The 121,896-nt window shown below is 38.1% G+C and overlaps 1 protein-coding gene across 1 annotated transcript; it reads right to left on the bottom strand.

The window, feature by feature from the left end:
• Positions 1-929: 929 nt before the first annotated feature.
• On the bottom strand, positions 930-94,422 carry LOC150089231 (N6-Methyl-AMP deaminase-like). The gene is made up of 8 exons (XM_090389916.1): positions 94,344-94,422; positions 87,775-87,908; positions 76,593-76,653; positions 64,182-64,472; positions 47,431-47,511; positions 41,919-42,057; positions 20,613-20,713; positions 930-1,139 (listed from the first exon to the last, which is right to left on the bottom strand). Exons 1-8 carry the CDS (start codon positions 94,410-94,412, stop codon positions 930-932), a joined length of 1,086 nt encoding a protein of 361 aa, XP_090246042.1. The 5' UTR covers positions 94,413-94,422.
• Between the last annotated feature and the right edge of the window lie 27,474 nt (positions 94,423-121,896).

Genomic DNA, 121,896 nt, shown 5'->3' with positions numbered 1-121,896 from the left:
CCAAATTATTATGGATAATCGACGTTTTACTGTATCTTTAATTTCGTAATAAATATAAAAATTTTACTTTACTGAAACATATTTGACAATGTGGACTGGTAAACGTTAGGATTTAGCATTATAATTATAAGTTTAGCCTATTATCTTCAAAATAAGCTTAGAAATTTTTGTTTAAACTTAAATTTAAAAATAAGTTTACTTTAGTATAAACTTATATTTATTTTAGTATATCTTTTTAAGAAATCCATGTGCAAGGCAGTACTTTAAATCTTGCCCATTGATATTCTAGTTTAGGTCAACTTGTTTTTCTCAATTAAAAAAAAAAAAAACCTTATTTGATTTTTAACAATTTTACTCCAATGTTAATAACCAATGTTTTTACTCCAATTTCAAAATAAGGAAAAAAATATTTCAAAGCATTTGGACAAAGTTATATTTTTTACAAAACATAAAAATTCCATGAAATACCACTTCACAAAGCATACTGGCAGTGGGAAATTCACTGATCTGGTCACATTTTGCTGAAAGGGTTAAAAAACCAGGATAATCCATTTAGCCAAATCCAATAATTTAACCAAAAGGAGTACTTTTGGTTAAATTTGGAAAACTATTCATTATACTTGGAAAGAATCATTACAAATCCCCATGCAATTCCTGTAGAGTATTCTATGTGAAATTATGATTATAATTATATAAAATGATGATAATGATAATGTCAGTATATTCAAGAACAAAATAGGCCCGTCAACAGGAAAAATAACATTTTAGCCTTACCTTTTTGAAGACATTTCTGCAAGCAATTTGTGCATGCATGGTGTGTCTGTTTTGAACAGTGTCTTGATATTTCTGTCCATAATTTTATCTTTTTAAAGATTTTATCATTATTTCTGCTGTAATTTATTATTTGAAGGTACATATAAGTATTCATATTATTCAGGCATACAATAATTTTTCAATATGTTAGCTCTCTCCTTTATCCAGAATGCTCTTAAATTAGATTTTGTGATATCATCTATAAAACAGTAATCAATACCCTTATATGAAAGTTCCCATAAATCTCGAATACTGAATCCAAAATTTATTCTTGCAAAATTGTATTCTTGAGATAGGCTTGTATTAAAAATTCCCTTGTCATCTGTCTGAAATAAAGAATTATAATGTTAGTATTCATCGTGATAGTTGAGATTTATTTTAATGTAAAGAACCATAACTGTGGAAATTTAAAGTATGCTACTATGACTAAAAAAACTCAAATGTGTAAAAATTTTAATAAACAAAATTTTTTTAAGTATTCTTTAAGGTTCCACATGTGTTTTATTGACTCACATGGAATTCCTGCTCCCTCTAATAACGAACAGAGACTATTTTTACTTACCTCTCATGCTGAACAAAGGCTGTAATATTATTTAACACTATGGCTGCACAAACAAATGATTATTCTACACATTTAAAATATAACTTCAGTAAAATATTATATTTATGTTACATGCAGATAATACTTCAAATAGGTCAGTATGTAGGTATGCACTATCATAATGACTTTCAACAATACCAGTAAGCAGCTTTATCTTACAGCATGTGATAAAGAAAAGTAGTCAAAATGAGCATGTAATTATGTGCCCAGTTTTAAAGTGTGAACAGTTTTTGCTTTTAGACTGCTGTGGACTCCCTTTTATGTCAGAAAACACAAGGCTGTAGTGTGCAGCAGCTGAAATTGAGCTTTTGAAAATGGAAAAGTTTTTGGAAAATACTGATTTTTTTTAAACTTAACATCCTAAATTGTGTTTAATTGTTTTATTTGTGCCTAATCAGATACATCAGCTTATTTTTGAATTTAGCTAAGAATTTAATAACTTACAATTTAATATTTATAGAGCCCTTGTTATCCTAAATTTCAGTGTGACAATCGTATATTTTTTTTGATTAGTAACTCATAGTGTAGTACATCAAAGTAGTTAACTGCCACATTTGAAATTGTTAATAAACAATTAGTGCAAAGGTCCTAATCACATAGGTATGAGTATTTTTATATTTAGCTAAACACTTAGAAAGCCAATACCATCATTTAGAAACAACAGCATAAAATGTAAATTGCACATTCCCATAATCTGGGAATAGCATAGCATTATTATAGTTTGTATAGTATTTTTAAATTAAATTTAGACAAAAATCATGCCGTGAACAAAGAGTACCAAAAGCAAAAAAGCTTAAAATAGTGGAAAAGCTCAGGAGAGAAATGGCAATGGGTTGCTAGAAAATCAAAGCTGTATTCAATGTGCTATTTGTCATCGTTTTGTGTAGTTATCTGTAACGAGTCATGTACAGACAAAGGGAATAAAACTATGGAGTAACTGGTTAAAGAAGCATTGCAGGATCATCAAGACAAGATTGCAGTTATAGTTCAGGTACAGCATGAGTTTGTTAAGGGGAAAGTCCAATCAAATTTGACAGTCTTGTCTGCCAATTTGATTGGACACTACGATGTGGTCACAAAGGAAATAGATGCAAAAAATAATAAAATACTTGGCATAATAAATAATAAAATAATAAGCAAAAAATACTATTGCACATGGAAGACTGCTGTACAAATGCAGTATAGCATCAAGGGCCAGTTGCTGCTATGGATAAAGGGATGGTTGAGTGGTAGACGAAATCAATGGACACTGCTCGTTGTGGAGTCTCTCAGGTTCGGTGTTGAGACCACTGACGTTTTCTGTATTTGTGAATGATACCGATGAAGGTATGATACCGATAATGTACAAGTTCTCAGATGATACAAAGGTTGACAGGGTTGTTAATGACACTAATGATAGTACACTGCTGCAACAGGATCTATAAAAGTTGAGCAGATGGGCTGAGAGTTGGCAAATGAAGTTTAACATTGACAAATGAAAAGTACTACATATGGGAAGCAGTAATCCCAGAATAATGTATCAACTCTGTGGTACCACACTGACAGTGGTAGAGAATGAAAAGGACCTGGGGGTAATTGTGCAGGCAGATATGAAGTACTGCATATGGGTAGCAGTAACCCCATAGTAATATAAAAACTGTGCAGTACTACACTCAGGTTAGTGGAGAATCAAAAGACCTGTGGTTTGTTTGTTTGTTTCGTGATTTATTGGGCGCATCGGCAACTATGACCATAGTGCGCCATACATATGATAATTATGCATGCTATTTCTTCTCAATTACAGAAAATGGAAAAAGAAACCAGAAAATAATTTTTTTTTTTCCCTTAACTAAAGGAGGTGATATACTTTAATCATCTTCAGAAAGTTATATATGCTTGAGACATTTGTTTCATTGTTTAAAAGTGAGGTAATTGTAGGATCTTTTGTTGTGGCTGAAGTGCAAAGAATCTGGCGTTCTCTTGTATATTTTGTGCATTCAATCAGAATGTGTTTCACTGAGAGCAGTGTATTACAGTGATGACATTGAGGGGGTATTTCTCCTCTTAAAAGATAACCATGAGTGATATTTGTGTGCCCTATTCGCAGTCGAACCAATATTACCTCTTGATGTCGGATTGAATTAAAGCTGGAAGGCCATCGCTCAAGGTTTGGCTTGATACTTCGAAGTTTATTATTAGATTGATTTTCCCATGATAACTGCCATTGGCACATGCATTTTTCCTGGATTATTGGTCGATAGTCTTAATGAGGCACTTTCCACTTTTTCTCGGGCGGTAGGTGAGCTGATTTGGCAGCATTGTCCGCTAGTTCGTTTCCAGGAATTCCCATATGTCCTGGGACCCAGCAGAAATGTATGTTTTTTTCCAAGTTCTGATAAGCTATGTAAAGAGCTGACTATTCTTTTCACGACTGGGTGGGTGATGTTCATGGTGTTTTTTAGTGCTTGAAGTGCACTTAAAGAATCTGTGAAAATTATACTGTTGTTAATATCAGAGGACTCGATATGATTCAGTGCAACCTGAATTGCTATTAGTTCGGCGGAAAATATACCGAACTCAGGTGATAACTGATAAGCTAATGTGATGTTTGGAAAAACTGCGGCGATTCCAACGTGGACATCATTCTTTGATCCATCAGTATGTACTATGGAAAAGCTGGGAAACTGGTCCACTACTGCATGGTATAGTTGCAAGAAGTTTTCTCTATGCAATGTAGATTTATTCCATTCATGCAGATGTAAGTCACATGAGGGTGGAATGATATTCCAAGGAGCAAGAGAGGATGGGAGGCTATGTGCCACATTGTTTAAGGTTAGATTTAATTCTTCTAAGAGGTGTTTTATTCTCATACCCAAAGGACGATTAGCATTAGGGCGGTTTTGGTATAACCTACTGTGCTGTGATGTGAAAAGTATAGGCCAGTTCGGGTGTTCTGGCATAGATCTAATTTTATAGGCATAACGTAGTATCAGTTGTTGTCGCCTGATTGAGAGAGGTGGTTCGTGTGCTTCAGCATATAAGCTATGTGTTGGAGACGTGCGATATGCCCCTAAAGCAACGCGTATTCCACTATGATGGATAGGGTCAAGCCAGCGAAGGGCACTAGATCTTGCTGAACTATAGACTGGTGCTCCGTAGTCAAGTTTCGATCTTATTAATGCTCTATATAACCGTAATAAAGTAAGGCGATCAGCTCCCCAATTGGTTGCAGAGAGAACCCGGATGATATTTAGTTTTTGTTGACATGATGTTCTTAGTCTTTTGATGTGCTCAACGAAAGTGAGTTTATGGTCTAAAGTGATTCCTAAGAACCGTATGCTGGGATGAACTGTTATTTGTTGGCGATTCAGTTGTAGCTCCGGATTGGGATGGAGTTTGCGTTGGCGGCAAAAATGGATGCAAAATGTTTTTTCTGGACAAAGTTGAAATCCATTAGTCTGAGCCCATGAACAGATCTTATTTATTGCCACTTGCAACTGTCTCTCAATAGTATTCATATTTTTAGCATGACACCAAATACTAAGATCGTCTACAAACAGTGCTTTATCAACAGTGTCTGGAATTTGTCCGGCAATGGAGTTTATTGCAATTATAAAAAGTGAAGCACTGAGTACAGAGCCTTGAGGAACTCCTTCTTCTTGGGAAAATACTTGGGACAGTGAGGTTTTGAATCGAACCTGGAATGTACGCTTGCATAGGAAATTCTGTATGAAAATCGGGAGGTGACCCCGAAGTCCATGACGATGTAATTCACGGAGTATTCCATACTTCCACGTGGAATCATAGGCCTTACTGATATCAAAGCAGACTACACATGGTGTTCCGATCTGAGGAATGCATTACGGATGGAATTCTCTAGTCTGACTAGTATATCTAGTGTAGATCTGTTTTGTCGGACACTGTATTGTGCAGAATGTAGCAGATTGAGATTTTCAAGGTACCAGATCAGTCGGCGGTTCACCATCTTTTCGAGAATTTTGCAAATGCAACTGGTCAAGGCGATTGGTCTATAATGAGTGGGATTTGTAGGGTCTTTACCTGGTTTAGGGAAGGCAAGGACCGTAGCGTGATGCCATTGATTAGGAAATTTATCTTCCAGGAGGAGTCTGTTGAATAGATGAAGAAGTAACTGTAATGATTCGGTACTTAGTTCCTGAATCATGGAATAGTGAATGTTCTCTGGTCCTACAGCACTGCGTCTAGATGTTGACAAAGCTCTATGTAATTCGTGAATGGTAAAAGGTAAATTGTATTGTTCATCTCCTTTTGAAGAGAAGTTTAACTTTTGTTTTTCTAAACTTGTTTTTAATCTTCTGAAGGTCGGTGTATAACTTTCTATTGCTGATGTTTTTGCAAAGGTTTCACCTAGTATATTGGCAATTCCAGCAGGATCATTTACATTCTGCCCTCTCCATTCCATGATGGGTAGGGGTATCGGTTTATATTTGCCACTCATTTTTCTGATTGCTTTCCAAATTTTATGTGTAGGCATTGCTTGATTAATAGTCGAAGTGAAGCGGATCCAAGCAGCCTTTTTATTGCAGCGTCTAACATATCTCGCTCTTGCTCTAGCACGCTTATATTGAATGAGATTTGAAGAGAAGTTTAACTTTTGTTTTTCTAAACTTGTTTTTAATCTTCTGAAGGTCGGTGTATAACTTTCTATTGCTGATGTTTTTGCAAAGGTTTCACCTAGTATATTGGCAATTCCAGCAGGATCATTTACATTCTGCCCTCTCCATTCCATGATGGGTAGGGGTATCGGTTTATATTTGCCACTCATTTTTCTGATTGCTTTCCAAATTTTATGTGTAGGCATTGCTTGATTAATAGTCGAAGTGAAGCGGATCCAAGCAGCCTTTTTATTGCAGCGTCTAACATATCTCGCTCTTGCTCTAGCACGCTTATATTGAATGAGATTGGTTGTAGTTGGACTCCGGCGAAAAGAATTCCAAGCTTTGCTTTGCATTTTTTTAGCCACAAGGCATTCATCACTCCACCAGGTTTTTGGATGAATCGGCAATTTTGATGAGGATTTCGGTACGGTTTGTTCTGCTGCATGTAATATCATTTTGGTGACATAGTCAACTGCTTCGTCAGTTGTGGAATTTTGGATTATTTCGGGATCAAGCTTGGTTAATTTTTTATAGGACTGCCAATCTGCTTTATCAGTAAGCCAATGCGGAATTTTAGTAGGATGATGAGGGGGCTTATTAAGTAATTCAATTATTATGGGGAAATGATCGCTATGTAGCGGATCGTTGTTTACCGTCCACTTTAGAATAGGATATAAGGTTGCAGAACAGATAGACAAATCTATTGCAGTGCTTGTTCCTGAAGGAAGGTGAACGTATGTAGGTGAACCGTCATTTAGAAGGAGGTTGTTATTGTCTAGACACTGTTCAATTAGTTTTCCTCTTTGGTCGATGTTGTTGTTACCCCAAAGAGTGTGATGACCATTTAAGTCTCCCAGAATGAGGAAAGGTGTTGGGAGTTGAGCTATAAGATTGTTGAGATCATTTTGCTGGAAGGTATAGCTTGGTGGAATGTATAAGGAGCAGATTGTCATATGGATGTCAGCAGCTATACGGACTGCTATTGCCTCGAGGGGAGAGTTCAGTGAGACCTGTTTGGTAGGAATATGTGGGTTTGTTAAAATAGCTACACCACCATGTGCGATATTCTGATTGGTTCTGTCTTTTCTAATAATGTTATAATGAGACAGTTTTGGTGTGTTTTGGGGTTTTAAATAAGTTTCTTGAAGGCAGATACATATTGGTGAGTATTTACAGGAAAGATCGTATAGGTCATCGATATTGGCGCGGAATCCACAACAGTTCCATTGTATTATTCTGTTCATTGTTTATCTCTTATTAGACTTTCTGAGCGTTTTCGGGTTGTTGAGGTTTTCTGTTTTTCACTTTTGTTTTTATCTTTTTTTGGGAAGGAAGGCCTTTCGGTGTCCATATCTTCTTCAACAAAGATTTGAAGAACAGGGTCATCTGCTGATTTTTCTTTAGTGTCCATTTGTTGTTGGTGACTAGAAGTTAGGATATGTTTTTCTTTAAATCCTTCATCCGGAGTGTGTATGTTTTCTTGTGGTATGGTAATTGGTGTATTGACTGCTTGGGTTTGAGTTGCACTGTACAAAGATTTTACGTAATTTGAGAAAGACTGTTTTGGAGGTACTGTTATTACAGTTTGCGATCCGGTTGATTGGAATTTTTTGGTGGCTTGGGCATACGTAGGTCTGTCTGCATGAATTGGTGGTGAGATGATTCTTTTTGCTTCTTGGTAAGAAACATTATGCTCAGTTTTATATTTCTGGATAAGTTTCTCACTTTTCCAGCGCTCGCATATTCCGGCATAAGCGGGATGATCTTTTTTGCAATTTGGGCATACTGATTGAGGAGCATTACAGTTTTCGCAATCGTGTTCGACTGAACCACACTTTGCGCAAGTAGGGGTTCCCCGGCAAGCTGTTTGGGAATGTCCATACTTCTGGCATCGGAAACACCGTAGCGGGTTTGGGACATATGGTCTGACATTACATACCAGATATCCAGCCTTAATGGATGATGGACGATTCGGTGTGTTAAAGGTCAAGATCAGATTGCGGGTAGGGATCAGATTACCATCTTTTCTCGTGGAGATTCTCTTGACATGAATAACTCCTTGTTCTTTCAGTTCTTCTAGCATTTCTTCTTCAGTTACATCTAGTAAGTCCCAGTTTGAGATCACTCCTTTAGAGGTGTTTAGTGATCTGTGGGGTGTTACAGTTACTGGGAGACCTGCAAAGAAATTTGTTTTCAGAAGTCGCTCAGAATGTTTGGTATTAGATGTCTCAATGAGAATATCTCCTGATCTGAGTCTTTTTACGGATTTCGGAGATCCTGCTTTACTTTCCAATTCCTTTTGAATTCTAAAGGGAGAGAGTTTGCCAACTGCATTCTCACCAGTTGAATGGATGATTAGATAGGTTGGAATTGGATATGTCTCTGGCTCAGTTTTTTGGCGCTTTGCCGTTCCTGCTGTGGAACTGTCTTTCTTTTTTGATATCTGGGTTGCGTCTGGCAGCCCAGATAAGTCTGAGTTTGATTTACTCATGATATGCTCTTTTTGGCCCCGGGAGATTGCCTTTTTCTCCCAGGTTACCAGCCCCGCCACGTGGAGGCAAGAGCGGTGCCGCCTAGTGACCCAAGCGAAGAAAAGGGTTAGTAATAACTAAAAATAAAAAGAGGGATTAAAGAAAGGTGGCTTTCCTTTCTAGGTTATAGTATTTGAATATATCTATTTAATTATAATATTCAGGAGTTATCGGACTTTCGAAACTCACGAGAAACGTATTTACAATTAAGCGTACTAGATAATCACTCTGGAAAGGCGCTGTGGTCACTAATATCGCTTGGCACTCGGGGCCTACCTGTGGTAATTGTGCAGTCAGATATGAAGTTTTCTGAGCAGTGCATACAGACTGCCAAAGCAGCTCATGGAGTCTTGTCAATGATATACAGGAATTTTACTAGCAGGGATAAGGAGGTGATTATCCCTTTGTATAAGGCAATGGTCAGGCCCAGTGTTTTAGTCGTAAAATTAGCAGAAGGTATACTCTATGAAGGCTTATTAATCAATTCCAGAGGGTATACACATACTATATATAAATATATATGGCATATTTGCCATATATATTTATATATGGCAAATATGTCATATATGAAGCCCAAATGGATTAACAATTAATGAAATTGACTTCATCCTCACTAAAGAAGATATTTCGCAAATGATGTTATTGTCCTGAACAAGGTAAATGTTGGAAGTGATCACAGAATGGTAAGATACACACTTGATATCGATGTAAGAAAAGAAAGGAAAAAACTGAATCGAGTAAATAATACAAAGGTCTGAGATAACAGAAGAGGAGAAAAAGCAGTATGTACTGGAACTTAAGAACAAGTTTGAGCTTCTGCAGACTGCTCAGGACCAAGATATCGACGAGGAATATTACAACTTTCTGAAGTAATAAAGACCAAGAAATCTATAGGTAAAGAAAAATCCAAAGAAGAAAAAATTAGTCAAGAAACACTTGTCATGATGAACCAAAGATGACAAATGAAGAGCAAGAAAAACACTGACAAGGAGAAAATTGAGTATACTGAGTTATGCAAAGTCATTAGAAAGAGACTCGGAGAAGACATAAGAAAATTTAACACAAGAAAAGTAGAACAAGCATTAAGGGAAAACAAAGGATTTAAATCAGCAGTCATGAGCAGTAATACAGAAAGACAAATGATACTGAAACTGAAGAATAGCGATGGTGTACTTATAAATAGCAGAAGACTACTATAAAGAGTTATACAAGGAGCGAGGGAATGATGCCAGCAGTGGGGAAGATGGATCGCAAATTAGTAACACATACAACATAACTGATATGCTTCCTGATGAGGTAGAACATGTGTTGAAGAAAATGAAGAATCAGAAAGCCTCGGGGAAAAGATGAAGTTACGGTAGAGTTGTTAAAATTGGGAGGAAGAGACATGACACAAAAACTGGCAAGACTCTTCACAAAATGCATTAGAAAAGGTGTGAAATAATGCAATCATAGTTTTGCTGCATAAGAAAGGAGATAAATCAGAAATTGGAAACTATTGACCAATCAGCTTGTTATCCCACATCTACAAGTTGTTCACAAGGGTCATTACTGAGAGATTAGAAAGAATACTTGATGAGAATCAACCGAAACAGCAAGCTGCCTTTAGGCAGAGGCAGATTTAACGGCGGGCACACCGGGCGTACGCCCTGGGCCCTGACTTCTCAAGAGCCCACGCAAAACCCCAACTTTATATGCAAAATCCAAACAAATTAGTTGAACTAATATGTTCAACTATTAGTTCAAAACTTTGTGATTATTATTATGCTATTATTAATTATATTATACATATATTATATTCAAATTTTATTGGAAATAAAACATCAATAGTACATAATATTTTTTATTTATTTAAAAAAATGGTTAACATGTATTTTTATTTTCCCTGTCTCTCTCTTTTTTTTAAGGGGCCCAATATTTTCTTCTGCACCTGGGGCCTCAACCTATCTTAATCCGCTACTGGCTTTAGGACACAATTCTCAACTATGGATCGCCTTCACGTAATGTCACAGCTAATGGAGAAAGCAAATGAATATAAAATATCATTATGCCTGGCATTTGTGGATTATAAAAAGGCATTTGACACCATACAGCATGCTGTATACTGTATGGCATTTGACACCATACAGCATAAGGCAATGTTTCAGGCACTGGAAAGACAAGGCATAGATACCCCATATATTATGATTTTGAAGAAAATATATGAGAATGCTACCTCCTTTATTAGACTAGACAAAGACAGTAGCAAATTTAAAATTGAGAAAGGAGTTCGACAAGGAGACAATATCTCTGAAGTTGTTTACTGCTGCCCTTGAGGAAGCTTTCAAAAGATTAGACTGGTCGCAGAAAGGAGTCAATGTGAATGGAGAGTACCTAAACCATTTACGATTTGTGGATGATATTGTGGTCATAAGTCACAATCCCAAAGAATTAGAGGAAAATCTTAATAAGTTATGCAGAGTTAGTAAGGATTTTGGACTACAGATGAATATGGCTAAAACAAAAGTAATGATAAACAAGTATGCCACAGAAAGGGATATAATCATTGAAGTAGCAGTAATTGAGAAGGTGGAGTCATGTACTTATCTGGGACAAGCCATTAGCTGTAATAATGATAAATGGCTGGAAGTCAAGAGAAGAATAAATTTTGGATGGATAGCATTCAGGAAATATAGTCACATACTGAGGAGCAATATCCCAATTTGTTTGAAACATAAAATAATGAACCAATGTATACTCTCTCTGCCATGACTTATGGAAGTGAAACTTGAGCACTCACTAAAAGAATGGAAGAGAAGCTGAGAATTACACAGCAAAGAATGGAAAGAATTATATTGGGAATCAGACTATTAGATAAGAAAAGAAACACATGGATTAGGCAGCAAACTCAAGTAAAGGACATTCTTATCAAAACTAAAGAACTAAAATGGTCTAGAGCAGGGCACAAAGCTCGAAGACATGATGACAGATGGACTAAGAAAATAACAGAATGGTATCCAAGAGGAGCTAGAAGAAAACCTGGAAGACAACAACAGAGATGGACAGATGAAATTCATGAGTTTGTGGGTAGTAAATGGGTGGCCATTTCACAAAACAGAAGGAACTGGAAAGATGCTGGAGAGGCCTTCATCCTGCAGTGAATTGAAAATGGCTGATGATGACGATATATATATAAGGCACATACAGGCACTTCCTGGCTTTCATAATACTCGACTTGCAGAAATTTGACTTTATGTAAGTTTTTGCCGGCCGGTACAAACTTAAAAAAATCATGGAAATGTATTTTGCATCCCATAGTAATAAATGAAGGTATTGTGAAAATATTGTAATGTGAACCCAATAACACTGTTTTTTTTTTGGTAATTCGTTCCCAGACCTCATAAGTTGAAATTTTTGCTATATAACTACGCTATTTATCTCTCTAAAAGGTCATTTTTATAATGGAAATTGCACTACACTTTCATCATTACCATATGTTCCGTTATAAGAATCAATTTTGAATGCCTTTGTGATATTTTTCTAAAACACATTTCTGAAGATCGCTACAATAAATCAATAAAAACAATTTGCACTTTCTGGTTTATTGAGCTTTTCTGTTATATTTTTACGTTACGGTATTATGACGAAATGAGTTCCCCTTAAATGAGATCTTCAATCATATAAAAAACAAATAAATTTTCAGAATCTTCTCTTTATTCCTATTTACTTAATTACAATGATGAAGGGAAAGGGACCAATGGAAAGTGCAAGTGCTGGCAGTGCTAGGAAACGAAACAAAATTGATTTAGAAATGAAGATGATTAATTAAGAAGTACGAAGCAGGATAAAGTTTGTCATCTACTGCACGGAATTAGCTCTTGCTGCTTCAACAGTCAATACTATTTTAAGGGACAGTGTGCACATACGGATATGCCAGTGTGCGTATATTAGACTAGACAAAGACAACAGCAAATTTAAAATTGAGAAAGGAGTTTGACAAGGGGAGACTATCTCTGAAGTTGTTTACTGTTGCCCTTGAGAAAGTTTTCAGAAAATTAGACTGGTTCCAGAAAGGAGTCAATGTGAATGGAGAGTACCTAAACCATTTACGATTTGCAGATGACACTGTGATCATAAGCCATGATCCCAAAGAATTAGAGGAAAATCTTAATCAGTTATGCGGAGTTAGTAAGGATTTTGGACTAAAGATGAATATGGCTAAAACAAAAATAATGATGAACAAGTATGCCAGGTCTGGAGGCCTCATTTTAGGAAAGGTGTAGAGCTGCTGGAACGAGTACAGAGAAGGGCAACGAGACTGGTGAGTGGAACAAAGGATTGCTGTTACCAAGAAAGTTCTGCAAATCACAGCTTCTGGAGACTAGGCACCTGCGAGGTGATCTAATCGAAGTGTATAAAGCTTTGAATAGTTTACGCAAGCTCAATGCTGATGAGATTCTTCCTCTTGCTAAGATTACTCATCTGAGGGGACATAAATTCAAATTGAGGAAAGAAAGTTTGTAGAATAGATGTGCAAAAATTTGCCTTTAGCCAGTGGGTGGTTGATAGTTGAAACAAACTTCCATTTGTTGTAGTGGAGGTCAACAACTTAAATAACTTCAAGGCAGAACTAGACAAACATTTGGAATGAATGGATGGGTGAAATGGGAAGGTTTTTTTTTTATTTTTGGCTGATGCTATATAAGCTTGCTTTCTTGCATTATATGCCTTTACTAATGCTAAGACAGGGAAATGTTGAGAAAAAGTCACAGAATTATGATTAAATTTAAGTGTTGTAATTCTGCCTAGACATGATAGGAAGGGATACATGATGAGAGCTTTGTCAATCAATTAAGTTCAATCTACCTGATCTGCAATGCTCACAGGGTAGAGTGAACTGATTGAATGAGCAACTGAAGTTGCACTGACAGTATAACTCAAATGGCAATTGAAGCTATATTGATGAATGCAACACACTGCATATGGGTAACAGTAATCCCAGAATAACATACCAGCTGTGTGGTACCACACTCAAGGTAGAAGATAGTGAACGATTCCCACACGAAGATACATATGGTCCAGAAACTCATTGTTAAATGGTTGATAAAGGCAGAATAATGCAAGGAATTAGTTTAGCCTTATATATATCAGGTTGGAGGTCCCTCAACAAGTCACGAGAGAGTGGACCATAATCTGCCACAATGGTCCAGTGTGGGTTGGCAGAATGAGTGTATTTAGCAGCTAGGGGCTTCAATCTCTGTCTATACAAAGAGCATGTACTATTGCACTTCTGACCACTTGGCGGGCGGGTGAGTGAGTGAGTGAGTGAGTGAGTCAAAAAACAAACTATGACCTGATCTTAAATTTATGCAAGCACTTTAGTTCTAAAATATTATATGGCAAGTTATTTTAACGGGTAATTAATTACTCTTTAAATGAAAAAAAATTTCTTGAATGAAATCCATAACGAGCCTTTTTTAATTTAGTTGTGTCCCTAAATATGTGTGACCTACAACCCAAACCCTCCAAAACCTTAAATACTTCATTAGGTCACCAAACAGATATCTCATTACAAGATTTGGCAATTACCAAATTGAAGTTGCTCTCTCCTCTCTGCAGGAATATTTCTTAATGAAAATTACCTTGTTGCTTTTCAGTGCACCTTTTCCAACAGATCCACATAATTCCTAAAATAAGGGAGCAGATCCCTTTGTGTTCCCTTTTCCAGCATATCCATATCCTTTAATGTATACAGTATTATGCGGCCTCATATTTATTTGTATAATGGAATAATGAAAAAAAAAAAAAAAAAACTGAAATAAAATAATGGAGACAAAAAAAAAAAACACTCACCTCCAGCAATGGAAATGCATGAGCCAGTCCAAGGAGACATATATCCCAAACCCACCAAAGAATGCATACCAAATTTTGCAAATGTATAAAAATAGAACTGGGAACCAATAAACACTACCTCTTCAAGTGGACATCAACACTTGTGTGACTCTCTTTGAACAGGTAATATTTGCCAGTCTGTTTACCAGTAGAATATGCTTTCAAACTGATCTGTGCAATTTCTTTCCTTCTTTTCCTTGTTGGATTACTGTTTTAAATCTAATATAAACATTTGTTCAAATTGAGTCAGTGAAATTATTCTTGTTAGGATGAAATCATTTATTCCACACTCCACCTTAAAATCCCAACCTTTATCTAATCTAGGTTTACTAATAAATGTGCTAAGGCTGTTTGAGACAATAGGCTGTTTGAGAAATAGAGTGGGCCAGTAAATCAGAATGTCTTATAATGGGGGATTTTAACTTCCCAGATATTGACTGGAACTTGTGGGTTGGTCACTCACACACTAGTCAGACTTTTGTGGATTTATTGGATGATTGTTTTCTGCAGCAGCATGTTCGAGAGGCAACCAGAGAAAGTAATACTCTTGATCTGGTTATCAGCAGTGATCATTCGTGTATTAAGAATTTGCAGATAAAGGAACCACTAGGTGGCAGTGATCACAGTGTGCTGAAGTGGGATTTACTCAAAGAGGTAACTACCGTCAGGGGTAAAGGAAAGGGTTTTTGCTTCTGTAAAGGGGAGTACAGTGGTCTCAGACAGTTTTTAAATTCTGTACAGTGGGATCAACTGACGATGTTACCAACAGTAAATTCTAAGTGGGAAGCATTCAAGGAATTAATCGTGGAAGCTACTAGACTTTATATACCGATTAAGAAATATCGTTCAAGGTTTAGGCCTAAATGGTTATCAAATGAACTAATGAGACTCGTGACAGAGAAGAAAAATGCATGGGATGCATATAAATTATCAGGTGACGCAGAAGCCTGTGGCAGATATAAGCTAGTCTGTAATCAGGTCACAAAGGAGGTTCGGCAGGCGAAGGCGGATTACGAGAAATCTTTGGCAAAAGATGCTAAGAAAAACAGCAAGGATTTCTTTACTTATATAAACTCTAAAAGGAAGGGGATGAATATGATTGGTCCACTTGACATCGATGGTTCGACTGTTGATGATCCTGCTCAGATAGCAAACAAACTGAATGAGTATTTTGCATCTACATTCACACGTGAGGAATTATTACAGTTTGAAAATGGAAGAAGGTTATCAAATTGTAGCAGTGTGCTTAATGATTTTGTAATAACTGAGAGCAAAGTGGAGGAGAAATTGTTGAAGTTAAACATAAGAAAGGCACCTGGGGTGGATGGGATCTATCCAGTTATTTTAAAGGAGGCAGCAAAGCAACTAAGCAAACCCTTAGCCATAATTATGAGAGCATCCTTGGACTCAGGGGAGGTTCCCACGGACTGGAGATGTGCAAATGTGTCCCCAATTCACAAAGGTGGATCGAAGGGTGACACGAGTAATTACAGACCAGTTAGTTTAACTTCTGTTCCGGGTAAAATAATGGAGTCACTGGTTAAAGATGCATTGCAGGATCATCTAGACAAGACTGCAGCAATAATTCAAACACAGCATGGGTTTGTTAAGGGAAAGTCTTGTCTGACAAATTTGATTGGTTATTATGATGTGGTCACAAAGGAACTGGATGCAAAAAATAATTTTGATATCATATACTTGGATTTCAGGAAAGCTTTTGACACTGTTGCGCATGGAAGTCTACTGTACAAATTGGAGCAGAATGGTATTAAGGGTAAGTTGCTACAATGGATAAAAGGATGGTTAAGTGGGAGAAGACAGAGGGTGGTAATCAATGGGTGCTGCTCTTCGTGGACTAATGTTATTAGTGGAGTCCCACAGGGTTCGGTGTTGGGTCCACTGTTGTTTTGTGTATTTATCAATGATATTGATGAAGGTATATCAGGCTTAATGTCGAAGTTTGCAGATGACACAAAGGTTGGCAGGGTTGTTAATGACAGTAATGACAGTGTGCTACTGCAACAGGATCTAGATAATTTGGGCAGATGGGCTAAGAAGTGGCAACTGAAGTTCAACCTTGACAAATGCAAAGTACTGCATATGGGTAGAAGTAACCCCAGAGAAACGTACCAACTGTGTGGTACTACACTTAAGGTGGTAGAAAATGAAAAAGACCTGGGAGTAATTGTGCAGTCAGATATGAAGTTTTCTGAGCAATGCAGACAGGCTGCTAGGGCAGGTCATGGGGTTTTGTCAATGATATATAGGAATTTTGCTAGCAGGGAAAAGGAGGTGATTGTCCCTCTGTATAAGGCAATGGTCAGGCCACGCCTTGAGTACTGCGTACAGGTCTGGAGGCCTCATTTTAGGAAGGATGTAGATTTGCTTGAGCGTGTACAGAGAAGAGCAATACGATTGCTGAGGGGAATGAAGGGATTCTCTTACCAAGAGAGGCTTAAGTTCTGCAAATTGCAGTGGCTAGAGACTAGGCACCTGCGCGGTGATATGATTGAGGTCTATAAGGCCTTGAATGGGTTGAGCACGCTGAATTCTGATGGGATCCTTCCACTTGTTCAGATTACAAACCTACGGGGACATAAGTTCAAATTAAGAAAGGACAGATGTAGAATAGATGTGCGGAAATTTGCCTTTAGCCAGCGGGTGGTTAATTGCTGGAACAAACTTCCATCTGTCGTTGTGGATGTTGATAGGTTAAATAAATTTAAGGAGGAACTGGACAGGCATTTGGAGGGAATGGTGTGATTTTTTTTTTTTTTTTTTGGCTGATGCTGCATAAGCTCCTACACTTGCTTTCTTGCATCATGTGCCACTACTACTACTACTGCTACTACTACTACTACTACAACCCTTGGGCATACTTATAACACCTTTGCCCCAGGCATAGGATTGCCTTGTTCCAGCTCTGAAGCTTCCATCTTATGGTTTGCCAAATGTTTTTTGTAATTGGTATTCAAATTTTCTCTCTGACAGCCCACTGCTGGTGATTGTAGATGGCTCTATCTTTTAACTTCTCAACCAACGATGTTATTCCCCAAGGTTTAGTTCTCTCTCCCACTCTTTTCCTCTTGTATATTAATAACCTTCTTCCATTGACCAGAAATCTTATCCATAGTTTTGCTGATGATAGCACATTGCATTCCAACTTCCAGTTTGAGAAACCTTTGCCCTGAACAAACAGCTTCAAATTCTCAAATATCCACCACCAATTCCTTAAATGCTGACCTCCAGAATATTCCAGCAGGGCAAAAATAACTTAGTTGATTTCAATCCTAAAACTCAGTCCAGTCTTTTATCTCGTAAAGAGGATTCTTCTGCTCCTATGCTTATCTTCGATGACACTCAAATTTCTAGACAAGATCCCATCTCTATTAGGGATTACTCTGATTTCTAATCTCTCTTGGCACATCATAAGCTGCAACGAGGCACTGCCAACTGAAGAAATATGTGCTATCTTAGCATTTATAACATCACTTTTCAATGGGAACCTGTCCATCATGTAGTCACACGCAGCAATAAAACACTTCTTCACTGAACAAAAGAACAGAATATTCTCTTGTTTTAGACTACTACAACCTTGGCAGTAGAAATGCCTATAACTAAGCCAGAATCATCCCTCTGGTTTAGTCTGCTATGGTAATCCACTTCCAAAATAGAAATGTAAGATTTTTGAACTGTTGGTAAAATAAATTTGCACATAGTATTCTTCTTCAACATTAGGAATAATGATCTCAGTATATGGATGTAGGCAAGTTGAATTGAAGAGCTATGTTTCGATTTTCAAACATTGGCATAACACTTAAAAGAAACATGCAAATTTCTTGAAAGCCAGAAAAGAGAAATGAACAGACTTTCTGTACAAAAGAGGATGATGTGCCTAGAACTATCAGCCTGCTTGGTCTGTTTACATTTGCTTTTATCAGAAGTTTGAAATTCAGAAATTCTTTTTCTTGAATTTTTCAATTTGCCTTCTTTCAAACTCTTGAACTGCATTTGAACATCAGTTCAAATGCAGCTCTTGAACTGCATTTGAACATCAGTGCCAAGCAATAATGACTGCCTGTTGTCCTTTTCAATGTCATAAATCTGAAAAGGCTTATATTGCTTTTCTTGTCACTTTTAACTTCTCTAAACACACTTGTCAAAGGCTACTACTGTTCTACCAGTCTAGTTGCACATTTAACCCAAGCAGCTAACATGTACACACATGCTTCAAAATCTCTTTTACTTCAGTTGTATGCAGGGCTGGATTTTGGTGTTCATAGGCCCTAGGCACTTTTATTCCAAAATGTGCTTAAAAAAGGGGGAGGGGGTTCTTCTATTTTAAGTTTGACTGCGAATCACGTCAATTAACATGACTCAAGTTTCAACTATAATAAATGATAAACCGCCTCAATTGACAGAGTGACTTTCACTTTGATTCTTATAGTTTCGAGAACAGTCACTAAATAGCATATGCATATTGAATTGAAGCTCCTAGAGTCAATTGCGCATGTTTTCTCAGCTCGTTTTTTGCTAGTCACACTGAAAAGAGTAAACTGTTTTTTTTTTTTTTTTAATTTTTCTCTTCTTTTATAGGCCCTAATGGGAAATCCGGCCCTGGCTGTATGCATCAGTTGAAATTATTTAAATATCTTTTGCTATTCCAGTTTTTCTACCATAACATGTGCATTATCAACACTAAGTGGCAGCCAGTTGTACAGTGTTGTAGTCTGTAGAATTACCTTCCAATGCTGCCACTGAGAACAAGCTGCTTTCAATTTCACAATTTTTTTTTTATTACAAAAGGTTTAAAAACCTCCCACTCATAGTATCTGAAACATTACTAGATTAGCATGGCACTATCACGGAGCAAGAACACATTTTTGCAGCAGTCATGGTTTCGCTTGATGAACAGTAGCTTTGAATTTAGCCAGGTATGGGCGTGCAAAAACTGGATGACAATTCACAACTTAACATTTGTTTAACAAATCTGGTTAGCCATTTTGACAGGTCACTTGTGAGCTGGATTTAAAGAATAATTTCGACATTGTTTATTTAGATATCAGCAAAGCATTTGACTCAGTCCCACATGAGTGGTTACTTTATAAGTTGGAGCAGGCTGGGATCATAGGGAAAATCCTTAGATGGATAGCACGATGGCACCAGGCAGGGAGTTGTGATAAATGGTTATTCCTCAGATTGGGTTAATGTAAGAAGTGGGGTGCTCCAAAGATCAGTATTGGGACTACTGTTGTTTTTGATTATCTTAAATGAAGGGATATAGGGCGTGATGCTAAACTTGCAGATGTAAAGATAAGTAGAGTAGTTAATGATCACCGTCAAGCAGAGCTTCTTCAGAGTGACCTAGATAGACTTCTGGGATTGTCAGAAAAGTGTCAGCTATATGCTTTAATTCAGCAAAATGTAAGGTCATAACACCTGGGGAACAGCAACCCCAAAATAACTTATACACTTGGTGGAGTTGAACTAAAGTCAGTAGTGGAGGAACGAGACTTGGGAGTTACGATACAGTCAGACATGAAGTTGTCCGAGAATTGTGGACAGGTTGCAATGTTGCATGGTGTCCTATCGATGATTTATCGAACATTTTCTAGTAGAGATAAGGACATCATAATCACATAAAGGTGATTTTATAACCTTTGTGATTAAAAAATTATAAACTTTTTTTTTTAAATTAGTACTGAAAAACAGGTATTTTTATATCAATACCGGTATTTGAATACTGGAAAAAAATGACTGGGATCCTGGTATTCAGTATTGTAAGCCCTAATTACTACCATTTGTATGACATCATGCTCATGAAAACATATGGACTATATCTAACTCAGGAGAAAATGATAGTGTCTACTGTATCCAGTGTGTATCTTACTCATCAGATATCCCTTATAACACTATAGAACAGCAAAAAAAAAAAAAAAACAACTTGCTACAAGTTTTAAAATTTTCTATTAAAGAACTCAGCAAGTTGCTTACTCTCACTATAAAAATTAATGTCACAGTATACAGGTTAATATACACACAAAAAGTTTCTTTTTAAATATGCTAAATTTTTGGAGTATACAGATTTAAGATGATCTGTTTTGGGCAAAATTATGCTCGTCTTACCAATTAAGCAACAACAATGATAAACATACAAAGCAAAATTACTCTAATACTTACACACAAAACATATGGATAATCATTTTCTATCCACAGTTTTAAATGGTGGTCTGCATATGATGGCACAGTTTTAGAAATTACATTTGAAGTTAGACAGATCTCTGAAAAAGGTTATCAATAATAAGGTTTACTGAAAATTATATAAAAGGAGTTAGTTTTAAATTATTTGAAAGGAGCAGAAAAATTTATAATAGATTCAAAATTAATTATATGTTCAGAATATAAAAAAATATAATGAAAAGGTGGTATGGCTGACTTTATCTCCCATTTTATATATTAGTATAATACAATATCGGCGTGTAGATACACCATAGACAACTCTTAAGAAACTATGTAGACATCATTTGCTCTTTCTCATACTGTGCTCTGCCTTCATGACGAGTTGCCATGATATTGCACTACCTCGAATAAGTAATGCTTCACTAATAGAGAAGACTATTGTTACTTATTCTCAGTGAGTACCACCACCCAGACATGTTTCAAGGCTATTGGCCTATCATCAGTGGGTGGGCAGGTACCCTGGTATTGCAGACATGACAACTCAGTTGTGAAGATAATCACACAATATGAGAGATGCCAAAAGGTGTATATGACAATATTTAAAATAACTAAATGCACAAGGCATAATACATTAAGAGTTTAATATCTATATAATATCGGTGTGTAGATACACCATAGACAACTCTTAAGAAACTACAAAGTAGTTGTAGTAGGCATCATTTGCTTTCTCATATTGTGCTCTGCCTTCACGACGAGTTGCCATGATATTGCACTACCTCGAATAAGTAACACTTCACTAATAGAGAAGACTATTGTTACTTATTCTCAGTGAGTACCACCACCCAGACATGTTTCAAGGCTATTGGCCTATCATCAGTGGGTGGGCAACTCATCGTGAAGGCAGATGATAAAACATATCATTGCATTGCCTTAAAATAGGTTTACTGCATATCGATTTCGCCATATGCTTTGCCTTCAAAGCATATCGATAAAGCACTTCACCTTTAAATAATTCAGAAAACAGTACATGCCAAGGAATCACCCCAGCTATTATACTTTTCCATAACACTGGGGATATTATTATTATAATTATATATAAAAAGGGTGACAAATCCCTCCCATCGAATTATCGTCCCATTGCAATTACTTCTACTCTTTCTAAAGTAATGGAGAAATCAATTAACCGCCAACTCTTAAACTACCTAGAAACCTTCTGGCTGATCAACGATCGCCGGTATGGATTCCATCAGTGTCATTCCACTGGTGATATTCTGACTTATGTTACCCATTTATGGACTAATTCAATGGAAAGGTTCGGTGAAACACAAGTAGTTGCTCTTGATATCTCAAAGGCTTTTGATCATGTTTTCATAAGCATAAAGGTCTTCTAAACAAGCTTCCATCTTATGGTTTGCCAACTGTTTTTAGTAATTGGTTATCCAGTTTTCTCTCTGATCGCTCACTGAGGGTGATGGTAGATGGCTTTCTGTCTTCTAACTTCTCCACTAATGCCCATGTCCCCCACTCTTTTCCTCTTGTATATTAATGACCTTCTTCCATTGACTGGAAATACTATCCATAGTTTTGCCGATGATAGCACATTGCATTCTACTTTCCATTTTGAGAAACCTTGCCCTGCTCAATCAGCTTCAACTTCTCGAAAATCTGCTACCAATTCCTTAAATGCCGATCTTCAGGTAATTCTCCAGTGGGGCAAAGACAACTTAGTTGATTTCAACCCTTCTAAAACTCAGCTCGCAAAAAGGATTCTTCTGCTCCTATGCTTATCTTTGGTGACACTCCGATTTCTAGGCAAAATGATATATCTTTTTTTGGGATTACCCTGACTTTTAATCTCTCTTGGCACAAGCACATTATACAAATATTGCTTCCTCTGCATCTAAAAAATTTGGTTTTCTCTTTTGCTCTTGGTGTTACTTTTCTTCCAAACAGCTGCTCACTCTGTATAAATCACAAATCCACCCTGCTATGGAATATTGTTCCCACATCTGGGGTGGTGCCCCCAAAACTGCTCTCAGGCTTCTTGATTCCATTCAGAAGAGGGCAGTAAGGTTAATTAATGATTCATCGCTAACAGAGTCTCTCCACTCGCTGTCTCATAGACGTACTGTTTCTGCTGCATGCCTCTTCTACAGATACTTCCATAGGCACTGTTCTTCTGAATTGGCTTCTATAATTCCCGCTCTCTCTTTCAAAACAGTCCGAACACGTCGCCACCAGTGAACATCCATTTACTGTCCAACTTCAAACTCACAGAAGGAACTTTTCATCTTCCTCGTTTATTCATTCAACTGCCGTTTTCTGGAACAACCTTCCTTCATACATATTTCCTGAAAATTACAGTCTACAGAAGTTCAAGTCCAATGTTAACAAATACCTTGTTTTGTCTTCTCAACCTCCAACCCAAGCACGGTACTAAGGGGAAAAGAACAAGAAACGCTAAATGTCACGAAATTGCTAGCCTCAAACTCTCCTCTGAACAATATGATTTCAAATTGATATTTTTTGTTTATTTACAATGAATCATTAGCTATCAAAGTTATTCAGATATTTATTTGTCTCAATATAATCATTAGTTTTACTCATCGAAAAGGGTGTGGGGTTGCACAAATTCATTCAGCACTTTAGGGGGTCATGGTATTACAAAGTGTGAGAACCCCTGCTGTATATCAATGACAGAACCCCATGAACCCTAGTCCAAAACCTCTAAACTGCACAGAGAATTTCATGTTGGGCTATAGAATTACTCCTAGGTCTCTGATTATTTTAGCTTCTCTGATTGTTTGATATTTTAGGTCTTTTTGCAATAGCATTCTTTGATTCCTGTAATTAACCACACTGCCTTTGTATTATCTGCAAACTTCGAAATCTGAAAATAAGCTTCATATTCCTCCATAAATATTGTTAATAAATATTGTAAACAGTAAGGGGCCAGCACTAAACTCTGAGGGACTCCTCTAGTCCAAGAAGAGTAGTGACCATCTATAATCAACCTCTGTCTTCTGCCACTCAACCATAATTTTATCCATAGCAGTAACTTGTTGGCCCTAACACAACACTATTCTACGAGGACTGGTATGAAAGTATTGCCTCCTAATTTTTTTTGCTTTCAAATGCGGTGCCATAGATCATTTTGGTGTCACTAAGTGGTCACTAGAGGTATCTAATTTCATCACACTGAGTGGCGTTATGATCAGTCTCATGAGTGCAGCACACGGATAGTTCAAAATGGTGGATGTTACAGAAGCAAAGAGTGGTGACTGAATTTCATACCATGGAAGAAGTGATGCCTATCGAAATCCATATGCGTCTCAAAAATGTTTATGGTGACAATACTGTGGATGTGAGTACAGTTAGAAATTGCATAAGACACTTTACGAGTGGAGTGATATTGTTGACATCCCCGAAGCAGCTGGCCAGTAACATCAGTGACAACAGACAAGAGCTGGATCGAAGCGCTGATCAAAGAGGACTGCTGAATCACAACACGCAAATTGCGTGATGCAGTAGGTATAGAGAAACCTGCTGTAGTGACTGTCATAAAGGAACTAAGCTATAACAAGGTTTGTGCCTGTCGGGTCCTGAAAATGTTGACACATGAGTACAAAGAAGCCCGGAAAGTCATCTGTATGGAACTTCTGCAGTGCTATGAGAGTGAAGGAGAGGTTTTTCTTTCATGCATAGTCACCAGTGATGACACCTGCATCCACTATTATGACCCTGATATGAAGAGACAGTCGATGGAGTGGCACCATCAAAATTCAGCGCAAGAAGAAATTCAAAAAACAGCCTTCTGTTGGTAAAGTCATGGCGACAGTGTTTTGGGACAAAGATGGGGTTTTGCTTGTGGACTTCTTAGAGCAGGGCACCACAGTCAACTGTGGTGCTGTGCTCGATATGTGGAAACGGTGAAAAAGTTGAAAGTCTGCATCTGTCCGGTCCGACCAGACAAAGACCTTAACAAGGTTCTTCTTCTCCATGAAAATGCATGACCCCACACTAGTCTGTGCATGATAGAGGTCACTGCAAAACTGGGGTGCATTATTCTTCCTCACTGCCTTCTTAGCCTGGATCTTGCACCTTCCAACTACTATCAAAGTTCATTAATAAAATGAGGACATCTGTACAAAATATGATGCATAGTTAGAATGGTGTTTCAATCCTCACACTCAGGAGGATGATCAGTCCTCAGAAAAAAGTAATACGTACAATGACTTGCCTTCCATGCAGAGCCAAACAAGGACAACTTCCTCACTAGAGTTCATGTGCAGATCAAGAGTGTCCAAGTTTTATTACAGGCTTAATCCGATAGAGATTGTTTGTGACCTATCTGTGCCACAACTGGGATTGGGAGTCTATTCCACTGGGATTATAAACCAGTATGTATTAACTGCCTGTAATATACATCATTTCAAACTTAGCAGGCTGTTGCTGTTCTGGAGTTGTGCCAATTTGGTGGCAGCATCCACTGAACCCAAGACATGACTGGATGATAATTATATCTCACTGCTAATAAGGCCAGTAATGCACTTGAGAAACTGTAATGTACTAATGAACCTGTATGGACCATACACTTGATAAATTTGAGTTTTATGTGGTCCAAGGTTTTCTCAAGAGCACAGAATGCTCTTGCTATGTAGATGCAGCAGTTGTTGTAAGTAACCTTCTCAGATATCTGGAAAGGCTGTAAAAAATTCTGAAAGAATATTCTCCCCTCATTTATTTTACTAATCACCCTCAGGGCCTTATACACCTCAATCAAAATTTCCGTAAGGTGTTTAGTTACTAATCGCTGAAAGGCCAAATCTCTAACCACTCCTCATAGGATAACATTTAGTGTTCCTCACTGATCAATTTGTCCTTTTTTGCATCTTCTCCTTTTCTAGAATTTCTACACCTTTATATAGATGCAGTCTCCAGACATTAATATGCTATCCCTATAGGCTATATATATTGCTCACCAAAACTTCAATTTTATTATGTTTAATTTTTTTAAAGCTTTTCATACATTATAATGAACTTTCCTACCAACACTTTTTACTATTACTAAAAAATGAACTGAACTGAACTGAAAACGTCAATGTTTTGTATTCATAATTTATCTGTATTGTTTTAGTTGTTAAGATAAAGATTTATACTAACATACCTGTTATTTTTATTGCCTAACAAACCAGCTAATACTTTTAAATTGTTACAAAACTCTTGCCATACAAATGTTTTCATCATTACTCCAAATAACAATACTATGATGTGTAGGATCCATCTCACACATGCCACATCATTTCTGAAAGTGAAATACACTCTTCATGTGTGACCACCAGGGACATTAGAGAGAAAATAGAAGAGAAAGAGATTAAGGAGGCAAAATTTGGAATTCTATGTTATGCACGTTTTCGAGAAATTAAAGAGGAACTTCCATATTAATGTTTATAGTCATAAACAAAATAGATAGCAACTGTTCACTAAGTAAAAAAATATATTATGATGTTATAAGAAATCCAGGAATTCAAGCTGTAAAAGAAGGTTACATATAACTTTATTTTAAAGGAGTAAAAAATTTTAGTGGAATGAACAAGCTCTGATGGCATTCTTCCTCTTTCTAGACTATACATGAGGGGGCAGAAATTCAAATTGAGGAAAGATGGTTGCAGGACAGACATGCAGGAGTTTGCCTTCAGCCAGTGGATAGTCGATTGGTAGAACAAACATCCATCTAATGTTGTGGAAATTGTGGGTAGTGTGAATTCAATAAAGAACTAGAAAACCATTGGAAGGAAGGACTGGTTGATGTGGGAAGTTGTTTTTGGCTGATATTGTATAAGCTTGCTTAGCTGCACTGTTACAAAACTCTAGCCATACAAATGTAGTAGTAGTAGTAGTAGTAGTAGTAGTGGTGGTAGTAGTAGCAGTGGCATTTGATGCAAGAAAGCAAGTGTATGAGCTTATGCAGCATCAGCCAAAAAAAAAAAAAAAAAAATCACACCATTCCCTCCAAATGCCTGTCCAGTTCCTCCTTAAATTTATTCAACCTATCAACTTCCACAACGACAGATGGAAGTTTGTTCCAGCAATTAACCACCCACTGGCTAAAGGCAAATTTCCGCACATCTAATCTACATCTGTCTTTTCTTAATTTGAATTTATGCCCCCTTAGGTTCGTAATCTGAACAAGTGGAAGGATCCCATCAAAATTCAGCGTGCTCAACTTTACTGAAAGTGAAAAAATTACTTTGGAGTAATGTTTTCATCATTTCCAAATAACAATACTATAACGTGTAGGATCTATCTCACACATGCCACATCATTTCTGAAAGTGAAATACACTCATCCTGTGTGACCACCAGGGACATTAGAGAGAAAATAGAAGAGAAAGATTAAGGAGGTAAAATTTGGAATCTTATGTTATGCAAGCTTTCGAGAAATTCAAGAGGAATTTCCATGTTAATGTTTATAGTCATAAACAAAATAGATAGAAACTGTTCACTAAGTAAAGAAATATATTATGATGTGTATAGAAATATATTATGATGTGGTATCAGCAAGGGTATCCAATCCACATGTTTTACAAGTTTTGCAGCTCCAGCGAAGAGAAAGTTTTTTTAACTATATTTAGCGTACAGACCTAGACAAGATCGTTGGTTTATTCTGAATTCAGACAGCGAGATTTTGGAAGTTAATTAATACGTAAGTGTCTGTAGATTTACCATTCGTAACTTGCCGCCATTGTTATACAATACAATGTTATATCCCGAAATAGATAGCGTTAGCTTAGTATAGTATATAATATTATCAATTAATCAGTAAAATTTATTAATCTTGTTAAACTTCATTGTCAATTAAATTGTACTTTTTAGCTAAATACATATAACGACTCAGATTTTACAAACGCAACATAATTAATTAATACATAACTTGATACGGAAGTTATATATCAGAACTCGGAGATAATACTCGATACTGAAAAAAATATATAGTACATAGTGTTATAACTGTGTTGGGATACAAGTTTAGGGTTATAATTTTGGACTGGAATTTTATTGAAATTGAATCGAAATCATGACTCAGACCAGAGCAGCAAAGCAAAAGGTTCAAGCTAATGGGAGTGCTGTGGCTCAGGGGAGAACTAAGGGGGGCAGTTGCCCTCTGAATCACAGCCTTTTAAATGCACTGTTTGCTTGATCTTTGTGGAGCAATCAGGTATGGGACATGATATTGCCAAGGGGGGTGTCTTTGTGTGTGTGCACGCGATGTAAGGAGTGCAAGAAAATCAGGCGACAACTCAGCGTTGTTACAGGCCTATATGAGAGCTTGAAGGACAGGGTGGATGCCCTCGAAGGATCTAAATTGAGGGGCCCATGAAGCTCTCAGCTGCCCACATCAATGCCAGAGCTTGCACTTGATCATCACGCAACACAGAGGCACCCTCCAAGGCAGAATGCACTGGTCCCACAGTTGGTGACTGTATTGTCAGGGAAACAGGGAACATGGTATGTAAAAGGATAGGTGGAACAGGACCAGGGTATGTCTATCAGGGGCAAAGGTTGATGTGTAGAGCGGATAGCATCTTTTAAGGGCACAAAAGGTGATATTGTTGTACACGTTGCAGTAATGATATTAAGAGTAGAAGACCGGTGGAATTACTTAACAAGTATAGGTCACTGTTGAAAAAAAGCCGTGAATTAGGGTTGAATTTGAAAGTGTCTGCAATTCTGCTCAGATACGATAGGAGGGAGAATATGATGAGAGCCTTGTCAATCAATTCGGCCCTGGAAGGATTGTGCAAGACTCAAGGGGTAGAATTTTTTTCAGCCTGGTCTGTACTTGTTAACAGGAGAGACAGCTTCTACAGGGATGGGATATACTTAAATAGAAAGGGTGCACGAATATTTGCTGATGCTATCAAGGCAGAGTTAGGTGGGTCGGAAAACTGCTAGCTTGGGGGATACAAGGAATAATAGATTAACAGTAGCCACTGGCAGAGGTGAAAGTGATTCTTGCACTGCTTCTATTGGAATGAGCAGCAGCCTGGAAAACAAGATGCAGGGTATTTAAGAGACTGCTGGGAGTCATTGCGGTACAAGTAAACACATGAGTTGTGTTAGGGTTGCTAAGAATAGGAACAGGTGCATGTATACTTGCGTATACACCAATGCTAGGAGTTTAGTAAATAAATTTAATAAAGTTGAGGTACTGCTCAAAACATCAAAGGCAGATATTGTTGGGATATCAGAGATGTGGGGTCACACAGATATAAGGAATGCAGAATTGGAATTTGGGGAGTACAATGTGTACAGGTAGGATAGAAAGGGAGGAGGGGTTATGCTATTAATTAAGAAACACACAAATTCCAAGGAAGTGAAGCCAGTCGACATCGCTGGACAGTGCAGTGTTGAGTCAGTTTGGTGAGACATAAGCATTGGGAGATCAAAATTGAGAGTAGGAGTGTGTTATAGACCTAATGACTCTGATGAGTATAATAAGAAACTGTACAGGGAAACAGAGTGGGCCAGTAAATCAGAGAGTCTTATAATGGGAGATTTTAATTTCCCAGATATTGACTGGAATTTGTGAGTTGGTCACTCACACACTAGCAAGGCTTTTGTGGATTTATTGGATGATTGTTTTCTACATCAGTATGTTTGGGCTGCAACTAGAGTGAGTAATACTCTTGATCTGATTATCAGTAGTGATTCTTCATGCATTAAGAATCTGCAGATAAAGAACCACAAGGTGTTGGATCACAGTTTTTGCTTTTGTAAAGGCGACTACATTGGTCGGAAACAGTATTTAAATTCTATACGGTGGGACCAACTGATGATGTTACCAACAGCAAATTCAAAATGGGAAGCATTCAAAGAATTAATCTTGGAAACTACTAGGCTTTACATACCAACTAAGAAATATTGTTCAAGGTTTTGGCCTAAATGGATGTCAGATGAACTAATGAGACATATGGCAGAGAAGAAAATTGCATGGGATACATATAAATTAATGGGTGACATGGAAGCTTATGATAGATATAAGCTGGTGTGTAACCAAATCACAAAGGAGATTAAGCCGGCAAAGGCAGATTATGAGAAATCTTTGGCAAGGATGCAAAGAAAAACAGCAAAGAGTTTTTTACCTATGAAACTCTAGAAGGAAAGGAATGAATCAGATTGGTCCACTGGATATTGATGATTCAACTGTTGATGATCCTGCTCAGGATCATCAAGGATAAAGGCTAACAAACTAAATGAGTATTTTGCATCTACATTCACACATGAGGAGTTATACAGTGAGGAGAATGCCAGAGGTGAATTAAACTCTGGCAGTGAGCTAGATGATTTTGTAAAAACTGAGAGGGAAAGTGGAGGAGAAATTGTTGAAGATAAACATAAGAAAGGCACCTGGGATGGATGGAATCTGTCCAGTTATATTAAAGGAGGCAGCAAAGGAAGTAAGCAAACCCTTAGCCATAATTATGACAGCTTCTTTGGGCTCAGGGGAGGTACCCATGGACTGGAGATGTGCAAATGTGACCCCAATTCACATAGGAGGATCAAAGGGCGACACAAGAAATTATAGACCCGTTAGTTTAACTTCTGTTTCAGGAAAATTAATGGAGGCACTAGTAAAAGAAGCATTGTAAGATCATCTAGACCAGACTTCAGTTATAGCTCAGACACAGCATGGTTTTGTTAAGGGAGAGTCTTGTCTGACCAATTTGATTGGATACTATGATCTGGTCACAAAGGAACTGATTGCAGGGAATAACTTTGATATCATATATTTGGATCTTAGAAAGGCTTTTGATACTGTTGCACATGAAAGACTGCTGCAGAAATTGGAGCAGTGTGGCATTGGAGGCAAATTGCTCCTATGGATAAAGGTATGGTTGAGTGGGAGAAGACAGAGAGTGGTAATCAATGGACACTGCTCATTGTGGACTAATGTTATTAGTGGAGTCCCTTAGGGTTCAGTGTTGGGTCCATTGTTGTTTTCTGTATTTATAAATGATACTGATGATGGTATATTAAGCTTAATGTCCAAGTTTGCAGACGATATGAAGGTTGGCAGGGTTGTTAAGGACACTAATGACAGTACGCTGCTGCAACAGGATCTAGAAAAGTTGAGCAGATGGGCTGAGAGGTGGTAAATGAAGTTTAACATTGATAACTGTAAAGTACTGCATATGGGTAGCAGTAACGTATCAATGGTGTGGTACTACACTGACAGTGGTAGAGAACGAAAAGAACATGGGGATAATTATGCAGCCAGATATGAAGTCTTCTGAAAAGTGCAGACGGTCTGCAAGAGTAGCTCATGGTGTCTTGTCAATGATATACAGGAATTTTTCTAGCAGGGATAAGGAGGTGATTATCCCTTTGTATAAGGCAATGGTGAGGCCACACTGAGTACTGTATACAGGTCTAGAAGGCCTCATTTTAAGAAGGATGTAGGGCTGTTGGAACGAGTACAGAGAAGGGCAACAAGATTAGTGAATGGAACAAAGGGTTGCTCTTACGAAGAAAGGCTTAAGTTTTCAAATTACAGTGTCTGGAGACTAGGCACTTGCGAGGTTATCTCACCGAGGTTTATAAAGTCTTGAATGGTTTGAGCATGCTCAATGCTAATGGCATTTTTCCTGTTGCTCAGAATAATCACCTGAGAGGGCATAAATTCAAATCGAGGAAAGACAGAGGTAGGATAGATGTGCGGAAGTTTGCCTTTAGCCAGCGGGCAGTTGGTTGGTGGAACATACTTCCATCCTTTGTTGTGGAAGTTGATAGTCTAAATAAATTTAAGTCTGGGCTGGACAGGTATTTGAAACGAATGGAGAGGTGAAATGGGAGTGTTTGTTTTTTTGGCTTATGCTGCATAAGCTTGCTTTCTTGCATCATGTGCTCTACTAATGCTAATTATTTTCTAATTAGTAATAGTAACAGAGGGATGTGATGCAAGAAAGCAAACCTATGAGCTTATATAGCATTAGCCAAAAAAAAAAAAAAAAAAATATTCACACAACCATTCCTTCAAAAGGTTCGTCCAGTTCCTCCTTGAAATTATTTAATCTATCAACTTCCACAATGAAAGTTTGTTCCATGCAATTAACCACCCACTGGCTAAAGCCAAATTTCTGCAATTTCTATTTACAACTGTCTTTCCTCAATTTGAATTTATGCCCCCTTAGGTTCATAATCTGAGCAAGTGGAAGAATCCCATCAGAATTCAGCGTGCCAAACCCATTCAAGGCCTTATACACCTCACAGGTGCAATTTGCAGAACTTAAGCCTCTCTTAGTAAGATGATCAATTCATTCCACACACCAATCTTGTTGCCCTTCTCTATACATGCTCAAGCAAATCTACATCCTTCTTAAAATGAAGCCTCCAGACTAGTACGCAGTATTCAAGGTGTGGCCTGACCATTGCCTTATAGAAAGGGATAATCACCTCCATTTCCCTACTAGCAAAATTCCTGTATATCACTGACAAAACCCAATGACTTGCTCTTGCAGCCTGTCTGCATTTCTCAGAAAACTTCATATCTGACTACACAATTACTCCCAGGTCTTTTTCATTTTTTACAGCCCTAAGTGTAGTACCACACAGTTGGTACGTCCCTCTGGTGTTACTTCTACCCATATGCAGTACTTTGCATTTGTCAATGTTAAACTTCAGTTGCTCCTTCTCAGCCCATTTGCCCAAATTTTCTAGATCCTTTTGCAGTAGCACACTGCCATTACTGTCATTAATAACCCTGTCAACTTTTGTATCATCTGCAAACTTTGACACTAAGCCTGATATAACTTCATCAATATCACTGATAAATATACAAAACAACAGTGGGCCCAACACCGAACCCTGTGGGACTCTGCTAATAACATTAGTCCATGAAGAGCAGCATCCATTGATTACCACCCTCTGTCTTCTCCCACTCAACCACTTTTTTATCCATTGTTGCAACTTACCCTTAATACCATTCTGCTCCAATTTGTACAGTAGTCTTCCATGCACAACAATGTCAAAAGCTTTTCTGAAATCCAAGTATATGATATCAAAATTATTTTTTGCATCTAGTTCCTTTGTAACCACATCATAGTATCCAATCAAATTTGTCAGACAAGACTTTCCTTTAACAAACCCATGCTGTGTCTGAATTATTATTGCAGCCTTCTCTAGATGATCCTGCAATGCATCTTTAACCAGTGACTCCATTATTTTACCCAGAACAGAAGTTAAACTAACTGGTCTGCAATTATTCATGTCACCCTTTGATCCTCCTTTGTGAATTGGGGATATTTTTGTACATCTCCATTCCGTGGGGACTTCCCCTGAGCTCAAGGATGCTCTATAATTATGGCTAAGAGTTTTTCACAATTCTAATATTGTGAAATTAATTTCAAGGTTTTCAACTGTTTATTAAAAATTTGTCTTTTTGAGAATTAAAGAAACATGTAAAGAATCTTAATCAAGGACAAGGCAGGAAAAGTTTTAGTATAATATCTCAGCATGATCAAGGATTCTGTCATCTAAAGGAATTATAAAAACATCATTCACATAAAGGTGGTCATTAATGTTTGTTGTGTTATGACCGATAGTTTTAAAGAACAATGCATGCTAATTCAAGGACAATACATGTCATTGATTTCACAATTTTGAATTGTTTATTAAACAGGCAGCTGCGAATCACTTATAGATAAGTGTTCAAGAGTGTTTAAACTTGCTAAGAACTTCCAATTCCAAGCATATTTGTAAAATTATTCATGCAGAACTTGATAAAGATGTTTATGAAGAAAATACGTTGACATTACTTTGTTTTAGAAGTTTTTTCTAGTTTTTGCATAAAAAACTAGTTTTTTTTAGTTAGTTGCATAAAATGTCTATTCATAGTTCACTTATGTGACTGGACCTGCCTTTCATATTGGAAGGAACTTAGAGACCATGGTAGGAAAAAATTATTAAATAAATACCTTTTCTCAGGTTAAAAGGAACACAGTAGGGGTCCATGAATTAAAGTTTATTTTGACTACAAAATAATTTGAGCTTTGATTTTATTTTGAGAAAATAATTTTTTTGTTTATACTCTGAAACAACTAAATAAAATCACAGAGGTTCAAAAGAGAGAGAGAAAATACAAGAAACAGCTCTGTATTTTAGCAGCATGCAGGTTTGAACCATGGTCACTCAAAGCATGTGTACTTATGCACCCTTGCACCTTAGTAAACATATAAGCACACAAACACCAACTGGTGCAATATGGCCATAGATGCTGATGCACCTAAAAAATTCCCAAACAAACACCAACAGATGTATCATTGTTTTATACAGAATTATAATGACTGCATACTCTCTGCTTTCAAAATTCCAAGAAATCATACACAGAACACAATGTATCGATTTTTCCTTGCTGCCTGTTTACACTATATGTTTAGCTCCATGTCTTTCTGTATCATAACCCCCAAGTCTTTTTCATTATGCTCCTTCTTTAATTCCTCCCTCTCCCCAACACACAAATCTATAAGCTACATCTATACTTTTAACAGCATCAAAATTTAACTAACCTTTTTCACACTGCACTTGCAGTTGGCCCAAGTCATTTTCATGTGGCATAGCATGGTTCTAATTGTTACCTTCCCAACCCTTATGTCATCAGCAAACTTCGATGGCTTTCCCCTGTATTCCCTCAACAATATCATTAGGAAGATAAGAAACAAGAGTTCTGGGCACTGATCTATGAGGAACTGTCACTTGCTACTCCAGTTCACACTGAAGAAAACCCATTTATGAGTATCTTATAAGTATCCTCTGACTCCTGTTCTTCAACTAACTCCTAATCCACTAATGATGCAAGAAAGCAAGCTTATACAGCATCAGCAAAAAAAAAAAAAAAAAAAATCCTTCCCATATCACCTGTCCATTCACTCCTATAGATTGTCTAGATCTTCCTTGAATTTATTCGAACTACCCACTCCCACAACAATGGATGGAAGTTTATTACAGCAATCAGCCATCCACTGCGTATTATTGCATAAGCAGCCACTTACATTTGTAGTCATCTTTTTATTTCTTTATTTTTACTCTTCTCCATAATATTCTTAGTCTATTTCTAATGGCTGTAGTGAGCGCTAGTTTCTTTGCATTGCTCATACTGCCCTGTATTTTCGCTTTATTTTCTGTTATCTACTTTATTTCTCTTTCTTTGGCAGCAGTCTTTTTTTGTCAGTGATTGAGCACTTAAGCTTTCTTGTTTCTCTCTTTACTGCATCAGGGCCTCTGTCATGTGATATTATTGCTTCAGCAGGCTGGCGGTAATTTTCTGTTGCGGTAATTTGCATTATGCTTGAAATGCAGTAATATTCACAGTTGTTGTGTCCAGGGGCCTTCTGATGAGGTTGGATACAATGGTTGTCTATTATTTGTTTGTCCTATATCTATTTTTCTTTTGTGATTGGTTTATCGTATCATATTTGTGATATTTCACACTTTTTTTTGGTCTCATCGTGGTCAGGTGCCACCAGTCTAAATTTATTATTTATTGGCTTATAACTTTGACTATATTTGCTTTATATTTAATATTTTCAAAATTTTTTAGATACATATTACTTTGACTCTCACTGCTTTTCTAGTTCTACCCTCACTTATTTATTCGTTGCTTCATTCTTTTTCCATATTGCCTCTATATTACTCATTGCATATACCTATTTATATCAGGCAGTCATACTCTTAATAAAACTACATACTTAGAAATCATAAAGCTTGAGAGGTGCAACTGAAAGAGGTATGATCTGTGAGCAAAGAAAAATTGGCAAAAAAAATTACTACAATGAAGACTAGCTATTAATCACGGCCCTCTTCTTCCTTTCCCACAGCCATTCTGTGATTAATTTAAGGACTTTTCACATGATCACCAAATATTCCAGCTTATACATTAACCTCTCACATGGGATTGAGTCAAATGATTTGCTGAAATATAAATAAACAAAGTTGACACCATTTTCGATCCAACTCATGAGTGATTTGCAAAACACCTAACCAGGTTAGTTAATCATCTTCCCTTTACACAACTATGCAATTTCTTTTAGAATATTATTTCTATCTGTATATCCCTGTATTACACGTCAAGCATAATCTTCATTTCTTCATTATTTTTTCCTCCCACTGGAGTCAGATTAAACAGTCATTATCACCTCACTCTTAGAACCACCCTTATGTATTGGTAAACATTTCAGCATTCCTCCAACTGAAAGGAATCTCCTATGAATTCAATGATGTCCTCATAATTAATCTTAATTGTTCAGTGCACTCTCATTTCCTTCTTAGGGAATTACTGGATATATGCCATAAACTGAGAGACCTCACTTATCTTTAGGCAGTTAGTTTATCTAATAAACAATCTTAATATTATTAATTTTATATTACTAATTTCATATCACTCATGCAGTTTCTCTTCACCATGAAAGGTCTTTTTTTCTGTGAAGCCTGATGCAGGTACCTGTTAAATTCTTAAGTGACCAACTAATATATCAACTAATAAGACTTTCTCACATCCGTTATATAAGTGTCTGATCTGATGTAGTCTTTTTTATTTTGTCTTCATATATATGTAACAGTCCGTGTTCTTCTGGGGACTCATCAGAAACACAACTGTCTAAACTTGCTAGATGATGCCTGCCTGATTCAAGCTTCAGGAGAAATTGGTCAAGCACAAACTGCTCTGGGCAATATAGATTTAATTTTATTGGGGACTTTACCATTAGGGAAATGCTTTTTTTTTTTTTCAAATAAAGATAAAAACACTAGTTCTAAGATGTGCCTGCTGTTAGCTGAAATTCATGTCTAATTAAAAGTCATAATATTAATTAATTAAATATTAATTAAAAGTCATAATTTAATAAACTGATTTCAAATTTTACAGCCAAATGATTAGCTTTTAAGGAGTCACTGTAAATTACAGTAGTATTCTGACTTATAAAAACAAAACCAGATCCAAGAAATCGTTTATGCATAAGCACCCTATCACTGATAGGGATACTCATCATTGACATCAAGTATAAAATGAAGTCAAGTCACTGTTGTTGGAAGCATTCATATCTATTCCAGAAATAATCTCACATGATAAATGAAATCTCCAATCAATGTAATAACAACAACTGGGGACAAAGAGATTTTAATGTAATTCAGTTCTTGCATTTTCATGGTGCACATAAATTGCTAGGCACCTCTGTAGCCAGGTGGGCAGGAGCAGCAGTGCGTAGCACACACTTCTTGATTAGACCAGGGTTCGAGCCCGTACCCACCAAATACGGAGGATGCTGAAAGGTCAGGGAATGACCACCGCATATCCCCGGAGCAATATGGCCTTAGTTGCTAATGCTCCTAAAAACCAAATAACAACATAAATTGCCACACTCATTTCCAATAATGTCTTCAGTAATAATTATCATAGATGAAACTTTAATATCAAATTAAAATCATATTCTATATTGTGTTAAATTTTTATCAGAGGGATGATTTAGTTCTCGCTAAAGACCAAAGGACAAGTTTTCGACTATCAAGACAGGCTTATATTTAACTCAGAGACAAACACAGTTATCCATGGTTCTGCCTAAGTTTCTAACATTTTTTTTAAATTGTAACACATCACCAGAAAAGACAAATCTGCTATGCATTTAAAAATCTAAGGCATCACCAGGACAGCCGTTTCTAAGCTTATTGTCTTCTCACCAGCTGGATTGTGGCCTTTATTACAAATGTATGCTGAATTAAAAATGTATTTTAAGTGAACAGCAAAAAGCAGTGTACATATAGGAGGTACAAACTTCCGTTTAGCTGTTTGCAGTCCAGCTGAAACAATCATACTATAGGTTCTAATACCTTTTGCGTTTGGGATTTTCATTAAAAAATAAAAATAAAATAAAAAAATAAAAAATGATTTGATGAAATGTAATGTTCAAAATTTATTTATTTTCAGGGTTTGCATCTGCTAATATATAAAATGGTATGGCAATATATTTTAAAAGTTCTAATGCAATATTTCTTCCTGGAAGAAAATATTCATGAAACTTTTGATCCAAATAATCGACAATATTTTTTTACTTTAAGCCTCTTCCTTCGAATTCCTTGTTTGATCTTTTGTGGATGGGCACAGATGCAACAACCAAAATATCTGTAGCCATCTCTTCCTAAATACATTTTTGAAAAATAGAACTGTGTGTGTCCATTCTTCAGACCAATATTTCTTTATATAAAATTTTTTGTTTAGTCCCATATTGATAATAACACCAAAAAACACCTTTAGTTCATTTAGTGAAACCAAAACTCAGCCACACCTTATAGAACAGTCAGAAACTACCTGATTTGTAAGAGTTCCCTCATTTCTTCATCAGGAAGACCTTATCAGATTTTTATGTCATGTCTAAGTACCTCATTCTAATGCAGAATATAAGTTATTCAGTGAAGTTTACACTGGAGGGTGAAAAAAAAACAATGCTGTCTGCCATTAACAATTGAATATAAACATCAACTTTGTTTTTAAGATTGTTTATAAAAAAGTACAAATGGACAGCAGTACAATAATTGTGCCATCACAGCAGGAAAGCAAATTTCATGATTGAAAATGTCGATGGTCATGCAGGTTGAGACAAACTTAAAGAGGGCTGGGGGAACACTACCGGCCATTAATGATTGAATATAAACATTGATTTAGTTTTCCATATTTTATATATGCAGTATAAATAGAGGGCAGTACAATAATTGAGCCAGTACAGCACGGAAACAAATATCATAATCAGAAACACCAACGGTTAGGGTGCCAGAGCATACAACTAAAAAAAATAAATAAAGTACTGCCACCTGCCATTAAAAACTGAATATAATTACAGTGACTTCTTACTTTATGCATGTTTAAATTAAGCAAATTTAAAATAATGCACGGCAACCATATTTACAGAAAGTGCCACAAGAGAGGGGAGTACATACCCAAACAGATATTCAACCTCAACAAAACAGGTTTATGTTTCATTCCTACAGGTTTATTGGAAAAAAATGCCTGATCGCACTTATATTTCCATTGTTGAAAAGACTACACCTGGCTTCAAGGCGGTAAAAGATCGGCTAACACTTCTGTTTGGTGGGTCATAATCTGGTCCAATATGGAGGGTCATAAACTGAAACCTGTGTGCATTTACCACTATCAAAACTCTCGTGCCCTTAAAGGTTACAACAGGTTGCACATGCCTGTGTACTGGTACTTAAACCCTAAAGAGTGAATGACTGCTGTTATTTTTATAAGTTTCTTGGATCTCGGTTACGACCAGAATTGGAAGTGTATTGCAAGGCAGAAGGAATTCTGTTCAACATCTTACTTATTCTTGATAATGCTACAAGTCATCCACCCAGTATTTCTGATGTCTGTCCAATATCAAGATTGTTTTTTTCCTGACAAATACAACCTCAGTAATCCAGCCTATGGACCAACATGTCATTAAATATTTTAAGGCTCTATATTTAAAGTTAATTCTGGCTGATTTAATTGACAAGACCGACCACGAACAGATGAGTATGCAGCAATATTGGTAAACCTTCTATATAAAAGATGCCTTAAAATTCATTGATGCTGCATGGTGTGAAGTTCCACATAACTGTATTCCAAGTTAGTGGCATAAGTTATATCCAGATCTTAGCAACTCCTTCAAAGGCTCTGATGTCAATGAAGATTATACACAAATTAAAGACAAATGCACAAAACTTGCTAAAAAGATAGGGTTCACTGAAGTGAAGGCAAGTGATGTCAATGAATTAATTGATTTCATCATTAAGAATTGTTAAATGAAGATCTGTTTGCACTGGAGCAGCATCGCATTAAAGAGGAGGCAGAAGCAGTGAGTGAAAGCCCAGAGGTTAAAGAAGAAAGGAGCCTGAGAGTGAAAGGAATATCAAAAGTATTAAATTTTATAGATGAAGGCCTAAATCTGTTAGCTGATGAAGACTTGAACAAAGCTCTAAAGTTCCACGTAAAGGTACGTAAGAACTTAGTTGCTAATATGAGTTTTTGCGTGAGAAGAGGCAATGTGCAAAGCAACTAACTCTGGATTCCTTTTTCAAGTACTCAGGGGAGCAGTCAAGTGAACCCTCCACCTCTCAGATAGCACAACACTCCCACCCCCAAATATCTGGTCCAATTCCAAGGAAATGGAATCTGACCATGACAGTCCCTCTCATCAATCTGCCTAAGGCCACCCTCCACCTCAATCTCTCTCCATTGTTGTTTGTGTTGTACTTGTAAATGTTGGTTATAGGAAACATACTTCTTTTTTTTTTTTTTTTTTTTTTTTTGTACAGTAAGAAAAAGTAAATCAATAAAGATGAATGATTCTCTTTGGTTGCTCATCATTTTCTTTAGAATGTCCAGTTTTCTAATTAAAGAATTCAAACGGTATGTACCGGTAGAGGTAACTCAGCTAGATTCAAAAGATACTCTCACATGCCTATTATTGTGTTTTTTGGTAATTATTTACATTATGCATTAATTTAAATTGTGAGCGACATTCTGGAACGTAACCCTCATGTAAATTAAGATGCTGTATTAGTAAACTTCGATTAAGCTTTTTCAAACTGTTTACATGAAATATAAATAAATGGCAGTACAATAATTGAGCAAGTGCAGTATGCAAACAAACTCTGTAACAGGAAATGCTGATGGATGTGGTGGCCGCAACATTGGACTGCAAAATATTAAACACAAAATGACAGTATTGTGTACTTTAAATATTTAGAATTACGCAGTATAGTAATACGGGTTGTGGGGTTATATTTCAATGCAGTAGATGAAATCAAACAAAAATTGTAAATTGCGTTGCATTCAATTTCAATCATGGGAAGGTCTTGGGCTCTCACTAAAGCTAATGGGAAGAGTTTTTGATCACCAAGGCATAGGCTTACAAGGAGCGGTCAAAAAGTTCTGACAACAGGGTATATAAAATATATAAATAAATTATAGAATAGGTTAACTATGTTAACAGGTTAATTACAGAACAGCTTAATGTCTTATAAAATAACTTGAAAAAAAATTGTACGTCAATGCCTTATGCAGTTTCTAAAATTAAATTTTTTATGTTGGTAGGTGGAAGAATAAATATCCAGCAAACTGAGCATTATTCAGTAATCAAATTTTTGACCAAAGGCGGCAGAGCCACTAAAGAAACCATGAAAGAATGACTACAGTGTTTTGGGAAGTACCACCCACTAACAGTACTGTCACAAGATTGTCACAGAGTTCAATAAAGGATGGGAGTTAGCTAAGGGTCGGTTATCTAAAGCAATCAATTCTGAAACTGCCATCATTGAAGAAAAAATTTTAGAAAACAGAAGAATTAAAGTATCTGACTCTGAAAATGTATTTAATATTTCCAATGGAAGAATTTTAACCATAATACATGAGCATTTGGGAATGTCCAAAGTTTGTGCAAGATGAGTTTCCAGAAAGCTATCCATTCATGACAAACATCACAGGGTGGAGTCAACAAAAGATAGATTTTTATCCCATTTGGTGACTGACAATGAAACTTGGCTACATTTTTATGAACCTGAATCCAAATTAGAAAGAATGCAGTGAAAGCATAAGGAATCTCCAACTCCAGTTAAAAGATGCCATTCTGGAAAAAAAAAACAAAAAAAACATGGAAATTCGGGTCACTGGGTTTGGTTTTCCATGAACAAATGCACAAATCCCAGGTTTCTTTGGCCAAAACTCATGAATGTTAATTTGAATAAACTAACCCCGCCAAATACATTCCACATCTGGCTCCAAGTGACTACTATTTCAGAAACCTCAAATTTCATCTTTGTGTAACTCATTTTAAGGATGAAAAACAGCTAAACACATCTGTGGAAAAGTGTTGTGGAAGCAACTATGCAGCCACGGAAGCTTGGTTTTACTCCCAACCTAAAGAAATTTTTTAAAGGATTAAATACAAATATAGTGAAAAAAAAAATAAAAAAAGAAAGAAATTTGTATCTATGATTTTTATACTGTTCTCAGAATCTTTTGACCACCTCTCATATGTTCAAACTTGGAGATTTTTATTTGATTTCAACTACTCCATTGAAATATAAAAACAAACTCTGGAATTAATATTACATACAGTATATTCTAGCATTACCATAAATTGGACAACTCTGCATATCTTAGAATTTTAATATACAATTTGAGTAATCATGATATGAATCACAATGGTCACTTTACTTTGTTTTTGTAAAAACATTTCAGATTTAACACACAAAAAAAACTAAAAAACTATACCTAATGGTATCTTTGTTTCCATATATGAGTTAAAACTAACTGCTGATCCTCCTCTTGTTGGGTGAAGAAATGTACCATGCCCAATTCTATCAGGTGGAAGCTGAAGCAGTAGATCAACTTCTTCATTTTTTCCTGGTATCTAAATAAAGTTCACACAGTATTAGCTTTTATTTTATGTATAACATACACATGAAATTATTTTTTTGTAAAAATAAATTAAATAGAAAAACAAAATGTCTGTACCCTTGTAGACGTAAAAAATTTTTCAGTCTTTCCAGGACCACAATGAGTTACAGTCAGCTTTGAAGGCAGTCAAAAGTATTCTTCAAAAAAGAAGAACACCCAGATACTGAGATAATCACTAGCTCCATGGTGCATCAAAAAGTTGCAAATTGCTTGTCGTTTCCAAGTGTTGAACAGTTGTAAATTTCAGACTGCTAATAAATGAGATCTTGAAGTGGTGTATCAAAGGTGTTCTTTGGTATTTTCCTATTTGAAAACCTTGTATTCACAACTAAAGGTTAGGATGAAATAGATATATCAGCTAAAACTGATGAGCAGAGGATAAATAACAACATTACAGTATTTCCTTAACATTTTTATGTTTGAAACTTCAGAGTTTTGTTCAAACATAATCAATGTTGTTTGTTTGTTTGTTATTTGGTTTTTAGGAGCATTAGCAACTAAGGCCATATTGCTCCGGGAAATGCGGTGGTCATTCCTTGACCTTTCCGCATCCTCCGTATTTGGTGGTGACGGGCTCGAACCCCGGTCTAATCAAGAAGCGTGTGCTACGCACTGCTGCTCCTTCCCACCTGGCTACGGAGGCGCCAGTAATCATAATCAATGTAGTGAAACAGTAAGTTTTGGTCAATGATTACACCCAAGAACTTAACCTCTTCTACAGATTCAAGAATTTGATTGCCAAAAGCAGGTGATTTTGGAGTATTATACTATGAAAATAACATACAGACAGTCTCCAATTTACATCATTCTGAATTATACTGTGTCAATGTAACATCATTTTATTTTAAAATGTTAAATTCTAAATTTAAAAAATTTTGCTGCTTCTTTTTCTTCATCGACAAGTATTACAAAGGACAAAGTCTGAACAACTGGGGCTTGCTTGTTTCTGACATGTCTGGCCATCCTGTTAACAATGAAGATAGGTATTACAACAAACAAATTGTTTTAATATCAACAAATACAACCTCTCTGGCGCCTCCATAGCCAGGTGGGAAGGAGCAGCAGTGAGTAGCACACGCTTCTTGATTAGACCGGGGTTCGAGCCTGCTACCACCAAATACAGAGGATGAAGAAAGGTCAGGAAATGACCATCGCATATCCCGGGGCAATATGGCCTTAGTTGCTGAATGCTCCTAAAAACCAAACAACAACCTCTCTGCTGCAACCAATGGACTAAGAGGTAACAGTGAAATTCAAGCCAGTTATTATTCCTGATGCAATGTGTGAAAAAGTGATCAGTTAAACAGACAGTAAGGATCACCCATCAGTTTCAGAGATCTGGAGGTGATACAATATTAAGAAGACCATAGACACACTGCGGAATCATAGGGAAAAGTCACCTGAGTTATGGCTGGAGGGCATTCACTATACTGAGAACTCACCAGTGTCCACAAAATTGAGTTACAGATTGTGGATTAGCAAATGAGATGGGTTTGATGGAGTGGACATAAGTAATGTGGTAGAGATACTGGAATTGCATAATGATCAAAAAAATTGCAAAATGCTTTCTTCCAAAACTACTATTGAAGATCCAAAAGCAGAAATGAGGCATATTCAGTGAAGTACTGAGTAATCTTCTGTACTGCTATAATGACTTGTATTAAGGGATGCAGCAGCAGCAAAATAGAGACTTCTGTCCTTGGCTTCTTAAAACAGAATAATTTGGTATGAAAATGCAGTAGAGGGTAGGTCAAGGAAACAGGCAATTTTAAAAACTGGTTATCTGCATACCAGCATGATGGGAAAGCTTTTGCCATTAAGGCATTTTACAAAAAAAACAGTTATGAGACCACTCAATATTTACTTTGCTTTCACTTTAAGCTTAAGCATCAAAATCCTGTACTGTTTGCTCATGCCATTAAAACATGGATATGTAATTTTGAAGAAACTGGTTTTGCTCTCGAAAAAGAAGCCTTTAGGTGAAACAGAAAGTGCCCATACACCCGAAAACACTGCAGCTATCAGGAATTCTCTCATATAGAGTCCAAAGAATTATGCACATCCACATCTGCTATTGTTGAACTTATCCAATAAGAGTGTATGACAAATATTGTAGCAGGACTTAAATTTTCATTCTCACAATGTACAGGTACTGCAACAATTAAATCCTCATAATCTCTTTAACCATAAAAATTTTTGTCAAGAAACACTAACTCAACTGGATTGTGATGAAGACTTTATTCACAGTATATGGATATTGGATGAAGCTCACATTCATCTAAACAGTTTTTTGAATAAACGCAACTTTCGTTATTAGTCGGAAGAAAATTCTTTTAGCTAATTGTACCAGAAACCATTGCACAGGGACCAGGTAACAGTATGGTGTACAATTTCATCTTGTGGCATTATCAGCCCATATTTTTTTTTGAAGATGGTAACAGAAGGGTAACATCTGTGATGTCAGGCCAGTGGGTTAACAAGATTGCAACTTTTTTGAATGATGAACTGGCTACTAGGCTTCCGCAAGTTAATGAGGCCAGCTGGTTTCAACAAGATAGTGCAATGTCTTGTATCCAAAAAGGTGCCAATGAATGTCATACCGTTGCTCTTTCATAACAATGTCATCTCCAGGAATGGTTATATTTTTGTTCTTCAAATCCGCATACCTGGCAGCATGTGACTTTTTTATTATGGGGACACTTAAAAGGCAAGTAGCACTCTCATCTCCCACACAATATTGAAAAGGTGAAAGAAAGAATTGGTGAATTGTTGGAATTCCTTAGGAGACACTACATTGTGTCATAGGAAACATGTATGGAAGTTTAGAAGAATGTCTGTGCAAACATGGAGATCACCCTGAGGATATAATCTTCAAAGAAAAAAAGAAAAAAAAAAAAACAACAGCATGCCATGTTATTAGTATTACCCATACAGTGCAATAAAGCCACAGGCTTTTGCTTTTTATTCTGCAGACAGAAAAAAAAAGTATAGATTATGTGCTTCCCTCCTCATGTAGGTAACTATCCAGCTGACCTTTGAATTTCTTCAAACTATCAGCCTCAACTAACTGCCGAGGCAACTTGTCCCAGTATTCAAAAACATGCTAGTTAAAAGAAAATTTCCTACAATCTTGTCTCTAAATCTCTTCCCTGTAATTTGAATTTATGGCCCCTAGCCCTGAAATTTTTATAAGTGGCAATTCCGCCATCATTCATTTTACTAAACCCTCTCAGAGCCACAATCAGGTCCCCCTCTAAGGTACCTGGTTGCCATTCTCTGTAATCCATATAAGTGAAGTCTTTCCTCATACAGTTCCAGTCAACCCTTCCCCATCTCTTCCATCATGCAGTATGACTGATGACTTGAAGTTATGATGAACATCATAGCGAGATCCAATCTTCCTTACATTTCAAGGATACATCTCTAAAACGGTGTTCTCAGGCCGGCAGCTAGTTAGTACACTGGACCAAACCTATTGGTAACTCTTTAGGAGGCTTCTGGATCAGTTAGTGTATAATCTTGCTACCTCTACTCTGCCAGATAGTGACTAGAGGGAGTCCGAGTAGTGTGTATGCGGGGGGGGGGGGGCGCACGTTATGTCAAGGATCTGGGTATATTCTTACCATGTGTACACCATATGCAAAAATTTCATTACTTCATACAGCATGTCCCCCCACCCCACTTTTTCTTACTACTGAATACACCATGAATTGCCAAACTAATAGAGTAAGCTTATATGTGACAACATCTAAATCTCCCAAACACTTCCTAGTTCATTTCACAAATATATGTGAATACGTGGTCTCAATTCTAATCTCAACGATGTCCATTTCCACTTGCAGTGTGCCAAACCCCATGTACTTTTTCTGACAGAATCTCAGTTATCGGTTGATTCAACTACTGCTCATCTCAGTTGCCCAAATTATTCACTGTATGATTCCTTTCACCTCAAAGGTGGTACTTCTGGATATGTCCATTCTGATATTCCCTGCCAGAGACTTGGTAATTTGGAATCTCTTTTCGATCTGATTTTTTTTTTTTTTCTTTTTTTTTTTTGTTATTTGTTGGCACATTGGCATAAAATGCACCTCCCAAAGTTTTTGCATTGCATTTTACTCTGATCCAAGCCCAAGGCGGGATTTGAACCCACGACCTTCGGGTTGCCAGGCAGGCAGGCACTTTACCCACCTGGCTAGCCCGGTTGGCTTTGGCTCGATCTTCTCTGGCTTAAAATCTCTCTACCTCATTGTCAAATTCATCTGTTGTCTCTACCATTCTCCCAACTCCACTAATCACTTGGGGCTCTTTGACTTCCTCTCTTTGCAACTTGACTTTCTCCAGTCCAACTTTCCTAACAGAGGTAATTTTCCTTAGTGATTTTAATGTTCGCAACTCCAGCTGGCTTCCGTTTTCTAGTCACATTGATCCAGCTGGTCGAGATGTTGAGGCTTTTGCAATTACTAATGGCCTTGCACAGATTGTTCATTTATTCACATATTATCATGTGTGATTGCTCACAGATTAACCATACAGCCAACCCGCTTGATCTTTTTCTGACATACAACCCTTCTAAGTACACGGTCGAAGTGAGTGGTCATTTAGGCACCTCAGATCACAACTTGGTGATTGTCTCTTCTCCAATGGAGCCTTTGTCTCATGACTATTCCCAACCTCGTATTGTTTGGCATTACAAGAATGCAAAATGGGATGACTTGCGAGATTTCTTTTCTTCTTTTCCCTGGTTGGATTACTGTTTCAAAACTTCTGATGTTAACATTTGCTCAGATTGTGTTAGTGAAATTATTCTTGTAGGAATGGAATCCTTTATTCCACACTCCACTTTAAAATCTTGTCCTTTATCTAAACATAGGTTTTCTAATAAATGTGCTAAGGCTGTTTAAGAGAAGAACGTTGCATATTGTAATTGGCTTCTTTCCAATTCTTAGTTTCATTTTCTTCCTACACAAAAGCTCGCAACAATTGTAAAGCAGTTATTAATCAGTCCAAACTAGGTTTTGAACAGTCTAAGAGTAGAAAACTTGCTTCTTGCACTAATGGTAGCCGAGCATTCTGGTCTCTTGACAAAGCTATTGGCTGCAACTTTTACCCATCTCTGCTCCCACCTCTGTCAAAACCATACTGTTGTCACTTCAGCCAAGGATAAAGCTGACATGCTGTCATTAATGAAATCCTATACTAATTACTACTATTCTACTGTGAGAGACAGATTTGGAGAGAATTTGTAATGACCTGTATTACATAATTTAAAATCCAAGTGTTATCAAATGCAATTTTCATAAATAAAGTTCATGGTGGTAATACCTACCTCAGCTACATGAAGTGCAAGTTTCAGTCCTGCTTTCTTAGCAAACTGCAATGGTGGTATAAAATTAGTAGGGTTTCCTTCCTGTAACGTAAAACAAAAGAGAGTTACTCCTTGAAAATTTAAGTAACTATACACAAGAATAGCTGTTTTATAAATACTTCATATTATATATAAAAAATAATAAAGTAAAATTATTTTAAAATAAATAATAATATAAAAAACATATATATATATATATATATATATATATAATATTAAATATATTGCTAATAAGTTAAAAACAGTAGAAATAAAGGAAAAATAAAAATTGACTGAATACGTCAAATGTACCAAAACATTATGACCACCTACCTAATATGATGTTGGTTCTCCACATGCAGCCAAAACAGCTCGTACACAGAGAGACAAAGATGCTACAAGGTTTCTAAATGTATCTTGTTGTATCTGGTACCAACACGTAACCAGCAGATCCTTTAACTCCTGTAAGGTCCACAGATGCTTGATGGGATTGATGTCTAGGGAATTTGGAGGCCAGGGCAATACCTCAAAGTCTTCCTCATGGTTCACAAACCAGTCTGGAACAATCTGGGCGGTGTGGCATGGCGCATTATCCTGCTGAAAGATGGCACCGGCAGACGGGGGAGACCATTGCCATAAAAGGGTGTACCTGGTCAGCAATGATGTTTAGGTAGGTGGTAGATGTCAGAGTGCCTGGTACATGGATGACTGGACCCAGGGTATCCCAGCAGAACATCGCCTAAAGCATGAACCGCCACCACTGGCTTGTTTTCGTCCCACTATACATCCAGGTGCCATCACTTCCCCAAGTAAACAATGCCCACGTACCCGGCCGTCCACATGGTGCAATAGGAAACATGATTCATTGGACCAGATGACCTTCCAATCAGTCAAGGTCCAGTTTTGATGCTCACTTGCCCATTGCAGGTGCTATCACTGGTGAACCGTGGTTAGCACGGGTACTTAGCAGCGTGTGGCTACGCAGGCTGATTTTCAGCAGGGTTCGACATACTGTGTGTTGTGACACATTACTCCCATCACCTGCATTCCAATTACCGACGTTGCGCCACAGTCACTCTTCTGTTGTCACGTTCCATCCAGGAGAGCCTTTGCTAACCTCGAGCATCAATGGGCCGTGGTCATCCAACACCTCGATGGCAGTTCATGGGTTCCCCCTCCTTGGACCACTTTTGGTAGGTACTAACCATGGCTGACCGTGAGCATCCCACCAGCCATGCCGTTTCAGATATGCTCTGACTCAGTTGTCTGGCCATTACAATTTGGCCTTTGTCAAACTCACTTATGTCCGCTGCCTTTCCCATCTGAAGAACAAGAGTAACACTGATTAATGGAGCTCAGTATCAGGTGTTTTTCATAGTGTCCCAACCCGCGCACATGCTGTAGTTCACCTGTAGTTGCTTCGATTTACATAACGACTCACTGGTCATAATGTTTTGGCTCATTGGTGTATATTCATATTATAATAAATATAAAGATGTAAGTATGAGTTACACAGAGAGCCAAAAAGGAATAATAGCTGAAACAAAAAATTTTAAACGAAGTGACCGATAAAATAAATAAATTAACCTGTAAAATAAAATAACAGTAGCTGGCGTCAGATAATGGCAGATAAATTTAGCCATAGTTCAAAAAAAGGGGAAATAGAACAAAAAAAACAATTAAATCTGATGTCAGCAAAAATAAAAGTTGATACATGATCAGGGTTTTCATCAGGGGATTACACCTGACCATGTATCAACTTTTATTTTTGCTGACATCGGATTGATAATGGTACGAGAGTACATGTGAACAGGCGAAGTTTTTACAGCTCCAACTAATAGAGAAGTTTTCTTAAATTTTTGCTTTTTTATTGACTTAAATTGGCATATTAATATATTTTTTGGAGTTGCTTTATATTCCTAGTAACAATATTTTAGTTTAATTTGAAATTAGATAAGAGATTTTGTAGGTTATTACTTTATATCAGTAAGGGTATCTACTCCACGTGTTGGACAAGTTTCGAAGCTCCCGTGAATGCTAAGTTTTTAATTATATTCAGCTGGTTTATTAACTTAATTGTTAGATTAAATTATTTTCTATAAGTAGCTTATAGATCTAGTCAAGCTCCATGGTTTATTTTGAATTTAGATAGCACGATTGTGAAAGTAGTTAATACCTCGTGTCCATAGATTTATCTTTCGTAACTTGCCGCCATTGTTATATGATACAATGTATACCCGAAATAGATAGTGTAAGATTTAATGGAAAATTAGATAGCGAGTATAGTAGTATCAATTAATCAGTAAAATATACTAATCTTATTAAATTTCATTGTCAATTGAATTGTACTTTTTTAACTAAATAAATATAGCGACCTAGTTATTACAAACGTAACATCAAAAATTAATGCATATAAGCTGACAGGGGATAAGAAAGTCATATAATATAGCTCAGAGATAATATTCGATACCGAAACACATATATATACAGTGTTATAACTGCATTGGGATATAGGTTTAGGGTTATATTTTGTACTGGAATTTTATTTTAAATTGAATAGAAATCATGACTCAGACCAGAGCAGCAAATCAAAAGGCTCAAACTAATAGGAGTGCTGTGGCTTAGGGGAGGCAGTTGTCCTCTGAATCAAAATGCACTGCTTGTTTGATGTTTGTGGATAAATCAGGAAGAGGACATGATACTGCCAAGGGGAATGTCTTTGTGTGTGTGTGTGTGTGTGTGTGATGTAAGGATCGTGAGAAAATCACAACTCAGCGTTGTTATGGGCCTATATGAGAGCTTGAAGGACAGGGTGGATGCCCTCGAAGGATCTAAATTGAGGGGGCCCATGAAGCTCTCAGCTGCCCACATCAATGCTAGAGCTTAAATTTGAACATCACAAAACGCAGCGGCAACCCCCAAGGCAGAATGTGCTGGTCTCAAAGGAACTAGTTGTTGTGGGTGACTCTAATGTCATGGAAATGGGGAACATATTGTGCAAAAAGGATAGGTGGAACAGGACCAGGGTATGTCTGTCAGGGGCAAAGGTTGACGACATTGTAGAGCAGATATCATCTTTTAAGGGCACAAAGGGTGATATTGTTGTACACATTGGCAATAATGATATTAAGAGTAGGAGACCGGCGGAATTAGTTAAGAAGTACAGGTCAATTGAAAAAAAGCCATGAGTTAGGGTTGAATTTGAAAGTGTCTGAAATTCTGACCAGACACAATAGGAGGGAGTATATGATGAGAGCCTTGTCGATCAATTCGGCCCTGGTCTGTACTTGTTAACAGGAGAGACTGCTTCCACAGGGATGGGATACACCTAAATAGAAAGGGTACAAGAATATTTGCGGATGCTATCGAGACAGAGTTAGGTAGGTCAGAAAACTGCTAGCTTCGGGGGATACACGGACTAATAGATTAACAGTAACCGCTGGCAGAGGTGAAAATGATTCTTGCACTGCTTCTATTGAAATGCAATTGAGCAGCAGTCTGGAAAGCAAGGCAATGGGGAGTATTTCCAGGACTGCTGGAAGTCATAGTGGAACAAGTAAATACATGGGCTAGGTTAACATAACTAAGAGTAGAAACAGGTGCATGTATACTTGCATGTACACTAATGCTAGGAGTATAGTTAATAAGTTTGATGAGCTTGAAGTGCTAGTCAAGATATCAAAGGTGGATATTGTTGGGATATCAGAGACGTGGTGTCACAGAGACATAATCAGTGCAGAATTGGAATTTGGGGATTCCAATGTGTACAGAAAGGATAGACAGGACAGAAAGGGAGGAGGGGTTATGCTGTTAGTTAAGAAACACATAAAATCTAAGGAAGTGCGTCCAATTGATGTTGGTGGACAATGCAATGCTGAGTCTGTTTGGTGAGACATAAGCACTGGGAAAGGGAAAATGAGAGTAGGTGTGTGTTATAGGCCTAATGACTCTGATGAGTATAATGAGCAAGTGTGCAGAGAAATAGAGTGAGCCAGTAAATCAGAGCGTCTTATAATATGGGATTTTAATTTCCCAGAGATTGACTAGAATTTGTGGGTTGGTCACTCACACACTAGCAAGGCTTTTGTGGATTTATTGGATGATTGTTTTCTACAGCATGTTCGGGGGGCAACTAGAGGGAGTAATACTCTTGATCTGATTATCATTAGTAATTCTTCATGCATTAAGAATCTGCATATAAAGGAACCACTGATTTACTCAAAGTGGGATTTACTCAAAGAGGTAACTGCCATCAGGGGTAAAGGAAATGGTTTTTGCTTTCGCAAAGGTGACTATGGTGGTCTCAGACAGTGTTTAAATTCTATACGGTAGGACCAACTGATGATTTTAAAAACAGCAAATTCAAAATGGGAAGCATTCAAAGATTAATCTTAGCATTAGTATTAGTAATGGCCGCATGGTGCAAGAAAGCCTATGGCTTATGCTGCACTAGCCAAAAAAAATATCCGAACAAAACAATGATAAAAACAAAAAAAAATAAAAAAATAAATAAATAATAATTAATAAAAAAAAAAGGAAATTAAACCTATCATCCTATGCGCTTCCCTTACCGGAAGGTACTATCCAGATGACCTTTGAATTTCCCCAAACTGTCGGTCTCTACCACCCATGTAGGCAACTTATTCCAGAAAATTTTTAACTCGCTGGCTTAAATAAAACTTCCCGCAGTCCAATCTAAACATTTCCCCCGTAACTTGAATTTATGTCCCCTAGTTCTAGCATCATTTATAATCTTGAAAATTTCAACCTCATTCATTTTACTGATGCCTCTCAGAGCCTTAAACACCTCAATCAAATCTCCTCTAAGATGTCTAGTTTCCAAACTCTGCAACCCACATATTTGAAGTCTTTCTTCATAAGGACGCCCTTTAGCCGATCTCAACAGGCGAGTTACCCTTCTTTGCACCCTTTCAAGAAGCTCGATGTCTTTCTTTAGGTGCGGTCTCCATACTTGAACACAGTATTCCAAGTTTGGTCTAACATAAGCCTTATATAATGGGATTATCACGTCCCTATCTCTACTTGCAAAAGTTCGATAGATCATCCATAGGACACCATGGGCCTTCCTTGCAACCTGTTTACAATGCTCAGAGAATTTCATGTCTGACCGTATCGTAACACCCAAGTCCCTTTCCTCCAGTACTGGGTTTAGTTGAACTCCACTAAGTGAATAAGTTTTTTTGGGATTACTGTTTCCCAGGTGTAATACCTTACACTTTGTTGGATTAAAGCACAGCTGCCATTTTTCTGACCATTCCTGAAGTCTATCTAGGTCTCTCTGAAGAAGCTCAGCTTGACAGTGATCATTAACTACTCTACCAATTTTAACATCATCTGCAAATTTAGACATCACGCACTCTATCCCTTCATCAATGTTGTTTATGAAAATTAAAAACAACAGTGGTCCTAATACTGATCCTTGGGGAACCCCACTTCTTACATCAACCCAATCTGAGGAATAGCCATTCATCACAACCCTCTGCCTCCTGCCCTGAAGCCATCCTTCTATCCATCTAAGGATTTTCCCAGTGATTCCAACCTGTTCGAGCTTATAAAGCAACCGCTCATGTGGGACTGAGTCAAAAGCTTTGCTGAAATCTAAATAAACAATGTTGAAATTATTCCCTAAATCCAGCTCGTGAGTGACCCTTTCAAAATAGTGAACCAGATTTGTTAAACATGATTTTCCCTTTACAAAACCATGCTGAGTATCCTTGAGAATTTCAATTCGATCCAAATGATCCTGAATTCCACCTTGATCATTGCCTCCATGATTTTCCCTACTACTGAAGTCAGACTGACAGGTCGATAATTTCCAACTTCACTTTTAGAGCCACCCTTATGTATGGGAGATACATTTGCACTTTTCCAATCCAAGGGAATCTCCCCAGAGTCTAGTGATGCTGGCATAATTAGACTCAATGGTTCAATGCACTCGCTTGCCGCCTCCCTTAAGATTATAGTGTATATTCCATCAACTCCAGGAGCCTTACTGGTCTGTAGGCTCGAAAGTTTTTTCATTAAATAATCTTGCGAAATTTAAATATCATTAATTACATATTTTTTAACTTCGCTCCCACAATTTCTCATTGCCACAAAAGGTTTTTCATTTGTAAATATCGATGCAAAATAACTGTTGAGTTCATCTGCAACGGCAGCTGGTGTATTTAATACTATCCCCTTTCCCTTACGTAAAGGACCGATCTGGTTTGTCCTGCTCTTCTTGGCATTTATATATGTGAAGAATTCTTTATCCCCCCTCTTTGGTCTGTTTGCTAGTGATTTCTCATAAACTGCCTTTGCCTGTCGAACCTTTTCTGTGGCTCTATTACACATCACCTTATAGCTGTTATAGGCTTCAGTACTTTTTATTGCTCTGTAACCTTTCCTTGCCACCTTTTTCTGCTCAAGTAATGTGGCAACTTCACTATTCATCCAACTTGGAACCCTCCTCGTGGAGTATTTTTTTAATGGTATATACGCATTCAAGGCATCTGTGATTAATGTTTTAAAAGCGTACCACAGTTCAAATGTATTCATTTTCTGAACGATTTCTACCCAGTTAATAGAGGTCATGTAGTACCTTAAGGCATCGTAATTTCCTTTTCTGAAATTAAAATCCATTCCTCTGCCTTTTACTTCTGCTACCTCTCTCTGTCGTCGTCATCCACCGTAGAACTCCGTGATCACTTCCTGCTACTGGTTCCTCTACTGTCAACCCTGTTATGTCATCTGATTCATGGGTGATCATGAGGTCTAGGATATTCTTTTCTCTAGTACTTTCCCTGACATGTTGATACAAATAACAGTCATCTAGTTGATTTAAAAATTTTGTTCCCCATGTCGAGTTTCTTTCCCATTTACTCCAATCAATTGGAGGCAAATTGAAATCACCCAAAATAAGACACTGACGCTTACTTGCCCATAATCTTCACAATCACCTGGTCTGTAGATTACTCCTACTCGCATTATACCTTTGTTTCCAACTATCTCACACCATACAGACTCTATACTAGCATGTGAAATGTCTGAATCCGGGAAAGCTATCATCGCACTCAGGCTGCTTCTGATAAGAAGCATTACCCCACCACCCCTTCTATCTACCCTATCCTTCCTAAATACATTATACAAGCCGTACTTAAACTCATCATTCCCAATTTCCGGGTGGCACCAAGTCTCTGTAAGCCCTATTACGTCCGCATTACTTGTTTTAATCAGCAGTTCGAATTCGCTCATTTTATTGACGACACTTCTAACGTTACTGTATAAACAATTAAGATTTACAGTTCTTGTATATTTAACAACCCTTGAAGTTTTTTAGGCTCTCTTCCCTGATATTAGCTACCTGCTCACGTGAAACGTTTCTGCCCCCAGAACATCTAGATAATACGTCCAGTTGGGGTAGCAGATAACAACTCTTAAGGTATGTGCAAGAGTTACTTTGACCAATATTATCAGATAAACGCGTGTCAGTATTACCCACATCCCCCCCTAGCTAGCAGTTTCCCTGGACCTTTAAGGTATCCTCAATAATACTGGCAAAAACTTTTGCACCACCTTTGTTTAAATGTATCCCGTCTCTACAAAACAAATTCCTTCTACCTACAAGTGTGGGGCATGCTGATAGAAATTTCCCCCCTAAAGCCTTGCAGATTCCTTCAAGTCTTGAGTTAATCCACAAGGCTCATAACATATAATCCCTCCTATCGTGTCTGGGCAGAACTGCAGACACATAGACATTGTGGCCTAGCTCGCGGCATTTCCTCAGCATGGTCCTGTATTTTTCCAACAAATTGTCAGATCGTGTACATTTAATATCATTAGTCCCCCCATGAATAATAATATTCTCTTTACCCCCTTTAAAATCTGACAATCTGTTGGTGACATCATCAATAGTTGCTCCCGGCAGACATACCCTGGTTCTACTCCACCTATCCTTATTACAAAAAATATTCCCCATTTCCCTGACAATGGAGTCTCCTAATAAAACAAAGTCCTTTTTAACCAGAGTAGTTTACACTTGGTTTTTCTGTTTCGAGGCTCGAATCGGGTGTGCATCACTTGGTAGATTGCTGGAGGCTTGAGTCCCTGACGAGCTCCCAGATGCATTATTCTCGAGGCAAGCACCTGTTTTTTCAGTGACTCAAATTGTTCCATCAGTGCACCAAATTGTAATTTAAGATCGGTACACTCCTTACATCGATCACAAAGAAAAGAATCCCCAGGTGAGGTAGGATTAGTCACCAGGTCGACCTTGGAAAACATTCCACAGGTTCCACAACGGATTAAATCATGACTCACTCGTAAATCGCCATCGGCTATTTCCGTGTGAGTCATGATACCCTGTGATGTGTTTAAGGCAGATCTCGTTACTACCATTATAAAATTAAATAAATATCAATGAAAGTTAACTTTAATAAAAAATTATATCTATAATATTATTAAAATCAAACTGTTACAGGAAACCTATAACAAAATAATCCAACAATATCTAAATAAATCAAATATTTAAAAGCACTAACCAAAAGTAAACCACTTACCTGAGGAGCCCTGACTAAGCGCGTCCGCTCACTTCGAATGCCAACACTGAACTGGAAGCTACTAGGCTTTACATACCAACTAAGAAATATTGTTCAAGGTTTAGGCCTAAATGAATGTCAGATGAACTAATGAGACATATGGCAGAGAAGAAAAACACATGGGATACATATATATTAATGGGTGACATGGAAGCTTATGATAGATATAAGCTGGTCTGTAACCAAGTCACAGAGGAGGTTAGGCAGGCAAAGGCAGATTACAAGAAATCTTTGGCAAAGGATGCAAAGGAAAACAGCAAAGAGTTATTTACTTATGTAACTCTAAAAGGGAGGGGATGAATCGGATTGGTCCACTTGATATTGATGGCTCAACTGTTGATGATCCTGCGCAGGTAGTTAACAAACTAAATGAATATTTTGCATCTACATTCTCACATAAGGAGTTATTCAGGGAGGGGAATGCCAGAGGTGTATTAAACTCTGGCAGCAAGCTAGATAATCTTGTAATAACTGAGAGTGAAGTGGAGGAGAAATTGTTGAAGATAAACATAAGAAAGGCACCTGGGATGGATGGAATCTATCCAGTTATATTAAAGGAGGCAGCAAAGGAAGTAAGCAAACCCTTAGCCATAATTTTGAGTGCTTCCTTGGACACAGGGGAGGCACCCATGGACTGGATATGTGCAAATGTGACCCCAATCCACAAAGGAGGATCAAAGGAAGACACAGGTAATTACAGACCTGTTAGTTTAACTTCTGTTCCAGGGAAATTAATGGAGGCACTAGTTAAAGAAGCACTGCAGGATCATGTTGTTTGTTTGTTTGATTTTTAGGAACATTAGCAACTAAGGCCATATTGCTCTGGGATATGCGGTGGTCATTCCCTGATCTTTCCGCATCCTCCATATTTGGTGGTGACGGGCTCGAACTGCAGGATCATCTAGAGAAGACTTCAGTTATAGCTTGAACACAGCATGGGTTTGTTAAGGGGAAGTGTCTGACAAATTTGATTGTATACTATGATGTAGTCACAAAGGAACTGGATGCAAAGAATAATTTTGATATCATATATTTGCATCTTAGAAAGGCTTTTGATACTGTTGCACACAGAAAACTGCTGCACAAATTGGAGTGGAGCGGTGTGGCATTGGAGGCAAATTGCTGCTATGGATAAAGGGATGGTTGAGTGGGAGAAGACAGAGAGTGGTAATCAATGAACACTGCTCTACATGGCGTAATGTTATTAGTGGAGTACACCACTAATATTAGTGGAGTACACCATTATTGTTTTCTGTATTCATCAATGATATTGATGATGGTATTCATCAATGATATTGATGATGGTACATCAGTCTTAATGTCCACGTTTGCAGACAATACGAAGGTTGGCAGGGTTGTTAAGGACACTAATGATAGTACGCTGCTGCAACAGGATCTAGAAAAGTTGAGCAGATGGGCTGAGAGGTGGCAACTGAAGTTTAACATTGACAAATGTAAAGTACTGCATATGGGTAGCAGTAACCCAAGAGAAACGTATCAACTGTGTGATACTACACTGACAGGTAGAGAGTGAAAAGGACCTGGGGGTAATTGTGCAGGTAGATATGAAGTTTTCTGAGCAGTGCAGATGGTCTGTAAGAGTAGCTCATGGTGTCTTGTCAATGATATACAGGAATTTTTCTAGCAGGGATAAGGAGGTGATTATCTCCTTGTATAAGGCACTCCTTGTTGTCAGGCCACAGCTTGAGTACTGTATACAGGTCTGGAGGCCTCATTTTAAGAAGGATGTAGAGCTGTTGGAACGAGTACAGAGAAGGGCAACAAGATTAGTGAATGGAACTAAGGGTTGCTCTTACGAAGAAAGGCTTAAGTTTTGCAGATTACAGTGTCTGGAGACTAGGCACTGGCGAGGTAATCTGATAGAGGTGTATAAAGCCTTGAATGGTTTGAGCATGCTCAATGCTGATGGGATTCTTCCTCTTGCTCAAAACAATCGCCTGAGAGGGCATAAATTCAAATTGAGGAAAAGTGTTGTAGGATAGATGTGCAGAAGTTTGCCTTTAGCCAGTGGGTGGTTGATTGCTGGAACAAACTTCCATCTGCCATTGTAGAAGTTTATAGCTTAAATAGATTCAAGGTAGAACTAGACAAACATTTCGAGTGAGTGGATGGGTGAAATGAGAAGGATGTGTGTGTGTGTTTTTTTTTTTTTTTTTTGGTTTTTTTGGCTGATGCTATATAAGCTTGCTTTCTTGCATCATGTGCCCTTGCTAATGCTAATTTTATTGTATTTTTGATTCTATTTCCCCTTTTTTTGAACTTGGCTAAATTTATGCACTATTATCTGATGCTACCATTATTTACCACTATCTACCATTATTTTATAGGTCACTTCCTTGAAAACATTTTTTTATGTTTCGGCTAATTCCTTTTTGGCTTTCGACATAACTCATACATCTTTATATTTATTATAATATGCATATATATATATATATATATATATATATAAAATAGGATATAAAATGTAACTAAGCATCATCACTGGTGTTTCTTCCATTAGATTCCTCCATCAACAGTCAGAAGCTCAATAATTTGATGAACTTAATGGGTCAAAAAAAATGTCTCATGCTGCCTTTTGCACAGGCTCTTAACATTGTTATTCACAGATATATTGATCGTGCAGACCATTATGGCTGTTTTGGATTTTTGCCATACAACACATCATTGTGTTGTATGTGTTAACTGTGTATTTTCTATGACAGATTTGATTGTTTTGGTGGATAAAAAACACAAGTTTCCAAGAAAGAAAACTATGCAACCCTCACCCAATACAAATTGGTTTAGAAATCCTAACAGAAGAATGCATACATGTACAATACACACCATATATTGCATGAATAATTATTTTTTTCTGTGGTGGTAAATTACATTTTTTTTCTTTTTAACACTACAGTACATTTTCATTTAGAATCCATATGTTCTGTTTAATTTTTTCTTTTCTATTATTAGGCCCAAGAATGAATTTTTGAGTGAATTCTAAATACAATTAAAAACTGGGCCGTTATATAGCTAACTGAAACTTCTGTTATTTTATGGAATAGCAATAACCTAAAAATTTGTTTCAAACTGTGGTGTTTATTGTTTTTACTTCATTTTACTTTTATATAATCATTATATTTTTACAAATAACTGAACACTATTTTTCAACAAACATGGTTTATGCATTTATCCCACCTATACACCACAACTGCTCATAAAAGCCTGTCTACTGGTAACACCACTGTTTTATTGTTTCTTTCACTTCATTCTCCATGTGGAAATGATGTCTTTGAAATGAAGTACTGAGATGAATTAATTTATTCATCTTCATGTAATAAAACAAAACCACCACAACTGAAATGACCAAGTCTCTTGTTTTAGCATTAGCATTAGTAGAGGCATATGATGCAAAAAAGCAAGCTGATGCAGCATCAGCCAAAAAAAAAAAAAAAAAACCCTTACACTTCAACCCTCCATTCGTTCGAAATACCTGTCCAGCTGAGCCTTAAATTTATTTAGGCTATCAACTTCCACAACAAGGGATGGAAGTCTGTTCCACCAACCAACTACCCGCTTGCTAAAGGCAAATTTCTGCACATCTATCCTACATCTGTCTTTCCTCAATTTGAATTTATGCCCTCTCAGGTGATTATTCTGAGCAAGCGGCAGTATCCCATCAGCATTCAGCATGCTCAAACCATTCAAGGCTTTGTACACCTCTATCAGATCACCTTGCCGGTGCCTAGTCTCCAGACACTGTAATTTGCAAAACTTAAGCCTTTCTTCATAAGAGCAACCCTTCGTTCCGTTCATTAATCTTATTGCCCTTCTCTGTACTCGTTCCAGCAGCTCTACATCCTTCTTGAAATGAGGCCTCCAGACCTGTATACAGTACTCAAGCTGTGGCCTGACTACAAGGAGTGCCTTATACAAGGGAATAATCACCTCCCTATCCCTGCTAGAAAAATTCCTGTATATCATTGATAAGACACCATGAGCTACTCTTGCAGCCCGTCTGCACTGCTCAGAGAACTTCATATCTGCCTGCACAATTACCCCCAGGTCCTTTTCATTCTCTACAACTGTCAGTGTAGTACCACAGAGTTGATACATTGTTCTGGGGTTGCTGTTTCCCATATGTAGTACTTTACATTTGTCAATGTTAAACTTCATTTGCCACCTCTCAGCCCATCTGCTCAACCTTTCCAGATCATGTTGCAGCAGCATAGCATCAGTAGCATCCTTAACAACCCTGCCAACCGTTGTATCGTCTGCAAACTTGGACATTAAGCTTAATATACCATCATCAATATTATTTATAAATACAGAAAACAACAATGGACCCAACACTGAACTCTGAGGGACTCCACTAATAACATTAGTCCACGATGAGCAGTGTCCATTAATTACCACTCTCTGTCTTCTGCCACTCAACCATCCCTTTATCCATAGCAACAATTTGACACCAATGCCACACTGCTCCAATTTGTGCAGCAGCCTTCCATGTGCAACAGTATCAAAAGCCTTTCTAAGATCCAAATATATAATATCAAAGTTGCATCCAATTCTTTTGTGACTACATCATAGTATCCAATCAAATTGGTCAGGCAAGACCTTCCCTTAATAAAACCATGCTGTGTCTGAGCTATAAATGAATTCTTGTCAAGATGATCCTGCAGTGCTTCCATTAATTTTCCGGGAACAGAAGTTAAACTCACAAGTCTATAATTACTTGTGTCAGCCTTTGATCCTCCTTTGTGAATTGGGGTTACATTTGCACATCTCCAGTCCGGGTACCTTCCCTGAGTCCAAGGAAGCTCTCATAATTATGGCTAACGGATTGCTTACTCTCTTTGCTGCCTCCTTTAATATAACTGGATAAAAACCCATCCACCCCAGGTGCCTTTCTTGTATTTATCTTCAACAATTTCTCCTCCACTTTACTCTCAATTATTACAAGATCATCTAGCTCACTGCCAGTGTTTACTTCATCTATGGCATTCCCCTTCCTGAATAACTCCTCATGTGTGAATGTAGATGCAAAATATTGATTTAGTTTGTTAGCTACCTGAGCAGGATCATCAACAGTTGAACCATCAATATCAAGTGGACCAATCTGATTCATCCCCTTCCTTCTAGAGTTTACATAAGTAAAGAACTCCTTGCTGTTTTTCTTTGCATCCCTTGCCAAAGATTTCTCGTAATCTGCCTTCGCCTGCCTCACCTCCTTTGTAACTTGGTTACAGATCAACTTATATCTATCATAGGCTTCTGTGTCACATGTTAATTTATATGTATCCCATGCATTTTTCTTCTCTGCCATATGTCTCATTAGTTCATCTGACATCCATTTAGGCCTGAACTTTGAACAATATTTCTTAGTTGGCATGTAAAGCCTAGTAGCTTCCAAGATAAGTTCTTTGAATGCTTCCCATTTTGAGTTTGCTGTTAGTAACATCATCAGTTGGTCCCACTGTATAGAATTTAAATACTGTCTCAGACCATCGTAGTCGCCTTTACGAAAGCAATAACCCTTCCCTTTACCCCTAATGGTAGTTACCTCCTTGAGTAAATCCCACTTCAGCACACTGTGATCACTGCCACCTAGTGGTTCCTGTATCTGCAGATTCTTAATGCATGAAGAATCACTACTGATAATCAAATCAAGAGTATTGCTCCCTCTAGTTGCCTCCCGAACATGCTGATTTAGAAAACAATCATCCAATAAATCCACAAAAGCCTTGCTAGTGTGTGAGTGAACAACCCACAAATTCCAGTCGATATCTGGGAAATTAAAATCCCCCATTATAAGACACTCTGATTTACTGGCCCACTCTATTTCCCTGTACAGTTTCTTATTATACTCATCAGAGTCATTAGGCCTATAGCACACTCCTACTCTCAATTTTGATCTACCAATGCTTATGTCACACCAAACTGACTCGACACTGCACTGTCCAGCAATGTCGACTGGCTTCACTTCCTTGGATTTTATGTGTTTCTTAACTAATAGCATAACCCCTCCTCCCTTCCTATCCTGTCTATCCTTTCTGTAGACGTTGTACTCCCCAAATTTCAGTTCTGCATTATTTATATCTGTGTGACACCACGTCTCTCATATTCCAACAATATCCGCCTTTGATGCTTTGAGCAATACCTCGAATTCATCAAATTTATTTACCAAACTCCTAGCATTGGTGTACACGCAAGTATACATGCACCTGTTCTTTTTCTTAGCTACCCTAACACAACCCTTGTGTTTACTTGTACCTCAATGACTCCCAGCAGTCTCTGAAATATCCTGCATCTTGTTTTTTCAGGCTTTTGCTCATTCCAATAGAAGCAGTGCAAGAATCACTTTCACCTCAGACAGTGGCTACTGTTAATCTATTAGTCCTTGTATCCCCCCAATCTAGCAGTTTTCTAACCCACCTAACACTGCCTCGATAGCATCAGCAAACATTCTTGCACCCTTTCTATTTAAGTGTATCCCATCCCTGTACAAGCAGTCTCTCCTATTAACAAGCACAGACCAGGCTGAAAAAAATTCTACCCCTTGAGCCGTGCACAATCTTTCCAGGGCCAAATTGATCGACAGGGCTCTCATCATATACTCCCTCCTATCGTGTCTGGGCAGAATTGCAGACACTTTCAAATTCAACCCTAATTCACGGCTTTTTTTCAACAGTGACCTGTACAAATTTTGTATTTGTTAAGTAATTCCACCGGTCTCCTACTCTTAATGTCATTAGTGCCAACGTGTACAACTATATCACCTTTTGTGCCCTTAAAAGATGATATCCGCTCTACAACATCATCAACCTTTGCCCCTGGCAGACATACCATGGTTCTATTCCACCTATCCTTTTTACAAAGCATGTTTCCCATTTCCCTGACAATAGAGTCGCCAACAACTACTAGTTCCTTTGGAACCAGCGCATTCTGCCTTGGGGGTTCCCGCTGTGTTGCGCGATGCCCAAGTGCAAGCTCTGGCGTTGGTGTGGGCAGCTGAGAGCTTGATGGGCCCCTCACTTTTAATCCTTCGAGGGCAGCTCATGGGGTTTTATCAATGATATACAGGAACTTTGCTAGAAGAGATAAGGAGGTGATTATTCCATTCTACAAGGCAATGGTCAGGCTGCATCTTTGGTAATATATAAAAGGTAAGGTATATATATATATAAAGGTAAGGTATAAACAGTAGCCGAAAAACCCCAATATAATTTCGCACTTTAAAACCAATTAATAAAACTGTTATGAAATTTAAAATAATGCCAATTACATAATAATTTAGCGGTATCCTCCCAGAAAGGTACCATTTCCGAAAGACGTGAAATATCACCAAAAAGGGTTAAAGGAACTACTAAAAGATAACAAAATCAAAATAATAGACTGACCATTATGCCCCATATCGACAGAGGACCAGGAGGCCAATAATGGTCATGGAACCGCTGCATTTCAATCGCTATACAAATCGTCTTTTTTTAGCTACTTTTTGTCTTACCTTTACTTTCCCTTTTCCGTTCGTTTGTTTTATTTTGGGTTATTTTTATGTTAATTTTCGCTCTACAGTTTTTGCCATACTACTGGCTTATGTTTTATTTTATTTTATTTAATTTTATAATATTGGATATATATATATAAAGGTATATAGAGGTTTTCCTTTAGCCAGCAGGTGGTTCTTGGAACAAACTTCTATCTGTTATTGTGGAAGTGTGTAGTTTGAATAAATTCAAGGAAGAGCCAGAGCTAGACATTTTATTGGAGGGGATGGACAGATGATGTGAGAAGGTTGTGTGTGTTTTTTTTTTTTTTTTCTGTTGCTGTATAAGCTTGCTTTCTTGCACTATATGTCATTACTACTTCTAATAATAGAAAGTGTTTCCCAAAAGGGATTTTTATGCTATTAAAGCTCACATGGGTCATATTTGATATTAAAAAGTTCTGTTTTTTTTCTAACCATTTATTTTTTCAGTTAGTGTCTTAATAAATGTTGGAGACTAGTGTATATGGTACTCATATTATCTCAAGTTGAACTGTAGGCAAACTTTTAATGTTCTCTAGTAGTAGATAATCTTTCAAGACAAGCAATGCATATATTACTCAAAGAATACTTTTAAAATAAGCACTTACAGCTGGGTTTCCACTTAAATCTATGCCAACCACTACCTCTGTAGAAAGCATCATCTCCTCTGCAAGTTTCACAATTTCTTCAGTTACAGAAATAGGATTTCTTCTGTCAACAGAAAGCAACAAACGAACAGATATATCAGGCACCTTGCTTTTACAGGAATTAATAGCAGCTATCAGAGAATTAACATAACTACGTCTTGACATTACTCCAGTTACTTCCCTTGGAGTGCTTCTGAGTTCTAAGTACCGAACACCATCCAATTTAAAATCTTCAATGACACTGCATGCAGCCTGCAAGTAATATCAATTGACTGTAAGTATCACAATTTACTGAAATAATCTTAAGTTCAGAATTTTGAACAAGAAAATCTAAGTGAATAAATGCAAATTTCCAAATCTTAAAAGCCACAACCACAAAATAAAGCATGTGTGTTTTACATCAAGTCATTTTATTGGTAAACTTATTTCTAATACAAAGAGTAAAAAATCTAAACCAATGAACAACAAGCATATTCAGTTTCTGATACTCTACAGAAGTAAAGTAGTGTCACAATTCCAGTCAAAATGATGAATCACACTCTGTGTATTCAGTAGTAAAAGATAAACACTGTCTTGCCTAATACAGAAAATATTAGGAAGGGTGTGCATGAAGAAAGAGCAAATCTTAACTTATCACCAAGTTCATGGAATTAAATGCAGGGATGGTAAAACAAGTAAAATAAAATAATAAATAAATAAATAAATATATATATATATGAGGTGCTACCCAAAAGTTCCCAAAATGTATTTATAAAATAAATCAGACTCACCCTCCAAATAGGTCTTATTTGGCATCGTCACCTTCGAAGTAGCCACCTTGAGAGCGTAAACACCGATCCCAGCACTTTAACCGTGATTTGAATGCATCCTGAAAGTCCTTCATCGTCATAGTATTCAGCAATGCCTGCAATTCGGTTTGGATATCCTATATGCTGTCAAATCTTCAACCCTTCAGCTTGATTTTCATTCTTGGGAAAAGGAAGAAGTCACAGGGGGCAGGGATGATTTGTCATGTTGTTGGATGCCAAAAACTGCGCCACAGTGAGAGTTCTTTGTGCATCACTTCACTGGACGTTTCCTCCTGACGACTTCCTTTAACCATCTCAGGACGTCGCAGTAGAACTTTGCATTGACAGTCTGGCCAGGAGGGCCAAATTCCTTATGGATAATCTCTTCAGTGTCCAAACTAGGCATTTACAGGATTATCTTCACTGTGAAGGATGCTTTCACAGATCATTCCTTGGGCCTCTCCTCTGGAATGTGGTCCTTGCCCAATGGCTTTTACATAAATTTAAGAATTGCCTTAGTATTGCTTATGTGAATGACCTTGTCATCTGCATATCCGGTATGTCTTGCAGGTTGCTAGAGAATTGTGCTCAAGTCATCTAGCAAGATCTTATGGACTGGATCTGTACAAACAAATTAAGAATATCACCCAGCAAGACTAAGTTAATGATTCTTAATGGTACACTTGATTATGGAAGGTCCACTTAGATTGCAAACAAATTTCCTGTTTCTCAAAGTACTTAGGAATTCTACTCTATGACAAGTTTCCTCCCTCACTAAACAATCTGGCAAATAATATTAAGAAATTTACTGTACAATTATTTACAAGTGATGTAAATAACTGATCACGATAATACTTACTTTTGTTCCCCAATAGGTCCTCACCCCTGACAGTAGGAAATACAATTGTATATTATATATTATAAATGTTTTTGGGCTCAAATTTGAACCTCTACTGTGGCCTTTCAATTGGATGGTTTTTCTTGCTTTATGTCGCATTAGTATTCCCATTAAAATACTTATTTTAGAAATTTTCTATAAATTCCAGTGGATAATTGTTGAAATACAAATTAATTAAATTTATATATTTTAAATAATACATTCAACCATGTCCCACACCTGTAAACTTGGCCACCAATTGGCCATACCTATAAACTTGGCCTTCCATAATCAAGTGTACCAATAAGAATCATTAACTTAGTCTTGCTGGGTGATATTCTTAATTTGTTTGTACAGGCCCAGTCCATAAGATCTTGCAAGATGACTTGAGCACAATTCTCTAGCAACCTGCAAGACATACCCGATATGCAGATGACAAGGTCATTCACATAAGCAAGCTTCCTGGAAGCTTTTTGGCCTGAAACAACACTAACAACAAACCCAAACATTTATATCAAAACACACACAATACTACATATTCAGGCCTAATTTACAAACATTCTGTAACCATCACAGGGATACAAGGTGGAGTCTGACATAAGTCTAGGGCCACCCAAAACAAATTACACACATACATATACTAGCAGCTCTTAGGAGACCATGTGCACCCTGTCATGTTGCCCTTTTTCCTGGAGAGAAAGAGGATCTTCCAAGATGATAATGCACCATGTCATCATGCCTCCACAGTGCATGAGTAGTTCGAGGAACAAAGCAAAGATATCACCCATCTTGATTGGCCTCCAAATTAGCCTGACTTCAACTTGAACACCTGTGGGATGTTTTAGAACTGGAAGTGGAACATATGGACACACAACTGTCATCTATTCCAACGCTGTGAAAAGCCAGAAAAGACATCTTCAGACATCTAGTAGAGTCAATGCTAAGATGAATAGCAGCTGTTATTCATACAAATGGTAGCCCTATGCAGTTTCAGGTAGGTGGTCATAATTCAGTGATAACTGAGCATGTATATCTTACATTCAAGTATAAAAATTAAATTCTTTATCAAAAGTGCACTTTGAGAAATCTTTTGTGTTTGCACTTGTGCTTTCAAAAACTTCAGGCTGAAAGTAAAATTGTATTATAAAAATTTTCTGGTTTCCAATTTCTTACGGATGGCAAGTCAGTTAAAGATGTTACACAAATTGTTCAATTGTTCATTTACTACTACACTTACACTTTTGTAAAAGTAAAATGATTTGTTAGCATCATATTTTAACTCCTGCATTGAAAATCTGGGTCACTGGTAAAAGTACTAAGGAGTCAATGGTAAAAGAAGTAATGCAAGATCAACTGGACAAGGCTGAAATTATAATTCAAACACAGTATGGGTTTGTTAGGGGGAAATCCTGTTTGACCAATTTAATCAGTTACCATGATGTGGTCACAAAGGAACTGGATGGAAAAAATAATTTTTATATCATATACTTGGATTTCAGGAAAGCTTTTAATACTGTTACACATAAAAGAGTGCTGTACAAATTGAGCAGTGCTACTTTAAGGGGAAGTCGCTGTTATGGATAAAAGGATGGTTGAGTGGGAGAAGACAGAGTGATAATCAATGGACACTGCTCTTCATGGACTAATATTATCAGTGAAATCCCCCAGGTTTCAGTACTGGGCTCATTGTTATTTTCTCTATTTATTAATGATATTGATGAAGGCATACAGGGATTCCCTTGAATCCATGGATGCCCTCATAATTAAGACTAAGACTAAGAATTTGCTCACCTCCTTTGCTGCATTCCTCAATATGACTGAATAGATCCCATCCACCCCAGATGCCATATGTTCAGCTTCAAAAATTCTTCTTCCATTTTTCCTTCCAGTTATCACAAAGTCATTAAGCACCCCACTGGTGTTTGATAAACCTCTGGCATCCCCTTCCCTAAAGAATTCCTCATGTGCAAATGTTGATGCAAATATCTATTCACTTTGTCAGTAACCAGAGCAGGGTTATCAACAGTTAACCCACTGACATCAAGTGGCCCAATGTGATTTAACCCCTTCCTTCTACTTTTAATATACACATAGAAGTCTTTGCTGCTTTTTGGCATTCTTTGTCAGAGACTTCTCATAATCTACCTTAGCTCCTTTGTGACTTGATTACGGACTAATTTATATCTACCATAGGCTTCTGTATCACCTGATAATTTATATGCATCCTATACACTTTTCTTCCTTCAACATATCTCAATAGTTCATCTGACATCCATTTAGGTCTAAGCTTTGAACAGTATTTCTTCATTGGTATGAAAAGCCTAGTAGCCCCTTTGATTACTTCCCTGAATGCTTCCCATTTAGAATTTGTTGTTGGTAACATCATAAGTTGGTCCAACTGCACAGAATTGAAGAACTGTCTGAGATCACTGCAGTCAACCTTATGAAAGCAAAAGCCTTTTCCTTTACCCTTGACAATAGTTATGCCTTAAATTAAATTCCACATTAGCACATTGTGATTGCTGCTACCCAGTCTGGCTTTTACCTGCAGGTTCTTTATGCATGTAGAATCACTCCTTCTTCTTGTTGTCTCTCTAACAAAAACCTACAAAATCCAGTCAACATTTGGAAAGTCAAAATCTCCTGTTATAAGACATTCTAATTTACAGGCCCATCTATTTCTCTGTACAGCTGTTTGATATACTCATCCCAGTCATTAGGCCTATAACACACTCCTACTCTCCATTTTGTTTTCCCAGTGCTTATATCACACCAACTGACTCAACACTGCACTGGTCATCCATGTTGACTGGATGCACTGCTTAAATTTAATATGCTTCTTAACTTGAATGGGTTCAGCACGCTGAATTCTGATGGGATCCTTCCACTTGTTCAGATTACGAACCTAAGGGGGCATAAATTCAAATTAAGAAAAGACAGATGTAGAATAGATGTGTGGAAATTTGCCTTTAGCCAGCGGGTGGTTAATTGCTGGAACAAACTTCCATCTGTCGTTGTGGAAGTTGATAGGTTGAATAAATTTAAGGAGGAACTGGACAGGCATTTGGAGGGAATGGTGTGATTTTTTTTTTTGGCTGATGCTGCATAAGCTCATACATTTGCTTTCTTGCATCACATGCCACTACTACTACTACTACTACTAGGAGCATAACCCCTCCAATCCTCCTGTCCTGTCAGTCCTACCTACTCACCATATTCAAGTTCAGCATTACTCATGTCTGAGTGACACCATATCTCTGGTATCTCTACAATATCTGCATTTGATAACTTAATCAGTACTTCAATAACATCAAATTTATTTACAATGCTGTTCCTACTCTTAGTTACCTTTACACAGCCCATGTATTCACTGGTTTCATGATGATCCACAGCAGGACCTGAAATCCCTGCCACCTTGTTCTCTAGGCTGCTACATTTTCCAACAGAAGCAGTGCAAGAATCACCTTCACACCCTGTGGCTCTAGTTAATCTATTAGTCTGTGTGTCTCCAAAGCTAGAAGTTTTCCAACACACCTATCACTGCCTCAATAGCATCAGCAAATACAAATATTTTTGCACCACTTCTATTTAAGTGTATTCCATCCCTGTAAAAACAGTCTCTCCTGTTAACAAGAAGACCATGCTGAGAAAAAAATTCTACCCCATGAGCTTTGCATATTCTCTCCAAGGCCAAAATTACTGAAAAGGCTATCAATGTGTAATCCCTCACATCGTATCTGGGAAGAATTGCAGACACTTTCAAATTCAATCCCAACTCGTGACTTCCCCAAAATTGCCCTGTATTTGTTAAGTCCTCAGACCTCCTATTCTTAATATCATTAGTGCCAACATGGACAACAGTATCACCTTTTGTGCCCTTAAAAGATGATATCTACTCTACAACATCATCTATCCCCTGGCATTTACTGCTGTGAAGGGAATTTATCACTCATCAATGTAACACTTCATTTATTTATTTTGGTAGGATAAAGATTTATTTATCTACTTTGGCCCCTGGCAGACATACCCTGGTCCTATTTCACCTATCCTTCTTGCACAACATATAATCTCATTTCCCTGCCAATAGAGTCACCGACAATAATAACTCCCTTAGAACTAGTGCTTCAAGCAGCACAGCAGCAATAGAGATTGCTGCTGTGTTGCCTGATGCACAAGTGTGAGCCCTGGCACTGAGAGCTTGATGGGTCCCATCTTAATCCCTTCGAAGGTTTCTATCCTACTCTTCAAACTCTCATAAATGCCCATCAGAATGCTGAGTTTGCACCTAATTTCTTCACACTCTCTATGCTAAATGTATACAAAGACATCCTCCTTAGCTGTATCGTGTCCTGTTATATAAAGAGCAGAAAACATTGCACAAGTTGTACATTTTGTTAGGCTATGATCCATAGGACAATCGCATCCTTCAGTACTTGCCTGAGCCACAGCATTTCTGCTACTTTGTGCCTGTTGCTGTGTTGCTCTAGTCTAGGGAATGATTTCCATTTAAAACAATTTAATTGATCAACAATGAAAATTATTAAAATTAATCAATTAGTTGACAATGCTACACTAAGCTAATAGATTCCTAAATGCAGTGATATGTATTACTCTAAGTTTTATGTTATACCTTGCTCTATCAAGTTCAAGATATATGTTATATTATACCATTACAATTGCAGTTTTAAATTAGCTATATCCTTACAAAAAGTAAAATTTCTTAGCTAAAAACAAAAAAAAATAACAATTGATTAGAACTTTTTAGCTACTTGTTCATCACAAACCCTACTATTCCAACAAACTAGTTTCGTGTTACATCATTTGCACCAAAACAGCGGTACGAATAATAAGTTGTGCAATGAAAGCAAAAGTTAGCATTAGCATTAGCATTAGTAGAGGCATTTGATGCAAGAAAGCAAGCTTATGCAGCATCAGCCAAAAAAATTAAAGTAAAATAAATAAAAAAAAAATAACCACTTCCACTTCACCCCTCTGTTCGTTCGAAATACCTGTCCAGCCGAGCCTTAAACTTATTTAGGCTATCAACTTCCACGACAAGGGATGGAAGTCTGTTCCACCTACCAACCACCCGCTGGCTAAAGGCAAATTTCCGCACATCTATCCTACATCTGTCTTTCCTCAATTTGAATTTATGCCCTCTCAGGTGATTATTCTGAGCAAGAGGAAGAATCCCATCAGCATTGAGCATGCTCAAACCATTCAAGGCTTTGTACACCTCTATCAGATCACCTCGCTGCTGCCTAGTCTCCAGACACTGTAATTTGCAAAACTTAAGCCTTTCTTCGTAAGAGCACCCCTTTGTTCCATTCACTAATCTTGTTGTCCTTCTCTGTACTCGTTCCAGCAGCTCTACATCCTTCTTGAAATGAGGTCTCCAGGCCTGTATACAGTACTCTAGGTGTGGCCTGACCATTGCCTTATACAAGGGAATAATCACTTCCTTATCCCTGCTAGAAAAATTCCTATATATCATTGACAATACACCATGAGCTACTCTTGCAGCCCATCTGCACTGCTCAGAGAACTTCATATCTGCCTGCACAACCACCCCCAGGTCCCTTTCATTCTCTACCACTGTCAGTGTAGTACCACAGAGTTGATACATTGTTCTGGGGTTGCTGTTTCCCATATGTAGTACTTTACATTTGTCAATGTTAAACTTCATTTGCCACCTCTCAGCCCATCTGCTCAACCTTTCCAGATCCTGTTGCATCAGCATAGTGTCAGTAGTGTCCTTGACAACCCTGTCATATCGTCTGCAAACTTGGACATTAAGCTTGATATACCATCATCAATATCATTTAAAATACAGAAAACAATAAAGGACCCAATACTGAACCCTGAGGGACTCCACTAATAACATTAGTCCACGATGAGCAGTGTCCATTGATTACCACTCTCTGTCTTCTCCCCCTCAACCACCCCTTTATCCATAGCAGCAATTTGCCTCCAATGCCACACTGCTCCAATTTGTGCAGCAGTCTTCCATGTGCAACAGTATCAAAAGCCTTTCTAAGATCCAAGTATATAATATCAAAGTTATTCCCTGCATCCAGTTCTTTTGTGACTGCATCATAGCATCCAATCAAATTGGTCAGGCAAGACTTCCCCTTAACAAAACCATGCTGTGTCTGAGCTATAACTGAAGTCTTGTCTAGATGATCCTGCAGTGCTTCTTTAACCAGTGCCTCCATTAATTTTCCGGGAACAGAAGTTAAACTCACAGGTCTATAATTACTTGTGTCAGCCTTTGATCCTTCTTTGTGAATTGGGGTCACCTTTGCACATCTCCAGTCCATGGGTACCTCCCCTGAGTCCAAGGAAGCTCTCATAATTATGGCTAAGGGTTTGCTTACTTCCATTGCTACGTCCTTTAATATAACTGGATAGATTTCATCCACCCCAGGTGCCTTTCTTGTGTTTATCTTCAACAATTTCTCCACCACTTTACTCTCAGTTATTACAAGATTCTCTAGCTTACTGCCAGAGTTGAATACACCTCTGGCATTCCCCTCGCTGAATAACTCCTCATGTGTGAATGTCGATGCAAAATATTCATTTAGTTTGTTAGCTACCTGAGCAGGATCATCAACAGTTGACCCATCGATATCAAGTGGACCAATCTGATTCATCCCCTTCTAGAGTTTACATAAGTCAAGAACTCTTTGCTGTTTTTCTTTGCATCCTTTGCCAAGGATTTCTCATAATCTGCCTTCGCCTGCCTAACCTCCTTCGTAACTTGGTTACAGATCAACTTGTATCTATCATAGGCTTCTGTGTCACGTGTTAATTTGTATGTATCCCATGCATTTTTCTTCTCTGCCATATGCCTCATTAGTTCAACTGACATCCATTTAGGCTTAACCTTGAACAATATTTCTTAGTTGGTATGTAAAGCCTAGTAGCTTCCAAGATAAGTTCTTTGAATGCTTCCCATTTTGAATTTGCTGTTGGTAACATCATCAGTTGATCCCACTGTATAGAATTTAATACTGTCTCAGTCCACCGTAGTCGCCTTTGCGAAAGCAATACCCCTTCCCTTTACCCCTAATGGTAGTTACCTCTTTGAGTAAATCCCACTTCAGAACACTGTGATCACTGCCACCTAGTGGTTTATTTATCTGCAGATTCTTAATGCATGAAGAATCACTGCTGATAATCAAATCAAGAGTACTACTCCCTCTAGTTGCCTCCCGAACATGCTGATGTAGAAAACAATCATCCAATAAATCCACAAAAGCCTTGCTAGTGTGTGAGTGACCAGCCCCCAAATTCCAGTCAATATCTGGGAAATTAAAATCCCCCATAATAAGACTCTCTGATTTACTGGCCCACTCTATTTCTCTGTGCAGTTTCTTATTATACTCATCAGAGTCATTAGGCCTATAGCACACTCCTACTCTCAATTTTGATCTCCCAATGCTTATGTCACACCAAACTGACTCGACACTGCACTGTCTAGTGATGTCGACTGGCTTCACTTCCTTGGAATTTATGTGTTTCTTAACTAATAGCATAACCCCTCCTCCCTTCCTATTCTGTCTATCCTTTCTGTAGACATTGTACTCACCAAATTCCAGTTCTGCATTCCTTATATCTGTGTGACACCACGTCTCTGAAATCCCAACAATATCTGCCTTTGATGTTTTGAGCAATACCTCAAATTCCATCAAATTTATTTACTAGACTCCTAGCATTGGTGTACACGCAAGTATACATGCACCTGTTCTTTCTCTTAGCCACCCTAACACAACCCATGTGTTTACTTGTACCCCAATGATTCCCAGCAGTCTCTGAAATATCCTGCATCTTATTTTCCAGGCTGCTGCTCATTCCAATAGAAGCAGTGCAAGAATCACTTTCTCCTCTGCCAGTGGCTACTGTTAATCTATTAGTCCTTATATCCCCCCAATCTAGCAGTTTTCCGACCCTCCTAACACTGCCTCAATAGCATCAGCAAAAATTCTTGCACCCTTTCTATTTAAGTGTATCCCATCCCTGTAGAAGCAGTCTCTCCTGTTAACAAGTTAATTGCATTGCGGAGTTAACCTATGAAAGCAAAAGCTCTTCCCTTTACACTTGAGAGTAATTACATTTTTAAGTCAATTCCACATCAATACACTGTGATCACTGCTATCTAGTGGAGCATTTATCTGCAGATTTTTAATGCACAAAGAGCCACTGCTACTAATCAGATAAAGAGTACTGCTTTCTCTTATTGCCTCTCTAATATGCTAGTGTAGAAGACAGTGAGCTAATCGATCCACAAAGTTTTGCTACTATGCGAGTGACCAACCCAGAAGTTCCGGTCAATATCTGAAAAGTTAACCCCCCCCCCTCATTATAAGACAATCTGATTTCCTGGCCCACTTTATGTAATTGCTTGTTATCACAGTCATTAGCTACAACACACTCCTACTGTCATTTTTGTTTTTCCAGTGGTTATGTCACACAGAACTCTGTTTCAACATTGCACTGGCCAGTCATGTCCACTGAATGCACTGCATGTGCTTCTTAGTCAAAAGCACAACTCTTCCCCACAGACTTGCCTGTCCTTTTCGTATACATTGTACTCATACCCAAATCCTGTGCCCCTTATGTCCGAGTGGCACCATGCTCCAATAACCGTACAATTTCCGCACTTGATGACTTAACCAGCACTTAAAATTCATCAAATTTATTTACTATGCATTAATGTACATGCAAGTTTAAAGTATTATGCACTTCTTTTTATTTTCAGTAGCTCTAACACAGCCCATGTATTTGCTTTTTCAATGAGACCAGCAGTAGGCCTTGAAATTCCCAACAGTTTCTTTTCCAGGCTACTGCATGTTCCAATAGAAGGAATGCAAGAATTTTTTACACGTCTGCCTATAGCTGCTATTGAAGTACTAGTCTGTGTATGCTTCAAGACAGCAGTTTCACCGACCCATCCAACACTGCCTTGATGGCATCCGAAATATTCTTACACCCTTTCTATTTCAGTGTATCCCATCCCTGTAAAAGCAGTCTCCTGTTAAACAAGCACAGATTATGCTGCGAAAAATTCTACCCCACGAGCCTTGCATCAATTCCTCAATTTGAATTGATGACACCTCAGGTGCGAAATCTGAGCAAGAAGAAGAATCCCGTTGGCATTGAGCTTCATTATTATACACCTCAACCCATCATTATACACCTCAATCAGATCATCTCGCAGGTGCCTAGTCTCCAAACACTGCAATTTTCAGAACTTAAGCCTTTCTTCATAACAGCAACCCTTTGTTCCACTCACCAATCTCATTGCCCTTCTCTGTACTTGTTCCAGCAGCTCTACATCCTTTCTAAAATGAGGCCTCTAGACTTGTATACAGTATTCAAGGTATGCCTGACCATTGCCTTATACAAGGGGATAATCACCTCCTTATTCCTGCTAGATAAATTCCTGTGTATCATTGAAAAGACACCTAAGCTACTTTTGTAGTCTGCACTCCTCAGAAAACTTCATATCTGACTGCACAATTACCCCCCCAGGTTTTTTTCATTCCCCACTATGCTGAGTGTAGTTCCACACAGTCGATGTGTTACTCTGGGTTACTGCTACCCACATGCAGTACTTACATTTGTCAATGTTTAAACTTCAGTTGCCACCTCTCAGCCCATCTGCTCAATTTCTTTAGATCCTGTTGCAGTAGCAAACTGTCATTAGTGTCATTAACAACCCTGCCAATGCATGTGTTCTCTGATCAATTTGGTGTGTTCTGGACAAAAAGTCCAAGTTCTGGCTGGAAAAAACAAGCTACCCTCACCCGAGACTGACTAACTCAGCCATGTTGTGAAACAGAACCATAAAAATTTCTCATGTTGTCAGTTCGAACTCAGGTTATTTCCTTCCTGTGTGGGCAGGACAGTGATTATACTAACTGTCTTCATATCGCCTGCAAATAGATGTATTATAGTAAAAGCAGCTTATGCACCTTTAAACCCCCACAACAAGTAATCAACCAATCGTCTGCAAACTTGGACATTTAGCCTGATATACCTTCATTAACATCATTAATAAATACAGAAACAACAATGGGTCCAACACTGAATCCTGGAGACTCCACTAGTAACATTAGTCCATGAAGAACAGTGTTCATTGATTACCACTCAACCACCCCTTTATCCATAACAGCAATTTGCCCTTAATGTCATATGCTCCAATTTGTACAGTAGTCTTCCATGTGCAACAGTATCAAAAGCTTTCCTAAAATCCTAGTATATGATATCAAAATTATGAATGACATTTAAGACTGTACATAAAATGAAAGGCATACTGCACCAAAAAATAGGGAGTGATAATATGAAGGCAAAAATATAGCGATTCTGAATTAACATGGCTACTTACTCAAACATAAATAGTGATTACACTGGTACCAAAAAAAGTAAAGTAACGACTGTAATATCTATGATATATAAAAAAAATTATTTTATGGAATTCTATCAAACTGTTTGCCAAAGTGTGTTATTACAAGACTCAAATATATTAAAATTAAAAAAAATAATAACAATATGTCTGTATTCTCTATACAAAGAACTTTGGTGTAAAAAAAAAATTATGATGAGGAAACCATTCACTATTTTTATGATACAACTGTTATAAAGAATATGCATACAGAGAGTGTGTGCGTGCATGTGAGAGAGAGAAAAATTTTAGATGCTTACCTCAAATATTGACTCTGGAGTGTCAGTAACTTCATGAATCATCTTGAACACATCAAAGCATCTGTTAATTAAAATTTATAACTATACATTGGTAATCAACTGCCAATTTAATTCCTTCTTCTTTAAAAACTGAGGAAGCAAATGAATGAATTAATGAATTTATTTGCAGTGAGTGTTATTTAATTTCAAAATGGTCCTGAGACACATAATAATACCTTGTTAGCCTCTGCAGCCTATGACAACATATTGAATTAGTTCTCATTAACCAAATACACATTAACAGAGATGTAAAGATATAGATTATATATGTGAAGAGTATTCAATGACTATACATAAACTAAAAGACAATACCATTACAAAGAATATGGATTGACAATATAAATATAAAAAGTACAAGAATTTAGAATTAACACAGTTCTATACTCAAACTTATTATAAACACTGAAAAACATTAGTGTCCAAATGTTAAATTACAATCATAAAATGTGAGGGGTAACAAGAAAATAATGCATATGATGAAAATCAAATACAGTGCAATCTCTATTTACTGCCTAGTTATACTATGGTTTCAGATATAAAGTGAGTGTGATCATATTCCCAAGAGAGACATAAAAATATAGTTTAAGGGAAAACAAATTTCACAAGACACTAGCAGAAGCAAACTCTATACCTCACAGAGCGGGACCAGCTATTGCTTTGGTTTCCAAAGAGCAGACCATTGAACTATTTTATTCTCTTCTGTGGTATATTCCCTCAAATTATACAAAATTTTTATAAATAACAGTAATTACTGTATTTGTTCAGTTCTCAATGGCTCACCTCGATTAGAGATGCAATATAAAATACATCAATGAAATATTAATCATGCACAGGACACTCACAAAACTAAACATTTTCTTCTGAGAAGTGAACCAGCTACCATATTTATCAGTTGAGCTATATAATCAGTTATAATGTTTTGCAAACAACAGCATGTGATTATTTTCAAAGATGAAACCACATTTAGAATGGCCAAAACTGCTAAAGGAAGAATCCAAAGTGTGCATAAAATGAAGAACAGTTTCGGTATTTTTATAAGTTGCTGCTCCTAATTGCAGTTAGTGTTCTCCATAATATGCTGAAATACTATACAATTCACTTGTGTTGTTCATAACCTAAAGTACTACACCACTGTAGGGAGGGGGCCCCATAGTCTGATCAAGCATCTGACCCAGTTGCATTACACTATTTTCCTATTGAAAATGATTTCAGAGATGTTGGCTGATGCTACATAAGCTCATACACTTGCTTTCTTGCATCCCATGCCTCTATTATATACGAAATGATTTTCAGGATGCTGTTAAGAAAAAAAAAAAAATTTTTCCACACCCTCTTAATGGCCACTTAGCTACGGTGGCAGTTAGATTAGGTGGCTGATTCGTTCCTTATTTCCTATTTATACACTATATTACAAAATGGATTCCCACTTGTAAACATGTTTCATTTTCAAGTGTAAGCTTCTGTCAAACTGATAATTCTGAAATTATTTTTTAAGTATATGAAGCATCGCTGTTTAATATTTTTTAATCTAAAGTATAGCACTATTAAAAAAAGACAGCAACAGTGCAATTGCCATTGAAAACATTTAACCCATTTCATCTACTGATGGCAAAATAGTTAAATTATTTTGGTTTAACAGCATATTTAATTATCATTTAATCAATGTGTAAAACTATTTGCCATCTTCCAAATTTCATCCAAATGGTTAAAAAAAAAAAAAGAAAAGAATAAAATATATAAAAAAGAATTAAAAAACACATGCAAAATTAAAATTTCTTACCTAAAAATACCAGCTTAATAGGTTAACTTTTAGTTATTGTGCATTCATGTTAAAAAATTGTATGGGGGTGGGGGATTTAAATTTAATTTTCCAAGTGATAAATCTAAGTGAAGTAACTGAATTTGGTAGTCTTAGAAAGAAGATAATAGCCTGCCTCCATGGGGGCAGGGACAGAAACTAGATGATGATGACAATTTTTGCTGTCATCTGGTTTCTTATTTTGCTTCTAATGTGTAATGTTCCAATAAAGCTGCAATTGCTATTCACTCTGGAGCTGCTCTAAATGTTTTCAAAATACACTGGTTGTAATTTAGCTTCAACTACATCATAAGGCACACACATATTTACACAAATACTGTTTCCACTTGATGTGATGATCTCCTAAATGTTTTTATCTGTGGACTTCCATAATTATCTAAAAGATTATTTTTGATGTTAAAAACATTTTTAACAGCATTATTTGGAAAAAAGCATTATGTTACCTAGAAATCGTCACGAAATCTGATGCGCATGCATTGTATTTGTTGTGTACAGTGATGCAAGTACAACGCATGCGCCCAAGAAAACAAGTTACAGTGACACAACAAGTACAATTGAGCAGTCACGCGCTAAGTTGTTATATCAGCATAATGATTAATACGTGAGTCACTGTACTAAAATCTACAGCCCAGCATTCGAAAGAATATCGTGAAAGAAAGGGAAGTTGGACAGAAATGTGAATCCAGATGAAATTCAACAAGTGTTTCGTTATGCCTGGGAGTTCTCAAACTGCACCCAAAAAAACTCGAGCTGAAATAATGAAGGAATATCGTGAACGGAAGAAAGGGAAATTAGAAATTCAAACTATTCTGAATCATAATGAAATTCAACCACAGAGTTCTACTATGCCTGATACTTATCAGGAATCTAAAACTCCAGCAGAACGAATGAAGGAATACCGTGCATGAAAAAAAAGCAAAATTAGAAATGGCTAATAATGAGATTCCTGATTAAATCCCTATAGTGTCTACATGAGCTGACAGTGAGTTTGAAAAATTAGTGTACAAAAACCCATTTGGATTTAGTTGTAATGTACACTACTGACACTATGCTGCTGCAACAGGATCTGGAAAGGTTGAGCAGATGGGCTGAGAGGTGGCAAATGAAGTTTAACATTGACAAATGTAAAGTACTACACATGGGAAACAGCAACCCCAGAGCAATGTATCAACTCTGTGGTACTACACTGACAGTGGTAGAGAATGAAAGGGACCTGGGGGTGGTTGTGCAGACAGATATGAAGTTCTCTGAGCAGTGCAGACGGGCTGCAAGATTAGCTCATGGTGTATTGTCAATGATATATAGGAATTTTTCTAGCAGGGATAAGGTGGTGATTATTCCCTTGTATAAGGCAATGGTCAGGCCACACCTAGAGTACTGTATACAGGTCTGGAGGCCTCATTTCAAGAAGGATGTAGAGCTGCTGGAATGAGTACAGAGAAGGGCAACAAGATTAGTGAATGGAACAAAGGGGTGCTCTTACGAAGAAAGGCTTAAGTTTTGCAAATTACAGTGTCTGGAGACTAGGCACCAGCGAGGTAATCTGATAGAGGTGTATAAAGCCCTGAATGGTTTGAGCATGCTCAATGCTAATGGGATTCTTCCTCTCGCTCAGAATAATCACCTGAGAGGGCATAAATTCAAATTGAGGAAAGACAGATGTAGGATAGACGTGCGGAAATTTGCCTTTAGCCAGCGGGTGGTTGGTTGGTGGAACAGACTTCCATCCCTTGTCTTGGAAGTTGATAGCCTAAATAAGTTTAAGGCTCAGCTGGACAGGTATTTTGAACGAACAGAGGGGTGAAGTGGAAGTGGTTTTTTTTTTTTTTTTTTTGGCTGATGCTGCATAAGCTTGCTTTCTTGCATCAAATGCCTCTACTAATGCTAATGCTAATGTTTGTGATTGTTTATGGTTTCAATTAGATTTGAAACCATTTCCAACAACTTCATATGAATTGAATTACTTCAAAATGAATTTCATTTACAAGAAGTGAGTACGTTCGTGATGAGTAATACAGGTCATACTTCATTAAAAGAGGGGCGGATACCAATTATGGCCACGTGAAATGGATTTATATATCCAACATATCCTACTCATTTGCCTCCACTGGATGTTGGAACTGAGTGTTTGATATCACCACGATTACCCTTTATGCAAATTCGTCATTTATGTTATGAACATGGACAATATGGGATCATTGGGCAAGTAATAAATGTACCACTTAACGTACATACGATAGTTCATCAATTACCTAGAGAATTAGATGACGATTATGCCATTAATATACATATAAAATGAAGACTCATACATAAATCATCATATCTACAAGGATGTGTGGAGAATAACATAGTGAAAATATGGTTATGGTATTTTATAAATTCACCTTTGTATAAATTCTACAGCATAAAAGTGAGTGACGATTTCTTGGGGACAAATGATGATAGTGAACAGGAACATTCAGATAAAATTGTGGAACCTGTCAACAATGATGATGAACTATTGTTAATTCAACAACAAACATTATTATGGTCTGAAGATAAATATTTATGTATAGCACAGGGTCAGAAATCATCTCCAACAAGTTTCATATTTGATATACATGCAGAAGAACTTTCTTTTCCAGCTATATATTTGGGACATGCACGAAAATTTAAAAATGGATTGAAAATTACTCCCTTTATGATGGCATTGAGTGAAATTCGTAGATCTGATTTTCATGGAGTAACTCCCCAACATTTGCTATATGTGGCAATGAAAATTATCCGAATGCGTACTGCAGAAAATTTGCAAATTGCAATTAAATCAGTAGGAATAACACCTAACATTACTCGTTCTATATTGGAATCGAAAGAATTTATAAACAAGTCATTAGAGTCTAACTTGGCATTTCTAAAATCAATTCCCAATTCAGCATATTATTGGAGTCAATGTAAACGAGATGTGTTTGCCATGATTCATCAATTAGGAAAACCTACAATGTTCTTGACGTTGAGTGAATGTGAACCAACATGGTCTGTATTACATGTATGTTATACAAATTCAAATATAAACGAGAAATTACAACTAATGAAGTTATGGATCTACCTTACATGGAAAGAGGTACATTAATAAATGAAGACCACGTAACGTGTGCCATATACTTTAATAAAATTGTTGAGAGTATACTCAAAATTTTAAAATTGAAAACCTATAGTCCTTTTGGAAAATATTATGTTGTGAATTTCTTTAAATGCATTGAATTTCAACATCGAGGAAATCCACGTGCACATATATTATTATGGTTGAACAATGCACCATTAGAAGAAAAATAATGTGCGATGGAAGAAGCAATTCAAATAATAGATGCATTATGTTCTATAGAGAAAACTTCAGATTATTAAAATTTACAGCAACATAAACATACTTTTACCTGTGATAAAAATAATAATGCAAACCGACGTGAATGTCGATTTGAAGCACCTTTTTGGCCAATATTGCAAACTCATATATTGATACCGATGACCCCAGACAACAATCGAAGATTAGCTTATTGCAAAAAAAAAGAATAAAAAAAGAACAATCAAATTGCAAAAAAAAGAACAATCGAAGATTAGCTTATTGCAAAAAAAAGAATAAAATATATAAATGAATGTCGTAAAATGCACGACTCATTAGAATTGGATAATCATGTTAATTTTGAAGAATTCCTTAAATCAAATCGATGCTAATCAGAAGAAGAATATCTAAATATTTTGAGGGCTGGTATCAAACAACTTTGTGTATTTCTTAAATGCAAGATAGAAGAGAAATTTATGAATAATTACAATCCTTGGATTTTTAGGAGTGCTCAAGACTAATTTGGATTTACAATTTATCACAGAAGAATATTCATGTGTAGCATATGTAGTTGAATATGTGAATAAAAGTAACAGAGGAATAAGCAACCTGCAGAGGAAAATTATAGAACTACAAGAAGAATATCCTGATATGGATATAACACGAGCATTGAGTGTAGATGTATTGAATTCTGTGGAGATGAGTTCACAAGAGGCAGCTTGGTATTTATTACGATACCCAATGTCCGTGTCTTTAAGAGCGATTGAATACGTGCCAATGGTATGGCCACATTAGCATCAGAAATTACGTAAATCAAAAGCTGAATTGGATGAACAACAAGTTGACAGTGAGTCTTTGGATATATGGAAAGATAGTATTTTTTGTAAATATGAAAAACGGGGTGAAACATTAAAAGATATAACTCTTGCACAATTTACTGCTCATTATCAAAAAGGAAATGGGGGATGGGTGAAAAGACAATTTCCTAAAATAATTCAGTATCGGAATTATAATACGTCTTCATGAACATATATGCGAAATGGTAACTTTACACATACCAATTATCAATGAGGAGAATAAAATTTTGAATGAAAATAAATACTTTGAACTTTATGAAACCAACACAGAGATAATTATCTTGAGAAGAAAAGAGTTCGAATCTGATATATTGAAAAGACGCTAGCAATTTGTAGGCAACTTTGTATCGAATTTGATGAGAATGATGAAAATAGCCTGGCGGTGGAAAAAAATGAAGAATTTCTTAAATGAAAAGAAATTAATGATGATTTCTTTACTGACAAGAAAACTATTGATGAGGAGATCAGAATAGTGATGATGGATAAATTATCATCTGTCATTAGGAAGCGAGAGAATGTCTTACCATCTGAAGAATACTGTCATTTGGTGAGTAGTACTGATAAAGAACAACGAGCATTATTACTTGAAGCTATCTATCGTCAAATTGATAATCAGATACAAGAACCGATACAAGTATTTCTCACTGGACCTGCTGGCTGTGGAAAGACATTTACTCTTAAATTACTGATGGAAACGTATAATTGCTTTTGTAATGTATCAAATATTCACAAAACATATGTTACTTGTGCCTCCATGGGCAACGCTGCTGTGGTAATTAGCATTAGCATTAGCATTAGTAGAGGCATATGATGCAAGAAAGCAAGCTTATTCAGCATCAGCCAAAAAAAAAAAAAAAAAAACACCACTCCCATTTCACCCCTCCGTTCGTTCAAAATACCTGTCCAGTTGAGCCTCAAATTTGTTTAGGCTATCAACTTCAACAACAAATGATGGAAGTCGGTTCCACCAACCAACCACCCGCTGGCCAAAGGCAAATTTCCGCACATCTATCCGACATCGTCCTTCCTCAATTTGAATTTATGCCCTCTGAGGTGATTATTCTGAGCAAGATGAAGAATCCCATTGGCATTGAGCATGCTCAAACCATTCAAAGCCTTATACACCTCTATCAGATCACCTCGCCGGTGCCTAGTCTCCAGACTCTGTAATTTGCAAAACTTAAGCCTTTCTTCGTAAGAGCAACCCTTTGTTCCATTCACTAATCTTGTTGCCCTTCTCTGTACCCGTTCCAGCAGCTCTACATCCTTCTTGAAATGAGGCCTCCAGACCTGTATACAGTACTCAAGATGTGGCCTAATCATTGCCTTATACAAGGGAATAATCACCTCCTTATCCCTGCTAGAAAAATTCCTGTATATCATTGACAAGACACCATGAGCTACTCTTGCAGCTCGTCTGCACTGCTCAGAGAACTTCATATCTGCCTGCACAATTACCCCCAGGTCCTTTTCATTCTCCACCACTGTCAGTGTAGTACCGCAGAGTTGATACGTTGCTCTGGGGTTACTGTTTCCCATATGTAGTACTTTACATTTGTCAATGTTAAACTTCATTTGCCACCTCTCAGCCCATCTGTTCAACCTTTCCAGATCCTGTTGCAGCAGCATAGCGTCAGTAGTGTCCTTAACAACCCTGCCAACCTTTGTATCATCTGCAAACTTGGACATTAAACTTGATATACCATCATCAATATCATTCATAAACACCGAAAACAACAACGGACCCAACACTGAACCCTGAGGAACTCCACTAATAACATTAGTCCACGTTGAGCAGTGTCCATTGATTACCACTCTCTGTCTTCTGCCACTCAACCATCCCCTTATCCATAGCAGCAATTTGCCTCCAATGCCACACTGCTCCAATTTGTGCAGCAGTCTTCCATGTGCAACAGTATCAAAAGCCTTTCTAAGATCCAAATATATAATATCAAAGTTATTCCCTGCATCCAGTTCTTTTCTGACTACATCATAGTATCTAATCAAATTGGTCAGGCAAGACCTGCCCTTAACAAAACCATGCTGCGTCTGAGCTATAACTGAATTCTTGTCTAGATGATCCTGCAGTGCTTCTTTAACCAGTGCCTCCATTAATTTTCCTGGAACAGAAGTTAAACTAACGGGTCTATAATTACTTGTGTCAGCCTTTGATCCTCCTTTGTGAATTGGGGTTACATTTGCACATCTCCAGTCTATGGGTACCTCCTCTGAATCCAAAGAAGCTCTCATAATTATGGCTAGGGGTTTGCTTACTTCCTTTGCTGCCTCCTTTAATATAACTGGATAGATCCCATCCACCCCGGGTGCCTTTTTTATGTTCATCCTCAACAATCTCTCCTCCACTTTCCTCTCAGTTATTACAAAATCATCTAGCTCACTGCCAATGTCTACTTTACCTATGTCATTCTCCTTCCTGAATAACTCCTCATGCGTGAATGTAGATGCAAAATACTCGTTTAGATTGTTAGCCACCTGAGCAGGATCCTCAACTGTTGAACCATCAATATCCAGTGGACCAATCTGATTCATCCCTTTCCTTCTTGAGTTTAAATAGGTAAAGAACTCTTTTCTGTTTTTCTTTGCATTCTTTGCCAAAGATTTTTCGTAGTCTGCCTTTGCCTGCCTAATCTCCTTTGTGACTTGGTTACAGACCAACTTATATCTATCATAGGCTTCCATGTCGCCCATTAATTTGTATATATTCCATGCATTTTTCTTCTCTGCCACATGTCTCATTAGTTCATCTGACAACCATTTAGGCCTAAACCTTGAACAATATTTCTTAGTTGGTATGTAAAGCCTGGTAGCTTCCAAGATTAGTTCCTTGAATGCTTCCCATTTTGAGTTTGCTGTTGGTAACATCATCAGTTGGTCCCACTGTATAGAATTTAAATACTGTCTCAGACCATCATAGTCGCCTTTACGAAAACAAAAACCCTTCCCTTTACCTCTGATGGTAGTTACCTCCTTGAGTAAATCCCACTTCAACACACTGTGATCACTGCCACCTAGTGGTTCATTTATCTGCAGATTCTTAATGCATGAAGAATCACTGCTGATAATCAGATCAAGAGTATTGCTCCCTCTTGTTGCCTCACGAACATGCTGATGTAGAAAACAATCATCCAATAAATCCACAAAAGCCTGGCTAGTGTGTGAGTGACCAACCCACAAATTCCAGTCAATATCTGGGAAATTAAAATCCCCCATTATAAGACTCTCTGATTTACTGGCCCACTCCATTTCTCTCTACAATATCTTACTGTACTCATCAGAGTCATTAGGCCTATAGCACACTCCTACTCTCAATTTTGATTTCCCTATGCTTATGTAACACCAAACTGACTCGACACTGCCCTGTCCATCGATGTCGACTGGCTTCACTTCCTTGGATTTTATGTGTTTCTTAACTAATAGCATAACCCCTCCTCCCCTCCTATCCTGTCTATCCTTTCTATACACATTGTATTCCCCAAATTCCAGTTCCGCATTCCTTATATCTGTGTGACACCATGTCTCTGATATCCCAACAATATCTGCCCTTGATGTTTTGAGCAATACCTCAAATTCATCAAATTTATTTACCAAACTCCTAGCATTGGTGTACACGCAAGTATGCATGCACCTGTTTCTATTCTTAGCTACCCTAACACAACCCATGTGTTTACTTGTACCATAATGACTCCCAGCAGTCTCTGAAATATCCTGCATCTTGTTTTTCAGGCTTCTGCTCATTTCAATAGAAGCAGTGCAAGAATCACTTCCACCTCTGCCAGTGGCTACTGTTAATCTATTAGTCCTTGTATCCCCCCCAACTAGCAGTTTTCCGACCCACCTAACACTGCCTCGACAGCATCAGCAAAAATTCTTGCACCCTTTCTATTTAAGTGTATCCCATCCCTGTAGAAGCAGTCTCAGTGCACTCTGCTTTCTGTATATGTTTATCAAATAATCTTGAACTTAGTAATGAAATTCTTCAAATATAGAATTGCATTTCAACATTTACATACTAATAATAATACATAACTGCATTTCAACATGTAAGTAAATATAATAAGCTACCGTCTCTACAGGATGAACCGTAAGATTTTGTACAGTGGTATATCTATATTGTCAATTAATGTACAAAGTTTATGGGCCCATGTTCAAGATATCGAAATGGACACAATCTTACAGCAATCTAAAATATTGATATTAAGTGAAATGTGATTGGATAATGACGAACATATATTACTTAAACCATTCCAATGTATGACTCAATTTTAAAGGTTGGATGTTCATAGTGTCAATTCATGTTGATATATCGGTGTCACGATATATCAACATGAAGGTTCAACTATCATCAGTACACCACATATCTTTGCACAACATAATAGCAACAATGCGACAGCAGTGTCAGATGAAATTGGAGACATTTGTGGATCTTTGTGCAAATTCAATAGTGAATCTATTTTCATCGTTGCCATATACATCACTCCAGGGATGTTGTTAGATATAATTCAAATACTCATAAACAAAAATTTGATGCCATATTCCATTCAAGGTGCAAAATTATTGGAAGGGCCACTGGATCATATACCTATAGTTCTCGCTGGTGATTTCAATCTAGAATTAAATTCTGAGGCTGAAAAGAAGTTTTGTAAATTTATGAAAGATGGCTTCAATTTAGATATTAAGTCAAATACTTTAGCAAATACTACACATAATGGAACGATAATCGATGGAGTATTCACTTGGGAATTAAAATCATTTGAGTGTCAAAATTATATATCTTATTTCAGTTACCATAGACCAATAATTTTAGTGTTATTATAATATGTTTTATACGAATTATTTCATTGTACACTAGTACAATGAAAAATTCCATTCATTGTATGTTGTACTGAAATTATTTTTTCAATAAAAATAACGCAGCAATACTTTTTTTTATTTATTTTACTGTACCAGTTTCGTAATGTTTTATTTTACTGTACCAGTTTCATAATGAGTTCCTGCAGTAAAGACGTTTTTAACAGCTGCCGCTGTGACATTATCAGTGAAACTATCAGTCTCAGAGTAGAACGGCACAACTCATTATGTACCTGGTACATAATTTTTTTGAGTTCTACAGTTTAAAATCTTTTAACTCACCTATCCAATGATCTAATTTCATTAACAGAAGAGAGGATATCTACACACTTTCCATCTTCAGGAAATTTTTTAGCCTGTCTAAGTTTATTTAATGTTGATACACTAATTGAGCCATTAAGATGTGCATGGAGTTCCTACAATAAAAATAAAAAAAATAAAAAATAATAAAAAAATCTCTTTTTAGAAAAGCATACAAACATATGCAACTGGTTACAAATTCTGAATATAAGCAATGCTCATATTAGCCTATACTGCCATCACAGATAATAAATTTACTTTTTTAAATTAAGCTCCAAACATTCCAGTTATTTGATATTACACTAGAATGCAATTTTTTTTCATTTCTTAAAGAATTTTAGAAAGCACCAATGAACATTTATTAAAACTATAAAAAATACGGTGCTCTTCAAAAAAAAAAAAAAAATCTAAAACATTAGGATGGCCATTACAAAAGGAGTCCTCTTTTTTAAATAACTATGGTGTCAGAATTAATGAAAACTAAGGTATAATGCTTAAATATGCTGGTTTAAATGCACTGCACAAGGATGTTCACAGTGAAATGTAGCAACTTTGGAGTTGGTAATTTTTTATTTATGAAAGTGGAACGTTAAATCTTGCATAAATAAAATATTATGTACTGAAGTTTCTATATTAATCCAGTTAACATAGAACCTTTTATGCAAGAACCTTTTAATATACAATGTGTTACAATTCCTCATGACAACACCCTCAAAAAGCTTGATTATGGGAACCCCCTTATGAAAAGGTAATGTAAATAATGAATGCCTAAAGTATCCTATTTTGTAAGTGACTAAAGTTCAAGTAATTTAATAAAAACAAATGTGTTTTTATATTTATGAGAATATATATTTTATATATTTTGTGTTTTTATATTTATGAAAATATATATTTTATATATTCTCGTATATAACACAAAAACAAAATAAAACACACAAAAAAGAAAATAAGCTGCCTATGTGTTTTGCTCCTCGTGTAGCTATCTATATGAATATTGAATTTCTCCAAGCGGTCAACCTTAACTACCCATGGAGGGAACTTATTCCAGTAATTAAAATGCTCCAGCTAAAAGAAAACTTCCTACAATCCAGTCTAAACTTCTTTCCTTGTAATTTGAATTTATAGCTCCTAGTTCTGGAATCATTTGTTAGTCATCAGTTGGAAGATGAAGAAAGCATACATACCATTAAGAAAATATTGCAGGAGGAGGTTGCTGAAATGAATTAATGTGGAGCTGGCTACTCAAACAGAACAGAAAGGGACAGCATGGGTTAGTTACAGGGTGATGAAAAGTACTGAAGCCTACAATAGCCACAAGTTGATTTGTAACAGTTATGGCAGATAAGGTTAGAGAGGCCAAGGCTGCATTTACAAGTAATTATAGACCTGTGAGCTTAACTTCTGTTCCAGGAAAATTAATGGAGGCACTGGTTAAAGAAGCACTGCAGGATCATTTAGACAAGACTTCAGTTATAGCTCGGACACAGCATGGTTTTGTTAAGGGGAAGTCTTGCCTGACCAATTTGATTGGATACTATGATGCAGTCACAAAAGAACTGGATGCAGGGAATAGCTTTGATATTATATACTTGGATCTTAGAAAGGCTTTTGATACTGTTGCACATGGAAGACTGCTACACAAATTGGAGCAGTGTGACATTGGAGGCAAATTGCTGCTATGGATAAAGGGGTGGTTGAGGGGGAGAAGACAGAGAGTGGTAATCAATGGACACTGCTCATCGTGTACTAATGTTATTAGTGGAGTCCCTCAGGGCTCAGTGTTGGGTCCATTATTGTTTTCTGTATTTATAAATGATACTGATGATGGTATATCAAGCTTAATATCCAAGTTTGCAGACGATACAAAGGTTGGCAGGGTTGTCAAGGACACTACTGACACTATGCTGCTGCAACAGGATCTGGAAAGGTTGAGCAGATGGGCTGAGAGGTGGCAAATGAAGTTTAACATTGACAAATGTAAAGTACTACACATGGGAAACAGCAACCCCAGAGCAACGTATCAACTCTGTGGTACTACACTGACAGTGGTAGAGAATGAAAGGGACTTGGAGGGGGGGTTGTGCAGGCAGATATGAAGTATTATCACATGGAGTATTATCAATGATATACAGGAATTTTTCCAGAAGGGATAAGGAGGTGATTATTCCCTTGTATAAGGCAATGGTCAGGCCACACCTAGAGTACTGTATACAAGTCTGGAGGCCTCATTTCAAGAAGGATGTAGAGCTGCTGGAACGAGTACAGAGAAGGACAACAAGATTAGTGAATGGAACAAAGGGGTGCTCTTACGAAGAAAGGCTTAAGTTTTGCAAATTACAGTGTCTGGAGACTAGGCACCAGCGAGGTGATCTGATAGAGGTGTATAAAGCCTTGAATGGTTTGAGCATGCTCAATGCTGATGGGATTCTTCCTCTAGCTCAGAATAATCACCTGAGAGGGCATAAATTCAAATTGAGGAAAGACAGATGTAGGATAGACGTGCGGAAATTTGCCTTTAGCCAGCGGGTGGTTGGTTGGTGGAACAGACTTCCATCCCTTGTCGTGGAGGTTGATAGCCTAAATAAGTTTAAGGCTCAGCTGGACAGGTATTTTGAATGAACAGAGGGGTGAAGTGGAAGTGGGTTTTTTTTTTGGCTGATGCTGCATAAGCTTGCTTTCTTGCATCAAATGCCTCTACTAATGCTAATGCTAATGAGAAAGCACTGGCTAAGAGAGCAAAGGATAGGGACAAGGAATTTTTCATGTAAGTGAATCAGATTGGACTCTTGTGCACTGGATGTGGGAAAGGCTTAGACCACCCAGCTGATGTTGGGTGGTCTAAGCCGTTTTTCTAATAACCAGTCATCTGTAAATTCAAAATCACTAATTTCATATGTCTCAGCTTTGCTTGCAGAGCTTCTTCTCAGCATGAAGGGTCTTTCTTCAGTAAAGACAGATGCACGTTGAGAAGAAGCTCTGCAAGCAAAGCTGAGACATATGAAATTAGTGATTTTGAATTTACAGATGACTGGTTATTAGAAAAACGTTTGAGCATAAAGGAAAGTAAGGCTCCTGGAGCTCATGGCATATACCCAGTAATTTTGAAGGCTTTCCGGTTGTTTATTGAATCACTGAAGTTAATTATGAGGGCATCTTTGAATTCAGGAGAGATTCCTTTTGATTGAAGAAGTGGCAACATATCACCAATACAGAAAGGTGGGTTTAAGAGCAAAGTTGGTAACTACAGGCCATTTAGTCTCACTTCAGTGGTAGGGAAAAATCTTAGCAGCAATTAAGTGTAATCCAGGAATTTAGAAAGATATGGCATTCTGAACAGCACATAAAGGAAAATCATGTTTAACTAACTTAGTAGGCTATTTTGACACAGTTATTCGTGAGCTGAATGTAGGGAACAATTTCAACATAGTTTATTTGGATTTTAGCAAGGCATTTGACTCAGTCCCTCTGAGAGGTTACTGTATAAGCTGGAACATGTTTCGATTACTAGAAAAATTCTAAGATGGATTGCTGGGTCACTACAGGGCAGAGGGTTGTGATTAATGGTTATGGTTCAGATTTGTGTAACATCAGGAGTGGGGTTCCTCAAGGATCAATCCTTAGACCACCGTTGTGCCTCATTTTCATAAATGACAGATGAAGGGATAGACAGCATGATGTCAAAATTTGCAAACGATGTAAAGTGTGAAAAAAAACAAGGTTTGGGGAATTTCGGAGATTGCTGGGAGTCATCACGGAACAAATAAATACATGGGCTGTGTTAGGGTAGCTAAGAATAAGAACAAGTGCATGTATACTTGTGGGTACACCAATGCTAGGAGTTTGGAAATAAATTTGATGTGTTGGTTAAAATATCAAAGGCAGATATTGTTGGGATATCAGAGACGTGGTGTACAGAATGTATACAGAAAGGATAGACAGGGTAGGAAACGAGGAGAGGTTATGCTATTAGTTAAGAAACACATAAAATCTAAGGAAGTGCAACCAGATATTATGGGTGGACAGTACAGTGTTGAGTCAGTTTGGTGTGACAAAAACACTGGCAAAGCAAAATTGAGAGTAGGCGTATGCTATAGGCCTAATGACTCAGATGAATATAATGAACAAATGTACAGAGAAATAGTGGGCCAGTAAATCAGATTGCCTTATAATGGACAATTGACTGGAACTTGATACTCGCACACTAGCAAGGCTTTTGTGGATTTATTGGATGATTGTGTTCTACAGCAGCACGTTTGGGAGGCAACTAGAGGGAGTAATATTCTTGATCTGATTATAAGTAGTGATTCTTCATGTATTAAGAATCTGCAGAAAAAGGAACCACTAAATGGTAGTGATCACAGTGTTCTGATGTGGGATTTACTCAAAGAGGTAACTACCATCAGGGGTAAAGAGAAGGGTTTTTGCTTTCATCAAGGTGACTAAAGTGGTCTGACACGGTTTTTAAATTCTATACAGTGGGACCAACTGTTGATGTTACAAACAGTAAATTCTAAATGGGAAGCATTCAAAGAATTAATCTTGGAAGCTACTATGCATTTCATACCAACTAAGAAATATTGTTCAAGGTTTAGGTCTAAATTGATGTCAGATGAATTAATGAGACATGTGGCAGAGAAGAAAAATGCATAGCATACATATAAATTAATAGGTGACACAGAAGACTACAGTAGGTATAAGCTGGTCTGTAATCAAGTCATAAAGGACATTAGGCAGGCAAAGGCAGATTACAAGAAATCTTTGGCAAAGATGCAAAGAAAAACAGCAAAGAGTTCTTTACTTATGTAAACTCTAGAAGGAAGGGGATGAATCAGATTGGTCCACTTGATATTGATGGTTCAACTGTTGATGATCTTGCTCAGGTAGCTAGCACACCAAATGAATATTTTGCATCTACATTTACACATGAGGGGTTATTCAGGGAGGGGAATGCCAGAGGTGTATTAAACTCTGCCAGTGAGCTAAATAATTTTGTAATAACTGAGAGCAAAGTGGAGTAGAAACCGTTGAAGATAAACATAAGAAACATTACATTAAAGGAGGCAGCAAAGAAAGTAAGTGAACCCCTAGCCAAAATTATGAGAAAATTTCATTTAGTCAGTGGGTAGTTGATTTCTGAAACAAACTTCCATATCTTGTTGTAGAAGTGGGCAGCTTAAATAAATTCAAGGCAGAACTAGACAAACGTTTTGAGCAAATGGATAGGTGAAATGGGAAGGATTTTTTTTTTAGCTGATGCTGTATAAGCTTGCTTTCTTGCATCATATGCCTCTACTAATGCTAAAGATTGGCAGAGTTGTTAATGATTAGTGCCAAGCAGCACTCCTTCAGAATGACTTGAATAGACGTCAAAGGTGGTTAGAGAAGTGGCAGCTATGTTTTAATGCTGCTAAATGCAAGGTCTTACACTTGGGGAAAAGCAACCCAAAAATAAATTATACACTTGGTGGGGTTGAATTAAAAACAGTGGAAGAGGAAAGGGATCTGGGAGTTACGATATGGGCAGATATGAAGTTTTCTGAACCGTGTAAACATGCAGCCGTGAAAGCCCATTGTGTCCTATCAATGATTTATTGAATACTATCCTGTAGAGATAAGGAGGTTATAGTCACACTGTATAAGGCAATTGTATGACCACATTTGGAATACTGCACTCAAGTATGGAGACCTCATCTGAAAAAAGACTGAGTTTCTTGAAGGAGTCCAAAGACAGGCAACTCGCATGATGAGATCAGCAAAAGGGTCATCATATGAGGAAAGACTCCGATTATGTGGGTTATAGAGCTTGGTAACCAAGTGCCTCAGACATGACCTGGCTGAGGTTTACAAGGCTCTGAGAGGGGGTTAGTAAAATGGATGAAGGTAGAATTTTCACTGTTATAGAGAATTCAGAACTCGGCATAAATTCAAATTACAGAAGAAGAGGTTTAGACAAGATTGTTGGAAGTTTTCTTTCAGCTGGTGAGTTGCTGATTGCTGGAACAGGCTGCCTTTGCAGGTAGTTGAGGAATTTGAATAAATTCAAAGATCAACTAGATAGCTTTCTTTAACCTACGCGAGGAGGAATGCAAATAATTTGTGGGGTGTTTTTAATCTACTCTTTCTCCCCAACAGCCAGTGCAGCAAAAGCCCTGTGGCTTCCTTGTACTATATGGTTATTACTATTATTGAATTTGGAAAAAAAAGAAGAAACAATTATTTGTCTGAAATACAGGAGACAACACTGCTTACAATGCTAATCAGCATTTTGTTTACACTATGTTTCTACCTTAAAAAATAATGTGTCAACACCCATCATCTAACCAATTTAAATGTCAATTGTAATAAAACTCCAAATTACTAATGAATGCAGCCATAGTCAAATAACTAAAACTTCAGGCATAGTAAGGTGGCCAAAGGAGGACAAATGGTTTCATAAGGGATCAAAATATATTATATGATAAGTAATCAAATATTATGAGATATCTGAAAGTATAATAATTCTCAGTCATTTTTGTGAAGATAACAATGACAAAAAATGCTTGCCTCCTTACCACTTTAGGCAGACCTTTAATTAAATCTAAGAATTCACTATCTAAAGCTTGTTTCAGTACATCATTCATATTGAGATGTCTTCAGGACTGTAATAAAAAAAAAATAATAATAATAAATAAATAATGATAAATATATCCACACACAGTGGGTGTTTTAATTTTTAGGTTTAGGCTATTAATCTTCTTGAACTTTTGTTGTTTGAGATGAAATTAATTTTACGTTTAAATCGATCCTTTTAAAATTAAAAATGGATTTTTGCGATTTATAAATTTAAATTTTCAACTGTTTCTTTCTGAATGGTAGTTTTTCGACGTCTTCAGTTTGGCCTAAAAATTATTGACGTACTGTACTCCTGAAACGAACATAGCCGATTTTATTTGAAGGGAAAAAACGTAAAGAACATAACGGTTGTATGTGACGCTAGCTCTTCAGTACACGTTTACACATACACAAGTTCTGGGCAGTGTTGCCAATTTAGAGGTTTTCCCGCTAGATTTAATGGAATTGCTTCAGGTTTGGCGGATTAAAATATGTAATAACGGATTTTTTAGCGGAACGAGTTTAAATATAAAAATTTAAAATATGTTTAGCATTTTATATATTTTGGCAATGTAACATTTAAATTAAGAAATATTTATTTAACAATATAAATATTTCATAATTGAAGTACATCGTAAACATAGTAGGGATATCTTATTTAATAGTTTTTTTTTATAACGCGAAGATCGGTTTTATATTATTCAGGGATCCCCTGAGGGGAATCACAACAATTTCAATACGTAGTTATACTCGCCGTTAAACGATATGACCGTTGGTTCATAGCTTTAAATTGTTGAATCAAATCTAAAAATGTGGAAAAAATTCTAATGAATTAGAAATGAATGGCATTCCTTCGCGGTTTTTTTGAAACCGCGCAGGAATGCCATTGGATTATTTTTCTTTGTCGTAATTGAATCATCTGGAGAAACAAAATTATAGCGATTAATAACCTCATCATGGGTATAATTAATGTCTCGGTAGAGATCTTTATATGCAGGCCATCCATCACTGATGATTCTTGTACCTATTATTACTATTATTATTAGCTATATGGTGCAAGGAAGCCTGAGGCTTATGCTGCACCAGCCAAAAAAAAAATTCTGAATTACCCTGAGAGAGAGAGAGAGAGAGGAATCACCAAGAAAGAGAAGAATGATGATATCCAGCTCAGGATCCTAGGTGTGCCAAGACCATACTCACCAGATGTGAGCCCCTAGGGTAAAACTGACAATATTCTCTTTCTTATAATTGATAATAGAGTTATTTTATCTCTATTTTCTACCGGAACGAAAAAAAAACATCGTTTGGTAATTCTTTCGAATGCACCAAAAACCCATTGTGTTCCTGTTAGTCGTCCTCTATTATTTTATTATTAGCTATACGGTGCAAGGAAGCCTGAGGCTTATGCTGCAAAAAAAAAAAAAAAAAAAAAAAAAATCTGAATTATTGAGAGAGAGAGAGAGAGAGAGAAGTGGAAGGGAATCACCAAGAAAAAGAAGAACGATGATGATATCCAGCTCAGGACCCTGGGTATCCCAAGCCCATACTCATCAGATGTGAGTTCCTGGGGTTATTATATATTTCCTTTTGAAAAATGCTGATTCGTTAATTTCAACTTCGATAGGTGTTCCATTTTCTGAAACCCCCCTAGTTAACTATCTTAATCAATTATTGATAAAGGGAAAATGAGGTGATTGTCCCTCTGTATAAGGCAATGGTCAGGCCACGCCTTGAGTACTGCGTACAGGTCTCAAGGCCTCATTTTAGGAAGGATGTAGATTTGCTTGAGTTTGTACAGAGAAGGGCAACAAGATTGGTGAGGGGAATGAAGGGATCCTCTTACCAAGAGAGGCTTAAGTTCTGCAAATTGCAGTGGCTGGAGACTAGGCACCTGCACGGTGATCTGACTGAGGTGTATACGGCCTTAAATGGATTGAGCACGCTGAATTCTGATGGGATCCTTCCACTTGTTCAGATTACGAACCTAAGGGGGCATAAATTCAAATTAAGAAAAGACAGATGTAGAATAGATGTGCAGAAATTTGCCTTTAGCCAGCGGGTGGTTAATTGCTGGAACAAACTTCCATCTGTAGTTGTGGAATAGGTTAAATAAATTTAAGGAGGAACTGAACAGGCATTTGGATGGAATGGTGTGATTTTTTTTTTTTTTTTTTTTTTTTGGCTGATGCTGTATAAGCTCATACACTTGCTTTCTTGCATTACATACTACTACTACTACTACTACTACTATATCATGCAGATCTCCCTCAGATCTTTGCATTTTCCAATAACAGTTTTTTTTTTTATTGATATTTAAATCAAGAGCAATGCGATCTTGAAACCAATCTTAGGACCAAAAGTATAGAAATAATAAATTTTTAGATGACGCTAATGTACTATCATCAAAAAATGATTTATGTCTAATACTCTTTGTTTTTTACGGCAAGGTTTCTTATAACCCCATCTAAACATATCAGTTTTGCATTTATTTTTGTTAGCCGCATTTCAAGTTTGCGAACTTCACCAAAACCTGTACTTTGCAAAATGTGATTTTTCGCCAACCAAGAAATGAAGTGATTAATATTGCCACTGCATAAATTCATCAACTCCGTTAAACGGTAGTTGTTATTTTTGACTTCTTCCTTAGAAAAAAACTGGATTTGATATGCAATTTGGAGGTTTTTGTCTGGACATAATGTAGGGTCTTAAATTTTTTTTATGGCGCTCATTAATAGGATTTAACCCAAATGAAAATTTAAAAAGTTTGTGTGTTAAGTGTTAAAAATAGCGGATTTTGAGCATGTGGCTAGTGGGAAGTATTATTAAGAGTTGACAACACTGGTACTGGCAATACGAGGGCAGTTGAAGTCGCCCCACTCACGCTATAACTGTTGCGGTTTTACTTTTTTCTGATTTTCAAGACAATAAATAACCTAAAACTAAAAATAAGCAAGGCAAATCGCGGCGCCTTTTAATTGAAACACCCTGTATATACACATATGATACCATGATGTGGTATCAAATTAGTTAATTCACTGATAAATCACAGGAACCGCACACATCGACCACGACGGCTATTCTTACATAAACAAGTGCATTATGTAGGGGAAATTTTCAGTGTCATGGATTTATTATTATTATTTTATCATTTTTTTCTTTAACTTTTTCTTTTCATCGTTCTCCCAAATCTTTCAAAAATGCAATTTGATGAAGGGTTATTTTTTTGAAGAAACAACTGCAATAAAGCCCATCAATCCGTGTTTGAATCGGAAAATATAATTTAATAACCGAAAAATATATCTGTTTTTCGGGTATTAAATATTAAACATATTTCATTTTTGGTTAATAATGGCAACACAAACAATAATAAATATATACTTTTGATAAACTGTGTCAAAGTTTATCCAATATTTGGCAACACAAACAATAATAATCTAGAAAGATGGGCAGAGAAGACGCTCCATGGCAGACACTGCAATGATTTCCATCAGGGTCACTTAGATAAAATTGCGTCCAATGCATGGCTCACGAGCGAGACGCTCTTCCTCGAGATTGAAGGATTCATGCCATCCAAGACCAGGCAATCAACACCAGGAACTACAAGGGACAAAGGACAAGGTATTCTTGTATTGATTGCGGCCTCCAGGGTTACCCCTATATACCGCTGTAGCATCTGTAGGTTATTTATAGCCGGCAAGTGTGTGTAAGTGTGTGTCTGTGTGTGTGTAAGTATATATGTGTGTTGTGATGGTTGTTGTTTGCCGGCCCTGGAGTCTTAGCAGCCGGGAGGCAGGGAGCAAGCTACCTGCGTCCCGACTCCCGTCCCTAGCCACGTGGAGGCGCTCCAGGAACTATCTAAATTACACTTAGTGGGATTCCAACAAGTGGAATCCCGGTTATAGTAAATAATGAATAGGGAGGATAAAGTAGGAGAAAAGAAAGTAGAAGAAGAAATGAGAGCAAAACACTCTCTCAGGAAAAGAAGAAACAGGAAAGAGGAAAACACTAGTTGGAAAATCTAACAAGCGAGAGAGCTTGAAGAGGTAAAATTTTGAAGCCTGAAGGCTTGTACATTTGAAAGAAAGATTCCCCAAGCCGGGAAGGAAGCCCAACTTGCACCGACAAGGGGAAAAAGAAAAGTCTCAAGGAAAGAACATAGGTAATGTACAAGTGGCTATTAGATAGCCACTTAAAAAAAAAAGAATAAATTAAGATAAATAATAAATACTTATGTCACCGATATGAAACATAGCAGTAAACATATTAACAAATTACACTGCATAAGCAGAGAGTAAAATATACAATATTTACAAAGTAATTAAAATCTTGGCTGAAAATTAGTCAACCAAGAAATTAACAGAAATAGTCATCCAGAAGAAATGTAGAAACATATATACAAAACACAAAGAGACAAACAGAACTCACCCAAGGCAAATATATGCCAAAGGCAAAACCAATAAATACTGTACAAATAAATTAGTTAACCGAATCAAAAGCAATTCTAAATTTAAATCTAAGTATAACAGATCAAAATAATAAGTTAAGTATTAAACAATAATTAATTAATATGCAGAGAAGATGTCTCTGCACAAGTAATCTAATCTATAAACATATGTACATAACCAGCAAGTGCAAAGCTGCTACCACAAGCTGCGAAAAACAAAACTTGTTTCAAATAACAAGACACGTAGAATTAACAATAATGCATAGGTAAGCATTAAAAAAAAAAAAAAAAAAAAAGGATGTCAATTGCCAACAAAGCAATTGGATCTGAGAGGGCGGGGAGACGTCCATCCCACCCCTCAGAACCAAAACCCATTTACAACTAAAAATGCTAGACTAAGAACTATATGGTACTAGCAAAAACCCAACTGATTGCAGCTGCAATCAGGCAGGAAAGAAAAATACAACAAATAATCAGCCCCGCAGGAAAACAAAATTAAATCAAAACACAAGCAGCAAGAAAAGCAGCCAGCAGTAAGACAGGCTAGAGAGGAAAATCATCTCACTCAACCAGAACAGCCAACTGAAGGTTGGATCTGAGGGAGCAGGGAGAGGTCCATCCCACTCCTCAGAGCCAAACAGACAACGCAAGAAGAGAAAAACTGTCTCTTCAACATAATGAGCTAACTACACAAGTAATGTACAATATAAACATTTAAGATTAACTGCTGATTTAAAACACAATAAAATCAGTTACTCTCAATTCTGAGAGCAAACAACAAATCAAACAAAAGCACCATGATATTAACAAGATAATTACAGTATTTACAAAATACATACAATTTAACACAGAAAATCATTTCAGGCAACCCGGACAGAGTTCGAAGTGGGAGAGGGGAGGTCCATCTCTCCCACTCGGCCAGGCAAAAACCTGAAACAAGTCTCCAGAAAAAGACGCAAAAACTCTGCGTCCAAAACACAAGACAATTTAGGCAAGGAAGAACTCCTCTCGAAAAAAAAAAAAAAAAAAAATCAATACAGTAATATATATAAATATTAAGAACAAATAACGAAATCAAGGGTTATTCCTTGATAAAGCCGCTCTTCTCCGGAAGACACAATTAGCAAAAGAAGAGAAGGCAGAAAGAGAGTCCGCCGACCCAACCAGGCGCCAAAAATCATCTAAATTATATACATTTGTACAGATAGACAATTGTTGTCTTAAATCCACATATAAATTACAATGTAGGACAATATGTTCAACCGTCTCCTCAGAGCCACAAGAGCAGAGAGGAGAGGGGACGAGTCCAAATCTATATAAACGAGAATTAATTCCATGTCCCGTGATTAAGAAAGTGGGAAATAACCCAAGTTGAAGCCAGTTAAAGTTTTTATCTTTAATAAAAACACGAGGAAAGAAAGCGTATGTGATTCTGCCGAGAGAGGAATCATCCCAAGAGTGTTGCCACTCTTCCAAAGCAAGATTGGAAAGTCTGGCCAGATCAACATTTGTAGAGTTCTCATAATTATTAGCAAAATCTCCCACCGAGGCAGGAGAGAGAGAGATTTCCTATGGTAAGACAAGAAATGCAATATAATTTCCAGGTAGACAGGGAGACGACCATTAATAACAAGCAGGGCATCAGTAGAAACAGTTCTACATGCCCTGCAAGTATAGAGAAGGAAGGACCGCTGCGCCTGCAGAAGGTATTTTTGGACCAGTGAATTAAGAATTCTGAAGCCCCAAGCGCCAGCACCATAGCAGACGATGGGGATGAAGATACACTTGTAGTAAAGACCAAGAGAAGACGACTTAAGATTCCAGAGGGAACGGGCAAGACGCAACAGCCAGCCGGTAAGAGAACGGATTTTCTGCCGAAGGTACTTACAATGGGGAATGAAAGATAAACGATCATCAATCACCACCCCAAGGTATTTATATTCACTTACCAATTTAACAGCCTGGTCAAGAATTTTAACCACAGGGGGACGATTACGATTCAGTAGGCCTTTCAGAAGAACCTGTTTAGTTTTAGGGACTGAAATGGAGAGTTTATGGAGGGAACACCACATGTGAAGATCATCCAAGATGTGGTTTGCTTTAATTTCCAATTCTAGACGAGAATTCCCAGGTACAAGCAAGGCAAGATCGTCGGCGTAGGCAATGTTGACAATATCATCATGAGGGGCATTTAGCCAGAAAATGATCGCCAAGGAGCCCAGAGTGTTAGATGACACATGTCAACGATGCCACCCGGCTTCAGAAACGATCCAACACATCACCGCAGGTTGCAAGGTGATCCCGCAGACTGAGTACAATCATAGACACGACCAGGTAGCCAGGATAATACATCAGAAGCTAGCAAGGAAATACCAGTTGATCAAAGAAAGTGTACCGTACTACAAGTACGAACCCCAGGCAGTACTAGAGACCCCCAACCCACAAGCTGTACTGGGATCGCGCCATAATAACGGATAGGACAATCCCGCACAGCAGACCGGACATAACCCTTGTGGACAAGAAGGAAAAGGCTACCTATCTGGTTGACATAGTGGTACCCAACACTGGCAACCTGCAGAAAACCCATGGGGAAAAATCAGGAAGTACACGAACCTAAGACAAGAGATCAAAGAGATGTGGCATATGCAACAAGTAACGACCATCCCGATCATCGTGTCAACCACAGGTATGGTGCCAAAGATCCTACATAACAGCCTAGCAGCAATAGGTCTCTCAGCGAACACCTACAAGGAACTCCAGAAAGTCGCAATCCTGAGCACCTGTAGGATTGTCAGAGAGTTCCTCGACCAACAGTAACATCAGACATAACAACAACCACCCTGTGTACTTGGTAGCAATACGTCACGAGGAGGACCCCCCCCCCCCATCAGGGAGAAATAATATAAGAGCAGCAATATAATAATAATACTCCTGCTGCAGGTGGTTAAGTAGGCGTTGCTTTTCTTCCTTACATCCATTAGCCAGGTTGGTTGTGTAGTTGAGAATGGTATGTGAAATGTATTGAGAGCTGATATAGGAATTACCTTCTGATCGCCTCTAAATCACGGGGAAGAGCGCCTGCATACAAAAAAAATCAAATTATTATTTTAGAGTTACTCGTAATTCAATACATCAACCCGTATTTCTGTCTATAAATCGCGTGTCTTCTCAGGTCGATTTTATGGACAAAAAAAAAAATACAGTTTCTGGGGGAAAAATCTTGCTATCTATGCCTGAGACCAACTAACTCAGCCACGGAGTGAAAAAAGCCCATTAAAGTTCCTCTTGTCATCGATGGGATTCGAACTGGGCATTTTCCACCTGGTGTGGGAGGACGGTGACGATACCACTGTGCTACCGCGCAGACTAGCACCTGCATACAAAAAAACTGTTATATTTAGGCCACCCGAATAATTAAATTCATGTACCATGCTGTGTCTTATGTCTGTTAATTGCGTGTGTTGTATAGTGTAAAGTGTAAAGTGTAAAGTGTGTTTAGGGTCAAACGGCACCAGGGGTTTCCCCCATCTCCGCGTAGTTTACATTGTGGTGTGATACAGTTCACTGTAAAGGCCAGAGATTTAAAAGTATATGGATCTTGAGGTGTGTGATGTTGTGTACCGTTGTTCTTCTGGCCATTTAGCCGCCGGACCCCAGCTGAGGCCCGACGTTGCCCACACTTCGCCCCGTGGAGGCAGACCAGGTACACTAGTATTACAGTTATTTACTCTGGCAGGCCCTGCCACCTAGTTTCCTGAGATTTCAGTGGCAAGGACCTTAAAAAAAAAAAAAAAAAAAAAAAACGTTTGCGTGGGTTGATCGCTAGATTGAAAGACCGAAATGTGAGCGAACTTAATTTGGAGCTATTAAATTTTGACCTGTGGGATATACGCTGGCGAGCAGGTAGAGAGGGAGAGGAGACTGAAGACTGGGGGGAGAAAGACAGAAGAAATGGGGTCGATAGAGGAGGCGACCCCATTATAAGTCAGTGGGGCATGCCCATGCCCCACCAGGAGGAAATCTGGGTTGGCGAGTAGGGGAGAAGGCAGGAGGGAAAAAAAAAAAAAAAAAAAATCCTGTCTCCTCCCCTACCGCGGAGGGAGGGGGAAAGAAAGATGGGACCAGCAAGAGCGCCGGCACCGATTGCCATTATGGCTGGCATATGCAGAGCGGTCTCATTGGGCTGGTTGGAATTCAGCCGAATAGAAAGTCACTCGTGAGGCTGTGTCCTGTCCAAAGGAGGTCCACATATCATTTCATGGTTGTTGTTGTGGTGGTGGATGCGGGAGAGTCCGCCTTCTTGTGAAGAGGTCTTGCGCATATTGAGTGAAGGCACTATAAGTATCTTTTTCAGTTAGTATCAGATATTCCTGGTCTCTTAGTGTTATTTGGGTGGTGGTTATAAATCGGCAGCGGAGATCCTCGTACAGTGGGCAGTCGTACATCAAGTGCCCCCATGTCTCGCGTAGTCCGCAGTGGCATAGAGGGGTGTCACTCAATCCGAATCCATGGAGTTTTTCTCTTATGGCGCCATGGCCGGTCAACAGGTAGGTGGCGAGTAGTCCAGGAGAAAGCCAAGGTGGATAGTTTGGGTACACCAGTTGTAGATCAGGAATAAATTTTTTAGTTATTTCACCTTTGGTTGATGTCTGCCAGCGGGTTTGCCAGCTCTGGTTGAGATGTGTGAGGAGACGTTTGCGTTCCAATTTGTGGTCAGTTTCAGGGTCCAAAGTGAAGTTCAGATGGTTAGCCTCGCGTCCCTTGGAGAGTTGATATATTAGACCGCGGAAGACTATTTCAAGGTCTAGGGGAAGAGTCCCTGTCAGGGCCTGGAGGGCGTGTGTGCTTACAGTATTGCAGGCTCTTGTTATTATAAGTAATATATACCGTTGCGTGGTGTCCAGTTTTCTTCTGTTGACGGCCGTGGTAGCCTTCCGGTACCACACGCCAGCGGCATACGTTATGGCAGGCAGGAATACGGCTTTATAGAATAGCTTGAGGGTTCTCCTCCGCAGGCCCCAATCCTTGCGGGAGACCCTCATGAACAGAGCAGAGTATCTTCTGATCTTTTTTCTGAATGTAGGTCAGATGAGGGGTGAATGAGAGGTTATTATCTAGGACAACCCCTCCAAGGTGTTTTAGTTCCTTTGTCAGCTTAATTGTAGTTCCTTGGATGCGGATTTGTGGTGGTCTCCTGATGTCCAGGTTACCTTTTAACAGTATTGAGCTGGTCTTGGTTGAGGATATGCGGAGATTGTTTTCGTCGGTCCACTTCTGTAGGATGTCAATGGCGCGAGTAGCAGAAGTTTCTAGCCTGGCTCTGCTGTCCTCTCGCAGTACCAGGGTCAGGTCGTCCGCGTATGCCTGAGTTGCCACATGACCTAGGTCTAGATTTAGAAAACCGTCGAGAACCATGTTCCAGAAGAGCGGGCCCAAGATTGAGCCCTGTGGGCAGCCTCTGAAGATCTGTCTGGAAATAGAATGATATGGAGTTTCTACAACGACCATTCTGTTGTCAAAATATGTTTTGACGCATTGGTATAGGTTGGCCGGGATGTTGGCTTTCCGGAGCCTGCCGAGGACGCTTGGCCACCACAGGGTGTCAAATGCCCCGGCAAAATCTATTGCGATTACAAGTAGATATTTATGGTTTGTTGTTTCAGCAGCTCTGGTAATGTTTTCCAAGGCATCCAGAGTGGAGCAGCCCCTCCTAAAGCCAAATTGATTCTGTGATTCTAGGCCTGCAGCCATGTAGCAAGTTTCGATTCTAACTTTGAGGAGGTGTTCAAAGAGTTTACTTAGTACAGAGAGAAGGGCTATTGGTCGGTATGACTCCGGAAGGTCCTGTTGCTTGTTTGGACTTTTCAGGATTAAGCGCAATTTGGCAGTCCTCCAAGCTTGTGGAAAGCATCCCTCATTAAGGCAGTGATTAAAGAGGGTGAGTATTACCTCTGGAATTGTCTCGATGGTCTTCTTGACGATTTCAGGCGCCAGTAAGTCGATACCCGGTGATTTCTTGTTGCGCAGTTTTGCTGCAGCAGTATGAAGTTCGGTGATGGTAAGTGGTTCTTCCTTATTGGTATAGGTATCATTGTCTTGACATAATTTTTGCTGTTCTGGTGTAGTGGGAGTAATATGTCCAGGAAACATGCTGTCCAGGATGTTGTTGACATTATCCTGCCAGGTCTTGGTATAAGTGCCTAGCGGCGTCTTTGTTGCAGGGATGACTTCTCCCCTGGGGAGTTTGTTTGTCGTTATTCTGTAGACAACCCCCCAGGGGTGCTCGTTTCCGGTTGTAGAAACAAGTTGCTCCCATGAGCGCTGTTTTCTGAGTCGGATTAGAGCCGTGTACTCATTTCTTGCGGTGCGATAGTGGTCGCGGAGTTGGTCTATTTCTGCTGCTGGCCAGGAAAGTCGTGCTCTCTGGAATAGTCGTCTCCTTGTGTTCACCTCGCGTCTGAGCTGTTGTAGTTCCGGCGACCACCAGGGGACGGCCCCTGGAGTTGGGTTTTTCCTTTTAATTGAGCAGTTTGCAGCGGCAGTGATGAGATCCACCACGGCGGTTTGGTGCTGGTCCGGGCTCAGCCCCTCTATTTGGAGGGTTTGTGCTGCTTCTCTTAAGGTAGTCTGGAAGAGAGACCAGTCTGCCTTCTGTATGGCATATCTATGTTGGATTTGTCGGGTTGGTTGTTGTCTGTCTATGGTGCGTTGAAGAGTGAAGGTTATGACCCTGTGGTCCGAAGTGGCCCAGCTTTCCCTGACCATCCATCCCGAGAGGTGACCAGCCAGAGACCTTGAGGCGAGTGTAATGTCAATTGTGGCTTCCCACATTGTGCTGGAAAAGGTGGTGGGGTTATTTGGCTGATTGAGTATAGTGAAGGTACTGTTTGCCAGGAACTCCTCTAGGTGTTGTCCATTTGTGGCGCTGTGATGCCCTCGGGTTTGGCTGAACCACGCCGGGGATCGACAGTTCACATCCGCTCCCACGACGATCCTGGCATTCTGGAATTCTGTGAGTAAACTCTGCAGGTACCTGGTAGCTGGGAGGATATCTCCCCCTGGGCGGCAGTACAGTGAGACTGCATAGAGTTCGCCGAGCGGGGTTATAATATGGGCACATGCGGCCCAGGATGTACAGTAGCTGGAAATCTTGGTTACAGTGATACTAGGGTTCCTAACCAGGATGCAAGCCCAGGGGTTGTCTCTATTATCCTGAACTATTTTGTAGGATAGGGGATATCCTCTCACCCCCCGGCTGTGCACATATGGCTCTTAGATAAGTAGGATGTCGAGGTTCTGTTCATTCGCTTTCTTGGTGAGTTGTCCGGCCACGGCCTTAGATCGCTGTGCGTTTAGCTGCGCGAAGTTTACCCTGTCTAGGTTAAAAGGTCTAAGGCGTGCATCCATAATCAATCCTCATTTGGTATGCACCCTTAGCTTTGATGTAGATGGGACACTGATTGTCCCTGAGTGAGTGGTCCGCTGGCATCTTCTGTGATTTACAGTTTGCACAGGTGGGCGGATCATCTTTTTTAGGGCAGGTGCCAAATTCATGGCCTTTCTCTGCACAGTGGCCGCAAGTAGGCTCTGTCTGGGCACAGGTGTGCGTCGTGTGTCCAAATCGACAGCAACGGAAGCATTTGGGAACAGACACATGCTCTTTGAAGCGATGGCTGCCCCAATGTATGAAAACCCTGGTTGTTTGTGCAATCGTTTTCCATGCCTCTGGTGTGAGTTCAACTACCCAATTTGTGTGGTCTCCTGTCCTGGATTTTGTTTGGAATTTTGGGGTGATTAGTGTCGTTGGTTCCACGTTTGGGTACTCATGCTGAAGGTTCCTGGAATATAGTTCCTTCTGCAGAGCTTCTGGTGTTAGATCCTTGCTGGTATTAAAAATGACTATACTGGGGCCCTTTTTCTTGGGGGACGCTGCCTCTAAGCCAAGTGTCTGGATCCTTGGGTTGTTGAGGATTTCGTTTGCGTCTTCCTTCGTCTGGGTTTCAATGATGACACCTGTATTCCTTATTTTTCGGAGAGATTTGATTTTTGTAGTCTTAAGATCCTGTGAGAGGTTCTTCATAATGGTTTGTTTCACCTCTTCACTAGTCTGGTGTTGTGCTGTTGAGGTCGGTTTTAATATTACTAGGTGCGTGTGTTGTATAGTCGATTTGTCTGTTTGCTGGACGAAAAACCCCAGTTTCTGAAGAAAAACCTTGCTATCTACGCCTGAGACTGACTAACTCATCCGCCGAGAGCACCTGCATACAGCCATCAGCCCGAAAGGGTTGGAAATAGGATTCATCAGACCAGTCGACAACTTCCACAAGTCGGTGGTACAAGGCGCAGTTTGTTGTGTCTCACAAAATCACGGTGGCCGTGACAGCCGTCGACTGCCTAATGTCTGCATGCTGGCTTTATCGGTGGGATTTGCAGTTGCATTTGACAGCTTATGATGGCCAAGCGTTCTGAGAAGGTAAGCCACACTATTATACTATAGAACCTACGAAAAGTAGGTTCTGTAGTATAATAGTTTGTTCCTCTCTTTGTTTCAGAGACTACCTACGAAACAGACAAGTCAGTATGCACAAGGTATCAGAAGCTCACTCGCCTTGTGACCAAAGGAAACAGTAGGTTCCGTATTAGGTCCATATTTTTGAACCACAGTATTTGATGAATTCACGAACATAGATCTCGGTTTAATGGACAAGGTTGTCTTCGCGGAAGATCTTGTCCTCTTTGTTGAAGGAAACATCATAGCATTAATTGAAAATCGTGTGAACTTTGCATTGGTACAACTGAAAAAACAAAAAACTATCCTTCTCAAAGGTACCTTACCTCTAATAAGACTGCCTCTAATAAAAATATCCGATAATTCAATTGATATGGTTCAAGAACCAAAATATCTAGGAGTGATGTTTGACACCAAACTCATTTTTCCCATATTTCACTACATCTCTAAGAAGGTACAACTATACAGGCTTATTATCCGAATCAGCAGATCTCATTGGGGACTAAAAAGGAGAACTTTGTTTTTAATACTGATGTATAAAGCAGTACTCCTACTAATAATTACCTATGAAGCAGGCATTTAGCTCCACAAGACACCGATGAATAAAAACTAACCAGAAATAAATTCTATACAAAGAATAATATTATTAACTAATAACAGCATTTTTTGTAGTTACTACACCTGCTCTCTGATAATAGCAGGCACATCACCGCTGGACCTAGATTGTAAGAAGTTATTACCTGAAACGTCAAATATCAACTAATTTTATGGGAATCACTCTAAATTTGACAAACGATTCCAAGAAGGAGAAAAAAATCGATTAAAAGCGGCAAGCTGATTAAGATAAAAGCACAAAGGTGAATAAACAGTTTCTACCCGAGGTAACTTTAGTCTGCTCTAAGCCTTCTTTATGGTACTCTCCTGGCCTATAATAATTTTATTCTTAATAGGGCATGGCTCCTTCAAGGCTAAACCCCAGAGTTTTGGGTTGTCAGAAGATCTAATATGCCCCTGCAGTGCCAATGAAGACTGGGCACACATACCATATGATTACCCAAACAATAACAATTAAAGGACTCAATTAATTAGAAAAATCTGCCCAGTGCCAAAATATCATGAGCATCTTTTCACAATAGAGCAAAACAATGGTTGAAACAAAAGTCTTGGTTGAAATTGCCCAGAGAGTTTTTACAATAAGACGGCTAAACATTCTAACCAACGACTAGCGCTGCTTTAAACTACAACATAAATTAATTGAATAATCCAACGGCGTATTCCAGGAGCCCAACCTGACCTGGTTGTGACAACACACTGAGACTTTTCTCTATTGTGAATTAAGTGGCTTGGTATTGGGGGTCTAGAACAGCTGAACTACTGACAATGCATTATGGCGTTAGGTGAGATTGTTGTTGTTGTTGATGCTGGTCTCAGGGCCACTGTTGGAATGACATCTTGAAAATGCTCACGATTGTGACAAAGGGCATTAAAAGAGTTGGGCTTCCACTACCACCAGATCGTCACTGCTAAGCAGCACCCACCGATCATGAGAGCTGACGCCACATGGCGTTGGATTGATAACAGTGACTACTTGGGAAGTGGTATGGGAATTCAGCTTGTTTCAGGCTTGCTGTGGGCACAGCCATCACTTGGGTTTGGTCTTTCCCCCATGCGCTCGTCTCAAACAAAAACTTCTATATATATTTTTTCTTGGGCCCTACCTGGTAGGCTCAGGTCACCCGAGGGTTCGTCCCTCCAGAGTACTTATTACTTCCTACTTCCTGGCCTGGCTCCACACCAATTGACCGGCAATGTAGGATCAGTAGTGTTCCCTAGATCCCCCTGGCTAAGCAGACAGATGAACAACATAACATCACAACCCATCACTAACACTGCACAAACACTTACTAACACACTCTCTGGCCTTTGCAGAGTTTGTATACGACACAGAATTCAATACGCGGAGTTGGAGGTGATCCCCAGTGCCGCCTGTCATGTAACACTAAACTAAATGAAGTCCATGTGAATTGCTAGTCTTTCTATTCCTACGTTGTACTCGGTGGTGCGATGGGCTCTGTGCCGGTTCGCTGCTGTTTCGAGTAGAGACACACAACACTCACCACGGGCGTCGTGTGTCTGCGGGGTTGCACAGTGGTTACAATCACCATCTTTCCCACAACGGGTATAAAACGCTCAGGTTCGCAGTAACAAAGGCAGTTTGTCAGAGTACCTAATCAGAGTCTGCGTGGGTAGCACAGTGGTATCGTCACCGTCCTCCCCACACCGGGTGGAAAAGGCCCGGGTTCGAATCCCGTCGATGACGCGAGGAACTTTAGTGGGCTTTTTTCACTCCGTGGCTGAGTTAGTCGGTCTCAGGCGTAGATAGCAAGGTTTTTTCCCCTCAAAAACTGAGGTTTTTTCATCCAGCAAAACAGGCAAATCGACCAGAGAACACACGCAATTTTTACAGACACGAATACGGGTTAATGTAATCATTTACGGGTAACCCTAATATAGTAATTTGATTTAGTACCTAATCAGCTTGGTTAGACAGGCCGCATTCCCCGCCCTCGTGGAAGCACAGTTGGTAGAACCACCCCCACACCAGATGGAAAAGACCCGAGTTCAATCCAGTCAATAACGCGAGGAATTTTTATGGATCTTTTTCACAATGTGACTGAGTTATTCGGTCTCAGGCGAGAATAACATAGTTTTTTCATTTGGGAAATTCGGGTTTTTTTCCCAGCAAATCGACCACACCACCCATGCAATTTACAGAAAAAATATATATGGCCAATGGTGAGCTATAGTGGGCTCGCGAGAGCCCATGTTTTTTTTTTTTTTTTCGAAAATTTGCTAGCCCATTGTTGAGACGATCATTTATTTTACAAATGAAATCCTGGATGCAATTATTGAGTATCCAGAGCCAAAACTACGGTGGGACGAGCGGTTTCCCATTCCCAGCATTTTCATAGAGCAATCATCGGTTATGTATTTTAAAATTGCTTCATTTTTGATTTAATTAGTCGGACCTCTGTTTAACGAACTTCTTTACAGCGAATTTTTTTTTATTCCCCCTTGATAATTACATTTAAAATGGTTTCCGTTGAACGAAGAAAATTTCCATGTAACGAACGGATTAGGAGAGACAAATTTGTATGCATTGTTCTGACCTCTGGCCTTTAGATAATTAGAAAGTGCTAAGTTGCTGATGCGCCTAAAAGAACAACACCCCACTCTCCCCTTAACAAACCCATGCTATGATTTCCAAATATAGTGATTGTAGTAATGTTAAGATGACCGTGCAAGACTTCTTTAACCACTGACTCCATTATTTTCACTGGAATAGAAGTCAATCTTATAGGTCTATAGTTGGTCATGTCGCCGTTTTATCTCCTTTCTGAATAGGGGACACATTTGCATACCTCTGACCACAATTATGGTCAGAGGTTGCTTACCTCTTTTACCGCTTCTTTTAATATAACTGGATAGACCACATCTGCTCGAGGCGCCTTGAACAGCCTCGGCAAATTCTCTTCCATTTTTTTTTAATCAGTTATAACAAATCATTCAGCACCCAATTATAGGTTGATGCACTTCTGGTGTAGTCAACTGTTGCACATCTCCAATCTACAGAAACCTTCCATGAATCCAAGGATGCTCTAACAATATGCCTAAAGTTTTGTTGACATACTTTTACTCTTTTAATAAACCTATAGATCACATTAGTCCCTAGGTGCCTCGTTTAGGTTTAGCTTCAGCAATTTCTCTTCTCCTTTCATCTCAGTTATAACAAAATCGTTCAGCTCCCAGGAATAATTTTGTGTATTTCTGGTGTTCATATCCCTAAAAATTTCTTCAAGCGTGAACGTAGATGTAAAATATCCATTTAATTGTCAGCAAAGTGAATATGATCACCAACAGTTATGCCATTCATATATAGTGGGCCAATGTTGTAGAAGGCCCTTTCCTTCCAATGTTAAAATAAGCAAAGAATTCTTTGTTACTTTTATTTGCATTCTTAGCCAAGGACTTCTCATAATCTGCCTTAGCTAGCCTAAACCCCTTAGTGACCTGGTTGCAAACTAGTTTGTACTTACTTTAAGTTTCTTTGCCCTCTTTCTCTGGAGAAAAATGCATTTTTCGCACTAGGGGCATCAGTTCATCTGACATCCATTTAGATATAAACCTTGAACAATTTCTCTTTAAAAAATAAAAACTTTAATATAAAAGCTTAATAAGAGTTATAATAAAAGCTTAAAATAATAAGCTTAAAGGTATAAAAAGCTTAATAGCTTCTACTATTACTTTTCTGAATGCCTCCCATTTTGAATTTATTGTTAGTAATATCATCAGTAGATCCCACTGAATAGAATTTAAAACCTATCTGAGCCCATTGTAGCCACCTTTACGAAGGAAGCAGCCTTCCTGGCGACTGCTGCTTCTAGGTAGCTAAGAGGCCAGCACATCACAACAACACAACACACATAAAATACGCAAACATCACACTACTCCAAGTCTGGCTTAGTTTATAGAGTCTGTTAAAACTTACAGTAATACGAGACGGGTTTGAACTAACGTTCTAGGAGCCGTCCTAACAATAACATATGTTCAACCAGGTAGAGGTCGAAAACGAGTGGACTCCTCTCGTGTTGAATATGTGGTTATAGCTGTTGTGGATTTATCAAGTCAATCTCCATGTGGTAGCGCAAGTGTGCCAACTGTTTCTCGTGAAGTGGACATGCTGTATTCCACTGTAAGGCTAGTAATGCGTCAGGTGTTGCGGTAATATCCTTACAAGATGCACATGCCACAGCAGCTAAAGCATGGTGAGGTAGATATTCGTTTCACATACTCATTTCAGTTTTTGGCGCGAATGACAGTGGATATCACTTGACCATGGAACATCCTTTGAAGTGATGAAGCCCACTTCTGCTTAAATGAACAAGTGAATACACACAACTGTCGCATTTGGGCAACAGAAAACCCTCGAGTTATCCAAGAGGTCATGTTGCATTCTCCAAAAGTGACAGTGTGGTGTGGCTTTACGGCCACATTCATGACTGGGCCATATTTTTTTGAACAGGTAACACCGACTGGACCCCGCACCTGTTCCGTCACTGGACAGCGATATTATGAAATGTTGGCAAATTTCGGAATACCAGAGCTGCAACAACGTGGGTGCCTTCAGGATATCATATTCATGCAAGATGGTGCGCTACCCCACATCCACCGTTGTGTACAAAGATTGCTAAGCCAACACTTTACAGACGAACGGGTCATCAGCCGTTGTTTCCAGACATCTTGGCCACCCCGATCACCGGACCTCACCCCCATGCGACTTCTAGTTGTGGGGTTTTTTGAAGAACCAGGTGTATCGGGAAGGATGTCAAACTCTGGCAGATCTGAAGGACAGCATTAGACGTCATGTGCTGGCTATTCCAGTTGACATGTTATTCTGCTGTAGAAAATGCTGTTCTTCGAATGGAAACTGTTGTTGACCAAAATGGAGGACATATTGAACAATTGTAGCCCTGTTCAAGTGATTTGTATTTCCACAGCGCCATATAGTGACAAATTTCGTAACTAATTTATTCCCCAATAAATGGCGAGCGCATTCTTTATTGTACCTGTTGTCCAAATTTCTCTTCAGTACGAGCCTTAGAACTCGCTCCAGTGCCCAGTGGCGGATTACCCATTAAGGCAATGAGGCACGTGCCTAGGGGCCCTAGGCTTTGGGGGTTCCCAAAGCCAAGACATTTTCCTATAGTGTTCTAAAATAGATTAATGTTTTCAGTAAACATCATAAAAATCTTGATTAATTTAAGCGAACATTTAAGCAAAAAATTCAAAAGTACAAAATTTCATTTATTTGCCACCTAAATTTTATTTATTTTTTATTCTTTTTTAATTATTATTATTTTTTGGGCCCCCCCAAATATAATTTGCCTAGGGGCCCCAACAATCCTTAATCCGCCACTGCCGGTGCCCTTTACATAGGGATACTTTAATTTTAACAATCCTGTATATCACTAACATCTTAACTGTAAATAATATTAGTAGATAAAAAGCTACAAACGTAGCTCAAGTCGTCTTGTGTTTTTAGCTAGTTCACCACGTATTTCTGTCGTAATTATATCACGATGAATATTTAATGTTACCAAACCATTCAATCGAACCTCGCTATTTTAACATACAACGAGCGTGCGCAGGCGCGTATCCACCCTGCTACACCACACCGCCAATGTCATTCACACACTTAGTAGTAGTAGTAGTACTGCTGAGTAAAAAAATTGTAATGTGGCATTATAATATTTCTGTTAGAATAATGATACTATTACTGATTAAAAAGTATGCGTAGGTCTAATGGGAGGATTCTGACCCCCCCCCCCCCCACAAATCTGCGTAAGTCACTGCTGCCAACCTAGTGGTTCTTTTATCGGCAGCTTCTTAATGGATGATGAGTCACTACTGATAATAATCAGATCAAGATTATTGCTTTCTCTTGTCTTTCATGCTGCTGTAGAAAACATTCATCCAATAAATCCAGAAATTTTCTGCTACTGGGTGAGTGGCAAACAACAGGTTGCAATCAATATCTGGAAAGTTAAAATTTCCCATTATAAGGCATTACGATCTACAATCTACTGGCATCATCTATACAATTGTTCATTATATATATATATATCACAGTCATTTGGCCTATTACAGGCTTCAACTCTCATTTTAGTTTTCTCAGTGCTTACGTCACGCCAAGCTGACCCAACATTAACATCACATCATCTGGGTGACCATTCACATCATCTGGGTGCACTGCCTTTGATTCTATATGCTTTTTTTAACCAAGAACATGACTCCTCTCCTCTTCCTGTTCACACTGTATTGTTCTTATACATTGTACTCACAGTATATCAAATTCTGCATTCCTTATTGCACGATGTTTGCAATATCTCTGCTATATCCGCATTTGATGACTTAACCAGTACTTCAAATTCATTATTAGTATTAGTAGTGACAAATAATACAAAAAAAAAGCAACCTTATACAGCCAAAAAATAAAAAATAAATATCCATCATCTCCAATAGTTTGTCTAGTTCTTCCTTGAATTTATTCAAGCTATCCACTGTCACAGCAGCAGACGGAAAGTTTGTTCGAGCAATCAACCACCCGCTGGTTAAGGCAAAATTCTGCACATCTATTCTACAACCGTACTCCCTTAAATTGAAATTGTGCCCTCTTATGTGTGTGGTCTGAGCAAGACGAAGCATCCCAACAGCATTGAGCTTGCTCAATCCATTCAAAGCCTTAAAAAGCCTCAATCAAATCACCTCACAGGTGCCTAATCTCCAGATGCTGCGATTTGCAGCACTGAAGCCTTTCTTGGTTAGAACATCCCTTTGTTCCTCTCACTAATTTCGCTGCCTTTCTCGGCATCCATTCCAACAGGTCCACGTCCTGCCAAAAATGAGGCTCCAGACCTGTATGAAGTACTCAAGGTGTGACCTGACCATTGCAACGGGATAATCACATCGTTATCTCTGTTAGCAAAATTCCCTGTATATCACTGATAAAATTCCATGAGCTGTCCTGGCATCCTGTCTGCACTGGTCAGAGAATTTCGTATCTGACTGCACAATTACCCCCAGGTCTTTTCATTTTCCACCATGCTCAATATAATACCACAGAGCAGGTATGTTAATCTAGGATTACTGCTACCCGTATGCAGTACCGTACATTTGTTAATGTTAAACTTCAAATTCCATTTTCACAGCAAGTCTGCCTAATTTTTGTAGAACTTGTTACAATAGTACCTTGATTACTGTCATTAACCATCCTCCCAACCTTTGTATCATCAACAAATTTAAACATTAAGCCTAATATACCTCCACGAATATCATTAATACAGAAAACAACAATGGGTCCAGCATCGAAACTGGGGAGTCTCCAGTAATAACTTTGTTTACTATACTCCTAGAATTAGTTTACAAATAATTGCATAAACATCTGTTTTCGCTCTTAGTAACCCTAACATAGCCCATTACGCTTGTCCCATGAAGATCCCTCAGCAGGCCTTGTAATCTCCGACACCTCGCTTTCCACGCTGCTGAATGTTTCAATAGAACCGCTGACGTTTTTCTTGTGGTTGTTCGCCGGAATTCTGCCTGTGGAGGTGCATGAATATCTTAATTCTTCTCTGTGTGGAGACGTCCTACTCTTCGGACATATGATCTCTTAGTATACATATATACTATTGTAACCCTCGCCTGTTTTTGATGGTAATCATTTTGTGCAAATCACACTCCCCAATACAGTGGTGGTCTGACTGAAGAATTTTTTAAAGGTATCTTCAGTCGGTGCAATAGTTCACCGATCTCAAACGGGGGGCAGAGTTTTTCTCCGTGAGTAATTAATCCCAGGGCTCACATCTGGTGAATGTGGGCTCGGCACACCCGGGGTCCTGAGCTGGATATCATCATTCTTCTCTTTCTTGGTGATTCCCTTCTACTTTTGACTCTCTCTCTCTCTCTCTCTCTCTCTCTCTCTCTTAGGATAACTTGGGAATTTTTTATTTTTTTTTTTTTGACTGGTGCAGCATAAGCCTCAGGCTTCCTTGCACCATATAGCTAATAATAATGGTAATAATAATTATAATACAATAGAATACATTACAATTCAATACAATTTATTTTTATCAAGAGAATAATAATAATAATAATAATAATAATAATACAATGGTGTCTCAAAAATATTTGTTACCTAAACAAATGTTTAGGTAACAAATATTTAGATGTAACATCCTTTAGATGTTACCTAAACAAATGTTTAGGTAACATCTAAAGGAATGTGAATCGCATAGGAACCCATAACCAGAAACGTCAATAATAATAATAATAATCCGAATACATATACAAATTGGTTAAATCGATAACTTGATTTAAAATATAACATCATGACATTTTCCATAGCTTTTCAAATTTGGTACGGAATATTTTAATTCTCAAACACGTTTGTATAAAACCACTCCGAGACTGTAAAATCTTTAATGCAGTTCTAATGTGATCGTTCACCACTAGATGTCAGCACGTACTATAATACAACAATTCTTTGTCTGACTTCGAAGGAGTCAGACGATATGCTGTCACGTGAGTTGAGCCCCTGTCACCTTTGTATTGTATTGTATTGTATTTCTTGTATTTACATCAGATTTCCTTTTATAGCTATAGTGGCGTGTATAAATTAGTAGTGTCCTGGGTTTTTCATACTCAAAATTCGCATTGTCCCAGTTTTATCGGAACGAGAAACAGGGAAAATGCGGATTTTGAGTTTGAAAAAACTTGTGAAGAAACAGGGATACTGAATATTTTGCGAAGTATCACAAAATTATGTGAGCACCTATTCGTCGTCAGTGACAACCATTAGGATCTTTTTAGTGATATTATTGATCGAAGAATACGCCCCTTATCAATAAGTTAATGATACAAACTCTCTTCTTAAACTCTTCATATAAATCATTTAATCAATGATTCTGATACACATACTACTGTTTCGGTATATAGCTGCGCTAAGACTACTTTCTTTTCGTCGTCGTCTCTCTAGTCATTATTTTAATTTTATATTAATCTATTAAGTTATTAAATTTTCATTTAAGTGCAACGCTAACAGCCACACATTCAATGAAAGTGATAAAGATTTCGCATTCGGTATTCATAGCTGTAATGATATTTCCCTAATATTAATCAAGAATGCATCAGTAAAAAAGGGCACTCACATATTTTGTGATATTAATAACGTTTTTCAGAAAGTTTGCTTTCAGCTCAAAGGCAAATTAAGTTCTCCACGAATAAAGTACAAAGGAAAGTGGACAATGATTCGAATCTTCTGTTTTATTGAGAATATGATCGATCCTAGTGACTTCCCTTGGGACGAAGTACGTATCCGTTTAACATTCGGGGGTGCTAGTCGAAACTGAGTAACATTGGAGCATGGTTTATATGGTTAGGTACCCTATCCTGAGTCATAGGCGGCCGCTTTTATGTGTACGTAAAGATCAGGTCGCCAGTACAGCTATTATCTTTGAGATTGGTACTTGGTCACAGTCTAGAGCACTAAGCAACTATTGTATGTACAGTTATTTGAAAGTGCAGTGGCACCTGTTTCCAAATTGTTAAAATTTAACTGGGCTGTTAAAATGAAACAGCAAATGTGCATTTTTTGCTTTTCGTTATAAAAAATTACAGAAGTACATTGAGTAATTTATACATGCCACTAAAATCTGTTAAAAATATAAAAATAAATTTACGACAGTAACCAAACTTTATTTTAATTAAACGCGTCAAAAACTATATGATCAAGTTATCATTGCACAAGAAGCTTATGATTTAGAATACATGTTGAGAAAATTGCATCTTACATATGACTAATAGGGCCTCAATATCGATTTTACAAAGACAATACCTAAGCACAGCAGAACATCCTGATGAATTGGAAGTTACAGAGTCTATAGATCTAAAACCTGTGGACTTTTTCAAATATCTTGGATGCAGATTAACTAAGGAAGGATGGGGGAAAGAGGAAGTTTAGACAAGAATTCATCAAAGTAGGAAGATTCATAGTGCCCTTAAACTCTATATGGTGGGACAACAATATCTCCTGTAGAAGTAAAAAACATATTGGACAATCGGTAGTGGAATCGGTACTTTGCTACGGATGTGAGGTGTGGACACTGAAAGAGGGTGACAAAAAGAAGCTTAGAGTTCTAGAGATGGACTACTTACGTCGGAGTGCTAGGGTTTCTAGGCTAGAGAGGATATTATAGAACGAATAGAAAATAGGAGGTTGAGATGGTTTGGACATCTGCTGTGCATGAATGAAGTGAGATGGCCGAAAATTATATATGAGTGGATACCATAAGGGAAGAGAAGGCGAGGACGCCTTAGAAAAACATGGAAGGAAGGTGCACTATCAGCCATGAGAAATAGAAATTTGAAAGCTGAAGATGCCCACGTTCGGCGACTTTGGAAAATGGGAACGACAAGGCGGCGACCTGCCGTATTAAGTCGAACATAGATAGACAGATAGACAAAAACCTACACAATGTAACTAATGGAGTGTTTCCACCACTTTTTTTTATTTATTTATTTTTTTTTTTCTTAAAGCTCACGCAAAGTTGTATTCAATGTGAACATTAGTTTTTTCATTTAAATCCATTTTAGAGGGAAAGAATACTTTTAAATTCTTAAACTCCATTGAATAAAAAACATACAAAAAACGTTAAAAAAAGATACATAATATTAATATTAACTTAATTGAAAGGATCACAATTTTCAGAGTCAGAAACAACTGTCATATGGAGGGAGAGGTGTTAATTCCTTGTTGGTAGAGGGTTCTGGTGAAACAGGTCCAGTTGATGAAGTAGTCTTGAAGAAATCAAGTTTCAGTTGCCTCACACCTTGGTGCTGCTTCCTTATTACTGTAGATCGAAATTCTCTAAAATGTTCATAATAAGGAAGCACATCAGGGTCTCATGATGATTCAATATAATGCATGATGTCATCCATATGTTGTCTTATAACAGACAATTTAGGATGAGGTGCAACTGATTCTTCATCTTTTTCATCATCATCGTCCTCTTGTTCTCCATGAAGAACATTTTCCGCAATCTCTACCTCAGATCACCTTAATCATTTTCGAGCCACTGTTCCACATCATTCTCGGGTGCATTTTTGTTGCCGGCCCTCAGAAGAGTGTCCTGAAAATTAAACGCATCAACTCCCTCAAAGTCCATTTCAGGTTCTACGTCGTACAATTTCTTCCGAGCATTCTTCTAATCTTCATACCTTTCCAAGCAGCTACTAAGTTGAAGATAGCAGATCTGATGGGGTGTTCGAGAGCCGCCATAGTTAAAGTGTACCAGGACTGATGTCAAAATGGTCAAACAACGACCCGACGGCAAAACTCCAAAGGTCAGCGAAAGGTTCATGTTAGAGGTGAGCGTCGGGTCCGACGACTCGTACAGGCTCAGCACTGTTGAAGAGTTGACTACCCAATACAACGTGGGCCAACCCGGAACAATATCTGCCATGACCATGCGTCGCACGTATGGGCTATAACAGCAGACGACCCTCTACGGCATCCTCCCCTAACCAAGGTTCATCGGTGTAAAAAATTCGCTTGGTGCAAAGAGCATGCAAGTGGATGTTAGAAGACTGGAAGAAGGTGTGCTGGTCGGATGAGTCACGTTATTTACTCCACACCCGTGGATGGTCGTGTACGGATTTGGCGTCAACAACATGAGGCTCTTGATCCATCATGCATGGTATCAAAAGTGCAGGCCGGTTGTATGGTGTGGGGCATATTTCGCTGCCAGGAACTTAGACCCCTGGTGCATGTGGAACAACATGCACCAGTGGTCTCCGCTATCATCAACTGCTTGCTGACTGTGTACACCCCGCTATGTTACACTTTTTTTCCGAATGGCGATGGTGTCTTCCAGGATGACAATGCGCCGAGCCATCGGGCACTTGTTGTGCAGGAATGGTTTGAGGAACACAGTTCTGACTTCCAGCATATCAATTGCCTTTCGAACTCGCCCAATATCAATCCTATAGAGCACTTGTGGGACACTATGGAAAGGCATATCAGGCGTCTGGATACACCAATCACCTCCATACCTGCATTGCTGACCGCATTACACACAGATTGGTTGGCCATACCTCCCGAACGCATCTTGTTGAATCAACGCCACGTCGGATAGTTGCTATACTGAGGCCAAAAGGAGGACCTACGAAGTATTAGGTAGGTGGTGATAGTTCATTGATCACTCAGTGTACATTTTTATCGGTTTTGTGTTCTGAATGTGTAGCAAGTGCTGCTTGGCAACCCATCGTTTCCTGTTGAATTTAGCACAGAGTTCTTCTATATGAAGATGGAATCTTAATTTTCTGTCGAAGATCATACCCAATCTCTCTGCATTTCGACAGAGGGGATCAGGACTCCGTCAATCGCAGGGTAAATTATGGTTGGCATGGGTTTAAGTGAAAATACAATGATAGCAGATTTCTCAGGGTTAACTTGCAGGTCAAATTTCGTGAGGTGCTGTACTTCTGATAAGGTCCCACCTACCATCATTGACTGTATATGTTTTTCCTTTCTTGCTGGCATCAGTTTCACTGAGTCTTCTGTTCTGTCACGTGTCACCCTGGCCAAGTCTACGTGAAATTTTATTATGAAACAAGGGAAACCAGACTTTACCTACTCATTTCTCTAACGACTCGACTACTGCTGATTGCCACCCCATCACTAAGCTACATGACCACTGCTCAATTCATTATTCTTGGTGGTTTTTATTTATTTTATTATTATTTTTTTTCCTATAATAATTTTTTTTGAGAATTTTTATTTTTATTTTATTTTTATTATTTTTATTTTTTTTATTTTATTATTATTATTTTTTTATTTATCCGCTGGCACCACCGGATTGGCCTCCCAGTGGTACGGGATTTGCTGGCATCCACTGGAATTGATTTTTCCTATAGTGGATGCGGGATTCTTACCTTGTCACTGTCGTTTGACAGTACGCGTATTGTTGTGGCCCGCCTCCTCGTGGCGTCGACGGGTACTAGGAGCAGCCATCCTGGTAATCGCTGCTCCCTAGTAGCTAAGTGGCCAGATACAAAAAAACAACAGAACAAGACACACACACTTCGCACACATAGTACTATACTTGTATCTGGCCATTTCACAGAGCTCTGTACTCATCACAGTGTGAACTAACGTTTAGTGCCGCCGCGCAAAAGACAAAACACATGTCCATACATGTCCACATAAGGTCTTGTTGATGGTTCCTCTGGTGTCTTTTTCTTCATTGGTCGAATTTATTTTTGTTAAGGTAGCATCCGCATATGACTAAAACCACCCCATTCGTGAACTACAGCTGAAAAAGGCACACACATATCGATTACCATATCAAGATCATCGCACACAGATTTTTCCAGATTTCTCACGCTTGTTGTGAAATGGGTTCCAAGCAACCCAGACAGTTCACTGAATTTCCAGGTTAGGATCGAAGCCCATCACCAAGACCGAGGCAAGATCTCTCTCTCTCTCTCTCTCTCTCTCTCTCTCTCTCTCTCTTGGAGAAAACCTAACCTCAAAGAAGCATGGCAACTTGCAGTCTCCGTGCCTGGCTGATAGAAATACTAAACAGCTACAAAGTCAACCCGACCCTGACGCACTACCTAGAAGCCACCATGGCAAGATGGAGGACCATCATCAAGGTCGAGAACATCACGACCAGACCGATACCCATCAGAAAAGGAATCTTCCAGGGAGATGCTCTGAGCCCACTATTGTTCTGTCTAGCACTGAACCAATTCAATAAAAGTAAGTACGGATATACCCCAAAAGAAGGGAAGAAGAAACTCTACACCTCCCCTCTCTCACCTGGTGTACATGGATGATATCAAACTATGCCGGAACCAAGAATCAACTCTAATAGCTACTCCGGATCGCCAAAGAATTAGTATTGACATTGGGATGCAGCTTGGGCCAGACAGATGCAAG

Source organism: Mastigoproctus giganteus, chromosome 2, assembly GCF_048544385.1.
Source record: "Mastigoproctus giganteus isolate SK-2022 chromosome 2, ASM4854438v1, whole genome shotgun sequence".
NCBI classification, from domain to species: Eukaryota; Metazoa; Arthropoda; class Arachnida; order Uropygi; family Thelyphonidae; genus Mastigoproctus; species Mastigoproctus giganteus.
Note: the sequence above shows the minus strand (reverse complement) of the source record. Positions and strands in the feature narration are given on the sequence as shown.

Bases quoted from the DNA above. Each gene is read 5' to 3' on its own strand.
- LOC150089231 (XM_090389916.1), bottom strand. From the start codon at position 94,412: ATGAATGATGTACTGAAACAAGCTTTAGATAGTGAATTCTTAGATTTA. The intron at 64,473-76,592 runs GTAAGCATCTAA...TATTACTTGCAG, and splicing joins CTCCAGAGTCAATATTTGAG to GCTGCATGCAGTGTCATTGA. The intron at 20,714-41,918 runs GTATAGTTTTTT...AACCTTTTTCAG, and splicing joins GGAAACAAAGATACCATTAG to AGATCTGTCTAACTTCAAAT.